General features: G+C 37.8%; 2 protein-coding genes and 1 long non-coding RNA gene across 6 annotated transcripts; all 3 read left to right on the top strand.

Annotated features, from left to right (window-relative positions):
• The first annotated feature begins 48,232 nt into the window (after window positions 1-48,232).
• Window positions 48,233-69,797, top strand: RIOK2 (RIO kinase 2). Of its 2 annotated transcripts, none has more exons than XM_043594367.1 (10): window positions 48,233-48,419; window positions 50,752-50,890; window positions 51,701-51,817; window positions 53,836-54,011; window positions 57,360-57,448; window positions 59,402-59,593; window positions 61,796-61,888; window positions 63,094-63,618; window positions 65,109-65,205; window positions 69,511-69,797. In XM_043594367.1, exons 1-10 carry the CDS (start codon window positions 48,354-48,356, stop codon window positions 69,673-69,675), a joined length of 1,659 nt encoding a protein of 552 aa, XP_043450302.1. In that variant the 5' UTR covers window positions 48,233-48,353; the 3' UTR covers window positions 69,676-69,797. The 2 variants fall into 2 exon arrangements, with proteins under 2 accessions (XP_043450302.1, XP_043450292.1); XM_043594357.1 differs by having other exon boundaries at window positions 48,237-48,419; window positions 51,677-51,817.
• A 2,147-nt stretch (window positions 69,798-71,944) lies between these two features.
• On the top strand, window positions 71,945-76,508 carry LOC122491526. 2 transcript variants are annotated; one of them, XR_006299379.1, is made up of 3 exons: window positions 71,945-73,040; window positions 74,830-74,895; window positions 75,111-76,508. It is a non-coding gene; the product is annotated as an uncharacterized LOC122491526 (long non-coding RNA). The 2 variants fall into 2 exon arrangements; XR_006299378.1 differs by having other exon boundaries at window positions 74,830-76,508.
• Window positions 76,509-78,354: 1,846 nt separating this feature from the next.
• LIX1 (limb and CNS expressed 1) lies at window positions 78,355-132,122 on the top strand. 2 transcript variants are annotated; one of them, XM_043594326.1, is made up of 9 exons: window positions 78,355-78,425; window positions 78,546-78,594; window positions 80,011-80,140; window positions 80,345-80,490; window positions 98,730-98,893; window positions 116,158-116,298; window positions 118,586-118,681; window positions 127,197-127,274; window positions 129,180-132,122. In XM_043594326.1, exons 3-9 carry the CDS (start codon window positions 80,109-80,111, stop codon window positions 129,465-129,467), a joined length of 945 nt encoding a protein of 314 aa, XP_043450261.1. In that variant the 5' UTR covers window positions 78,355-78,425; window positions 78,546-78,594; window positions 80,011-80,108; the 3' UTR covers window positions 129,468-132,122. The 2 variants fall into 2 exon arrangements, with proteins under 2 accessions (XP_043450261.1, XP_043450270.1); XM_043594335.1 differs by lacking the exons at window positions 78,355-78,425; window positions 78,546-78,594 and having other exon boundaries at window positions 79,634-80,140.
• The last annotated feature ends 12,057 nt before the right edge of the window (window positions 132,123-144,179 follow it).

Here is a 144,179-nt window from a genome sequence, read left to right as displayed (position 1 = left end):
GACATCCTTCTTGACAGATCCTCTTTGTAATTATTCTTTGGCCAGAATTTCATGATTTTTACTCTCTAAGTTTAGGTGGCACTCCACAACCCCAGATATTTCCCTGCTGTTATAAACAGATCTTCTGAGATATTTCACACCCCTTCTCAGTGAAGTCATCCCATGGAACCAAATTTTCTTTTTTTTTTTTTTTTTTTTCTTTTATTTCCATTGACAGCTCACACATTCTTGCACTATTACCTACTAGAGAGTATTCTTGGAACAGGTACCATATGACACTGGGTGACTGTTTGCTAGAATGAATGATTCCTATTCTGGCCTGTCATCAAGCCTATCGTATTTATCACATGAGATTATGAGATATTGATTAAAAATATGCCAATAGAAAAAGATAAGAAATATAAAATGCAAACCACCAAAGAATATGGAAACTTACAGAAAGAGTAACACAAAGCAAGAAATAACACAGCATAACCCCAGATAAAGGAATAGGCTTCCCACACCCTCAAGTCCCCCTAAAAACAAATAGTGCAAGTAGGAGTTCCACAGAGGGTGAGTAGTTCAGTCTTGCCATCCTCATTACTACCTCACATGATTCTTCACTGTGCTTATTTGCTATATAAGCTAGTGACTGATGTTAAAAGCTCTAGCCCATTCCTGACTATTCACTGTGAAACTAGAAGAAATGAAGATATAACATTCCACAGGAGGCCCTCAGTTTAAATCTGTCCTAGATCCATTTCTGCAGGGCTCCAATACCATTTACCTACGGAACAACTTGAACTCTTTCATTGTTTCAAAAGTAACAGGTTCAAATATACCCTCCTGTTCAGAACAAAGTTTTTTTCCTTTTTTTAAAGTTTTAAAAAGATGTTACCCTGCAATATAAATAACTCATCTTAATGATTCTTATTTTTATTGGCTAATCTGTCCCCTTCTATCCCTACAGCCACCGTATGAGGCTAAGTTCATAGACAACTTGAAGTAAACATGTCTGTTATGGGCTGAACTGTATTTCCTCCCACTTACAAAGTTGAAATCAAGGTGTTGCCTGGGCTTCATTCTCATATGAGCTCAGGTCTACTTCCAGAATTGAGCCCGACACAGGGCTCAAACTCACCAACCATGAGATCTTGACCTGAGCCGAAATCAAGAGTCAGACACTTAACCGACTGAGCCACTTAGGTGTCTCAATTTGTTAGTTTTCTACTGCTGTAAAACAAATAAACTGAAACTTAGAGGCTTTAAACAACTTTAATTTATTATCCTACACCTTTGTCGGTCAGAAGTCTGCGCACAGCTTGACTGGGCCTCTATTCAGGATCTTACAAAGTTAAAATCAAGATGTTGCCTGGGCTTCATTCTCAACTGAGCTCAGGTCTACTTTCAGAATTCAGTTTCTTGTGGTTGTAGGACTGAAGTCCTGGTTTTCTTGCTGACTATCAACTGGAGATCAGTCTCAGTAACTAGAGGCCAGTCTCAGGTCCTTGCACCACAGCCCTTTCCTTTTCAAAATCACCAAAGGAGAACCTCTCTCACATTGAATCCCTCAGACATTTCAAATCTGTCTCACTTGTCTCTGATCTCTAAACACATGTTTAAAGGACTCGTGTGATTAGATCTCACTCACCCAGACAATTTCCCTATTTTAAGATGTATTAACTACTTGGCATCTTAATTACATCTGCAGAATGCCTTCATAGCAGTGTTTGAACAACTGGGTGGAGGTATGTATGTACACCAGGGGCCAGAAATCTTAGGGACCATCTTAGAGTTCTGCCTACCACACTAATATATTTGGTTTTGCTTTTAAAGGAGATGGGATAAAAGTAGGCTGTAGGTGGGGTGCCTGGGTGGCTCAGTTAAGTGTCTGACTCTTGATTTTGGCTCAGGTCATTATCTTGCAATTCATGGAATAGAGCCCCATGCAGGGATCTGCACTGACAGTGCACAGCCTGCTTAGGATTCTCTCTCTCTCTCTCTCTTTCTCTCTCTCTCTCTCTCTCTCTCTCTCTCTCTCTCTCCCTCTCCCTCTCCCAAATATTATTTAATGTTCAAATTATCATTAGGAAAAAAGGCTGTACTGAATGGAGATGGCTTTTGCTATCTTAATAAAGTCATTTGTTTTGTGGAAATACCACAAAAAAAGAAACCTATTGCAAAAGAGAAATAGTCTAAAACTTAAAGTAGCATGAAAAACACAAATAGAAATTAGAACAAAGAGGAAAGGTCTTTTGGTCTTTGGGTTGTTTTGGTTCTTATTTTGGGTTTTTGTTTTTGTTTTATTCTGGTTTTTAGCAAGTCAAGTGGCCAATCTGGAAGCCTAAATCCAAATGTTTTTTAAGAGGGAAAGAAAGTTTATCTTTCAGAAAAAGAGAACTCAATTATAACTAAATTTAGAGCATAGGTCAAGTTCTCTCTATGTTTTCTTAGAAAATAAAGAAGGAAAGCCAAAGAAATCTTCCCTAAAATTCCAAATTAAATATTAGTTTATGGAAGTTCTAATTATTTTGGATATTTTCTGGTTAAAAACATGTCTTGTTAAATCTCTCAGCTATACAATATATTTTTAAAGAGAGAGAATGAGCAGAATAAACCATCTCCAGTCTCTTAAGAAAGAAAGCTATTCTTAAATTTCTGCCTAGATTAGTAATATAAAAGTGAAGCATTGCCCTCTAGAGGAACAAGAGCTTTCTAGAGTAGGCAACTATTTCATGATAATGTAACATTATTATAGACATACTGCCAAGCTAATTTCAGGTTTATGTTCTTTAGAACATAGAAAAGAAACAGAAAATAGCTTTGGCATAAGACGCACCAAATTTTTTTTTCACAAATTTATGATTTCTTAAGAATTTGGTAAACTCTTTCATTTCTGGTATGTTAATTTATAAACCTTCAACTAATGTATTTGTACTCCAATTATGCAATAAAGGTTTGTCTTAGAAAATAAAAAGGTTTTGGTTTTTCTAAAATTTGTCAATTTAAATCCACCAACTTTTCCCTCACTTACTACAGCAAGAGAATATACAATACATATGATCTTAAATTAAATTACAAAGAAAAGTGGGTAGAGGCACCAGGGTGGTTCAGTCTGTTGATCGTCCGACTTTGGCTCAGGTCATGATCTCCCCATCTGTGAGTTCAAGCCCCGCGTCAGGCTCTGTGATGACAGCTCAGAGCCTGGAGCCTGCTTTGGTTTCTGTGTTTCCCTCTCTCTCCACCCCTCCCCCACTCATGCTCACTCTCTCTCTCTCTCTCTCTCTCTCTCTCTCTGTCTCTGTCAAAAGTGAATATTTTTAAAAAATTAAAAAAAATAAAAATGGGTAACAAAACTGACTCATATAATTTTGCTACCATTTTCAAATATAATATTTAGATAGTTCAAAAGCAAGTGAGAAATAGAAGAAAATTTAAAACTTCAAAGGCTAGATTTGGCAATCCATGTCAAGAACTTCCCCATTATCAAAAGAGTTTTAAGCACACTCACACTATCCTAGGAGTGAAAATCAGAAACAGAAGCAAGTTGTTTAAACATCTAGATCTCACTCTTAAATATAATTAATCAAATTATTTGTTTTCAAATTATTTTCCCCAGAATCACAACTAGGAAGAAGATAAAGCACTGCCTCATTCACGCTTCCACCAAAGCAGCATTTCTCATCTTCCTGTTAGGGTTCCATATAAACCTAAGTGGTTCCAGACTTTAAAAAGGAAGGAAGGGGGCGCCTGGGTGGCGCAGTCGGTTAAGCGTCCGACTTCAGCCAGGTCACGATCTCGCGGTCTGTGAGTTCGAGCCCCGCGTCAGGTTCTGGGCTGATGGCTCAGAGCCTGGAGCCTGTTTCCGATTCTGTGTGTCCCTCTCTCTCTGCCCCTCCCCCGTTCATGCTCTGTCTCTCACTGTCCCAAAAATAAATAAACGTTGAAAAATAAATAAATAAATAAATAAATAAATAAATAAATAAATTGTTAAAAAGGAAGAAAGGAAGGAAGGAAAGGAAGGGAAGAAGAAAGGAAAAGGAAAGGAAGGAAGGAAGGAAGGAGGGAAGGAAGGAAGGAAGGAAGGAAGAAAGGGAGGGAGGAATTAAAATAGCTTGAACCTGTTGTATTGTTAAATTCCCTTTTTAAATTGTATAACTCTATTTCCTTTGTTTTTCCTCTCTCCAAGAGTGGCAGCAGCAAGGGTCCCGTTGCTTAAGGCTAGTTCCTAAAATGAGAGATCATAAGGAATGCAAACTCAAACCTAAAGCAAAGGGATGAAAACAGAATAGGATATTATACGTTCTTAGCATAGATTCTACACTTTAGAAGACTCTTGCAAAACATACATATTAGTACAGCATTTTGCAACGGGGGTCTAAACATACTATGACACAGAAAATTTCTTTGCATGATGTAGCATTTTTCATCATCAGCACATACCTGACAGCCATCTCACACTGACTGTCATAACTAGAGATATAACTCTTGCTTCCTATTTTACTCCAAATCACCATAGTATATATATAAATGTTTCACAAAATAGAAAAATGAGAGGTTTTAATGAACTATTAAGGAAAATTGCCAATAGAAGTTTCTAGTTGGCCTCTTGTTTTTCCACAAGCAGAGGATTAAACTATTCTTTAGGATAGGATCTGTAAACTACAATCTTCTTTGCATCTTGAGATTCAGCCATATTATAAAATTCTCAGTCACTTGTTTTGAATGCAAAGATTCTTTGACCTGTGCATGAGAAACTTTATGACACAAACTACCTGTGTTCATTTAGTCATAGAATCCAAATTGACCAGGTTTGCCACACAATCCTGGCTCGTTGTCATCCCCTTTTCAAAAGGCAGTTACGACATGCGGTGGCACCACCACAGAAGAAATGAAATTCTTCTTGAATAAGTCTCAGAACAGCTCTTCCACTTTCTTTGGACACTCACCAAGGTTGCTTACTACCTGAACTTGAAATCAGCAAGCACTTCAGAAGCACTTACCCATTCACTTGAGCCAAATTCCATCATTGCTCTACCTCCAAACTCATCTATCCTCTCCTCCAAACCTACCTGGTAGACTCTAAATACTTTCTTCCCCTCAACTCAGTCACTTCATCTTTGCCTACTGCCAAACAACGTGCAATCATATAATAGGGTTTAAAAACAACTTTCTCACTTAAAATGTCTGATATAACTAAGCAGAAATACATTTAGAAGAGATATAGAATTATACAACAATAAGATGGTACACAGAAATTTCTATAAAAAACATTTCAGAGTAGAAATTGTTTAAAATTAGTCAATAATTAGTGCTCACAATCAAGTTCACAATCCAAATCCTATCCATGATTTTCTTTCACACAAACTTGGAAGACTTAATACTGCCATAAGGTTAACTACCTTCAATAAATCATTTTCGTGAGGAAATCATACTTTTAAAGGTCCCCATAAATATGATCAAATCCTCTTATGTCTCTCTGACTGCAGACAGGTGAAATGATGTTCCAAAAATACCTGAAGCTTCCTGGAGAGAAACAAGACCTGCTACATCCCCTGTTGAGAAACCAAGGTCCCCAAATTATCTATTATTCTTCTACCATTATAGTAATAACACATCTACTGTGTATTTACTATATGTCACATTCTGTAAAAGCACTTTTTAATGTATTCACCAATCTTAAGTGTATGATTATTATTGCCATTTTACAGACAAAAAAGAGAAGCACAGACAGGTTAATGATCTGCCTAAATTCACCAGCTAATGAGAGACAAAGCCAGGATTTAAATCCCAGCAATCTGGCTGCAGGCCCCAGCTACACTGAAATGCCTCCAAAGTCTAGGGAGGAAAAGTGGTATCTCTGCAGGACACTGCAGAGATTTCCCCCTCATAGCAAGCTGTCCTAAGATTTTACAGTGCCATGCTAGTGTTCTTTAGAATGGCAATAAATACTTTGTTTAAAGAAATGAGAAGAGGGGCGCCTGGGTGGTGCAGTCAGTTAAGCACCCGACTCTTGGTTTTGGCTCAGGTCATGATCTCAAGGTTCTTGAGTTTGAGCCCTGAGTTGAGACTGAGACGGCTTGGGATTCTCTCTCCCTCCTCCTCCTCTCTCTCTCTCTCTCAACATAAATAAATAAGCTTTAAGAAAAGAGGGGCGCCTGGGTGGCGCAGTCGGTTAAGCGTCCGACTTCAGCCAGGTCACGATCTCGCGGTCCATGAGTTCGAGCCCCGCGTCAGGCTCTGGGCTGATGGCTCAGAGCCTGGAGCCTGTTTCCGATTCTGTGTCTCCCTCTCTCTCTCTGCCCCTCCCCCGTTCATGCTCTGTCTTCCTCTGTCCCAAAAATAAATAAAAACATTGAAAAAAAAATTTAAAAATTAAAAAAAAAAAAAAAAAGAAAAAAGAAAAGAAAGCCAGGGTGCCTGGGTGGCTCAGTTGGTTGAGCGTCCAACTTCCTCTCGGGTCATGATCTCGCAGTCGGTGAGTTCGAGCCCCACGTGGGGCTCTGTGCTGATAGCTCAGAGCCTGGAGCTTGCTTCAGATTGTGTGCTCCCTCTCTCTCTGCCCCTCCCCCAATCGTGCGCACGCGCGTGCGTGCGCGTGCGCGCGCGCGCTCTCTCTCTCTCTGTCTAAAGTAAATCAATAAACATTAAAGAAAATAATATAAAAAAAAGAAAAGAAAGCAAAAACAAGTCAGACATGTTAAAAAGCTGAAAAATAGGGGCGCCTGGGTGGGTCTGCCAGTTAAGTGCTCAACTCCTGATTTCGGCTCAGGTCATAACCTCACAGTCGTTAGATATAGGTCCCATGTGGGGCTTCGTGTGGGGCTTCATGCTGGGTTTGGAGCCTGCTTGAGATTCCTGAGATACTCTCTCTCCCTCTCAGAAAAGAAAAAAAAAAAAAAAGCCGAAAGGTAGAACAAAGACTTCACAAATATCAAGATAATAATTTTATTATCTAACAATTGCTGTAATACATTTTCTTCTTACATTTTTGGCTGCATACTCTCTGACCACTTCTTAAAATATTAATTATTTGAAATATCATTTTCTATAGACAAAAGGCTAATTTAGTCTCTTTTTCCAAGACGTCAGCCTTAATGTAAGCCCTTAATGTGAGGCCCTAAAGTTTAAGCTTCATTATTTTACCTGTAAATACACCTCTTTTTGACATACATTTGTACATAGAAACTATGTACGTAACTGCACATAGCTTCTTGCCATGATTTTGATCTGATATTCCCCTCAACTCTTTTTCAAATAATTTTTTTTTGCCTTAAGAACTCAACTCCAGATTTAACTTTTCCATACTAAATAATTTCCATTTCCATTCTATGGGAAAATTTTAAAGCATAGTAATATTCTGATCACTGATTTCATATATCAGGCCAAATTTTCTAATTCTCCTCTTGAAAGGAAAAGCAAAGATGATGTTTTTTACTTCACCCTTCAGTAAAAGTATTATAGACATTTGAAACAAAAAGGACTACTGAACTATAGCTCTTCATAATTACTGCAGAAAAGAAAGGTACATATCATGTACTGTGCTATATTCCAATAATGGCTACCAGTGACAATATATAAGGAAATGTGTCTAATTTTAACATTTTCTCTAAGCATCGAGATCCTGATAAGTCTTTCCATTACAAGATGGGCCTAAAGAAAAGTTTATCATCTATGGTTACTACACAGATATAAAGTATTATATGCATGCTTATTTAGAGTTCTTTAGTATGTTATCAATTTAATTTTAGATGTATGTCATTTATTTAATTTTATATCATCTATTTTATTTGCATTCAGTAACTATAGCTATCAATCTTCCCTCCAAATAACTCACCTCCCATTTTGAATTTTTTTTTTATTTTAGCCTTTAAAATCTGTGTAGTGGTATCTTGTGATTTTAAAATGCATTTCTCTAGTAGACATGAAGTCAATGTTGATCATTTTATGTGCTTATTTGATATTTGTAAGTCTTTTCTAGTAAGATGTCTCTATATGTTATGCCCATGTTCTAATTGGATTTTTTCTTTTTCTGTTTTTTTAAATGTTCATTTATTTATTTTGAGAGAGAAGAGAGAGCGCGTGAGCACATGAGTGGGGGAGGGCAGAGAGAGAGGGAGAGAGAGAATCCCAAGCAGGCCCCACACTCAGCACGGAGCCTGATGCAGGTCTTGATCCCATGACCATGAGATCGAAATCAAGACTAGGACACTTAACCGACTGAGCCACCCAGGTTCCCCTAATTAGATTTTTTCTAATGTGAGTTTTGATAGCTATTTGTTTAAATAGAAGTCATTTGTTAAATTTGCAATTTGTAATATTTTCTCCCAGTTTGTAATTTGTAATTTAATCCTTTTAACAGGGTCTTTCATAGGGTAGAAGTTTTAAATTTTGGTGGGGTCCAATATATCAAAGTTTCCATTTTGTGCTTTTGGTGTCATCAACACATTTTCAATTGTATGTGAAAAATATACATAAATGTATTTAAGGTAGTAAATATGAAATTTAATTATCATTGAAAATGTCATTTGAAATCCTAAGTTTTAAGTTTTAATGAAAGACTAAAAGAACCTATCTATGCCCAGATGTCTATCAAAGACACACTTCTCATTCTTTTTGATATATACCCATCAACAAGACATAAAAAACATTGAAAAGTGAGAAAACAACAGTGAAATAAGTGCCACTTGATTAAAGCTCAGGTAATACATTATTTTTATGTCACAGTTAAAACTCTGATTTAGTCTATTTACTGTCAAATTTGTAATAATATCTACAATAGTTTTATGTCAGAAGGAAAATGATATTGAGGTCACTGACAGAGAATTACAGCTTCTCTCAATATTATTTTAAAAATATCCTTATCAACAAAGGTGATTAAAGTACAAGTTTTGACTTAGAAATTAAAGGAATATATGAATACTTTAAGGAAATGAAACCATGAGCAAAAATTATATTTAAAACATTACATTTTATATAATTACACAAGAAATAAAATTCAGATAATGTAATTAAATTTCAGAAAAATGTGAAGGTCAGACACAAGAATGTTGTGTTTTGTGCATAGGATTCCTCATTACCTTTCCATTTCTACAAATGTATTTCACTTTATACTTAATTTTTTAGTTATACTAAACAAAGTAAATGACTGTAGTATTCCTTTATTTACATTGCAGTTAATGTAATGAATAAATTGTGCCCTATGTGAACCAAATCAGATTCAAATATTTAATCAGCACTTGCCAAAATTATCTAAAATTATTTTTCTCAAAAAAAGTGCAAGTTGGGTAGGGCTGTTTTTCAAAAGTGGAAATTTTAAGTTCATTAATTTTCATTACTAATGTAATTTTAAATTGTAATGCTCTAACGCATCTGGCAACTGGAGCCAAGTTTCACAACTCACATTCATCAGTACGCAAATATTGACATTACAGTGTCCATCTTATTAGACTTGTGAAATTCTGATATTCCTGACTTCCAAGGTATCATGATAGCGTTGTAAAATTTTTCCTGACACTTTTGCCTTTATCATGTAAAAAATAAAATGAGAATTACACTCTGTGGGCAGAGTAACAAAATTACTTCAGTTTCTTGGGAAAGATTACTAATATTTTTCCCAGAAAAGGTTTAAACACAAAATAGACTATTCATGTGATCCATAATAGCATCTACCTTTTTTTATTTACTATAAATTAACATATACAATGTCTGCTCTATGTAATACCAGTGTTATTTCTAATCAAACATTTCCTCATAAAATTCTGTGATCCTACTTTTTCTGTAACATTAAGTTCTCAATTCCTTATAATGCGCGAATTTATCATTTATAATTTTAGTAAATATTTTTTGTAATTCTTTAAAGTACTAGGAATGAATTGGCTTTCGGAAGCATCAAAATAAAATAGAAAATTATTAAAGTAAATCCTTCTGTTACCAAATAAATCACAAGAACAAATTATTCACCAGTAAAGCACTCTAATATCACCATGTCCTTCTTCCTTATTTCTCCTTTCTTCACAAAATGTACACAGGCAGTAAAGCAAAGAGAGTCAACATTTCTATTTCACTAATAATTATCTTTACTCACTCTCAATAGGGTATGAGATTATAACTCTATTTTATAAAGTGGCTGATCACAAAGATCTCAAGAATGTGGCCAAAGCCCCTAATATGTACCCATTTATTCCCCAATAGTATCGCATTCCAGGAACAGCTCTGCATTGCCTATATTCTCTTCAAGTAGAATTATCTTAAATTATCTCCCCTGTTCTGTACATTTAGGGGAGAAAATCAGTAACAGGATGTTATTCAGGATAAAATAAGTTAATAAAACAATTATAACCCAATTAGTTTCAGTCATAACAGAGGATATTTAATAGCAATGAAATACCATGACTAGTTCAAGATATGTCACACTTTTGTTTATCATTTGCTTTGCATGAAACCAGCCTATGTAACTTCATGGTCAAAGTTTATTATAATTTACAAGTAAAAAAAAGTGAAGATTAGAGAATTTAAGTAACTTGCTTAAGATCATAGGCTAATAATATTAGTAATAGAAAAAGTCAGAAGCAAAAATTGTTAATAAGACTTTTAGAACTATTTTTAACACTAGTGAATCCATCTCCTTAGATCTAATTTTACAACCTATTTATTACTAAACACATTTGCAATAAACTACCCATTATGTGGTTATGCCATGCTCAAGACCATGCACAAATCTTCACTATTTCCTTATCAAAAGAAAATGCCCTCTGATAAATTCCTCTAATTTTTTTTTTTAATTTCACTCTTATTGTTCTAGAGTATCTATTTAAAAATTTTTTTTTTAATTTTTTTAGTGAAGAAATATATAAAGGAATTCTTTGGTCTTCTATGGCTGTCACCAATTCCTATTTTACTGCTAATAGTAAGGCTGATGCTATATATGAAATTATAATAATATGTTATATAGAAAGGAACTGAAGCTGCTATTTTGGACCAGAAACTCTGCACACAGTAACAATGTGAAACTTACTTAGGATTTTCCTCTATACTTTGAAACCTAAAGTTATACTTCCAATCTCTAAAAATATGCTCAATTAAATAAAGGCTGGTACTTACCAACAACTTCCTAAAGTAAAAATATTTAAATCTCTGCATAATGTCTGAATTTTTAAAGTATATGTTTTAAAAAATAGAGTATATTTCATCTTAAGGCTGTTGATCTATTTGTTAAAGGAATGGAGAAAAATATAAGAAGAAAAAGAATCTAAGAGATAAGGAGGAAGAGGAGAAGGAGAAAAAGATGAAGAAGAATCACCATCATCATCTACTCTCTGCTCCACTACATCCCTTCACTAACTCCTCAACCCTTTATAATCCTATTTTTGCTCACAAGATTGCAGAATATTCTCTCCATCAAATAAAAACAGCGTGTGACCTGTATACTTCCTCTATCTCTTAAAATTATCCCTTTGGCTTCCAAGATAATTCTGTCCTTACAGCTTTATTCCCTGATATTTCCTTCCTTTCTGTTCACCATCTTAAATGTCCATGTCATCCAGAAAAAATGAAACTATTCATAAGAAACTTAACTGAGTAATAGACAAAGCTCAAGACTATTTTAGGTACAAAAATATACAATACCCAATAAATTAAAATTACAATGTCTGGCATCTAATCAAAAATTACCAGACAGACAAAGAAGCAGGAGAGTATAAACCGTAAAGCAGAGAAAAATTAATCATCAAAAATAGCCCAGAACTGACACAGATGATAAATTTAAGACATAAGGACATTAAATCAGCTGTCATTACTATATCCCATATATAAATAAACTACAGGAAAACTGCACATGTTATGTTTAGATGTAAAAGATATGCCAAACCCAAATCAAACTCTAGATGTAAAAACTAAAAATATCTGAAATATAGTTCAGATTAGACTAATGACAGACTAGATACTTCAGATGAAAATATTAGTGAACCTGAAGACATACATATCAATAGAAACCATCCAAAAGGAAACACAAAAAGAAAAAAGACTGAAAAAAAAATGAATAGAGCATCAGTAAACTGTAAGTTAACTTCTAGTAACCCAATATATGTCTAATTAGAATGTCTAAAGAGAAAAGAGAAAGGAGAGAAAACATATTTGAAGAAATAGTCTGAATTTTTTACAAATGTGATGGAAACTATAAACTCACAGATCTAAGAAATTCAACAAACCCAAGCAAAAGAAACATGAAGAAACTACACCCAAGCGCATCATAATCAAGTTGCTTAAAACCAATGACAAAGAGATAATCTTTAAAGCAGAGTATAAATTTTCAAAATAATAATAAAATATATTCTCTTGTGGTCTTCTCTTCATTTAAAACCAATCTAGATTCCTATTTCTCTAGTCCTTCCAGGGGTGCCTGGGTGGCTCAGTTGGATAAGCGTCTGACTTCAGCTCAGGTCATGATCTCAGGTTCGTGGGTTTGACCCCACGTCTGGTTCTCTGCTGACAGCTCTGAGCCAGGATCCTGCTTCGGATTCTGTGTCTCCCCCCACCCCCCAACCCCTCTCCTGCTCCTACTCTTTCTCTCTCAAAAATAAATAAACATTAAAAAAAATTTTATAGTCCTTGCAATCAGGACAAATATTTTATTTTTAAGCTAGAAGCTAAAATTCAGAAACAGTGCTGGGAGTATGGAGGCAAAAGAGGCTCCTATGGCCTAAAATTTAAGGAGGTACTTGCCTGACCCTAAAAGGAAGTATCTCTTAAACTTTCATCCTAGGAGCCTCTCATGCTTTCCCATAGTCCTGGCCTTGCTCTGCAACAACCATCAGAAGACCTCTGTTAGTTTTAATAATGAATATTACAGCCTCATAAGAAACTATTCCTGGAGATGCACGTATATCCTATAATCTTTTTCAGGAAACAAAGTTCACCTCATTTATCAACAAACATAAATTCAGCATACCTTCTACTTAAGTGTCAGATATTACTGAATCCCATGAAGAAACAACATAAGATCCTTACTTTTAAAATAGTCATGCTGAGCAAGGAAAATTATCAAATGAACACTTACCACAAAATTGGTAAGTACTAACGGGAGGAATAAACTAGGTGCTATAAGGGCACTGGGAAGAGAGGGCCTAACAGTGAAGATTAGGAAGAGGGTTCTGGGAAAGGCTTTCTAGAAAGAACATACCTTCTATGGTAGGAGATACAAATTCATCACTATAGATCAAATATAAGAAAAAGTGACAGTGCATACACAATGGTAACTAGTAACTGACACTACATGTTCATTGTGCAAGAACAGAGGGTGATGGGAAATATGGCAAACTGGAAAATGATCCAAAAGGTGCCCTCAATCAACACAGCTAATTGTTGCTATGTGGAAAGCAAGATCACTGTCAGATATTCTAATTTCCCAGAGGTTAGAAATCTGAATTTTTGTGTGAAAATTCTCAGATGTTAAACACTTGCTATTAATTCACACTTCTAAAAAACACCATGCAGGCCAAACAAAATATATCTGTAGGCCAGATTCAACACACCAATTTGTTATTTAAATTATCCACACCTATAGTTCTCTCTAACCCCTGCACTAGACATTTAGGATTTCAGTATCCAAGCATTCAAATTAATACAAGTTCTCAAAACCACTGAGATGTTTAATTGTATTTTCTCTTAACCCTTGACTTTCCCAGGTTAGAAAACCCTGGTGATGCATGTACAAAGAAATCTTTCAGTTTCCTCTTACTATTTCATGTGGTTCTTAAGGAACATTAAAGTAGGCATGCTTCCAATCTTAAATCATACTAATAGAACAAAGATAAAATACTCTGTTAGAATATCTGATATGAATTGTGTATTGGATGTCAAAGTCCAAATGATCAGGATATTCTAGTTTTTTTTTTTTCAACATTTATTTATTTTTTGGGACAGAGAGAGACAGAGCATGAACGGGGGAGGTGCAGAGAGAGAGGGAGACACAGAATCGGAAACAGGCTCCAGGCTCTGAGCCATCAGCCCAGAGCCTGACGCAGGGCTCGAACTCACGGACCGCGAGATCGTGACCTGGCTGAAGTCGGACGCTTAACCGGCTGCGCCAGCCAGGTGCCCCTTTTTAAAAAAAATTTTTTTTTCAACATTTATTTATTTTTTGGGACAGAGAGAGACAGAGCATGAACGGGGGAGGGGCAGAGAGAGAGGGAGAAGGATATTCTAGTTTTAAGATCTACATTCTATTAAGAAGAGACTATTTAAAAGTCCTTTTAAAAACCATAATCTCTAAAGCAAATTAAACTCTGAAAGGATTATGAGCATCAAGCACAAGGAAAAAGAGAGAAGTGGTCAAAGATACCAGTTATTCAAAAGCTGACGATGAATGCCTTGGTTTTTCTTCCTGCAATTTATCTTTGTTTCATAGAAAAAGTAAACATGTGGGATATTTGTGAAATAAAGAAACACCAAGTTATCTTAAGAATAAGTATACTATTTAGTACACTGCAACTTCAGATACTACATTGGAATGAAAAATCAAGAATTCTTTATTAATATCTGCATTTCATGATTAATTTTCCCTATTACTCAGAATTCATCTATATATAAGACTTAGTCAAAATCTACTAAAAATGACAATATTGGCCTTGAAAAAGTTTTATGAAGGTAATTTTAAAAATAAATAAAACTGGGGCGCCTGGGTGGCGCAGTCGGTTAAGCGGCCGACTTCAGCCAGGTCACGATCTCGCGGTCCGTGAGTTCGAGCCCCGCGTCGGGCTCTGGGCTGATGGCTCAGAGCCTGGAGCCTGTTTCCGATTCTGTGTCTCCCTCTCTCTCTGCCCCTCCCCCGTTCATGCTCTGTCTCTCTCTGTCCCAAAAATAAAATAAAACGTTGAAAAAAAAAATTTAAAAAAAAAAAATAAATAAATAAAACTAAACATATTCAAAATCAAATTATTAATAAATTATCACAAATAGGTTGAACAAATCAATGTGTGAAAGACCTAAAAATGATCAACATGTCTGTTTTTAGCTCAATGTGGTGTTTCAGAATTCAGGATATTTTCAGAAACAGATTATACAACCAACTTTGCTCTCATCAAAATAGAATAGAAGAAAATATTGAGAACAAAGTACTGCTATTGCTTGGACTTTTCTTTATGGATCCAGGGTGTGTGAAGACTCAAGAAGGTGAGAAGAAAGGATTTGGAGGGTTATCAGACCATACAACTCTGATGATACCTCTTGATAAAACAAAAATTAGCCATATGTTAAACAAACACAGAATAAAATCTAAATGTTATCAGAATACTTTCTACTTTTTATGATAAAATTGGGTATAGGGAGAGTGGGGACAGAGTTCTGACTCTTGAGTGATACATCTGTATTCTCCAGGAGACTGCAAGGTCCTTGAAAGCAGAAACTGTGTTTTTTTTTCTCATGTGGCATACCCAGCACCTAGCACATGGTAGTACACAAGCATTTTAATAAATGAGTAAAATAAGTAAGTATACAGTGTGTTATCTAATAATTATACTGTAAACTTTGCTAAATATTTTATTCAATATGGTTACGGAGTGGAATTTCTGATTAATAAAATAATACTTTTTTTTGGTTAAAGAATACTATTAATAGAGAAGTCTTCTTGCAGTTAGAAGCAGCTTAACACACACACACACACACACACACACACACACACACACACACTATTTTGAATTCAACCTGACTTGAATTCAATTTCTACATCTGCCATTTAGAATTAACTTAACCTCTCTGAGTTTGTTTCTTCATCTATGAGCAACACCAGCAGTAATACTGTTCACCTCTTTAAAGATGGTAAGAGGGCAAACACAAAGAACATGTAAAGTACATGGCATGGGCATTTGGTCAAAACTGGTAACTATTATCATTTTTAAGAAATAATAATTTTATTAAAATACTAAACCCTAAAATCCATTCCAGAGTTTGGGGTGTTTTTTGCTCATTTAGGTCATACTTCAAGATCTTTCAGAGTTCTGTTTGAATAGATAATAAAACAAAAATAGCAGAAATGGCACTTAACACAGACTTAACTGCTAGAATTCCAGATAATTAAACATCCTCCTAATGTACTAAACTACTACTATGTAGCAGGCATCTGTACGAAAAGCATACTGAACAGACAAAATTCCCCAAGAACTTATATTTTGTGGGATTTGGGGGGATGGGCCAGGAGACAGACAGTTAATAATAAACATTATAAATATGGTATTTCAGCAAATGATTACTGCTATTAAAATAGAGAGTGGACTAGGAGAATATTGGGAGTACAGGGCGGGTGGGGATGAGAATTATAATTTCAAATTTGGCAGTTGGAGTAGATGTCTGGGAAAAGAATGTTTAATAAAAACCTGAAAGAGGCAAGGAACTTGGCTATGTGGGTAGTATTCTAAAAATAAATGCATATTCAATAATTTTCTTAGTTTATATGCTATTGATTTTTTATTTATTCTACTTAATTCTCTAATTGTTAATCCTCTTTTTAATCATATAAATATTTTCTTACTCTTTTTTACTTGAAAACTCCATTTCAGGTCATGGGTGTGAAACAATGATCAAAAAGAAAACTGTTATTGAATAAGCACTCAATAAGCACATTTTTTTAATGCTTATTAATTTTGAGAGAGAGAGAGAGAGAGAGAGAGAGAGAGAGAGAGCAGGGGAGAGGCAGAGAGAGAGGGAGACACAGAATCCCAAGCAGGCTCCAGGCTCCCAACTGTCAGAACAGAGCCCCACGTAGGGTTTCAAACCAGAAACTGCAAGATCATGACAGAGCTGAAGTTGGCTACTTAACCAAATGAGCCTCCCAGGTGCCCCAATAAACACATTTTTAATAGGTGCGCCTGGGTGGCTCAGTTGGTTAAGTGGCCAACTCTTGACTTCCGCTCAAGTCATGAACTCATGGTTCCTGGGTTCAAGCCCTGCATTGGGCTCTGCATTGACAGGGTGGAGCCTGCTTGGGATTCTTTCCCTCTCTCTCTGCCCCTCCCCTGCTCTCGCTCTTTCTCCCTCTCTCTCTCAAAATAAATAAACTTTTGTTAAAAACCACATTTTTAATAAGTATCTTTTAAGAGGCAAATTAAAGTAGCATGCTTAAATTTCAGAAATGACCCTTCACCCAGTAGTATCTTAAAAATAATGCATTTAATAGCATTGTCTCCCTAAAATCACTTAAAAATGTGACCAGTACTTTTTAGCATAACAGACAAGTATTATTGTCATTCTAAGTAGACCAGCAGATGTGCAGTTCTTGTGGAGCAAGATAACCATAAACTATACAAGTTTCTACAGGAAAGCATAATAAAAAAGCTGATAAATAAGATTCTAGGGAATAAATTACTAATTTTTCACTAATCAGATCTCTGTGTGTGCTCCAAGAAAAGAACAAATTAAACAACTAGACTAAATAAAAATCACTTAAAGAAAAATAGAGAAATTATAAAAACCATACACGATTAGAAATGTTTAATAGAAAAAAAACCGAATCATATAATAGAGCTATGAACCCTAACAGTTCTGAAAAATGTTCAAGCTGAATTATAAAATAAACATTCAAATATATATTTTAATATCCTCCCTAGCACATTTCAGTATTTCCCTGAACCAATTTTATGTACATGTAATTTATGTTTCTATGTCAAACACCTGCATGTTATAAATATATTAGCACAAAAACCTATTTTGAGTATTTTATTAAATCAGAAGTATATACTAGTACGCTTCCATTCAGTTGAAGAAGTTAATACAAGAATTGTTGGCTAGTTATGGTATAAAATTGTGCCAGGAAAAACATTCATTTATTTATATACTGTAGCACCTGAAAATGTTTCATTTACACTGTGCCCAGAACCACAAAATTTATCAAATAAATTTCCACACTCTCCCATCCATGTGAAGGCTACATTTCCAAAGACACTGTAAAATTCACATTAATTTTAAAAATAAAAATTAGTACTACATAATTATATCTGAAAACAAAAAAAGAAAATACAGTATTCTGTAAAATATGAAAAGTATAATATATTAACGATTTTGTAAAATATGCAGAAGTTGGGGAAATGATGATCTTAAGAATATTAAATGCAAAAAAAATTAAGATTGCATTTGATAAAGATGAAAAATCAGGGGGCCTGAGCTTAAAACAAGTTATATTATTGCAATTGTAACAAATGTAAGAAGACCTGAAGTTTTCTATTTTTAAATTATTATTTATTTATAATACTTACAATCAGCCTTTTAATAAAGCATGGAAAAATTATGACATCTAAATACCCAAATCAAGTCAGCCCGAACCTATAAGAATGGAACCTAACTAAAATTCATATCCTTACATTTCACTGATATACAAGGGGTGATTCTGTGCCCTCCTCCTCCCCTTCCAGGACATCTGGCAATATCTGGAGACATTTTTGGATATCACAACTGGGGGTAGGGGAGGCAATACTACTGGCATCTGGTGGGTACTCAATGCTGCTACACATCCTTACTGTAGAGCACAGCACCCACATAAAAAAATTATATTGTTCACAATGTCAATAGTGCCCAAGTCGACACATGCTGCTATTTACATAGACGCTTTTTTTTAAGACCTCATCCCTGGGTCAGTCAACTATAAGCAGGATAGTGGGACCAAGTAGAACAAAGGACAGTGATCTCCATAAAGAATACCTCAGAAAAGAGCAATATATGAGAAGGCAATATGATTGGTCTATCTCCTATGTTGACAAAACACAGAACACCTTCTTTTCCACCTTCATGCAATTGCTTCCAATATTTCTGTCCCACCTATCTAGAATCTCTACTTCTTTGAAAGTCAATATGTTCAAATCCTCCATGTGTCTTTTTCATTTTTTAATATGCAAAACTCATACATACCCAAAAGAGAATAGTTTAATATAGCCATCACCCAACTTTAACAAGTATCAACATTCTGTCATTTTTTACTCTGTCATCTTTCATCTTGATTCTGCCACTCTTATTGAATGGTTTTGATGGAGTATTTAAAAGCAAATCTCAGGGGCACATAGGTGGCTCAGTTGGTTGGGCTTCACACTCTTGATTTCTGCTCAGGTCATGATCTCATGGTCCATGGGTTTGAGCCCTGAATTGGGCTCTGCATTGGCGGCACGGAGCCTGCTTCGGGTTCTAGCTCCCCCCTCTCTGCCCTTCCCCCACTCATTCTCTCTCTCTCTCTCTCTCTCTCTCTCTCTCTCTCTCTCTTTCTTTCAGTATAAAATAACTTAAAAATAACTTAAAAAAATAACTTAAAATAAATAACTTAAAAAAAATAAAGGCAAATCTCAGACACCACATTATTTTACCAATGAGTATTTCTCCCTATATTTTTACCCCTGAAGAAAGATATTCAGGATGACCTGGATATGATCACCCTGAAAGTGGGCAACAATAAAATGAGATAAAATAGATAAAGTGAAGAGGGAATGGGAGGGACCAGATCAGGCATGAAGTAGGACAATAAGCCAAGGCTACAAGAAGCCAAGGGCTGCACACCAAAAGATGGTAAAAGCAAAGATGGTGTTTATAGCAGCTGCAGTCAGATGCAGATCAGTTAGTTAGGACTTGCATGTAGAGTAAGGCAGTAGTGAGATGCTATCACATAGATGCCAGCAATGAACCAAGTGTTTGAATCAAGGATCTTAATAGGTCCCAATGCTGTTGCTAATTCTAACAATCTGATAGCTATCTAGAGTGCTTTTATAAAGACTCTGACAATCCGAGGAAGGAAAAAAAAATCCAATATGCGTGGGGAATAGACAAATGGCAGCACCTATGTTACAGTGTTGTCATTTCTGGGAGCTACAGTAATAAAACATGGAGAGGAAACAAAGCTTCCATGTGAAAGGCAGGCATTACCTGAGACTCTAAGATGTCCAGAAAAAGGAAATCAAAAGTAGCATGCATCATACTGCAGAGCCACATGAAAGACCGGTCTGCTTGTTGGCATCCTGCGTATCTTTACCAAATGTGTGTGGCTCTACACTGACAAGTTTGTTCAAAAAATGCCAACAACAGGGGCTCCTGGCTGGCTCAATTGGTGGAGCACACAACTCTTTTTTTTTTCCAAGTTTCTTTCTTTTTCTTTCTTTCTTTCTTTCTCTCTCTCTTTCTTTCTTTCTTTGGGGGGGGGGGGCGCGAGGGGCAGAAAGAGGGGGAGAGAGAGGATGTCAGCACAGAACCCTACACAGGGCTCAATCCCACAAACTTTGAGATCATGACCTCAGCAGAATCAAGAGTCAGATGCTTAACCACTTAACCAACTGAGACACCCAGGTGTCCCAGGAGCATGCAACTCTTGATATCAGGATTGTGGGTTTGAGCTCCACTTGGGTGTAAAAATTACTTAAAATTTTAAAAAGAAAGAAAAAAAAAGAAAAAGAAAAACAAAGTTGTTGCATGGCTTGCAAGTGTGCTATGAATATGTGAAAATAAAAGTTAAGAAGCTAAGATTCTAACTGTGTATTCATGGGAAGGATTTTAAAACATTGGTTTAAATCAAAGATGTTTAAATCATAAACATACAGCCCAAGGGAAAGACCATGTACCTTGGCTCCTCTGTTTCCCAGTCTCCAAACAGCAGCCTGTATATTCTTCTCAAAAGCAACTGTGACTATGTCACACCTGCTTAAAACCCTTCAGTGTTTCCTACCCTAGCCCAGAATAAAGTCCAAAATTCTAACACAGTCTGAGCTGGCCCTTGTCTACTTTTCCTCCTCCAATGGCACAGCATTCTCTCTCACTCTCCATCCACACTGACTTCCTTTCAGATTCTCTTTCTCTCTCTCATAATAATCCTTGTGCACTTGTTATGCCCAAGGTGGTGTGTTTAACACTTTACATTTACAATTAATTTAATCCCCTCTAAACCTTATAGAATAGGTGCAGTTACCATGTCCACAATAGAAGTAAGTACCTTATCATGGAAAAGCCAAGTATGATGTCTAATAAATAAAAGGCTTCACTACATGTACTTCAACTAAAGTGTCTGCAATAAAGACTTGTAAAATATAAATAATGTTTTCCAGATCACAAACAAGCACTAGTCTCAAGTTATTGTTTTTTTTTTTTTTAAGAAGAACAAAGTAGCTATAAAAACACAATAATGCCTCCACTTAGGTCAGACCTTTGATAATCTCTAATCTTGTACTAAAAGTTGGCTTAAGAAAAAATGTCTGAAAGCCTGTCATGAAATTCATGAACTTTATATGACAAGATAAGAAGAATTACACATAGACTCCAACAATTAAGTAAACCACATCATGGTATTATATCTGGACACAATAGCCAGTGAGAAGTAGAAGAGTAGACCAGATTTTATTTTCTTTTTGGTTTTTCTAAACAATCTGAAGCCTTTCAATTTTAATGAATGATAACACAACATACTCAACAATGTGTCAATGCATCACAGATTAGTTTGATATTTGAGATTTAAATAGGATTTAAGTCAGGGAAGTCCATCAAGCATAGTACAAATATTCTCATTCTAAAAAACTAAAACAAAAGCTTTGATACTTATATATTGAAGCTTCAGTTATTTTTTAAAGTCTACATTATCTCTAAAATACTGCCTAAATGGGGTGTGATTGTACAATATAACAGCCAGTCAGATATTAAAATATTCAAAATAAAATTTCTTAGAGGACTGAGAATTCACTGCCTTAAACATATGGCATGACTCTATTGTGCTAATGGAGACATTTGTGAGATTTGTATCTGTGTTTGAACATGTATGTATATAAATTAAAACACTAAGCATGAACAATTTGTAGCTGTTTTTACAAAACCCAGGAAGTAAACAAACATTGTAAATTTTAGGTTCATTTATTCAGGAAAACATAATGTATTTACTTTCTTTTCTCTGTGCTCAAATCGGTCTTTAACTATCCTATTATATGTATGCATGCATGTTTTTAATATTTACTATGTTTTACTGACTGCAAAAGTAATTACATACATTGTACATACTTTGAAAATGCAAAAAAGAGAAAAGACAAATTTTAAATACCACAACTCAAAGAGGATCACTCCTCTTAAAATTTTGGTATATGTTCTTCCAGGTTATATATTTATTCTAACAAAACTATGAAAATATTGTAGAAACTGTGTGACTATTTTTAATGTAACAATTACCTTTCTACATCCTTAAATTTTTTTTAAAACATGGCTTTTAAATAACTATATGTGTGTTTTTACTGTAACCTAATTCAAGAACCTTTTGGAAATTGGTAGAATACAAAATGTAAATAAACATTAACTCTCATAGCATAACATTAGTTTAATCTGATTTTTATCACTATTGAAAGGCAAAATAATCTACATTATATTTTAAATTAAAATAAGTAGAAATATCACACATGAATTTAAATACATGTTCAAATTATTTCATGGATCAAGAACTCTAACATTCAAATTGTTCAACCAATATGATATTTGGGAATCATGGAAACAAAAATATTTTGTCACAAGTTTTAAAATACAATAATTAGTTTGATCAGGATTGTAAAGACTATTCTTTTAAATAACAATAATAAATGGCCCATAGAATTCAGGATCACTCACATATTATTTTTAAAAGGCTTCTTTTTTTCTTTTTTCTTTTTTTTTTTTTTTTTTTTTTCTCCAAAGTAGGCTCCACACCCAGCATGGAGCCCAACACAGGGCTTGACCTCACAACCCTGAGATCAAGACCTGGGCTGAGATTAAGACATAGCTGTTTAACTAACTGAGCCACCCAAGTGCCCCTTAAGAGGATTATTTATGAGAGATTTACCCAATAAAGAATAAGGAAATTCAGAGCATGCAAATTATAGTAATATTTAAAACTTTAGTTTGAAATAATTTTATATTACAGAAATATTATAAAGAAGGTACAGCTTCCTTTAACCTCCTAATCTTAACATATAAGCATGATAAATCTATCAAAACTAGGAAGTAAAAATTGGTGCAACACTATTAACTAAAATTCACATTTCACCAGTTTTCCAGTAATGCTCTTTTTTTGTTCCAGGATCCAAACTAGGATACCAAACAAATATGGTTGTCTACTTAGTCTCCTCCAATATCTGTGAATTCCTTAGTCTTTCTTTGTTTTTCATGACCTTGATACTTTTGAAAAGTACTTGTATGGTACTTTCAGAATATTCCTCTATTTAGGCTTGCTTGATTTTTTTTTAATGTTAATTTATTTTTGAGAGAGAGAGAGAGAGAGAGAGAACCCACACAGACCCTCACTCAAGCAGGTAAGGGGCAGAAAGAGAGGGGATCAGAGAATCTGAAGAAGCCCATCTGCACCAACAGCAGAGAGCCAGTAGGGCTCAAACTCAGGAACTGAACCTCGAGACCTCTGGGATGTTAAGTCTTCAAAATAATTAATAAATTTTGGGAACAGATACTTTCCGGCAATGCAAATATCCTACTTCTCCTTAAAGTGTTACCCCTTAACTTTAGCATTCATCAGATTTGCTTATAGGAATCATTACTGTGCTGTGCTGTGCTATGATTTTCTATTTTCCTCATTATTTTTATATTTATTATTTGGAATTCATTTGTAAGAGATTTATCTCTTGTCCTCCATTTTACTTATCTATTCAATTATTTATTTGTGTTAGTATGTACTCACAGATACCTATTTTATTTTGGGGGTTATAATTCAATACTATTGCTATTTATTTCATTGCTGAAATTATTCCAGCTTTGACTATTGGTTCTTTCAGGTTGTCTTCTGCATCCTCAAAGCAGTAAAATTTTTTGGATGTCAAGAAAGGGAAAAGGATGGTTATTCCCACAGAGCTGTGTCTGGAGAGCCTGGGACCTGGGGGAAATTATACCACTACCTCATCTCACACAAGGAGCTAGAAGTATTTGTCTGACTTGGCCATAGAACCCAGGGCCTGAAAACAGCCAGGCTAGGTGTCAACTGGTCCTTACAGGTCCTTAAAACAAGAGGACATGAGGGGAATAAGCGGGTTGGTGACTGCTCTGTACACAACGGACTGTGTTGTGAATGACAAGGCAGAGTAATTTTTTTTTTAAGTGTACAGTTCATTGGCTTTTAGTATATTCTAAAAGTTACACAATTATCACCTCTATGTGATTCCAGAGCATTTTCACCATCCCCAAAAGAAATGCGTGGTTTTCTCCTGACATTTTTGACACCAACTATGCGGAGTTTCCTCCATACCAACAATAAATTCTCCAACACCAACTGGGTGTCCAACAATCAATTCAATTCTGACACAAACTCCCGGAGTTAGTGCAAACCCCACAGGTTATGAGCCCAGTCGCACAAGACCATCTCTACGTCAGATGCCGGCTGCAAACTGGGTGCTCAGCCTATCTAGAGTTCTTTCTAGCCAACTACAAATTCAGAGGTTCCCACAACCTATCACATTCAATAATTCACTAAAATAGTTAACAGAAATTAAAAAAAAATTACATTTTCTGGTTTATTATAAAGGATACAATTCAGAAACTGCCAAATGGAAGAAATGCATAGAACAAGGTATGGAGGAGGAGGGCTGGCACAAAGCTTCAAAGTACTCTCAGGGATGCCACACTCAGAACATTAATGTGCTTACGAACCTGGAAACTCTCCGAACTCTATCCATTTAGGGGTTTTTAATGGAGATTTCATATTGTAGGCATTGCTAACTAAATCACTGGCCAGTTGTTGATTGAATTCCATCTCCAGCCCCTCTCCCCTCCCTCTCTCCCTCCTGGAAAAGTCAGTGGGTGGGGTTGAAAGTTCTAACCCTCTGGCAACCAGCTCCCATTGTAAAGCCATCTAGGCTTCCCTCATGAATCATTTCATTACCATATAAAAGACAGTGTCAAATAAAATAAAATAAAATGTAGACCAGGAGTGAAGATTCCCTCAAGCAGCAGACAAAACCAGTTAGACCACAGGAGCAAAATTTAATCTAGTTTATTTCATGAATGCAAGCAAAATTTAACATATTATTTCTTGTAAATGCCTCTGATAATCATAAATAAAACTTAAGTCATCTTCCTAAAACAGTACATGATAATCACTTTTAACCAAACCTCTGCCATCTGGAAATCTCCACTGTAGTAAACAATTATTGTAAAGGTTAAACAACTTCCTTATTTTCACTTTACAAGCCATCCTGTAATGTTATGACTCTGAGCTTCATATCACATTTGGGTTTGAAGTCTCCCTGTTCACAAAGAGTTTGTTTCTCACTCAATATAATATTTGTATCAAGTAAAGTTCTGTGAATTTTCTTTTGACAACAGTAAATTCCAAGACTTTTAGGAGTTCTATGCTAAGAACTCAGGAAAAACGCCAAATGTTTATTTTTTTATTATACCACAAAAATCTGTGCCAATTAGAAGTCATTCCACATTCCCCTTCCTCCAACCTCTGGCAATCACTAACCTACATTTTGTTCCTATGGATTTGCAGGTTTTGGACATTTCTGACAAAAGGAATCATACAATATGTGCTCTGTTATACCTGTTTCTTTCCTTTAGTATAATGTTTTCAAGGTTCATCCATATTATAGAACGATCAGTACTTCATTCCTTTTTTTATCAAAATATTTTTCCATAGTGATGGGATTTTGGAGTAATGGGGGTCCGGAGCCAAAGACCAAGAAAGAATTCTTGAAGACGTCTTTGGTGCAAAAAGGTGATTTTATGAAAGTACAGGGACAGGACGTGTGCTGGGCAGAAAGAGCTGCACTGGGACTGTGAAGAATGGTTATATACTATGGATTTGGGGGAGGTAAAGTCAAAAGGGAGGCCTCCAGGACTTTGATATGCTAAAGAGGACTCCTAAAATACCTGAGGCCTTCCTATTGTCAAGCTAGGGTGGTTATTCCTCTAGTAAGGCATAAACATTGGGACAGTAGGGGGTTCCTGTAGAAATGTTATATCCTGTATTTGCCTCTGTATTTGCCTCAAGTCAATGGGCTGTAGGTTATAAGGAAATTTAATTTTACCTGCCATTTCCTTCTTGCCTCTGTTCCCCACATCACTATGTTAGGGCTCCAGGAAACTGAGTCTATAGGTTTCTGGAGATTAGGTTATTGATAAGATTGCCTTTTTCTTGTAATTTACTATGATATTTGTAAACTGATGGAGACTCATGTTCTGTATGACTGTGATTATCTATCCATTAACCATTTGTTTACATTCCTTTCGTTTGTTCTTGGGCAGCCAGGAGTGCCTGAGGAGTATCACACCTATCCCATCTGGGGGGAGGGAGGTGCCCTAGCTTGTACTTTGCCCTCAGCTTGCCTTATGCTCCCTCATCAATAGTATGGATATTAACACATTTTATTTATCCAAGAGTCAGGTGATGAATATTTGGATTGTGTCTATCTTTTGACTATTATAAGAAATGCTACTATTAATATTAGTGTAAAATTTTGATGAAATCCAATTTATGTTTTTCCTTTACACTGTGCTTTTAGTGTCATACCTAGGAAACAATTATGTAATCCGAGGTTTCAAAGGTTTATGTCTGTTTTCTTCTAACAATTTCAGAGTTTGAGCTCTTATATCTAGGTCTTTGATACATTTTGAGTTACATTTTTGTATGTAATGTGAGGTAGGGGTCCAACTTCATTTTTTACATGTAAATTGAAAGGGCGGGCCTACGCCAGCCGACTCCATCTTGTTCTGTGTCCTTCACCTTAACCACAACCCCTCCCTCAACTCCATCTTGTTCTGTGTCCTTCACCTTGACCACACCTCCTCCCCTCGACTCCATCTTGTTCTGTGTCCTTCACCTTGACCACACCTCCTCCCCTCGACTCCATCTTGTTCTGTGTCCTTCACCTTGACCACACCTCCTCCCCTTGACTCCATCTTGTTCTGTGTCCTTCACCTTGACCACACCTCCTCCCCTTGAGTAAACCCTCCCTCACCTGCCGGACCCCTCCCCAGGACCCCTCCCCAGCCAATCGGCTGAGGCCACAGCCATTACCTCACCAACTGCCCCCGGGCCCCAATAAAACCTTTGTCCTTTTGAAACTCGTGCTCTTTCCCTGGTATCTCACCGCTGCGTCGGTGCAGGTAGGGGATTGAGCTCGAGCTAGCTCGAATAAAGGCTCTTTGCTTTTGCATCGGACTCGGCTCCCTGGTGGTTTTTGGGGATCACGAATTCTGGGCATAACATTTGGGGGCTCGTCTGGGATCCCCAAGACCCCCAAGGGACCCCCGACCCGGAGAGCCTGACTGGCCACGGTTAGTGTCTGTTTGTTCTGTCTTTTCTGTGTGAGCTCATTTCTGGAATTCTGGTAGTGCCCGACGCGGTCTAAGTGGACGTACTGGAGGACCACGGGCCGGGAGTTTCGGAAGACGTTCCGATTCTCCCTTCTGGAGGGACGTGGAATCCCCTCATCTGTTTCGGAGGGACGTGGAATCCCCTCAAAGGTCTGAGACGAGGCGGGTCGCTCCCGCTGGTCGGCGTGAGGCCGTCGTCTTTGGAGGGACGTGGAATCCCCTCATCGGTTTTGGAGGGACATGGGATCCCCTCAAAAGCTAGCTTTCCGTTTTGCTTCCATGGAGTTGGAAGACTTTCTAGGGGCCCTCTGTTTGTCTGTTTTTGTGTTTCTCTGTTTTGCTCTGTGGACTTACTGGACGGACGTTATGGGACAGACTCGGACTACTCCTCTAAGTATTATGATTGATCACTTTAAGGATGTGAGGGGAAGAGCTAACAACCTCAGTGTGGAAGTCCGAAAGGGTCGGTTGCAGTTTTTTTGTTCTAGCAAGTGGCCAACTTTCAATGTCGGATGGCCACCAGAGGGGACCTTCGACCTCCCTACCATCCACCGAGTCAGGAGTATCATCTCTCAGCCTAAGACGGGCCATCTTGATCAGTTCCCTTACATTATCACTTGGCAGGACCTTGTAGAAGACCCACCCTCTTGGCTTAAGCCCTTCCTAACCCTGATCCCTCCGGAGCCAAAACCCATTCTTGCTTTGCAGGAGACAGAGAAGAGGAAGCGTCCTACTCAGCCTTCAGCACCCCTCTACCCTGTCCTACAGGGGGGTACTGAAGAAGAATTAATTTTTCCTCCCCCGTATAACCCCTCTAGGATGCCGGAAGAACACCATCCTCCCCCTCCGGGGGAGGCAGACGCTGTTCCGAGAGCGGGAGGCGGAAACGCTCCAGGGGGAAGCCCGCCCTTTACCAGACAAAGGGCTCAGAGGGAGCAATCCGCCTCCGCCGACTCCACCATTCTGCCCCTGCGAGCCACCGGACCCCCAGACGCGGAGGGGAATCAGCCCCATCACTATTGGCCTTTCGCCACTAGTGACCTCTACAATTGGAAAGCTCAGAATCCTAAGTTTTCCGAGAAACCGGCAGGGCTTATTGATTTATTAGACTCTGTTCTTTTTACCCATCAGCCCACGTGGGATGATTGCCAGCAGCTTTTGCAGGTCTTGTTCACGACTGAAGAAAGAGAAAGAATCCTCAATGGGGCCCGAAAACTAGTTCCGCGCGCAGACGGGAATCCCACCACCAACCAGGCTCAGATAGATGCCTCCTTCCCCTTAACTCGGCCCCAGTGGGATTTCAACACGGCAGAAGGTAAGGAGAGGCTCCGGGTCTACCACCAGACTCTAATGGGGGGTCTCCGAATGGCTGCTAGAAAGCCAACCAATTTGGCCAAGGTAGGAAATGTACAACAGGGAAAAGATGAATCTCCGGCTGCCTTTTTAGAAAGGATCATGGAGGCATTCCGTACCTATACCCCCATGGATCCAGAGGCTCCGGAAAGCAAGGCAGCTGTTATCATGGCCTTTGTAAACCAATCGGCCGTAGACATTAGGAGAAAATTACAGAAAATACATAGACTAGGAGAAAAAAGTCTGCAGGACTTACTGGTGGTAGCCGAAAAGGTATATAATAACCGGGAGCCTCCTGAGGACAAGCAGGCTCGCGCCATGGCGGCTGCCAGCAGTAAGCAGACTCGAGACCTGGCCAGAATACTGCTAGCTACCACTGCTGACTTCCCCGAGGAACGAGACCACCGTCTCTGGCAACTGGCAGACGATGCAAGAAAAGGTAAAAGCACCGCCAAGGGGGGGAAGCAGAGGCTGCAGAAGGATCAGTGCGCATACTGCAAGGAGATAGGGCATTGGGCCCGAGATTGTCTGAAAAGGGCCGTCGGGAAGGGAAGCAAGACTGATCGAGTAAAAGTCCTAGAGCTGGATGAACTAAGTGATTAGGGGAGTCAGGGTTCGGACCCTCTCCCCGAACCCAGGGTAACTCTTAAAGTGGAGGGGACCCCTATTGACTTCCTTGTCGACACCGGAGCACAACATTCGGTCCTCCGCACCCCACAAGGAAAACTAGCTAGCAAGAAGTCCTGGGTACAAGGGGCAACTGGTATGAGCCAGTATTCATGGACTACCCGAAGAACAGTAGATTTGGGAACGGGCCGGGTATCCCACTCCTTTATGGTAATACCAGAATGCCCCTACCCGCTGTTAGGACAGGACTTACTGACCAAGATTGGAGCTCAGATAACTTTCAGACAAGGGGGGCCTCAGGTCACCGATGGCAAGGGCCACCCCATCCAGGTCCTGACCATGAAACTGGAGGATGAATACCTCCTCCACCAGGAGGAGCTCCCGAGAGAGGATAATATAGACAGATGGCTACAAGAATTCCCCTCGGTTTGGGCAGAGACAGGGGGGATGGGACTAGCCGCTCATAGGACCCCAGTCCTGGTAGAGCTCAAGCCAGGAGAGAGTCCGGTAAGGATCAAACAATACCCCATGTCTCAGGAGGCCCGGAAGGGGATCCAGCCACACATCCGGAGACTACGAAGCCTAGGGGTACTAGTTCCTTGCCAGTCTGCCTGGAACACCCCCTTACTGCCGGTCAAAAAGCCTCACGCAAATGACTACCGACCGGTACAAGACCTCCGGGAAGTAAATAAGAGGGTCGTGGACATACACCCAACTGTTCCCAACCCATATACTCTCTTGAGCTCCTTAGCGCCCTCTAGGGTCTGGTATACTGTACTAGATTTAAAGGATGCCTTCTTCAGTCTGCCGCTGGCACCCCAGAGCCAACCCTTGTTCGCCTTCGAGTGGCATGACCCGGAGGAGGGCTACAGTGGACAACTCACCTGGACACGGCTACCTCAGGGATTCAAAAATTCACCCACCATCTTCGACGAGGCACTACACGAGGACCTGGGTGAGTACAGAAGGGAGCACCCTGGCCTCACCCTTCTACAGTATGTAGATGACATCCTGATTGCTGCTGATACTGCCAAAGACTGTGAGCGAGGGACCCAGGACCTGCTGGCTACCCTGGGGGCCTTAGGATACCACGCATCCACGAAGAAGGCTCAGATATGCAGGGAGAGGGTAAGTTACCTGGGATATATCCTGGAGGGTGGACAGCGGCGGTTATCAGAAGCCAGAAAAGAAACTGTCCTAAAGATCCCTACTCCCACCTCCCGAAGAGAAGTGAGGGAATTCCTAGGATCAGCCGGCTACTGCCGCCTCTGGGTTCCAGGTTTTGCTGAGATCGCCAGGCCCCTATATGAAGCTACCAAAGAGGGGAAAACATTTAAATGGGCTGAAAAAGAAGACACTGCCTTTAATCAGTTAAAAAGGGCCCTCCTAAGTGCCCCAGCCCTGGGCCTACCGGACATTATGAAGCCCTTCCACCTCTTTGTAGACGAGCATAAGGGAATAGCAAAAGGAGTTCTAACTCAAGCCTTAGGCCCCTGGAACCGTCCAGTGGCTTACCTGTCTAAGAAACTAGACCCAGTGGCTTCTGGCTGGCCGCCATGCCTAAGAATTATTGCAGCGACAGCACTCCTAGTCAAGGATGCAGACAAACTGACCCTAGGACAGGAGATCTGGATCACGACCCCACACGCCATTGAAGGGGTCCTGAAACAGCCTCCAGATAGATGGATGAGCAATACACGTATGACTCATTACCAGAGCCTCCTACTCAACCCTCCACGAGTGCGGTTCCACCCCAGTGCAGCCCTCAATCCTGCAACCCTGCTGCCTGACCCTGACCTAGGTGCTCCATTACATGACTGTGCGGGAATCCTGGAACAAGTACATGGATTCCGGACGGACCTGACCGATCGGCCCCTCCCCGATGCTGAGGCTACTTGGTTCACTGATGGCAGCAGCTTTATGCGAGGCGGACACAGGTATGCGGGTGCAGCGGTGGTCACCGAAACCGACACCGTATGGGCGGAGGCTCTACCCTCCGGAACGTCAGCCCAGCGAGCAGAGCTCATAGCCCTCACCAAGGCGCTGATGCTGGGAGCTGGAAAACGGCTCAACATCTACACAGACAGCCGTTATGCATTTGCCACAGCTCATATTCATGGGGCAATTTATCAGGAGAGGGGGTTACTGACGGCAGAAGGACGGACTATAAAAAATAAGCAGGAGATACTTAACCTGCTTACGGCCTTATGGCTTCCTGCCAAGCTAGCCATTATCCACTGCCAAGGGCACCAAAAAGCTGATAACCCAGTAGCTAGAGGTAATCGAAAGGCTGACCAGGCAGCCAAGGCAGTAGCCCTTACTCCAGTCCCCACCATGACCATACAACTACCAGACCCAGGAGACCCAGTTTTACCAGACCAGCCCAAGTACTCCCAGGAGGAATTACAGCAGATCAAGAAACTCCCCATGGCCCAGGAGATAAAGGGATGGTGGTATACACCTAACAAGGAGCTCGTGTTGCCAGACCAGCTCGGAGTCTCAATATTAGAGCACATGCATCGGTCTACTCACATGGGGGCCCGAAAATTAAAAGACTTAATCCGACATGCCGGAATTAAGATTCACCAACAGGACACCAAAATAGAGCAAATTGTATCTGCCTGCAAGACCTGCCAACTCACCAACACGAGGGCCACATCAAATAAAAAAGGAACCAGGCTCAGAGGCACCAGACAGGGAGCCCAATGGGAAGTCGACTTCACTGAAGTCAAACCAGGAAAGTATGGTTTTAAATATCTTTTAGTATTTACAGACACCTTCTCTGGCTGGGTGGAGGCATACCCAACCAAGCATGAAACGGCTCAGACGGTGGCTAAGAAGCTACTAGAAGACATCTTACCCAGGTATGGTTTTCCTGCCCTGGTAGGATCAGACAATGGACCAGCTTTTATCTCGCAGGTAACACAGGCAGTAGCCAAGGCGGTGGGGGCAAACTGGAAATTACATTGTGCTTATAGGCCCCAGAGCTCAGGACAGGTAGAAAGAATGAATAGAACCCTAAAAGAGACCCTTACCAAATTAACCATGGAGACTGGCGGGGACTGGGTAACTCTCCTACCGTACGCCCTTTACCGGGTTAGAAACACTCCTTACACTCTGGGTTTTACTCCCTACGAGATCATGTTTGGCAGGCCACCCCCTGTTATTCCCAGCCTTCGAGCTGAACTTATTGCTGAGTTTAAAGATCAAGAACTTTTTCTTTCCTTGAGCGGGCTCCAGAGGGCGCACGAGGACATTTGGCCGTGCCTCCGTGCCATCTACGAGGCTGGCCCGATCCCGACACCTCATCAGTACAGGCGGGGAGACTGGGTCTACGTCAAGAGGCACCACCGAGAGACTCTCGAGCCGCGCTGGAAGGGACCCTACATCGTGGTGTTGACAACCCCCACCGCTCTCAAGGTAGACGCCATCGCGACCTGGGTCCATCACACCCACGCCCAGCCAGCGGACCCCTCCTCGATCCGGAAGGACTTCGTCACGCGATGGGCCATCAGTCGGGACCAACACAACCCGCTCAAACTCAAGCTACAGCGCATTCGACCTACCTAATATTGGTAACTCTGTTAACTCTGCTTGTCATTGCTCATGCTGCCGGGAGTCACCACGCCCCCCAAAACATCACCTGGCAGATCACAGACACCAGCTCGGGGACAATACTTAATCAGACCTCCCAGAGCCACCCCAGGGACACTTGGTTCCCAGAACTTTGCGTAAACCTCCAGACTCTGTTCTCCTTGTCACCATAAATGCAGCCGGTCCCATGATTGGGTCCGTAAGCTACATGACAAGGGGGGAATGAAAGGGCGGGCCTACGCCAGCCGACTCCATCTTGTTCTGTGTCCTTCACCTTGACCACACCCCCTCCCCTCGACTCCATCTTGTTCTGTGTCCTTCACCTTGACCACACCTCCTCCCCTCGACTCCATCTTGTTCTGTGTCCTTCACCTTGACCACACCTCCTCCCCTCGACTCCATCTTGTTCTGTGTCCTTCACCTTGACCACACCTCCTCCCCTTGACTCCATCTTGTTCTGTGTCCTTCACCTTGACCACACCTCCTCCCCTTGACTCCATCTTGTTCTGTGTCCTTCACCTTGACCACACCTCCTCCCCTTGAGTAAACCCTCCCTCACCTGCCGGACCCCTCCCCAGGACCCCTCCCCAGCCAATCGGCTGAGGCCACAGCCATTACCTCACCAACTGCCCCCGGGCCCCAATAAAACCTTTGTCCTTTTGAAACTCGTGCTCTTTCCCTGGTATCTCACCGCTGCGTCGGTGCAGGTAGGGGATTGAGCTCGAGCTAGCTCGAATAAAGGCTCTTTGCTTTTGCATCGGACTCGGCTCCCTGGTGGTTTTTGGGGATCACGAATTCTGGGCATAACATAAATATCCACTTGTCCCAGCACACTTCTGGATTCTCAATTCTACAACATCAATCTTCACACAGTCTCATGATGAGGGAGCATAAGACAAAGTGAGGGCAAAGCACAAGGTAGCACACCCACCTCCCTCCCCCAAGATGAGATATGTGTGATATTCCTCAGGCACTCCTGGCTGCCCAAGAACAAACGAAAGGAATGAAAACAAATGGTTAATGCACAGATAATCACAGTCATACAGAACATGAGTCTCCATCAGTTTACAAATATCATAGTAAATTACAAGAAAAAGGCAATCTTATCAATAACCTAATCTCCAGAAACCTATAGACTCAGTTTCCTGGAGCCCTAACATAGTGATGTGGGGAACAGAGGCAAGAAGGAAATGGCAGGTAAAATTAAATTTCCTTATAACCTACAGCCCATTGACTTGAGGCAAATACAGGGTATAACATTTCTACAGGAACTTCCTACTGTCCTAATGTTTATGCCTTACTAGAGGAATAACCACCCTAGCTTGACAATAGGAAGGCCTCAGGTATTTTAGGAGTCCTCTTTAGCATATCAAAGTCCTCCTGGAGGCCTCCCTTTTGACTTTACCTCCCCCAAATCCAAAGTATATAACCATTCTTCACAGCCCCAGTGCAGCTCTTTCTGCCCAGCACAGGTCCTGTCCCTGTGCTTTCATAAAATCATCTTTTTGTGCCAAAGACTTCTTCAAGAATTCTTTCTTGGCCTTTGGCTCCAAACCCCACCACCACTCCAAAACTTCATCATCACTCATACTGTTTTGACAACTATTACCTTGAGGTAAGTTTTGAAATTAAGAAGTATCTCTGCTCCAACCATTTCTTTTTCAACATTGTTTGACTATTCTGGGTTCCTTTTCTTTCCATATGAATTTGAAAATCATCCTGTCAATTCTAGCAAAAAAACCCACAAAAAACAAAAGAACAGTCATTTTGGATTTTAAAAGGGATTGTACTGACTCTATTGATCAATTTAGAAAGGATTTCCATCTTACCAATATTAAGTCTTCCCATCCCTGTATTTGTATTTATTTAGGTCTTTTTTCATTTTTTCAATGTTTTGTAGTTTTCAGTGTAAAAATCTCACATTTATTTTGTTAAATTTATCCCTAAATATTTATATTTGTTTATGTTACAATAAATAAACCTGTCTTAATTTCATTTTTGAATTATTTACTGCTAAATGAACAGATAGATATAGGATAGGTTTTTCATATTGATCATTTTTACTGCAGCCTTGCTGAACTCATTAATAAATTCTGATAATTTGTATGTGTGTGCATTCCTTAGGATTTTCTATATACAACATTATGTCATCTGTGAATACAGATTTTATTTCTTTCTTTCCAATCTAGATTAATTATATTTCTTTTTCTTACCTAATTGTCCTAGCTTGTTCCTTCAGTACAATGGCGAACAGAAGTGATTAAAGTGGACATCTCTATCTTGTTCCTAATCTTAGGAGTAAAATTATCAGTCTTTCACCACTAATTGAGATGTTAGCCTTGTATTTTTCATAGATACCCTTTATAAGGTTGAAGAAGTTTCCTGTATTTCTAATATGATGAGGTGCTGGATTTTCTTCAAATGCTTTTTCTGTACCTTCTGAAGTGATCACAGGTCCTTATGTATATCTTATTAATATGGTCTATTATACTGATTGGTTTTTATATGCTGAATCAGCTTTGCATTCCTGGAATAAACCCCATTTATTAAAGTGTACAATCCTTTTTATATGTTTGCTAAATTCAGTTTGTTAACATGTTGAGGAAATTTTGACTCCACATTCACAAAGATATTGGTCTGTGGTTTTCTTTTCTTATAATGTCTTTATCTGGTTTTGGTATCAGAGAATACTGGCTTCATAAAATCACTTGGAAAGTTGTTCCTTCTCTTCTACCTTTTGTAAAAGAAGAATAAATTTAAAAAAAAAAAAGCTTTACAAGATTTTATACGGTTATTTAGCAATCAAATTTTGAGTGGGGAAAAAAAAGATAATTATAGAAAGGATTTGCAGGAGCATGGACTTCTACTTTTGGCCATGGTATAGAAACTAGCATTGGACTTAACCTCTGCTATAAACAATTACAAAATTGGGCAAAATATATGATTTACTGCTTTTATAAATTTGACCAGCTGATGATATAAAAGAGAAACATATCAGAGGAGCTTTAGGACTCTTTCTGCACTATAGTGCAGTGAGGAAGAGCTCTAGTAGAAAGTTATCTGTCTGACTGAGATGCCAAGGCAAAGATTGGTGGCTGAGGTTTTGAACTAACTAGGTGTAATGAGGCATGATTCACAGAGGAGAGAGTTGTGATAAGGGGGTTACATAGAAGTATGAATAAGAGTTTCTTCAAGGCTCTGGCCAACATGCAAACCAAGCATTTCAAACTGAGATTCCATGAGGTCAAAGACAGTAATTGCTGAGAGTTGAATGGAAAAAAAAGAGAAGTTACACAAAAATGGAAACTGTTGTATTCAGGCCAGAGGGAATGAAAATCTTGCAGTTCTTCAGGTACTCAGATGCAACTCCCAAAAAGATATTCCTTAACAGTAAAATCCACACCCTAAAAGAAGTGACAAATCCTAGGACTAAGGAGAAGACAGAAATAGACCTACATTAACAAATCAAAATTCTAACAGATAAAAGGATTTTCTAGTAATTTAACTGGAAAATTTAATTTGTCAGAGAAAAGATACTCAACACCCAAAGGAAGACAACACAGAATCCCTACAACCTGTTATCCACAATGTCCAGTATAATTTTTTTTTTAATGTTACATTTAAGAAAATAAAACCTGGCCCATATTAAGATAAAAAGGAGTCAATAGAAAAAATGTCTCAAAATGTCCCAGATGTTGGAAGTAGCAAAAAAAGACATTAAAGAGGCTGTGACAAATATCTTCAAATACCTAAGAAAAAGACCTGATAAGTAAACATATAAGGAAGTTCTACATAGAAATGGAAACTATTTTTAAAAGATTCAGTTGGAATTCTAGAAGGTAGGTAGACAGACACACACATTTATAAAATTTAAGTCAGTAAGAGAACTATAATAATAAACATTGTCATATATTTCTAAATTATAACTGTTAAAATTCTTAAAGATTAAATCAAAGTAACAAAAAAGATGAAAGATTCAGATTAGTAAGCTAATGTGTCTGAGTACAAGTTAAATTAGAATGATCATTGTTCAAAAGACCCTTTAAAAGCAAATAAACATTATCAACCATGCAATATCAAAAAAAAACCAAAAAGTACTTCACCAAAATTAAGTTTTAAATGCCAGCTATTTAAACCTGTTAAAATATTAACCATATATTCATGATACACATTCTACATTAGAGGTTTGAAAAGCAGAGGTAGAGACCAAATAGGTGGCTGAGAAATGGATAGACAATTCACCTTTACCAAGGCTATAAAGGATTTTGTTGATGGGAATTACAAAAGTGTATGTACAGAAGATTTCCATGAAGAAAGCTATAATTTCAACCCTCTGCAGAGAGACTGTGTGTATTATCTTCACTTCACCATTTCACCCAAGCCTAGAAGGAGGAACTTAAAGAAAACAAGAATTAGAAAACTTCACATATATTCCCTGCAGCGGGAACAACATCATCTATTAAATGACTTGGTCCTGAGAAAACTTAAGTAGATAATGGCAGAGGGGTTCCTGGGTGGCTCATTCAGTTAAGTGTCTGACTATTGGTTTTGGCTCAGGTCATTATCTCCCAGTTCTTGTGTTCAGACTCCGTGCTAACAGTGCAGATCCTGCTTGGGATTCTCTCTATCTCCCTCTCTTTCTGCCCCTCCTCTGCCCATCTCCCCCAAAAATAAATAAACAAACTTTAAAAAAATAAAGTACATTATAGCAGAATAGACAGGGATGCATCTGGGAAGTGACTGTACTCCCCTACAATGGCTGATAGAAATGTGTGAATCCTGAAGACAAAATATGGAACTCATGCTTGGTATGTTGGTCTAGGATCATTCAAAACAAAATCATATCTAAAAGGAACACCTGGCTCCCTGTTGTATTCTCTCAATAGGATCACTTAAGGAGACAAGAAAAAAGGAAGAGGGGAAAGGTCTTGCCCCTTCCTGTATTCTTCCTATTTCTGTGTCACCCAGCTATGACACTTTACCCCTGACAAACAGTTGATCCTAAAGCAGCAGTAAGCTGCAGTTTCACTCCCAAAACCACCTTCATCGTGCCCCTCAGCGATACCAGTGCCAGATGGCCAGTGGCCCTCCCAGAGTTTTCAGTGCAGCACCCATATTCCTGAAGTAACAACAATAATCAGGCAATGACTCATCCTTAGAAATCTGACTCCCAGCTTTTAAAATCCTTCCTCCAAGCCTCTCAGATTTAAAAATATTGACAAATTTCCCTCTTGTATCCCCAGACTTAGGGAGGATATCTGTTCTCTAGTACCTGGTAAATAGTTCTTTATATAAAATTCTCTAAATTAAAATAATTGATATGGTTCCTGTTTCCTGAGTAGACTCAGAGTAATTCACCTTGTAAGTTTCACTGTCCTTGGTAAAACCTAATGCATAACTCATGAATATGACACTGCAGAATTTATCCTGAAGCTCATGCTCAACAGGTAGTGACCACAAGGAAACTTATAGTGACCACAAGGAAACTTATAGACACAAGTGTCTATAAAAACTTTACACTTAGTCACCCACTATAAATGAGCAAAATTCTTTAACCTCTTTGAGGGTTACCCAACCAAATTGTGGAAGCATTGGATGATCTCAATACAACCCTCTCCATTTGCTTTTTTCCCAGTAGGCCCCTCCAGCCAGTCTTTTGACTTAAGACTCTTAGGAGTGAGAGAGCTGACAGCCCCTATATCCCCTAAATTTCCAGTGCCCCATGTGAAGTTCTGTAATTGTACCTATTTAAGGTCTATCATTTGGCTTGAGGTAGAGGCCAGCACCATTTTCTTCTTGGAAAGGTAGGGGAGGAAACATTAGAAAACACTGACATCTCTCTCCCAAGAAATACTCAATTATAAGCTTCCATCTTTCAGTCTTCAATAATATCCAGTCTCCTTTTACACAGAAAGGAGGTAAGTAATAGGTTAATGAGAGCAGAACTGAGCTTTGGAAGCCCCCCTTTCCAATCTCCCATAAATGGGTAATGCTTAAGTTTAGAATGGAGATAATTAGCATCTATGAGCCTTGACCTCTAGAGCCTCCTTTGAAGCTCCAAATAATCAGAAAAATATTCACGTAAAATCCTGTATATATTAATTAGGTTAAGAAGCAATCTTTTGTAACAAAAGACCCCCTAATACAGCAGAAGTTTATTGCTCTCTCATGTAACATTCAGAGCTAGACAGGTGGAATAAAATGGGAAGGCAGCCTGCTCCTTGATGTCACCCTGGGACCAGGGCCCTTCCACATTATTTTTCAGACATTTCCTTCAGAGAATCACCTTTATCTGTGAAGCTAGCTCACTACCAAGACAGTTAAGGTCCAGTCTATGGAAGAATGGAATAAAAGAAGGATCTGCATACTCAATTTTTAAAAGACAAGACTCAGAAGGTGCATTTATAATTTCTACTCACACTCCATAGGTAAAAATTTAGACATGTAACCACATCTAGTTCTAACAGGCTGGGAAATATAATCTCTAGCTTAGGGACCATGTGCCCAGTTGGAAATCAGCAGCTTCTATTGATAAAAGAAAAAAGGGAAGAATGGGCACTGGGGATAATTAGCAGACTCTGCTAAGAATCATTCATAAACAAATTCAAATTTAAAAATGAATATTGAAAAAGAAATTGCTGAAAAAGTTTAACATGAAATTCTATATTCAGAATTTTTTTTTTCAGAATAAACTTTTAAAAATAAAAATGGGGGCACCTGAGTGGCTCAGTCAGGTAAGTGTCCAATTTCAGCTCAGATCATGATCTCACAGTTGGTGAGTTCAAGCCCCATATCATGGAGCCCACTCCGGATCCTCTGTCCCCTTCTCTTTCTGCCTCTACCCCACTCGTGCTCACTCTAAAAACAAATAAACATTTAAAAGTTAAAAGAAAAATAAATAAAAATAGTTTTCCTTAAAAATTTAGTCCTAAAATACCTTAAACATCATAAATCATAATCTATCTTGACATTTAAGAAACTAATGTTGAGATCATTGAAATCTATTGTCAGTGATCTAGAGAAATACTGAAAATGGTGGGAAAAAAAATCCTTAGATAAGCCAGGACCCTCAATGTAATTCCTTCAAACTCTTATGAAATATTTTATCTGAGCTAATAAAATAAAAACAACAATAAAAATAACAGTTTTTATTTCACCTCACTTTCTTTTATCCACCTACCCTGAGTTAGGTAGGAAAATGCCCAGAGCAGGAACCATAAGGAAAAAACCCAAAAGAGGGGTTCAGTTTATTCACAAACTAAATAATTGCTCCAGTGACTATAAACAGGGCACGTGTTAAGTACTAGAAGACACCAACTCTAATATTTATACAAATAGTGAAACTTCTAACAATTACCAGCCAATAGGTTATTTTAGGCTAAACTACACTGTATGAGCTTTATTCCATACAGGCTTAATATATATTAGATATGTTCAGATAAACAAACCAGTTCAACATGAACTAATAATCAGGCGGCAACTAGATAAGTTAAAGCCAACTTCCAACTGCCTTGACAAGAACTCCCTAGTAGGTTAATAAATGAGTTTGGAATATCAGGAGTATTAGGGACTATGGTAACCCTAATCACTTTTTAAAAGCTAATTCTAACATATCCCAATGTCCTCCACCATAGATGGCAGCTTAATAAAGCTAGGAATTCAAAGAGAACTAAATAATCTTATCCTTGGAGACCTGTTTGAAAAAGGACACCTGTAGTCATAAAAGTAGAATCATTTGAACATGTCTCAAGTACAGTGATTTCCCAAAATGAGGATGAAAGGATCCAGTATATGAACTGCTCTGTTCAGGGTGGACTTTCAGCAAACATGTGAAGGTATTTATAAATTTACCTAAGGAAAAGAATTTGCAGTATGTGGGGGTCTGGCACAGGTACTTCCTTCCATTAAGCTTAACCAGAACCCATTTTCACAAGTTGGATCCTAGAGAATGTGTATTTTCGGACCATCACCTGTATTTTATACAGCAAATAAAAGTGTTTTATTGATTATTCTTTTTTTTTTAAATGTTTATTTATTTTTGAGAGACAGGGACATAGCATGAGCAGGGGAGAGGCAGAGAGAGAGAGAGGGTGACAAAGAATCCAAAGCAGGCTCCAGGCTCTGAGCTGTCAGCACAGAACCCAATGGAGGGCTCCAACTAAAGAACTGTGAGATCACAGCATGAACCAAAGTCAGACGCTCAACCTACTGAGCCACCCAGGCGCCCCTTGCACACTTCATTTTTAATATTTTCTATTTATTGACCATTTCCTACTGAAAGTTTAATACCACATTTTATATAAAGTCTACTTTCATGAGAACTCCTTGTTTGTGAGCAAATAATGTTTTCACATTAAAGAGTAGCATATTAAGCCATGTTAAAGGGGAAAGAGTAAGAATGCTTAACCAAGTTTGGAAGTCAAGCAGTAGCTTAGCCTAAAAAAAGCTATTCTAACAGAGGACCAGTTAGTTCTCCATAGTCTAGAGAATGTTTTTAGAACCCAGATTCACTATTCAAAGAAAAAATCAAAAAACTAAATAAAATTTAGTGTGTGGAAACAATTAAAATTTGAAACAGTAACTTGGAAAAGTAGGCCAAATGCTCTAACTTGTAATCAAGATAATTACACTATTTGGGGGAACTCAAAAGCCCTTATTTATTAAAAATATCTAACAGAATAATGGGATTATTTTTCATTCTTGTAAACAAAAAATATAACAAAATATCAAAACAAGACTAAAATTGGTACATCCATTAATTAAGGTAATAAAATGGAAGAACAAAAATCTAAGTTATTTATTCTCTGAATCAAGGTACATATAAAGAAAACATATCAAAAAATTAAAAAAAAAAGGGAAACCATAAAGAACTTTACTTGATAACCCTGTACAGGTCTTTAAGGCAGACAAGTACAGTATCAAATCTCAAAAATCTCTTAGAGATTGTGCCCCTTATTAGGCTAATGTCTCTTACCTCCAAAACCCAGACCACTACACTCCACTTTCTGATGCCAGGACTGGAACCATTTCTGCTTTGCCAGCTGGCTCTACATTGTACTCTGCTGAAAAGTAATCTTAAAGGAGGAAGAATCAATTTGTTCCTCTATTTCCTGTTTGTTTCCTTGAGGCTTCCTAGGTATGTCATTTTTGTTAGCATTGCCCCAAGGCCACCTCAGCCCATCAGCAACATCCTTGCATAGCAACATCTGAGTGTAGTTTGCAGTTCTTCCAACCAAACCAGTCTTGCTGAACCAGTTTTATTGAGTCTTCCTGCCCCAGGGTTATTAGCACTCCTCCGAGTGTCTGGGGCTCAGGTCCACAGGGCCTCTTTTCTAAGCTTCTAAGTCATTTCAAACCTCTTATTTTAGTTGCTCAAAGCTTAGTAGTGGTAGTTATGATGCTTTAGTATTCTCCTCTCCCATTACAGTTTTTCTTTTTTTTTTTTTTTTAATTTTAATGTTTATTTTGGAGAGAGACAGAGCGTGAGCAGGGGAGGGGCAGAAAGAGAGGGAGACACAGAATCCAAAGCAGACTCCAGGCTCTGAGCTGTCAGCACAGAGCCTGATGAGGGGCTTGAACCCACGAACTGCAAGATCATGACCTGAGCTGAAGTCAGAGGCTTAATCAACTGAGCCACCTAGGTGCACCCCCCCCCACCACCATTTCAGTTTTCTTTAGCTTTATGTCAAATTCATGATTCTTAATATTAAATTCCATGTTTAAATATCTATCATGGTTTCTGTCCTAACTGAACTCAAAGTGAGTGTCCAGTAGTTCCTAAGGTGCTATAAAAATCACCATGGCTTGGGAGGTACAGTTAAAAAAAAAACAAAAAACAAAAAAACTTGTATGAATAAGAGAAGTTAAAGAGTGTACCCAAGGTCAAAAAGCTAGTTAGTGGCAGAATTAATCCAATGACCTCTAGCTTAGCGGTCTTATCCTGCCTATCCCATTTTTATAGCAGGGTCCTATTAACACTAAGCTGAGGAGCCAGAAATGGTAAAAGTTAAATTCCTTAGAAAGCAGATCTGTACTATATTAGGGGTATTAATAAGAAGTGCTCTTATAATCAACCCTTGGAAGAGAGCAGGGAAAGAGCAGGAGTAAGCAAAGAAAGAGGCTGATATGGGATGCAGTACCAAAGGAGGCTGCAATTGATTCTACAAGGAGTTTTAAAGATAGGATGATCCTTCAGAGTTATGCTGAATTGGTGCAAAGAATTTGAGCACTTAGACATCTATGTCAATCAGTCACTGAATCTATGCAAACCCAGAAAGGAAGTATGACCTTGGGTGAGATGGATCCTACAGCCTATGCAATCCAAGTGGAGGCTGACTGCTGAGCATTTTCTGCTGGCAGCACTTCCAGGAGCTGGGGGGAGTAAGTCCTTCATTCCTGGAGGGGGATAGCTGGGTGGTACATCACAGTGTCCACCACAGTCCAACCCGTATGCTACTTGGATCTACTTCAAATTCTGGAAGCAACTTCAGGATTCCAATGAATTTCTCTTCTCGGGGAGATTAATGGGAAAAACTATAGCCCACATCACTGCAGCTAGTCTTGGGTTATAAGTGATACTACCTTCATTTACTATCCATTTTAGATTACTCTCACCTTCAGTTGGCATGCCTGCTGATCTCCATGACTTGTCTGGTGGCATGATCCAGATACTTGCCTCAAGGTCTCAATGGTTTCCCATGCCATGTCTTCTTGCAACAAGTAGTCTGAAGAGCAGGTAGCAGCCACAGCTAATTATTCATTTGAACTCTGGCTGTGTCCCTTGGCAGAAATATTCCCCATTGAAAACCAAAACTCCTAAACCCTCAGAGCCCAGAGTTGCTGAGATGGAAATTCCACAAGCATATTATTGGGAATGACAGTGGGTAGAGCCAATACTATGTCCATTCCTTGATTTCTGGGCCTATATATTCAACCTACTGAGGACCATATCACTGATCTCTTAGAGGATGGCAACCAAATTCACAGGGTATTACCTCTGATCTGCCTCTTCAGCAATGCCTTCTACAGGCTGTTCATTCAATAGACTTCCCCATTATTCCATCATACCAGCAGCTTCTGAATGGTGTAGAATGTGATATAAGCTGGGATCCCATGGTCATATACATACTGAGGTATCTCCTTTGAAGTAAAGTGCAGTCCCATGCTGTAAGAGCAAACATTCTGTAAGCCTTATGATACTGGTGCAAGCTGAGACTCTGCAGACAGGAAAAGCAAACCTATGACCATAATATATATCTATGAGGAATCTGTGTCTCTGGCCCTTTTATGGTAGAAGGGGCCCAATGTAGTCATTCTGATACCAAGTGACTGATGAGTCTCTTCGAGGGATGGCATTACACTCAGCATTGGTGTCTGAATGTGGATTGGGTATTCAGGAACAGCAGTAGCCATTTTAGCCTTCGTAATTTAGAGTCTGTGTTGTTAAGTCCATGCTTAGCCTCCTCCATCACTGCTACCTTCACTAATTCATTTGTTTACCAATTGTGACTTCACTGTGGTGGCAGGTTGCAATGACAGAGGCTGGCTGTCAACAACTAGACATGGTTTTAGTCCACCTGGTTGTTCAGTGCCTCTTCCGTGTTAGATGCTTTCTGGAGGGTGTTACTACGCAATCTAAAGATCTTCACCCTTCTTGTCTACTCTAATACGCCCATTCTCATGCCTCTATCTCACAATTCCTTATCCCCAATCTAACAATTTTTGTCCTTTCCAGGCCATTGACCCACCAGCCAGGCTAATCACCACTATTCCTCAATCCATGTGTATTCTAACCTTGGATTATTTCTCTTGCTAAACAAAGTGGAGTACCAGATGCATCTCCCAAGGCTCTGACCATTAGGAAGATATCCTTTTACTTAGCTTTTAAGGCCACCCAATTAGGGCTACAGTTCAACAATATCAAACCAATTCATACATGAACCAAATGTGGCCTTATTTTTCCTTCACTAGTTGATCTTAAGGGATCACCTACTGAGGCATGAGCTGAGGGAGAGGCACTTGGGCAGGGGAATCCAGGCTACCTGGTCATGCAGCTTATTTGTGCCGTCTGGTCTTGCTTGTGTTCACTCCTGAATGAACCACTTTAATCCTATAATGGACTGTTGCTGAGCTTGCCCAAACTTATAACATGGCTGACCAACAAATCAGTTTGTGAAGGACAGTTGTGGGTACAATATCACCTAGTATCTCAATGTCAGGCACTCCATCTCTCTCAGGGATCTGCATATGCACAAAGCTGCTTTTCAAAATTTATATATATCTCTGCTGCATATTATGCCATGCTCCAGAACCCTTCAAGTCCACCTGTGAGTTTCTCACTGGAATTTTCCATAAATTCCACATATCCATATATCCCATACTATGTGTTTTCCTACCACTGATAGTTCCAATACCCAAACATATATGGCACTATAGCCCATGTGCAGTAAAGTCTATCACAATTTTTTCTGACATTGAGTATAATATCTTAAACATAAATATATCATTTTTATTTTCCTTGACTCTAAACTTTTTATTCAATCTCTTTGTTTCAAATTTTGTCCAGTTAATCTAATTTCTAGCTAAGGGGGGGGGGGGGGTCACTAAAAGTGGCCAGGATCATTAAAGATAAAGAGCTACAGAAGATTAAAGGAGGAAGAGTTTACTTGCCTTTGAAGTTATGATAGGTTGAATAATGACCCTGCCCCCCAAAAAAGACATACATGTTCTAATCCCTAGAATCTATGAATTTATCCTCTAGGGAAAAACAAAAACAAAACAAAAACAAAAAAACCTTTGCAGATGTGATTAAAGATCTGAAAGGGCCCTAAATGCAATGACATGTATTTTTGTAAGGTAGCAACAGAGGGAAACACACAGAAATGGAGGATGCAATGTGACTACAGAGGCAGAGATGGAGTGATGCAACTATAAGCCAAGAAATGCCAGTCGGCACCAAATGGTGACAAAAGCTGAAAGAGGCAAAAAACAGATTGCCCCTTAGACCCTCTGGAGGGAGCATGGTCCATTACTGTAAAAGACAAAATTTCTCTGGTTTTAAACTACCAAATTTATGCCTATTACAGCAACCCTAGAAAAATAATATAGAGATAATAAAAAGAAAAGCTTCATGGGATGTGTAGTGTATTAAGAGTGATAGGTCAGATTTACATATGTAGTAACTAGAAAGAAGATGAAAAAAGAAGTGGGAAGGTGAGCATTACAGATGAATGGAAAAGGCAGTGAGACAGGAAATCAAGGTAATTGTACAAGAGAAAACAAAGCAGTTCAATTAGTTAAGAGTATATGCTACTTGCAAGTAAGCAGTGATACAGATTGTAGAAGATGGTGACTGCCAGCCTAAGAAGTCTGAATTAATCTAACAAGTCTGAACTTTTATCCATAGACAAGACGCCCTGCAGCTTGTTAGGACAAACTCTGGGTACCGGAGGGGAGGGGGGCAGAGGGAAGAGGGGGCATAGTGGTGAGATATGGGCATAGGTAATAATGATGTGCTAAATCCTTTTCATACCTCTCTGTCACACTATTCTCTTATTTTTTATTCATCTCCTTCCACCCCAAGGCTTATGGTCTGGGATTCTTTCCCCAGGACCAAGCAAAAATTCTGGCATATACATTTCACAAATGGTAAATGAGCGAAGACAGAATACTGCATATTTTTTGTTTGTCATTACTAAGCATGGTACAATAGAGAACAGAATATTGAACAGTACTTGCATCACTTTTACTCTTCCAGGGTCTGATTAAGATGATTATATTAAAAACATATTTTAATATTGAAAGTAGAAGAGATTTAGCCTCAGTGTGATCAACCCCAAGGACTACCCAAGAACCAGGGCAGCAAGTGGAGCCAAATCCAGTCAACTAGTGGTGGCTGTCTGGGGCAGAGCTGAGAAGTAACATAAGGCTTGTGCCGTAATAGATTAGCAATGTCTGCTAAAATGTTGAATTAGGAATAGCCACCAAACGACTTGTGTTTCCCATCTCACTCTTGCTCATTTGGTTAGTCATTTGGTTTATTTAAAAACTTTTCATTTTTATGTGAAGTACAGAAAGAAAAATTCCATTTCAATGGAGGTTTCCATTAGTTGAGCATGGTTAATCAAAGACTTACTGCATTCAAGTGAAAAAAGAAGCCAAAGGTTGTGGTGTAGAGGGGACAGAGGACTGCTCTGCTGCCTGTATTCTATGGTTTCAGACTATTAACTATTCTGACTGGAATGAAAGCACACATTCAACTGCTTGTCTTCGAACAGCAGTGCATGTTTTATGAAAAGGCTAACTCTGTGTTTGGACAAAGCAACATACTCACTAAGGCCTTGGAGAGTTGGAAAATGGACACATTGGCCCGTGGAACCCCAGCAGGAAAAAGGGGACTCTGTAAAAAATGGACTCCAAAGTTTACTTGCAAAGTTATAAGAATCAAATCCAGAGAGAGGCTAAAGAGCAGTGGCTGGGAATGGAGTCAAAGTGGAAATAGGCCACAGTCCTTCGTGGCCATATGTAGCACCCACATCTTAATGCGTGACAGGGATACCAAAATAGGTTTAAACTGTAGTTCATGAAAGGAAATATAAACACAAACAATATCACACAAGTTTTGTTACCCCTGTTGCTTTAGTAGGGAAGGTAGAGTACCCACCCTCTGAGGTGCAAGTTGTTTAAGGTCCTGCTCCGGTTATCATTTTTGTTGACGTAGAAAGTTCCAGGGTCAGTGTGGGTGGCTCTCCTTAAGCCCTGAAATTACTCCTTAGCCTTGGATAAACATCCTCGGAGATTCGTTACCACCTGTCAAAATGGCCCACTTTCTCTGGAAATGCGCGGGAGAAGTGACCAAGACAGCCTGCGTTCCACACAGCCTAAACTCCACCCCCGCCAGGCGCAAGCGCACTCCCGAGTCTCGAGCACCAACCTAAAACCAATACTGAGCAAACGCAACGGAGTTCTCACTCTAGCCACGCCTTCCTCTTTTCTCAGCAGGTCCTGTTAGGGGAGGCATGTCTGTATAATTACTATTGTTACTTTTAAGCGCGCTTGGGTTCATTTTCCAACCACCCTTATTAGAACTCACTTTGCCTAAAGGAGGAATTGCTGTTTGTGGGTAAAATTTGCTCCTCCCGTTAAGTTGCCATTCTGTTCTTACAGACGGATGGCGTCCTTTAGGCAACCAATCCTGACAGATATGAAAAATAAAAGGAAATACTGTAGAGAATTTTTAAAGTCCGTTAGTTTACATGAAAAAGTCACTATACAAAAAATACTCTGCACTGACCCATACTATATGCATCATAAAACTCAGAAGGCATTTCATTTTCCCACGCCAGATTAGTTCTTCTATTTATTAACAAGGACCTTCAGGAAGGATCAGCACATGCGCGAACCATCCGGCGGCGGCGGCGGAGGTGGAGAGGCTTGAGAGAGGCTGGTGTGTGGGCTTACCTTGTGCTCCTCATCTGTTGTGAGGGAGACTTGTGGCTTGATCTTGGGCCGCCATGGGGCGAGTGAATGTGGCCAAGTTACGTTACATGAGCCGGGATGACTTCAGGGTTCTGACCGCGGTAAGAAGTTCGCCGTTTCTCCCTGTCCCCTGTCCTTTCCCACCGCGGTTCTTCTCTGCTCCTCGAACTCGGCTCTCAGCCGAGCACGCTGTAGGCCCTCCAAAGAGACCCAGACTGGGCACGGGGAAAAGACCCGACAGTCGGGTTTTTCAGAAGCTTTTGGTCGGAAGATTTCGTCTCCCCTAAAACAGAGCAGAGGCCCCCCTTCTAATCATTTCCTTCCTTTCTGCTCCCGTCTTGTACTCCAGAGCCACACTTGCATCTCTGTGGCCTGGAAAGCCTCTGAACGCTCGGCTTCCCACCACCCGAGCAAGAGTTTAAGACTTCTTGAGAATTGATAGCATTGAGTTCCTCACTCCCAGATTCACTTACATAGCATTTATTCAGTTTCATTCACTCAACGCTTATTTATCTGGTTTTTAGTGACAATCTTAGGGAATTCACCGGGGTACGAGACAAGAGTGACATATCATCGAGTAAACGAATAAATAAATAAATAAATAAATAAATAAGGAGGATAGTATCAGATATTAAGTGTACGGAGATGATAACGAGAATAATAGAATAGAGACTTTGTGCACGTTTGGGATGGGGCGCATCGATGCCTTCGGTAAATGGCGTAGTCCACTGAATGTTTTAAACAGGGAAGTGACAAAAACTGATTTTACTGGTCATAGTCTTATGGCACAAATATCAGCAACACATAGATTAGGCATTCCCAGAATAAAACAATGACTTTTTTTTAGAAGATACTATCTTTTGCTTAAATAGGCAATACTTAAGGATTAAACTGTCAAATGCAAATTCATTATGAAGTTTGGAAGACACGTTTCTCTTCCCATAGATTATTTAATTCAGCTGTACTTTCTCTATACATCTGTCACTTCTGGTAGATAACCTTCCTTCTTTGCTTCATCAGCATGTTCACTTAGTCCTTAATGCCTCTGACAGAAATAGGGGAGTCAAGAGAAAGAATGTTAGAGACTAGGAGAGATGGAACAAAGCACGGAAAATGAGTTAAGGTACGAGGTTTTGATTGGGACATCAAAACAGTGCCAGATTTATCTTCCAAAACTTGACTTCTGTGATATTTTAAACTCTTCTTTAAGGCTCACCAAGGAATGACCTACTCATTAAATAGAATATTTCAGTCTCAGTTGAGTCTTACCATCCTTGCTATCAGTGGCCACCTTTCCTTGACTCTCTCTTCCTTTACTTCTCAGGCGCCTTCTACATCAATAACCCTACTTTGACTGGCTACCCTACCTTTTAATGTGAACTTCCCCCCAAATTCTGTTTCTCAACCCTCCTTTGTCTTCCATTATCTCTTACTTGATGATCACATCCACTTGGCAGCTTTATCTGTTACCTCTATCAAATAATTGACAATTTTTTCCCTTTAATTGTGACTTCATTACTGAGTATAGATGTATCTTTCCACTTTACCTTAAACATCTTTGTTTGAAGGACCTCCCAGAACTTGATTAGCGTCCTTAAAAAATCTCTGTTCATATATCACCCGTATGTAAACCCTTCAAGGGGGTCCATTGTTTCTCAAAAAGAAATCTGAAACTCTTTGGTCTGCATTTCAAGGCTTTTTATATTTACTTAAAAGCATTTTACAGCCTTCCTTTCATGAACTCAATATTGCATCTGAGCTACCACTATACTAGCTGTTGTTGTGCTCTGTACTGCCTTACATATGTGCCATGTCCAAATCTTTTGTCTTTCTCTGATATTCCCTTGTATACTTTTCCTGTTTTTCTGCATCTCACAGTCAGTCTCAAGTGCCACTTCTTCCTGAAACTGATCCCTCAGCTAGAATTATTTTTGTTCATCCCTGAGCCACTTCTTTTTTAGCACTTACTGTTTCTTGCCTTCTAATAAAATTAGATGTATCGGTTCTTATTTACACTATTAGATAATAAATTCTCCAAAGAGTTGAGAGTTATTTGTGTATATTTTTCTATCTTCCACTATTCCTGCATGGTACTTTCATGTTAAATACCTTTTAAATAAATATCTGGACTACCTATAGTTTTTACAGATAAACATTTAGATGTCAACAAATATCTTAATATTTGCCACGTCAGTAATTGTTAAGCACTCACAGTTTTTACCTGTATAGTTTAGTATAGAGGCAGAATATGAATATCAGTGATTATATATCAAATTATGATTTAATATATGTCCAGAGAAGGTATCACTTATGTCTCCAATTGGTTGGGGAACTGCATGATCCGAGAAATTTGAAGGAGAAGTTAACTTCTTAGTAAGGTTTTGATAGTAGCTCTGTGTTGATTATGAATGCATATAATTCCTTTAATTTCAGGTTGAAATGGGCATGAAGAACCATGAAATAGTTCCCTGCAGTTTGGTTGCTTCTATAGCCAGCCTTAAACATGGTGGCTGTAATAAAGTTTTAAGAGAATTAGTGAAACATAAACTCATAGCTTGGGAGCGTACCAAAAGTAAGTATTTATGGCACCATTTGTGATTTTTCATATAACTGGCTTTCCCCAGAGCATTTTATTTTATTTTATTTTATTTTATTTTATTTTATTTGCAGAGCAGGCATTTAAAAAGGTAGAAAATCAAAGTTGCGAGAACAGCAAAGCACTCTATCTAGACCCGAAAACCCACATACTTTTACCATGTTTTATTAGAGTAGTCACAGGGCCCACCCAGATAAACAGAGTAAAGAAATAGTCTCTATCTCCTCATAACAAATTCCAGTTGCAGAAGAGCAAATAGGATAGAGATAATTGTTGCCACAATCTTTGGAAAATTTGCCACAGGACTCTAGAGCATTAACTCTCAAATTATCCATGGTGAGGAATGAGTTTGTTTCTTTCAACCTGCCATGGAGCCATACTTTATTATAAAATAACAGTTAAAAAGTAATTACTAGAAAAATGAAATTTAAAAACTGATAAAATACAGGCACAAATTCCTTATTGGAGCTAAAGACATAAAAAAAAAAAGCTTGGTGAAAGTGATTTAAAAAATACTGAACTTAACCACTTCATTCAGTTTCTGTGTCTTATCACAAACTAGTAGTATATATAGACTGGTGTCAGTCTGTGAGTTATGCTTTGAGTAACACCTCTCTAGAGAGAAAATACAAATTATAGGAAGAAATGCCAAACTCATAGGACAGGGTAAGCTAATCTTTTCAGCTAAGACTTCTTACTGTTTAAATTCTTCTCATGACTTGAATTAATGTGACTTGATTGTGCGATGTAACTAAAATACAGTCTTTCTCATTTTATTTTGTCTAGCTGTCCAGGGCTATCGGTTGACAAATGCAGGATATGATTACCTAGCTTTGAAAACACTTTCTTCTAGACAGGTAGTTGAATCTGTTGGAAACCAGATAGGTGTTGGCAAAGAATCTGGTAAGTGCTAATAGTACTACTGAACTCATTTTCTTTGCTTTAGTTTCTCTTTATATTTCTCTTTGAGAAAGCATTATCTTTTTTTTTTTAATGTTTATTTATTTATTTTGAGAGAGTGTGCCTGCCAGCATGAGCAGGGGGAGGGCCAGAGAGAGAGTGAAAGAGAACATCCCAAGCAGACTTTGCCACTGTTAGCACAGAGCCTGATGTGGTGCTGCATCCCATGAACCAAAGTATGAGATCATGACCTGGGCCAAAACCAAGAGTCAGACATTTATCCAACTGAACCACCCAGGTGCCCTGAGAAAACATATCTTTTAAATTTTTCCATTTTTTTCAGCTAAGCAGTGAATTGAAAAGTTAGTTGGAAGCAGTAAAGTTGATGAAATTACTCTTAGTTTGGTAGGTTATTGTTTTTCATAAGTCTCTCATTGAAAATTCAGTTATACCAAGAATTCATTTTCTGCTAATAACTGACATCTTTGGCAAATATATTATTTGTTCTTTTATATGTTATAAATGGACATTTGTAAGAGTTAAAATATGTAACACAAGGAAGTATTAGAAGACAGTGACTAAAAGCTATAACACATTTTTCTACCGCAGAAATATGGCAAAATTAAGTATGTAGAACACAGAAAAAAGCATTCTAAAATAGCATTGAACAAATACATAATGCAAGATTGCTAAATACAGCAGTGTGTGTGTGTGTGTGTGTGTGTGTGTGTGTGTGAGAGGGAGAGAAATGTGTAAAATGAGGTAATTTAACACAATAACATTTTTTTGTTTATAAGAACTTCACTGTATAAATCATAAATAGTACAAAAGAAAGTAAAATAAAAAGTAAAACTTTATCCTAACCAGGTCTCCATCTGTTGTCATACTTTTGAAAGCTGTTACTGTTGACTGCTGTCTTATATATCCTTCTTGGAATAGTCTATGTAAATAATAGTATATAATGCACTGAAAATATGTATATATACACATATATATCTTTTTAATCACAGGTAAAAGCAAACATTACTTGATTTTTTTCCATTTGATTCATTTGATTTGGGTTTTTTTTTTTTTAAGATTTTATTTTTAAGTAATCTCTATACCCAATGTGGGACTCAAACTTACAACCCCGAGATCAAGAGTCCCATACCATACTGACTGAGCCAGCCAGGTGTCCCTGGATGCATTTCTGATATCATTTCATGTTAACAGATAGATCTTTCTCATAGTTATGTAGAGTATTACATGGTATGAGTGCTCTGTAATTGAATTTACCAGTCCCAGCTGTTACGGACATTTATGTTACTTCACCTTTTCTTTTGTAGATAATGATGTGGTAGACACCCTTGTACACATGCCTCTGTGCACATGTACAAATAAATTTGTAAATACAGTCTTAGAAATTGAATTATTAGCACAAAAGTTAGTACATTTAAATTTTTGATATTATCAGATTTCCCTTCAAAAGTTTACGCCAGTTTATAATCCTGCCAATGTGAGACATAGTTTGTTGATGTGTAATAATTAAAATCCTTATGAATAATTAGGACATGTTTTAAATGTCAGTATTAACAAATACCGACTTTTATTGATAATTGGAATACTTAGGGGAATATCTCCATTCTGATTACTATAGGATTATATTCTAACAACTGAATATTATTTATTGAAGCAGTTAAAGAATTGAACTTTGTGTTGTTGAAAAAGAAGATATTAAATTGCTTCTTACACGTGTAGGATGCTAAAAGACAATTACATTTTTCCCACTAAATTGAATTGAGTGTTGAGCACCTTTGGAAGTAATAACCTTTGACACACAACATCCCTCTTTTCTTTTGTAGTAGATTTTAATACATGTCATTTTATTTTGGATTGCAGTTAAAATAATTTTGCTGAGTAGTAAGTATTCGTGGTTATTAGGAAAGATATAATTGATGTAAATAAAATCAAAATTAGGAAATTACAAGTGAACTTTTTGGAATGAAAGTATAATAATGCTCTTTTTTACATCTTGGCTCTAGATATTTACGTTGTTGCAAATGAAGAAGGGCAGCAATTTGCATTAAAGCTTCATAGGCTGGGACGAACCTCCTTTCGAAATCTGAAAAACAAGCGTGATTATCATAAACACAGGCATAACATGTCTTGGCTTTATTTATCTCGTCTCTCTGCCATGAAAGAATTTGCTTACATGAAGGTATTTTGTAAATAATTTTATGTCTCTTAACCAAATAATACATGTAACTGAAAGGACGTAGTGACATTTACCAGTCTATTTTCCCCACATCTCTCTACCCCCAGTCCCAGTCATTACACTTATTTTTAACTGTTAATTATTTTTGTTATTTGTTTTTCTGGTGATTTTTTTTTCTATGTGAAGGCATTTTTAATCGTTATTAATGCATAAAGGCAACAAGTATTCTACAGTATTAATAAGGTATTACAATGCAAATTAACAAATAGCTTTAAGTAATCAGTGATGTAATTGCCTCACAAAAGTGTGTGTGTGAATATGTATCTATTTAGTATACATAAATATGCATATGTTTGTCTCCAGTTGAAAACCCCAGGGAATTACCTCTAGTGATTATCTGTAGAAACCTTAGTGTCTCAGCTGACTAGTACCTTTCCTTCACTTAATGGAGAAGAAATGTTGATGTACAAATTTGCATGCATATTAGGAATGGTAAAAATCTTTAGGTTTTCATCTTTTAACTTCAAAATTAAGTTCAGAATATATTTGTTAAGTTTCTTTAATAATCAAAATATATATCTTTGATAACATTTAAATTAAACAGAAAATAATACTGTATTTTTATTATTCTCCAGTAGTATTTATTTGTTACTACTTAACTTCACTTTTTAAAATTTTACATCATTGGGGCGCCTGGGTGGCGCAGTCGGTTAAGCGTCCGGCTTCAGTCAGGTCACGATCTCGCGGTCCGTGAGTTCGAGCCCCGCTCTGATGGCTCAGAGCCTGGAGCCTGTTTCCGATTCTGTGTCTCCCTCTCTCTCTGCCCCTCCCCCGTTCATGCTCTGTCTCTCTCTGTCCTAAAAATAAATAAACATTGAAAAAAAAAATTAAAATTTTACATCATTAAAAGTCACCCTCGGGGCACTAGCTGGCTCAGTCAAAAGAGCATGCAACTCTTGATTTCCGGGTTATGAGTTTGAGCCCCACATTGGGTATGGAGTTTACTAAAAGTACATACATACATATGTACATAATTTACATACATAATGCTATAGTATGTGATTTGTAAATGAAAGTTTTGGAAGTTGCATTTTGGTGTTGAGTAGGTTAATTCATGTGCTTAAATTTTTAGTAGTTATGGGGGAAGAATTCTGAAGACAATGTAAATAGCTGATACTGATACCATACATGTTATGTGTTTCTTGTCTTACATACTAATGGTTTGTATCTTACAATATTCAGTAAATAAGCAGTTTGGTAGAGATTATTACACATTTTCCTAAAACTGTATTAGGTGTTTTCTCAGATGTTTATATGAAGATACTAGAATAGAAGCAGACTGTGCATCAATAGCTCCTTAAATTTATTCTCTTTTTTCCTAGGAGGGAGTAAGATTAAATTTAATTAGATAAAATAAGATTAGGGAGTAAGCCATAGTGCAAGAGCTAGACCATTATGACAGTAGTTAAGGTTATATGCTATTGAGCTGCCAAAGCATGTTCAGAACTACTTGTACTGAAAAAAATCTTCAAAGCCAAACAAACAAAAATCTTTGGGGAGTGGAGTTCAGTTCCTCAGCAAGGAAGATAGGAAATAAATGCTTTATGAAATTAGCCCTATTCATAAATATGTACGGAGTATGAATTGTATGCCTACCACACTGTATTAAGTACCTGGCATAGGGTGGGCTGAAGGTGTGGCTACCAAAGGAATAAGTAATGAAGTCAAGCATCTATAAGTTGGGAATATAACACAAATATACATAAACATTTAAAAATTAAATTATATGTTAAGTTTAGAGAAACTTCTGTAAAGTAGAATAGTTGATAAAAGAGGTTTCATAAAGCAAGTAGGAGTTGAGTAGAGTCATGAAGCATGCATATGATTTGTCTCTAAGGATAAGATAGTAAGACAGTGTTCTTTGCAAAGGAGCTCTGTGCTGACAGCTCAGAGCCTGCAGCTTGCTTCAGATTCTGTCTCTCTCTCTTTCTCTGCCCCTCCCCTGCTCACCCTCTGTCTCTGTCTCTCTTTCAAAAATAAATGACCATTATATATGTACATTATATACATGTATATCATATATAATATGTATTTTATATATATATATAATATATATGTGTCTATATTTATAAATATAGACATGTATATATTATATGTAGTATATATTTACATTATATATTATATATGTGTATAATATATGTAATATATTGTGTGTAATATAAATATTACAAAGACTTATTATATATTATGTTTATAATATAAATATAATATATACATATAATATATATATTTTTTAAAAAGAGTATTGGGAAAACTAGGACCTGATAGGTGGATTAAAGAGAGTTCTGAAAACTAGGAAAAGTTGTTGAGACTGAAATCAATATTTATAAACATTGTAGATTTTTCTGAATGGAGCATTGACCTAAGTATTTTAGTTTGGTATTGGTACCCAAAATAAAGGTTAGTTATGGTGGCAAGAGCTAGAACCACTGTTAGAGCAATCAGGTATAAATAACAAAGGCCTACTTTCAAATGGTAACATTCCAAATTGCAGAGACCATAAACCTAACATATTTTGGAGGAAGTAATAACAGGACTTTGTAAGCAAAAGGTAGAAGAAGTTAAGCATAAGAAGTTAAGAAAAGATGGATTTATGGATGATATGAAGTAATATGACTCAAACTACTACTGTGTATATTTGTTACATAATTTACATTGTATATTGTGGTCTGAAGAAAAAGGTCAATGCTCTGTAAGCTACAATACCTGATCTTTTGGGATATTTCATTTTCTAATCTGCCAGAAGATAAGAGTATTTCCTCACTCACAGTTTATTTCCATTTGAATTTTTAAGCACACTCCCAATTGATGGCAGAAATGTAAAAAAATAGGAGGATATATCCTGGGGTGCCTGGCTGGCTCAGTTGGTAAAGAGTGTGACTGTTGATCATGAGTTCAAGCCCCACATTGGACATGGAGCCTAATTAAAATAAATAAAAAATAATAAGTATAATATAAAAATAAATAAAATGAAGAGAGTATATCCTAGGAGATTATAGGCCTCTTGAGGACAGGCTTTTTTACATTCATTTCTGTAACCCTAGCACCATGTATAATATTTAGTAAATGTTCAGTAAATTAGCGTTTGGTGAAAAAGTGAATTGTTAACTGGTTTAGAATTTTATTTTATGTGTAGCTCATTTTGTGCTGTGAATAAGCCATAAATAATCACGTGTAATTTGGTAAAATCTTGTATGTTTCTTCTAGTTGTGGGCAGGTATGTTTACTTTTATTTTACCCGAAATATTAATGACCTCTTCTTTAGTTTATACCTATTTTGCTATATTTTAGGCATTGTATGAGAGGAAATTTCCAGTCCCAAAACCGATTGATTATAATCGCCATGCAGTGGTAATGGAACTCGTAAGTGGCTATCCTCTGTAAGTATTTATTATTCTTGAAACTATGGATTCTAATAAATAAATGTAAGGTTTAGTTTTCAAAAAATATTTTTAATTAAATGAAATACTGCTTCTGGAAGGTTAGAAATTACCACAAAGCAATAGTCTCACATGCAAATTAAAAATTCAATTTTGTTCTGATAGTATGAATTTTGTAATCTCTGTAATTTATTCAGCATGTATTTATTAGTAATCTAGTATATACTAAGCACTGTTTTAGTAGGCCTACCGGTGAAAAAAACAAAATCTCTGCCTTCATAGAGTTTATGTTCTGATAGAAAGAGACATGCAGTAAATAGCTAAACAAGGAAATACATGATTATCAGATGGTAGAAAATGTTATAGATAAAAATAAAGTAGGTAAGGGGACAGGGAGTACTGAGGTGAGTGGAGGAAACTGCTATTTTACATGAAATGGTCAGGAAGAGTCTCATTGATAAAGTATTTTTGAGCATAATCCTAAAATAAGTGAGAGAAAAAACCATGCAGATATCTAAGAGATCCAGACAGAGGCACCAGCAAAGTACATAAATCCTGGGATTGGAGCATGCCTGCATGTTCAGGAAGCAGTGAGGAGGCTAGTGTGGCTGGAGTTGAGTGGATGAGGGCAGAGATAAAAAGTGATGAGATCAAAGAGGCAACAGGGGACTAGATCATTTAAGGTTTGTAGGCAATTGCAAGGAACTTTTAGTTTCTTTTTTAGTACATTTGACATACAAATTTAAATTGTACAGCATGTTGATTTCATATGTTTATATATTGCAGTGTCGTTGTCATTGTAGCAATAGCACAAGGCTTTTTTATTTTGTTTTGGATAGGAATCCATTGGAGGAATTTGAACTGAGAAGAGACATGATGTGACTACTGTTTTAATAGAATCGCTGTGGCTTTTGTTTTGAGAATAGATTGAAAGGTGACAAGGACAGAATTAGGAAGAAAAGCTAGGAAATTATTGCAATAATCCAGTCAAGATTGTTTAGATCAGAGTTGTGGATGTGAAGGTGATAAAAAGTGGTTAGATTCTGAATATGTTTTGCAGGGAGAACAAACACGATTTGTTAGGGATTGGATATCAATATGAAGAAAGGGAAAGTCAAGGATAACACCAAGTTTTGGGGCCTGAATAACAAATTAATTGGAGGTACAAAGTTGTCATTTACAGTAATGAGAAAGACTGCAGGAAGAGCAGCTTGGAGTTAGAGGATGGGATAGAATCAGAGGTTCAGTATGGGACATGCTTAAGTTTGAGATGCCTTGCAGTTCAGAGAAGTATAGATTGAGGTGTTTAAAGCCAACAGCCTAAATGAGATCACCAAGAATTATTCTAAATAAAGGCTCCTAGTATTAACCTTTGAGCTCCAAAGTTTAAACGTCTGGGGAAAGATGAAGAACTAGTGAAAAAGACTGAGAAGGAATGATAAACATAGAAAGAGGACAGCCTGAAGAGTTGGTGTACCAAGAGTCAAGTGAAGGAAGCATTTCAGCGGGGGTGTGGGGCAGGGGGCGGAGGGGAAGAGGTTAACTGAGAGACCGCATATGATGAAGTCTGAATTGACCACTGGATTTAGCAACATGGAAATTACTGGTAGTTTTGACTCTACCTATTGCATTCAGACGAAGTAGGTGAAAACCTGTTTAAAATGAGTTCATTAGAATGGGAGGGAAAAAATGAAGTAAGTACATGTAGAGGAGTTGGGCTGTAATTATCCATGAAAGTATGTAGTAGAAAGAGAATATAGAGTTGAGACAGGGTGTGCCTTTTTTTTTTTTTTTTTTTTTTTTTTAATATGTGGGAGCTGTTACATCTTGTCTGTGTGCTAATAGAAATGAAGAGAAAGCTGATAGGGAATTAAGAAATGGAAAAAATAATATGCATGCCTGCTTTCATGAAAATCATAAATGAATATAAATAACCTGTTTTCACACTTTCAGATGTCAGATACACCATGTTGAAGACCCTGCATCTGTATATGATGAAGCTATGGACCTAATTGTCAAACTTGCAAATCATGGACTGATTCATGGAGATTTCAATGAATTCAATCTCATTTTGGATAAAGATGACCACATCACCATGATTGATTTTCCACAGATGGTTTCAACTTCTCATCACAATGCTGAATGGTATATGCTAAAAGTGATTCTGGATATGGGTGTGTTTACGTGTGATGCAGTCATTTTTTTCTTAATTTTTTTTAACTTTGTAATACCGTGATTTGGGTCAATAACTGGTTTGAAGTGACTGATGTTGATGGTCTAAAAATTTGTTCTTTTATTAAAGGATACAAACTAGGATTTCCCCCCCTAAGAGAACCTATCTTATTCCTCAGTATTTTAAAGGGGGGAAAATGCACTTTGATCCAGTTGTTAAAACCTAGTCATTAAGTTTTTGCTGTACATGGGAAATCTGAAGAAACTGCCTGCTTTATAAACCATCAAAAGAATTTGAATTACTTGTGTAATCGGACAGACTTCTGAAAGTCAAACTTTCTTAGGTGGAAAGTTCAGCAAACTTTTATTCAAACAGACTTTTACGTGGAAGCCCAGTTTTTAAAACAAAGTCTGCCCAGAGTAGGGACATAGAGAAGGGAACCCTAGGACCCTATCCTCTCTCTGCTCCATAGTTGCCTCCAAGAGTGTTTCACCAAGCATAATTTTATAATCATGGCCTTAGTAAAAATTATGATCTTGAAGTGGACTCAGTTACCAAACCAAGAATATCTCTCCTATCATTTTTAGTTTTTATTTTATCATTAGAAAAAAACTCATGTAAAACCTCATCCCTAACATAGGGCAGAATCTCTTTATATACTGTGGTAATCTTACTCTTCACATTACTTAACCATGTAAGCCAGCCAAGTTATGAAGTATGACAATATTTTACTTTGTATTTCGTGACGTAATTGATTGTAATCAAAGCTGAATATTTTTTACCTTCTTTTCCAAGTTATGAGAAACTTCTCCTTTCTCCTGAAGATAACAATCGCTATCATTTACAAATAAGAGTGTATGAATTCTTGGAAAGTTTGAACTCAAACCAGTTTGTGTTCAGTCAAACTTTTCTTCCTACAGATTTTCATAAGAAAATGTCTATACTTATTCCAGAAAAAGAAGATGTCATTTAAATATAAAGAATATTTTTAACCAAAAAATATTAATAGATTAACACCTGGTGTTTGAGTGTTTAACATATCTTTGGATGATGACTCATCACCATTTTTATTACTGTGGGGTAACAGTCACACAATGAAAGAATATTCAGGAACCACCAGAAGTAGAGAAGGAAACGATGACAAATTGTGATATTCAAAGTGTAGGCTGCATTATTCTGTAGGGAAACAGTATGATTTAACTTGCTATTTAATGGAGAAGTACTAGGGTAAAGGAGTTGTACTGTGTAGTAGAAATTAAGATGTAAATTAATTAATAAATAATTATAAAAAGACCTATGTCTGCTTTTGAAGATTTTCAGAGTTTGTCTAATTAGATGAAACATAGACATAAATAAAAAGATAATTTTTAATTTACTGAGGTTTTTCCCTGGGTGCCCTAAAATTAGGAAAGATTAGCACCATTATCTGTTTCCAGACTTTCTCTGAAATATTAATATTCAAGCAGATAGTGAATTCTATGTGACCCTGTTTCTTAATTCTCCCTTATCTAGAAACCTAGAGAATTTAATCTGTTCCCACTGCTTTATGGTGGCCTAAAAAAGCAACCTGATATAGGTCCTTCTACCATTGGTCCAGATTAGCGTGTCTTCAGATCATTGTTTATAAACCACAGCATTATTTATCTCTTTTGGATGTTCTTGCAAATTAGCTAATGGATAATAAAGGTATATAAACATAATTTAATGGTCCCCAAACTTTTTCTTATGTGTCACTAATCTGTTCCGTCTTTAAGCTTTTGTAGATGGGGTTCTAGTGGGTATAGCTGATGAGAAGTATAACCAGACAGGCTGGAGACTAAAGAGGAAAGGTGGAAACCTGCCCCTAACTGCAGACCCAGTCTTTTTTTTCTGAGATTCAGATGCATGTTATTTTCTCTTAGTATGTCTATTACAGTATGGGAAGGCCTCTAGTTTTCTAACTATAGGGACCATATGCCTTTGAAAGCTTATATTTTCTATTAGTTCCTCTGCTTTTTTGTTTTGTTTTTGTTTTTCAAACACACTGGCATCTGATTCGTCTCTTTTCTTTCTTGTGAGTAACATCTTTTTTCATATAATGATTAGCAATATCATTAATAAGTATATTGTCATTGGCTAATGAGGAAAAACATGAGCAACAAAGGCTATATCAAAAATGATTCTTCCTTTTGCAGGTATTTTGACAGAGATGTTAAATGCATTAGAGATTTCTTCATGAAACGTTTCAGCTATGAAAGTGAGCTTTACCCAACCTTTAGTGATATCAGGTTTGTACTCTGCTTTGTTTAAAATAATAAAAACTGTTTAAATATATGATTTATTGGGGCACCTGGATGGCTCAGTCAGTTGAGCATCCAACTCGATTTTGGCTCAGGTCATCATCCCAAGGTCGTAGGATAGACCTCAGCATGGAGCCTGCTTAGGATTCTCTCTCTCTCTTTCTCTCTCTCTCTCTCTCTCTCTTTTTCTCTGTCTCTCTTTCTCTCTCTCTCTCTCTGACTCTCTCTCTCTCCTTCTACCTTTCCCCCTCCCTGTCTCCCTCTGTCCCTCCCTCCCTCCCTCTCCCTCTCTGCCTCTCTCTAAAATAAAAATAAATAAATAATACTTGATTTACTTAGTTCTGAAAAGTTTAACAGTTTCATCTAAAAAATTTCCAAATAGTAACCATTGACACATAATCATTGTTGAGTATCATTGCTGTCTAGTGTATAAATGAAACTTAAAAACTAGAAAAGCCTGCCTTTGTGCCTTTGGTCTATTAAGGCTATGTTTGTGAATTTTAGGGGAGTAACACATTTAGTTTCTTATAAATTCACAAACTTTTATTCATATTGGAGTTTATGTTTTTCCTTTATACAGAACAGAAGCTATATTTACTTGATTCATGGAACATAATTATATGTAAATTTTCAAAGCAAAACTTTTTCATTTATTTTATATTCTTAATTATGACACTTTTGTGCTTTGGGATGATAGAACTTCAAAGAAGAAATCTTTAGCGCCCATTAAAGTCAATTTATTAAATCATTATCAACTGAAGTTTCTGTAACCTTTCTGCTAATATTTGTTGCTTTTAATAGTCAGTCTTTGCATGTGCACACACACATGCGAACTAAGGAGGAGCAGAGAGAGAAGGAGAGAGAATCCCAATCAGGCTCTGTACTGTAAACACAGCCCAATCCAGGGCTCGATCTCATAAACCTTGAGATTGTGACCTGAGCCAAAACCAAAATTCGGACTCTTAACCAAATGAGCCAGGCAGTCATCCCCATAGTCATTTTGTTCTTAAGTGACAACAAAAATGTATCTTTTACATTTGTGTATTTAACTAAGTATTACATTTTAGGCAAAGAAAAATCTTTAAAATACGTTAACTATTAAACTCATTTCAGAATTATAATTTATCAGAATAATAAATACTTACCCATGTCAGGTAGATTTTTTTCCTAATGTTTGTCATTCTTTTTTCTAGGAGGGAGGACTCTCTTGATGTAGAGGTTTCTGCCAGCGGCTACACAAAGGAAATGCAGACAGATGATGAATTGCTTCATCCATTAGGTCCAGATGATGAAAATACTGAAACAGAAGACGGATCTGAATTCTCACCTTCTGATGAAGAGTTGTCAGAAAAAGCAAAGTTTCATAAATCAAAAAATCAAAGTGATCAGAAGTCTGCAGATGAATCCGCTGACTACTGTTGCATATCATCTGGACACCTTGAACAAATAAAGGGAGAGGATTCGTCAGAGGAGAGTGCTGATGCACAAAATTTTGAATTACCTGAATTCAGTCAAGCTTTAGAAGAAATAAAAGGCCAAGTTATTGACAACAGTTCTGTAACTGAATGTTCTGAGGAGACAGACAAAATTGAAAATGACACTAGGCAAAATGGTAAACCAGGTCAAGGAGGAATCCCCATGAGCTCTGAAGACTATGAAGATGCATGCCCTCATCTGATTGCCTTGTCGTCAGTAAACAAAGAATCCAGGTGTTTCAGGTATAGATTTCTGTTGATTGATTTTTTTTTTTTACTTTAATGTGGAGACCTATACTTTCTTCAATTCTGATAAATGAGTGGCGTTTTTGTTCTTGTTTTTCAAATGATAGAGCTGTATTCTGTCCCATTATGTTTAAAAACTGAGAAAGCAAATAACCCTTTTATTGTTAAAATTTAGATTACCTTCTACAATGGACCTAATCCTCGGCAATTTATTGATTCGTTTTTAAACAGTTCTGCCTTAAAAATGCAAACTGATTACTTTAAAAGAATTATTTACAATAATTGGTAAATTGGTCAAGTTCTAGATGTACAAATGTTCATATATTTTTGTAGTTGTATATGTGTTTGGTTTATATGTAGTCCAGTAAACATGTAGTAAATGTGCTCTCTTAAGATATCTACTTAGAGTGAATTTTCTCTGGTACTTTGAACCTTCTATCAATATTTGTTCATGTATAGTTAAAATTATTTAACATTATATGTTTTTTTTTTCTAAGAGTTTTTTTTTTTCTTGCAAATATTAATGAATTAGCAGCCTGAACTTAGCAAAAGATAAAAAATTTAATTTTTATATTTGGAATAGTTTATCCTGAATCATGAAAGGAGTTTTAATTATTTCAAAATAGTAATAAGACAAAACTATATCAATAGTACATTTATTAGGCATTTCTCAGTACATCCTAAGGCTGTCTTTAGAGTTTTATCGTGAAACAAAACATGAAAATTTTGTGCCTTTTCTGTAAAACTGTATCTGGAGTCTCGGGGCAATTACAACTCAAATAATAAATTTGTAAAATTAAAATTATAAGTTAAAATCAAGAGTGGCAGGGACTGAGGATTTTAAGTAATTGAAGAAAATCTACAGAGGTTAAAGAGTCTTAGCACAGAATAACTTGTTCTCTTTAAACACATGTTGGGCAAAATTTTTATTATTCAGAGTAGAAACATATGATAAGAGATGTTGCTGAAAAATATTGACTGTTCGGTGTTAATATGGTCTGAGTGTCTTAAACTTTGTATATATTAAAACTTTGAGCAATGTGTAAAACAAGTTTGTTTCCATCATTGCAGTTTTTCTCCCTTAGCAGGGCAGATGATACAGATTAAGAATACTGCCTCTGGTCCCATTACATTTTTTGTTGTTTAGGAGATGGCAGGGAAGTGTTATAAGAATTTAAATGTAAGAGGCAGATATGTGTAAAGTTCAATGAAAGAACAAGAGATTAGCGGAAAAGAGATATAAATTCTGGGGAAGTGGTAACAAATTTTGATGGCTGAAACATTCTAACGTTTTGCAATTTTGATGGTGACTATTAGAATGCTGAAAAATGGAAATTATTAATATATTGGGCTGAATTGTGAAATGTGTGAGTTTTACCTTACAGAAATTTTAAATATAACGATATTTTATTATGTAAGGATAAGTATAAATGACACATAATTAACTATAAAAAATTAGGTAATTTGTGACTTTGTTTTAATTTTAGAGATGAAGAAAGTATGGAAGATACTAAACAGTACAGAACAAGAACTCTGAGTGTTACTTCTGTGGGCAGTGTTTTAAGCTGTTCAACAATTCCTCCGGTAACTATTCATTCAACATTTTCCAAATGTTGATTAGGTCACTACCCTGGTTGGATTGTAGATACTCAGATATGGTCTAGTCCTTGCATTTTAACAATGAGGAAATTGAGGCCCAGATAGGTTACATGACTTTGCTCAAGATTACCCAGCTAGTGACAGCAGTGCAGCTACAGTGTGAAGATGTGCCAGCTTCACTAAATTTTGAAGGAGAAAAATAGGTAATTTAAAAATTTTTGACCTAAAAGTTTTGTTAGACATTTAGCAGCAATGTTCAAAAGAATTTCTTAAGGGACATTTTCTGTGCAGGATAGTGAACACAAATAGTCCAGCTCCTGGATTTTACTGCCTGCCATACTCTCCAGGCTGCCCAAGAGGAAGAATCAGTTTACTTCCTTTGTAGATTTTAAGGAAAGAGATAAAATTACATACTTGGTGTATTGGGGACTTCCCTTGTACTTAAAGCCATTAAGCTGCATATCCTTAAAACCAGTTTTTAGTGATAACTTCATTTAATATAAACAAAAGAAGAAAATCAATTTAGAAGTTAGAAAGGAGGCAATAGGGGCACCTGGATGGCTCAGTTGGCTGAGCATCCTACTTCAGCTGAGGTCATGATATCACAGTTCATGTGTTCAAGCCCCACATCAGGCTTTGCGCTGATAGCTCAGAGGCTGCTTTGGATTCTCTCTCTCCCTTTCTCTGTGCCCCTCTCCCATTAGTGCTCTCCTATCTCTCTCTCTCTCTCTCTCTCTCTCTCTCTTTGTCAAAAATAAACATTAAAAGGGGCACCTGGGTGGCTCAGTAGGTTAAGCATCTGACTCTTCGTTTCAGCTCAGGTCATGATCTCATGGTTTTTGAGTTCGAGCTCTGCATCAGACTCTGCTGACAGCATGGTGCCTGCTTGACATTGTTTCTCCCTCTTTCTCTCCCTCTCTCTCTGCCCCTCCCCTGCTCACTCTCTCTCACACTCACTCTCAAAAATAAATGGAGTTAAAATTTAAAAAATAAAAGGGAACATTAAAAAATTTAGAAAAAAAAACAAGAAGAAATAAAATTATGTGGAATATGAATTCAAAATAAAAGAATTTTGTTTTTACTGAACTTATGATTTCCAAATTCATATATATCGTCCAATAAGTTAAAATGTGTGTCCTATGGATATAATATGGGATATTTACAAAATTAAATCAGAATTATAAAAGATAGGCTAAAAAGAACATACTGTATTCTATAACATAACACATTTTTAATGGTTCTAGGAACTTTCTTGATAATATGAACATTCAGAGTTGTGAGACCAAAATAAAAGTGAAATTCTATAAATGTATTGATTTTTATATACTCTTTTCTGCTGAGCTTATAATTTACTTGATATTCTAGATAAAAACTATAAATGTTTGGAATTTTTGAAACATCTATTAATTATATTAAAAGATAAAAATTTCCCTTTAAGTATTATCAACCTGTCTTTATTAAGAATTTCTCACACTTTATGATTGTCTGCCCACCCTTGGCTTTGATATTTTCTATACTTGAGTTTTATTTACACTCTTTTCTTTGATGTCTCAGATTCCAAACATAAGTGCTTTTATACAATTACAGTGGCATAAAATTGGCAACCACATATAAAGAAAAATTTAGATTACTAACTCATGCTAAGTTATGCTGTCTTTTGTATATAAAAGATGACACTGACATTGTCTGTAAGTCTTGACTTTACCTCATTTCCTTTATAGCTAATAGGAACTTAAAGTTTAAGATGGGGTCAAACCTATAAAGAATTGCATTATAAAATACAAATTTGCCTTCTAAGAGGAAAAAGATCTCTTCAGCCAGCTTGATCAAAAAGATTTCCCTCTAATAATTGGAAACAAATTGATGATCTTAACTCTACATTCTTTTGAAAATTTGGTCACCCTTTTTTCCTTGAGGTCACATTTCATTTTGTTAAAAAGTCATAAGAAAAGAAACTTTATTTTTTTACCTCTGTTAATTTGATGATTATTTTCCTATATGGTAAAAGATTTTCTCTGTTCTTTGAAACTGTAATTGTAAGATGTTTTCTTCATATAAATACTTCTGTCGTTCTCTATTTATTGGCAAAGTTGCCACCTGTGAACCCTGTTCTTTCTAATATGTAACAAATTCTTATTAAACATTTAGGTATATTGCTTTTTAATAAACATATGGCCCACAACAACCGAACAACAGAATCAACAAAATGCATGATTTTTGTTTAATTTTTTATGTACTCCCTGAAATAATACACAAGTATTTTTTAAAAAATAAATACTAAATGAGATTTTTCTCCTGCCTTTTTTTTTTTTTTTGAGAGAGAGAGAGAGAGAGAGAGAGAGAGGGAGAGAGAATCTTAAGCAGGCTCTACACTGTTGCATGGAGCCAGATGCAGGGCTCAAACTCCTGAACCACGAGATCATGACCTGAGCTGAAATCAACAGTTGGATACTTAACCTACTGAGCCACCCAGGCACCCCTTCCACTTTTTTTTAACATGAAAAAAATTAACCTTGTAGGATTCATAAATTGTCCTGGATTAGAAGGAGGAGCATGCATAATAATCCATTATTTCCTTATTTTCTTGAGCTTCTTGATATGATTATCCTGTGGTCTCATCAAAGTGAAGAACCAATGGGAAATTCACACAGAATATTTAGAAAAGAAATTGATTTTTTTTTCTTGAAAATATTCTAGAGGCCTCTGAATTCCTCTGGTTTTAAGTGTGGTACATGCTCTACTGTTGTCTTCCTGGGATGATCTCTCCTTTCCTATTTGTTTGGTTGCCTCTTTTCTAGTTCCATCTCTTTATTTGGCAGTATTGATTCCAGTAATTATTTGAGTGAATGGTAGAAGTGGTACTTTTTATTACTAAAAATGTCTTTTTATCCTGTTCTCACACTGGATTGGGAGTTTTAAGTGTTCAAGTTGTAGTTTGGAAATGATTTCCTTCAGAATTTTGAAAGTATTGCTCTCTTATCTTTGTTGTAGTTAAGATGTTTTTCTCATTCAGGGTTCTGGTCTCTTGCTGGGGTGAGTAGGCTATGATAATTGCCTGTCTTCTTCCTAGGATAGGGAGGGGTGCTAGAGCCCAGTCATACTTGTTCTAAACTTTTCAGCCAGTCCTACAGCTTTCAGTTCTGAAACTTCTGAGGTACCAGTTCCTTCTAAGTCTCCTGCCTTACTGGGTTTGGGGAACTACATCTCGTGGGATATCAGCCTCTGCAGGGAATTGAAAACTGAATGTTCCATCTGTTTATTTTCTTAACCTTTTTTCCCATTGGGAATCAGTAGACTAAAATCAAGAGGGATGACTTGTTAAAGCCTGTTAATTGAATGTAGTCTGCTTAACTATGTAAAAATGCAAAGTCTGCTTTTAACTCATCTGGTCCAAGTTTTATAATACACATGTGCAATTCAAGAAACATAAGCCGACTAGTTAGGCCATTTTTACCTCAGATTGATTATTCTTTAATTTTTTTAACTTGACAGGTTTTAATAAATGTTTCTTTGTGCCTAGCAGAGAGTAGGGCATATTAACAAGAGACCTTTCCTTCAATGCTTGCAGTGTTTATTTCTTTTTTAGGAAATAAGTAGGGTGGTACAAGGGTATATACAATTAAATAACAGGCTGTAGTGCTTCAGAGGAAGAAAAGATTATTGGGAGCAGAATATTCAAACTTTTATTCATCTTGTAAGTGACATTGGCAGCCTGGGTCTTAATAAGAAATAATTTGAAGTTATGATTATTCACTGAGAAAACATTCTGCATCTCCCAGAAACTGTGTGAAGACTTTACCATGTAACTGCTGCCATCAGGTCGTCTCTACACCTGAAGTTATGAAGGCACTCTTGGATAAATTTTGGCCAGTAGTGAATGTTTTCAAACATAATTTTCTACTACAAAGCCATGTCTACTTTTACCTCAAAAGCAGAGGAACAAGCAGTTTTTTATCTTGTTGGGTAAATTTTTTTTGTTTTTGTTTTCAGTTTTCCTCATGGACACTAGGTGGCACTGTTGTGGTTTGTTATTCAAAGAATTGTGACTACTACTTTTTGCTATAATCTGTATTTCTATTAGGAATTTAATTTCTTCTATTTTATAACCATTAATTTGTGGTTTATTTTGTTGCTGGTTCATATGGTACTGTCAGTGTTTGGAATTTAAGAAATTCATGCTTGTTAACAAATATGAAAAATATTAACAATGTAAATCTTTGTTTTATTGAATATTGTCTCCTTATTAAAATGTTCAGTAATCAGTAATACTAATTCATGAAATCTTTCCAGGAATTGGTGAAACAGAAGGTGAAACGTCAGTTGACAAAACAGCAAAAATCAGCTGCCAGACGTCGATTACAGAAAGGAGAAGCAAATATATTTACAAAACAACGGAGAGAAAACATGCAAAATATTAAGTCAAGCTTGGAAGCAGCTAACTTTTGGGGAGAGTAATATATTTAAGATTTTGAATGTTTTCCAGAACATTAGTATGATCCCCTTTTAAGCCATCTTTAGTCTTTTCTAGACCAAGGCAGATACATAAATAGATAAATAAACTCTCTTTCATATATTAATTTGACTCCTTTGGTATATGTCTTCTAAAGAATAATTTTAGTAATTGTGCTAAACCAATTTAATTCCTCCAAATATTTTAGATGATTAGTCAATCTGCTAAAATCTGTTTTTTTTTTTTTTTTGCATTTTTTTTTTTTTCAACATTTTATTTTATTTTTTTTTGGGACAGAGAGAGACAGAGCATGAACGGGGGAGGGGCAGAGAGAGAGGGAGACACAGAATCGGAAACAGGCTCCAGGCTCTGAGCCATCAGCCCAGAGCCTGATACAGGGCTCGAACTCACAGACCGCGAGATCGTGACCTGGCTGAAGTCGGACGCTTAACCGTCTGCGCCACCCAGGCGCCCCAAATCTGTTTTTTAAAATAATCTTTATTAGGAATATTTGCGTATTTAAAAAAAAACTAAATTTCACTATTTGTGTTGCTTTTTGTTCTCTACCAAAAACAAGTAGATTCCATGGTATCAAATCCCAGTTTTTCCACTTGCTAATGAAAAGAACTTTAGGCAAGTCGTATATGTGTCTCTCTGCTTTTCCACCTCAATTTTCTTACTATTACAATGGATTTGTAACTACTTAATAGGGTTGTTTTTAGGACTAGGTGAGATAATACACAGAAGCGCTAAGAACAATGCCCAGCACTTTGTAAACATTCATTAAAGTATAGCTTTTAGAATGATACAATGATTGTAATCATGTTTAGCTTTCTGATACTCTGCTAATAATTTGTTTTTATTTTATTTAACCACTGGGAGAATTTACTGCCACCTGTTTTTCTTAGGCTTCAGTATTTTTTTTTTTTTTTAGTGTTTATTTGAGAGAGAGAGAATATGGGCGCGATCTGGAGAGGGTCAGAGAGAGAGGGAAAGAGAGAATTCCAGGCAGGTTCCATGCTGTCAGCACAGAGTCCAAAGCAAGGCTCAATCTCACTAATAACTATGAGATCATGACCTGAACCGGTATCAAGAGTTGGACACTTAATTGACTGAGCCACCCAGGTGCCCCAAGGCTCCAGTATTAAGGATCAGCTGGTGATGGATAATTTTGTTTCCCACTATTTAAATTGGTAATGTGGTGATGGGAACAGAAAGTTGCCGTAGTCTCACCAGTTTCCATATTTGTCCGTTTTTATGCAGGCCTGAGCAGAAGTAGAAGAGTTAGGAGTATAAGGAGGTAGAAGGGATAAGGAATGAAAACCTCTTTCTAATATTCTTGGGTGGGTCCAAAACATGTTTTCATTTAACAAGTAAATAGTGCAGGGGAAAGACAATACATAAGGCATTGTAATACAAAGACTTTGTAATCCAGTGAGATTGGAAGATGGGTGCTTAAGTACATCTACCTGATGATATTCAAGTCTCAGCATCACCCAGTAGGCCAGAAGAGGGGCATCACCTATGGGAAAAAAAATGACCACTAGATGGCAATGTCACTCCACAGTCACCAGCCAGAATGTCCTAAAATTACTTGCATCAGTGGTAATGATCTACTAGAGGAAATAACAGCACATTTATTTCCAAGAATGATAAAGACAGCAGATTCCCTTTCACCTTTGTAAAATTCATTCTTCTATTTGCAAGACCTATCATTAATAAATACCTTTAATTACATAGACACAAGAAAATGTCCAATTCCCTTGAAAATTAACGCTAACTTGGAAAGTGTTTACCTAGCTTCGAATTTTAGGTGTGTCTTCACAGCATTTACTAAATAGATCTACTTTAAAGCATTTCAGTAAAATGTTGAAGACATCTTAATAGAACCATAGAATATTTATCTTGCAATACATATTATATTTAGAGTATCAAAGGTAAACTGGGAATGAAACTATATGACATCTTCCTACTCAATTTTTATTCAGTTGATGCAGTCCACTTTTGGGTACCTACTACATAAACACTATTACTCTAGGAACTTTGAAATCTAAGTAAGCAGTTCTTATCCTGAATAGCCTCAGGTTTCTTGTGGTTGGCAGAACAGATACATCAAATGCATAAATCTAAGCAAATTATTCAGTGTCTAATCAGTGTCTAATATTTTTTTAATATTTATTTTTGAGAGAGAGCATGAGCCAGGGAGGGGCAGAGAGAGAGAGATCTGAAGTGGACTCTGCTGACAGCAGAGAGCCCCCCAATATGGGGCTCTAACTCCCGAACCATGAAATCATGACCTAAACTGAAGTCAGATGATTGACTGAGCCACCCAGGTACCCCTACTCACAATTTTTAAAAGATGTTTTTGAGTAGTCCTCAATTAGAAATTAGAATTTGGTCTATCAAACAAGATGTAACCCTCACATTTAAAATGTCCATAGTGAACAATGAGCAAAAACAATTTAAGTGTACTACTAATGTAGTCAAGGCATGTACTGTGGTTAATAAAACACTTTTGAGTCTGCGAGTTCCAAATTTAGATCCTGGTTCAACCACTTCCCAGACCTCAAGTGCCTCTGTAACCTCTCTAACCTCACTTTTTTGATTTGTGAGATGAGGACATTTAATGGTGCCTTAGAATTATTATAAAAATTAAATAACACCTGTAAGGAGCTTAGCACAGTACCTGATACATGTTATATATTAGGAAGTATTTCCCAAATGATTTCAGATTACCAAAAGGAAGATTCTGGAGGGATCTTTTCTATTTCCAAGGTCACTGATATTTCACCTGTGATCTTTTTGGTGCTGTTTTCATCTCAACGTACAAATGCTTTGCTTGTAACCTTGCATCCTCTACTTGTTGCTCCCCCTAAATAAGTTTTTCCTACGAGATAATGCAGTTTATACTTGTGCTAAATAACTTTGTGATATTGGTAGCCATGGGTCTGTTCTTTGATGCCTAGCTGGCTGTCTTTGAGCTTTCTCCAGAACCTTAAAGATCTTTTAAGGCTACTAACTAGAAGATAATCATTCTTTTAGTCAAGTACTCAGTAAATGTTATGACAAAACATAGTTGTCTAGTTAAAGAACTTAACAGGTAAACCCGCAGCCCAGAGGTTTATCAGCCACTTCCACAAGGTGGAGGTATGAGTTCATTAGGTTCTCAGGGAGAACACTTCCTTGAGATGTAAATTTATTTCAAGTCGCATTCAATATTCTGGGTGGCTAAGGCTCACCATCTCCATTATTCTTCATCTCTCTTCAGAACATCTCCCTAGAGAGCATCAGGCCATATCTTAGTTTGACCTTGATTTGCTATATGAAGGTCTGGAACCATCTTATGCAACTGTAGCAGGCTGGGAATGAGGTAAAGTTCAAAATAACCGTGAGTTACACAGTTGTGTAATAACAAGGAGTGTAGGAATAACTCCAAAGTCTACAACACAGTGAGGGACTAATATTGTTACATTTTAAATGTAAGTTTTTCTTTTGTCTTACTATTTTAAATAATGATGCCATTAAAATTAGTATTTTATGTAACATTTAGAATCAGATTATGTAGGCTTAATTCCATAAATAGGAGTGTGCCTCATAATACAAATAAAATATAATCCTTGGAATATTTGTCACGATATTACATGGTTCCATTTAAAAAAAAGTAACCACTTGAAATGAATGAATCCAATAAGGGTGATTACTATAACTGCTTTTAGTGGAAGAGATTCAACTTACATTAGGAATAAAAATACAATATTAACCCGTACATTTTGCACGTGCTTGATGTTGTCTAAAGATACTGAGGAAGTATACAGACTTTTAATATAAAATTTTTGTTGACCTAAAGCATCCACTATATTTGAAGAAACAAGATTAAACACATAACAATTAAAGGACACTACAAAGTCAACTGTACTGAAAGCCTGACACCATTGATCTCACTGAGGAACCTCCAAGGACAGTGGATAAGTGAAAGTTCAGAGTGATTTGGTGAATTATAGGGAAGAGGGATTTGGTTGAATAGGTAGATTAAAAAAAAGAGCTTACAAAGAGGAAATCATGCAGAAGACAAATAAATGTAGTGTGCTATGGTTGGGAAAGGGGTATTGTGCAGCAAATGACGAAATTAAAGATTATTTTAAAATTTTTGTTAGAATTTATCTTGATGTATTGGAAAGGAGTGATTGTAGATTTTGAGCAGTGTAATGATTTGATTTTAAAGGGGGTGGTGAGGCACCTGGCTGGCTCTGTTGGTAGAGCATGCAACTCTTGATCTTGGGATCATGAGTTCAAGTCCCACATTGGGTGTAGACATTATTTAAAAATTAAAAAGATGGGGGCACCTGGGTGGCGCAGTTGGTTAAGCGTCCGACTTCAGCCAGGTCACAATCTCGCGGTCCGTGAGTTTGAGCCCCGCGTCGGGCTCTGGGCTGATGGCTCAGAGCCTGGAGCCTGTTTCCGATTCTGTGTCTCCCTCTCTCTCTGCCCCTCCCCCGTTCATGCTCTGTCTCTCTCTGTGCAAAAATAAATAAACATTGAAAAAAAAATTTAAAAAAATAAAAAAATAAAAAAATAAAAATTAAAAAGAAAAAAAAATTAATTAAAAACTAAAAATAAAGGGGATGGAAAGGGGAACTAGGGAAACTTTGTCAGTGTGGGTAGATTGGAAGGAATCTTGAACAGAAGCTAAAATGTTGCCCAGTATTAAGGTTTAGACAATCTGGGATAGAATCTTACTATTATACTGGAGGTGTAAACATTCTTGATTAGTTTGTTTTTATTTTAGAGATGAGAAAACATTTTTAGATGTAAAATTACTTGCCCAAAATCACATGGAGTGAATAGGGTTGGGAGTAAGTGGGAGGAAAAAATGGAATTGGTAAGTACCAGGAAGGTGAAAGGTAGAAAAACCAGAGTATCTGTGGTTTAGAACTTGGTATCCAGCCCAGGGGTCTCTTTTGCAAAGTCACTAAGGTCCACAAACTTTGACTTGTCTTCCTGGTGTTGTGGAGGTATGAGAGGAGACAGTCCTTACAACCAGGTCCAGGTTTTGAGTCCTATTCTCCACAAAATTTCCTCCCTTTTTAGAAAACATGTTGGGGTTTTTTTTGTTTATTTTGTGTTTTTTTTTCCATGATAAGCTTTCATTTTTCTCACAGGCCCAAGAAAACCGATCTCAGTACACTGAAGCTCTGCCTGGAACATTTCTGGTTGTTCATGAGGAGGTAGGAGGGGATTAAAGGTGGTGAGGTGGGGAGTAGTACTTTTTCCTTGAGCTCAAAGCTACTGAGGTACCTGGGGAGGATCAGAAGAATATATCATTCTCTAACTTGGTCTTTCTCTAGTTTTCAATTCGTAGAAACATAGGCCCCTTTGTATGCAGTTTTCTATTCCTCTTTCAAACAAATTTTGAAAAGAAATATTTCTTCTGTGTCAACAGGATACATGCTAAGTGCAGTACTCTGATAGTGACTGCAAAGGAAGTGAAATGGAAATTATAGTTTACAATGTGAAATGGATGGGCGCGAGGCTTTTATCTTAATGTAAGCATATCCATAAATATAGCCTGAATTGAATTAAGAGTATACTAATGATGCAATCTTTACAGGAAGTTTCATCTAAAATATATGGAGCTATGAAGTTAGTGGCTTGCTTGAACTTAGTTGATAGCCATCAACTAATCTCAGGTTTAAGTCATTTATTTACAGCCAATAAACATTCTTCCTGGGTTTGTTTTAATCTAATATTAATATTTTTTTTGTAGTCTAGGTTTTCATTTTACTTTGCTCATTACTGTTGCAAAGATTTAAACATTCCAAACAAGTCATACCCCAGAAACATGACCATCTAAAGGAAAAAAAAAAAATGTTAGCTTCAATTAGTCTATCCTTTCTTTAAAGGAGACCTCAACTCTTTGCATTTGACGAGAGGCTCAAAGACTCAGCTGGAGTTCAGACACCTTTTTTAGGATCAATCTGATCACTTTATAGCCACAACCTGTGTAAATTTTTTCTTCAACACGCAGCAAAATAAACTCCTGTACTGGATAGCAAAAGGTAGGGGGAGGGGATGGTTCCTGTGAGAAAATGCAAGGAGAGGGAGAGGAGCCCTAGTTATTACTAGATAAACTTTTATGAAAGAAAATATTGTTGTAAAATCCATTGGAAAAAGTCACTCCCAAAACAAAAAATGTTAAACTGTTTTTCTTTTTCTTTCAAAATATATATTATGCTGGAAGTCAGCCAGCCACAGTTAACAGTAATACGTTCAGTTTTCCACAGAACACATACCTAATGACCCAAGGGCTTGGCATCAATATCTCCAGTCTTGTAAATGAACATTCAAATTCTCTCACCTTACTAGTAAAACCTCCTCTGGTGATATCTTTGGCCTCTAAGGTATTTCTTAATCAATTTTTACTTCTCTTCCAGGACCAAATACCAAGACAGAGCTGGGTAATTGGTTACTTAAAATAGTCAAGATGACATGGGCTCATTCAGGCCCCCAAATATATATATGTAACAGAAGGTTTGGATAAATGGATGTACTTTCATTGTTCTTTCTGGTTAAAAGTGTTGATTCTAACTGCCCTGACACAGATAAAGAGCAGTTCACTAGCAGTTTTATCTTGTGGGGAAGGATATTATTTTAAGAAAGCATTTTTTATAATATTGTATGAAAATGAAGAGATGTACATTCTTTTAATCTGTAAATGGGATATTAATCAATTTTCTACTTACCTTTTCACGTAGTTAAACAGATTAGTACTTACTGGTGATTTCCTAAATGTAGTGAAATATCAGGGTAAATATGTCTGAAATAAAGTTATTTTATGTTACCTGTGTCTTTTGAATTTGTCAGAACTTTTGTCAGAAGTTGCCTTTCCAACTGACCCTCTCATGAATACCTTGATTCAAATATCTCATTGACCTTTCCCAGTTAAGAGTTAACAAAGTTGATGTTAACCAGCTATTCATTCTTCCTACTGGTGTCTTTAGTTTTGTTTAGCTAACACTAAACAGTCGTTAGTTATTACCTCAGCAAAGTCACTTTCTTCAGGGCCTTGCCCTTCTTCACCCTCCAGAACACCCCTAGAAACGGTCCGGCACATAGGCAACCCTTGACCCTCTTGTGCCAATCCAGCTCTTAGGGCCTTCCACCCATCTCCCATTGGAATCTGGATGGATCTGCTATGTTCCCCATTGTTTTTGTAAAGGATTTACTCTCTCTGTTTATTTAACTGCATGACTTGAATTATTTTTCATTTTATTTACTTTATCTTAAATTGTAAATTTTTAAGAATCAAAGCATTAGCAAGTAAGTGAAGAAATTATTTCAGAGAAGATAATCTTCCTGAATTTCAATCAGTGTCTTCTCCCTTCTTTAGGTACTTGATCCTCTAGAGATGAGTAGCTATAAGTTGGCTCAGGCTCAGTTACTGCAGTGGAGTCTGCATGCCTACATGCCTGGAATCTCACCATCTTCACTACAGCCTCATCTACAGGCCCATTCTCCTGTTTCACCTACCCCAGGCTCCTCCAGGACAGAACAGATCATGAAGTGAGGGGGCACAGAGGATAGTGGAGGTTCTTTCCTGTTTTTAACTAAAGATGATTCTTTCATGCATTTATTATGTGTTTTAACATTCTGGGTGTTATTTCAATTGGTGACCCCCACTTTCTTATCATTTTTGTACCTGTAATGAACTACTTAACAAATATATTACTATAATGATAGGAATAAATTTTCTTTTCGTTACCAGCAAAATGATTGTTTCCATATTCGTTTTTGCTGCATTGTGCATGAAATGGTACAAAATATACCACCTTGATTTCTCATCTTCTCAAAGAGTTCTGTACTCCCTGGGAGCTTAGTAAGTGTGCTATTGCACTGAGTCTTTCCCTTTTACCATTGGGTGATAAGTTTTGATCACTAAATATATCAGTTGGATGGCATTTCTCACACATCTGAGTAGCATTCTAACAGGATTTGTAAAAACATCATTTTGGTTTTCACTGTAGTCCTCTACCCTTGTTTTAATACCTAAGTTTTGCTTTTGGCATATGCCTACAGTTGGCTGAGGTTGACAGTGAAATCTAACATGTGAACTGTAGAATCTGTACTAAATAGACAGGGGTATCTTAGGTTTTTCCCACCTCCCTCATATACTTTCTACATTAAAGACATAAAAGGGTGAGAAAACCCTGAGTTGTTAGTTTAAACTGTCTTACAGTAACACTCTAGAGTGAGAAGTCTTTATGGATGGGCAAGGAATAAATGCTTAGCAGAGGATTTGGAAAACTTCTGTTGAAGCATTGGGCCTGATCAGAAAGAAGAAACTATACTATCCAACTAGAATTCTTTTTTAATTTTTTAAAATATAACTCAGTAGATATCATGATATTTTTACAAAGTTATCTTTGCAAAGCCGTTTTGGAGTTCTCTAAGCAGACACTCAGTTTGTCTTTAGAAAAATCTTGCGGAAGTTGAAAGTTAATTTTCTTAACAAATTCTTACCTTTCATTTTAGTTAGCGTTAGTAATGAGTATCTTTGGGCTGTTTTGTTTTGTTTTATTTTGTTTGTTTTTGGATTTTTATTGTGTGTGCGTGTGTGTGTGTGTGTGTGTGTGTGTGATGAGTATCTTTGAACTCACCATATTAATTTGTGTTTCTCATATTGTTGAAAGGATATGAAGTTTACTATGGGATTAGAAGTGATCTGTTTGAAGACCAGTCCAGCTTTTAGGAAATAAGTGTAAGAGTTTTCAGAAAGCTATAGTGTGTGAAAATATTTGTGGTCATTTGTAATATAGCTACAGAATCATAAATGTTAGATCTGAAAGAAAGCATTCAGCTCAATCCCCTAATTTTCTAGATGAGGACTGTGAGCCCAGAGAAGACATGACTTCTTCAAAGTTATACAGGTAACAAATATCAAATCCTAGATTTTACTAATACAAAATTCAGTATTCTTTCCATCACAATACACAACCAAAATATTTTTATGTACTACTAAAGATAAGCCCATAAAAAGTCTATTTATTGACCAAAATCTCGGCATCGACCAATTTTACATTATCAGACTCTCTCCTTTGAGAATTCCTGGCTCTCTAATGGGAACCTTATATGTTTTGGTTTCCAATTCAGTATCACACTGAAAGTACTTTCATTCATTTATACTCTGTGTCCAATCAATGTATTTTTTTTTTATCTACAAACCATCTAGCTTCTCTTTTAAATTATAAGCTCATGAATGGCAAAGATGCTGATGATTTCCTATTTGATGCAGCCCATGTAAAGTAAAGTACACTTTGGAACCCTAAATAAGTGTCTTAACATGTAGTGCTACTTCTTTCACATCCTTTTTTATAATAATATCTTTGCACAGTGGGGCAGCCCCGTGTCTCTGTCATATGTGACATATATTCCCTGTGGACATTTACTAAGTAATAGTCATTATGATAAGACTTATTATGACAGCACCATTTCCTCTGTTTCCTTTTATTAAGCCCACCCGTATTCTACCATCTAGCTGAAGAAGCCTATTGCATGGAAAACATTTTACTTTTATTTTGTCGTTAAAGGACTGTTTTCAGTTAATCATGCAACACAACATAGTTATGGAATCTGGAAATGGGAGAGCAATCTCTTGTGCCAACTCCGAAAAAGTATTTTAAATAAAAGTAAAGTAGTCCTTAACAAGTCTTCAATAAACTATCATAGGTTATAGCCATTAAAATCAGTTCTTTTATATGTGGTATGAATCCTAATTATTGCAATGGAATCTCATGACATGTTTATGTCTCCTGTGGAAAGACTATTTAACCTTGTCATGAGTGGTATGGGAAATAGAGAAAGAATCTGTTAAGGTATGTTAGTAACTACCTATATTCTATTGAAAAAATATATATATTTTTGCTTCTTCTGAAATTTTAATAGAAAGAATTAGCACGAAATAAAAGGAAGTGAATAATATCAGAATTCATTAAACTCAATCTTGGGAATGATTTTCCTTGAAGAGTCAAAACAAAAACAAACATTCCTAGGCAAGCCAAAAGACAGTACCAAGGTTTTATTTGCCACTACCCATCATAAGTGACAATAACATGGGTGATGGGGAAAAAAAAAAGAAAAACAACTTTTAAACTTGGCTCCCAGAGAGATGCCCCTGAATTCAAATACCATAATCTGGTCCCTGGCTATATCCGTACTCTTTATAGCACTTTTTTACCAAAGAAGAATTTAGATGATACTAATTCTGAACTGAAAGTCCTGAGCTGGAAATTTCTTTGTTACTAAGGTAATTTCTTTGACAAATAACCTTCTTGATTTTATACCAGGGGACAGCACATTTGAAGATGGAGAACCAAAAAAATACCCAAGTCAGAAAGCTGCACACCATTCAGGCAGAATCTGGTTGGAGAGGAAAGCTGGTCTCATGATTAGAGAGCTTCCTCAGCTAGCCTGTAGGTGGGTGTGTTTAACAGAAGGAAGCAATGGGAACCCGCCTGTCAGCCAGCCTTTAGAGCTAATTAGCTCAGCATACAACAAAGATAAGTGAGCCTGGGAGGAGGGCCCCCTGAGGGGTCTTTAGATTCTGGGAAATGTCTGATTGGCAGATGTTAAAAGGGATTCTTTGGTAATCCTGTGCATCAATGAGCTGCACAAATTCAGTCCAGGACTGCAAGAATTCAGGCATGAGGACACTGTGCAGCAGGCTCACACAGGCAGACCCAAGATGGACAGAACCTTGGAATCCCTGAGACACATCATTGCCCAAGTCTTGCCTCACAGAGACCCGGCTCTAGTCTTCAAAGACTGTAAGTACTGAAGGGGAAAAAGTTTTCTGAAAATAGTCCTAAACGTCTAGTCACATCCTATTTAAGTATGATTTCTCCTAAATCTCTGTAGTCGTGTGCTGTGGTCTAAGTGATATTTAACTTGTTCCTGACTTCAGTCAGGAGAATGATTTCATTTCACCTACGGGTATTAGTTGCTGGGTTATTTTGTCAGTGATACATCTTGCTAACTGTTTGGAAGTCTTTCCTAAAATATAAGCCTTGCCTAAGACTTAATGAACTCTTCCAGATGCTTTTTTAAATAAAACATGGCTGATTGCTAATGATATTAAAACTAAAAATAACTTAGAAATGATAAATACTCTATATTTGTTAACCTGTTTCACCCTCCATAACATGTTAACTGTGTTAAGTCAAATATTGTGTTTGTCTGAAAATTTTTATTGCAAACAAACAACAATAAATCACCAGTGAGCTCTTAAATTTTGGTAACAAATTATAACACTTTAGTTAAAAGGCCAATAAAATTAGCCTTCCCATATCTGCAATGTCCCTATCCCCCCAAAATCTAAACAGCTATGGCAAAGTTATTTCAAAATCTTTTTTAATGATTATGAAAAATAATTCAATCAAGCTTCCCAATTCTAGCAATACTATTATACCATTTGTCATGTAACTTAGTTTCTGGAACCAATTTGATTTTCTGCTGCTGCAAAACAGACTATCTTCATGTTGTATCTTATCTACAGTGAGTTTCATATTACAAAGGGCTTCTGAAATAGAATTTTGCTATGGAACTGCCCAAAAGGTAGAATGCATATGGAATTTTTTTTTTCTTCAATAAGTTACAGCTTTCTTTGTGAATCTTGTTATGTTTGTCTCCATCAAAACATCAATGCTTTGGATTTTTGCTCTCTGATTGCTGAATAATGTTAGTTTCCAGATGTCCTTTTAGTTTATATTTCTCATATGTGTGATGAAGAAAAAGAAATGTTGGGCCATTTTATCCTATAAAATTTTCTTCTTAGAAATAAAATTGTAACCAGTATGCCCTTTAATGCATAGTGGAAGCCCTTTATTTCCTTCCTCTCTTCCTTCCTACCTTTCTTCCTTCTGTCTTTTTTTTTTAAATATTTTCTTCAAGCATATGTCAATAGCTATGCTAGACTAATGAAAATCACTCCCTCCCCCAGTCTAGCCTGGAGTCTATTCAGGTTTGGTGTGTTTCTTTAAGTGAAAAGGGAAGGAAAGAATGTCTTTCTCTTACAATAGCACCGAATTCACTAGTGAAGGGTAAAAGGGCTCTTGACCTGCTCAAAGCTTTGGATAAATTGTATAGAGCCAGGGGTCTTATACTGTGGATTTGGAGAATGGAAGCAGAAAAAAAAAAAAGAAAGAAAAGAAAAGAAAAGAAAAGAAAAGAAAAGAAAAGAAAGAAAGAAAAAGAAAAAGAAATAGAGGAGCAATTTTTCACCAAATTTCTTGTCAATTCAAGTTTACTCTGAAATTATATGGTCTACTTTTTAAGTTGAACTAAATCCCAGGAATTGTTTACAGTTTAGCCAAGAGAATAAAATAGAAAAAGGGTTAAAATAAAATATGCATTATGTTCTGTCATCCAGACCTTTGCAGGAACTCTTTTCTATGGAAAAATAAAGAAGTGTCCAATTTTATATATTTCATTCTTTAACATAGAACCCAAATTTGATCAGATAGCATTGCCTGTTTACCCTGGAATAAGCTGTACTCTGCAACTGCTTGCATGGCTTAATAGGTGTGAGTATTAAACTGCTGATCCTCTCCCTTCAGGTGTTTCTAATCTGAAAAATGACTAAATGAAAGTAAGCCAAATGGCAAATTTCTATGCCAGTGGTTTTTTTATAACATTGAAACATCCAACCACTTACCATCCTCATGGAATAAATGGGAACAGGCTTACACACTTTCTGGAGCAGGACATCAAAAGTCTGCCTGGGGGTTATGCCATGCCTTGGCAACCTATCACGCACGTGCCAGAGTTTAGCACGTGGACTCATTTTCTTTGGCACACCCAAAAACTGCTGCCACCACACTCATCTTTTACACAGCTTGTAAAAAGCTGCCATCAGCCTTGAACAGCAGGTTCTGAGCAGCCTCTTCTCCTGCTAGTCACTCCTGGCCCCCTTTCCCCCAACCCAGTCCAGTCTCTTCCTGCCATAAGGAAAGGGCTAAGCACTTGAGCACATCACTGCCAAATCCTTAAGAAAAATTGCTACCTTGCTTTCCTGCAAGATGAAAAGCCAATCCAAGAATTTTTAAAACCCAGAACAGTTGAACAAAGGAGCATTAAAACACACACACACACACACACACACACACACCCCACATACTCTAAAAATGTTTTTCTTGATTTCTATAAATGTAAAGAAAGTTTTTTTTTCTCTTCATTCTTCAGAAACACATAATACAAGGAATGTAAATGATCATTCAATTAATTTTATGCCTTCAGTGGCTTTTGGTTTGTTTAAAAACAAGCAATTGTAAATTGAATTTTCTCTTCAAGTTGGTCAGGAAAAGCACCCAGAGAATTTTCTGGTCTGAGATGGATACACATGGGGATAGTTATATTCATTTAAAGAAGTATTATTTGGCTGCTTTTCTTAGCATCCCAAGTGGCATTTTGCAATGAACTAAATCTCTCATTTGTTTTAGACAAGGTGTTCATCCAGCAATAGTTGCAATTTTTTTTTAAATTTTCTTTCCTAGAAAGAAATGAATTCCATAACAATTTTTTTTCTGTTTCCCCCTATTTCACGTTTCAAATAAAAAACAATGCAAAGACATTTAAATAAGGTCAGCTCTCAATTTGAAATTTGCTCATCTAAGCTGACACTGGACTGTTCTCCACTACCTAAATGTCTCACATTTGTAACAAGTAGCACTAGGAATCTCTACACCACCATACAGAATCTCTTTGCTGAGAAATTAAGGCACATATCCATGTTGCCTTCCATTCTTGGCTTTGTGTAACATTCAGTTTCTTTTCATTTGTCATATGTCACAACCAAAGATGAGCTATCCTAAGAGCAGCCCTTGTCAGCTCTTTTGAGAGTGTGTGCAAGCTTACTATTTATTTACCACTGTTTGACAGTTCCTCATGTGCTTTCTCAAAGGAAATCCACATGATTTCAAGATGGCTGAACATTCAGATTCTTCTGAGTGTTAACTTTTCACATGACAATAGCATAATATGTTTATCTGCCATCTTTGGGCTCTCTCTTTATCCATGTATAGTAATGCTAGGGTATCAAGTTCTCATCATGTGATGACAGGCACTATGCTAGGAACGTTTATTCACAACAAACCAGTAATGTAGGTACTATTGAATTATAGATGAGGGAACTGAGTCTCATGAAGTTAAGGTGACTTGCCCAAGGTCATACTGTTAAATGAGTGATACAGCCAGAATGCAAGTACTGTATTCCAATTCCTCACCTTTAGCCACTACAAAACTACAAGACAACTATTGGCTCCCAGAGGTGTTATATAACCGTGTCATTTGTGCTGTTATAGGAAAATGGGGGAGGGGACAAGGGAGGAGGATTGAAATGACCTCTTTTGGAAGTATGGAGGGAACCCACTAAATAGGTACATCTGAACAGGAATATGACAGGAGGGTCAGAGGGGAAGGGCATGTTTGATGAGAAAGAACAGCTTGTCCATAGAAGCTAAGGCAATACAAGAACAAGGCATTAGGGGAGGTGGAGACAAGATGGTAAAGGCAGGTGGAATGATGCAGAAGTGCAGGCAACAGGGAGTCTTCAGAGTTACCAGTGATCCTAGATTAGTTATGCAACTTTATGGTTTTATGTTGCATTGGGAAAAATATTATATTGACATCTTTTGGAGGCACACTTCCTCATGCTAAGTTAGGGAGAATTTAACTTTTTCAATGGCGAAAATCCTTTTGCCTGTTCAGGCAAGATGCAAGATGTGTGAATATAAACATGCCTGTAGTGAGAAATCACTTTGACTTAACTGAAAGCCCAAATCAAGTCAAACTTTATTAAAATAGATTGTTAAAAAAACTATCTTAGTTATCATTTAAGCCATGAGAATGTGTTAGTTTCCAGCATTGACTGATAAAGCGATGTTAGATTTCATTAATATGTTTTACGCCCAAATTTCATCGTGAAAAAATGAGATGTTTCCTTCCTAATCATTGCACAATTAGAAAATGTCTCACGTATTTGAGGTGCATTAACTTCCATTTGGGAAACGTTTTCCGGCATGAAAGGTTTTATTTATATCAAATAGGTGAATACTTCAAAAGGTTCATTTTTACCCTTTGAAAAAAATTGGACCAGACTATAAAGTTATTAAAACCATGTTAGTAATCATGGTTCTGGCTGTATGCAACCCAAGAGAGCAAAAATTCTCAAGAGTAAAGTATTTTCTCTATCCCATGCTTTTTAGTGGAGTTATCTGAAATCTATAAATTTGATGATACATTTATGGGTTTTGCATTTCACAGAAAGAAATGGAGTAGGATGTAAGGGATGAAGGTACTTATGCAGTAAAATCTCTACACATATTGCACTGCATTCCACCACAAAGTGTGCCTAAAAGAATATGGTTAAAAAAAAATCTCACTGCTCACTAGCTTATTTCGGATTAATGATTGAATCTTAATTACAATAATTTTAGCATCTAAACTGTGAAGCCTGTTGAAGCCTATTGAAATGCTAATTTTACTTTATTACAGGATACAACTAGAAACAATTATATAATTATACTAAGAAACAAATGCAGATTTTGGTTCAGCTATCAGTGGCATAAACACTGTTTCCTAACCCTTTTTTCAGTATATATACATTTGGTAGAATTTAAATACTAAAAGTATCGGCCCCAGAGGAAAACTTTTCAAAATGGGGAAAAAAAAAGTGGCTTCTTGATCACTTAATGGCCATCTGTCTTAATACATTTATTTCTTAATACATAAGTAAGATTTAACAAATCAAAACAAAATATGATCTATATCCATCCTGTGATCAAATCTAGAACTTCTTCATGGTCTGCTGTCTCATCTCAACATAGGTTTTTTTTTTTGTAGCAGTTAAGATTTGTTAGCCTGATCTCAACTTTAACAACTTCTGAAACTCATGTGTTAAGTTACAGCCCATAATAGGATACAGCTGCACAAGGGTGAGTTTCTAAGTCATGATTTTTCTGTTTAAATGATACGGTTTTACTGATTATGTGCTACAGATTGATTTAAGAAATGTAAGACAACTTTAGAAGCCTTTCATAAAAGAATCTTCTGTATTTAATACATTTCATATTGAAGTTTTAACCCCAAAGGCTCTTACTTCTTTGCCTCCATGTTCAAATGCTCATATAAGTTTAGTCTGTCAAGGTAGTTAATCTTATTTTAAATTAGAAAGAAATAAAAAGATTTTAATTGAAAGTTTAATATTGACAATTGTCAATAATATTGACAAAATATTACACTCCCTGTAGTTTTCTATATTCTTTCTCTTGTGTCCATGGAATGCTATTTGAATTATGGTTTGGCTTTTTTTTTTTTTCCTGCTGCGATGATAATCAGTTGATCCCTATTTTGATCTCATCCCATCAGGCAGCTGTGGGAACCCGTCATTTAGTCACCACTCCTTTGACCCTTATGGCCTATATTATATAGTTTACATTTCTCTTGTGCAATATGAGTTGTAACTTTGCTAGCATGTTTTTGTCCACACCTAGGTTGGATGTCCCAGGAGGGCAAAGCCATACCTTGCACTTCCATGTGCTCTCCCACAGGGTCAGGCACCTAGCAGGTGCACAAAAGACATTTTTGGTTGCTGATTGATTTGCTTTCTTCCTCACAAAAAGAGGAGAATATTTTTCCTATTGTCAGGTGTTCTCCTTTATTATAAAATAAACTGTACCTGAACCTTCTAAAACATCATACAGTGATACCTGAAACACAGCCTAATTGCATGCATGGTTAAACTGACAACCATATGAAATAGGATGGAGGAAAAAAGGACTCTGGAAATAAACACCCTCTTCAAACAACTTCCCCAGAGCACTGCCTGGGGTTGGTCATGGTAGAGCACCTCCAATCATTCCATATTCCACATTGGCACAATAACTTAGATTACCAATCCTTATATTCATCCTCAGGGTCTAACCTCAGCCCTGGGTCACCAAAGGCCTTGCACCATGCTCTTTAGGGCCAAACTCTGTCTATGCCTCATACTTTACATAACCCTAGTTAGACAGCTATTGCAGAGTCGTGAAAGGCTTTTTTTTTTTTTTTTAATGTTTATTTACTTTTGACAGAGAGGAGTGGAGAGGGGCAAGAGAAAGGGAGACACAGAATCGGAAGCAGGCTCCAGGCTCTGAGCGGTCAGCACAGAGTCCGATGGAGAGCTTGAACTAAGAGCCGTAAGATCATGACCAGAGCCAAATAACCAGCTGAGCCACCCAGGAGCCCCGTGAAAGCATTCTTATAATGACTACACCTAGGAAAAGTACATTATACACCTAAAGCCACATCTGCACAGATTGAGCATTTTAACTAAACAGAATTGGTCAGCAAAGCAACCAGTGTTTTTTTTAATCTTTCATTAGTTATCTAAAATTAATAGTCCTACAAAGTCTCTTAAATACAGTGTAATGTCAGTGCCTAATGGAACATGAGAAAGATATATACTTCCTGATTGATTAAATAGATTACATCAGGTTTTTATTCTATGTAGCTTTGTGATTGGATGACATCATCTGACCATGATGCACATATAAACCACACATGGGAACTCAGGCATGCTGCTGATGCTGTTTAATTCTGGTATACTTCATGATCTTTTATTTTATTTTAATTTGTCTTTGTGATTCCCTTTTGCTCCTTCATAGTCTTTCCCCTTTGCCTTCTTTAAAAAAATGACTCAGTACTTCCAAAGATATAAAAAATAAATGTCATTTACTTTAAAATTTTTTAATGTTTATTTATTTTTGTTTAATTATTTTTGAGAAAGAGAGACAGAGTGTGAGCAGAGAGAGAGAGAGGGAAACACAGAATCTGAAGCAGGCTCCAGGCTCCAAGCTGTCACCACAGAGCCCAATGTGGGGCTTGAAGTCACAAACTATGAGATCATGACCTGAGCCGAAGTCAGATGCTTAACCAACTGAGCCACCTAGGTGCCCCCAAAATAAATGCTATTTAAATGTCTCCCCAAATGACATACAGTTCAGTAATTTTAAATTCTGAAGGTCAAAATTAAGCCAAAAAGAATGAGATACTTTTTTTGTACATTTTGGACAATCTCCCAAGAGGTTAACCTTGTAAAACAACCCAAAGGATCATTTCAAGAAAAATGTTCAGGGAAGAGCATGGGGACCACAGCAGAAGAAAAGAAAAAGCCAACAAAAGGAGAAACACAACCGGCTTTCCAGCTGCTGAAGGAGCTAGGCACTGATTCAAGTGCATTCCTAAAGGAAAGTTCCTCTCCTGGGAACAAAGTAATACTCCAAGTTGTCTCAGTCCTGCTGTGTAGCTGTGACTACCTTTGAAAGAGTGTCTACACATAAGAAAAAGGGGCCCAGGATTCCTACACGTTGTACCCAACCTGACACACAAGCTGTGCCAGCAAGATTCCACTGGCCAGATCAAAACCTGGCAGAACCTGAGGATGGTTATAAATAATGAGACAACTAGGTCTGTTGGTCAGTGTCCTGCAGTTTACCAAGCCAAATGCAAGACCCAAAGGTATCCCATTTTACTACCCATTTGGCATGAATCATAAATTGGCATCACACCTTGAGCTTGCCCCTTAGATTATTTGGGGGATCTTTTTCTATTTGTCCTCAAAAAAACTAAGAAATCACATTTGGCAAGAGCAAGCTGTACATGATTGAACTACTAGAATAGAGAATACTAATTAACTTTATTTTAAAATATCACCTGCTAAGGCTAATTTAATTAAAGATTATATTAAAATATTGCATAACATAAATCCATCTGTTTAGAGGCAGAGAATCAATTTAAAAATATGTTAATCATCTTGAAAGCCTCTTAATGATTTATCCTTAAATGGTAGCCTTTCCAATTTGTCTTAAACTGTTTTTGGCAAGTGATATTTTACCCAGCTAGAATTTTTTCTCTGTAAGGCAGAAAAGAAATTGGTTCTTTTTTTCTGGTAGATTTATAACATACTTTTAAGATCTCTTTTTGCTAGAAAATGAATCTTTTCCACTTAGGACTTATCTCATATTAGGTAGTTGAACTGGGCAACAAACTATAATGTTTCTATTTTCCTGAAGCATAAACAGTCATTAAGCATTAATTTTAAGTGAAAGTTAGCCCCTGTCATGTTTGCTAAAAGCAGTTGTATTGCCTTTAGCATCCATTATAAAGTGAATAATATGGACAAACATCTCTGTTTCCAGATTTTGAGATGTAGCATTTCATCCACTTATTTTCTGGCTATTATGAAGCTTTGTCTTTACCAGCAAATAGTATCAAAAGAGGCCTCCCTTTACCATTTCTGAACTTTTTGCATATTTTGGAAATAAATAGCACAATGTGTACAATTAGAGAATTTTCAGACTTGCAGACTTTTTTTTAGAATGTTTAATGATATGGTTTCCAACCCAGGAACAATCAGTTTCAAAGATGCCACATGCAAGCATATAATCATGCCTTTTTCTTTCTTCCATCACCTTCTCTAACCACAAATAATAGCTAATGCTCTAGTGCTTACTATGTGTGAGGCTCTATTCTGACATTTCCCACTTAAGCCTAACAGAAACTGTGTAGTAAGTACTGCATGTTACAGTTAGAACTGGAGTAGTTAAGTAGGTACCTTTGACTGGTAAAGACAGGATTCAAACCCAGGCATTCTGACTCCAGGTTCCATGATTTTAACTACTGAGTAAACTGCCTGCCAGTTGATAAAAGGTGGAGAGAGAAGACACAGTATACATTTTTTTTGTGTTTGAACCAGTGTCTGTATTTGAGGATTCTTCTATAACATGCTCTATAATCCTTGGGCCTTTCCATTCTATACATCTCAAAATGCCCGTATGAAAACATAGATCATTTCTCCCTATCGGCATCTGCATCGCACGCATCCAATCCGTGAAAATGATAAGCTCCAAATTTGTAGGATAAAAGCCCTCTGAGTGTCTGGTTATTGATGATCTTATCTGAAGAGGATTTGTGCTTCTTCCAGGCTGCAGAATGAGCCCTCTCTCGCCTGCCTCATCTCCTACCGACTTCTCATAGATTTTTATGCCCGAACTCCTCCCAGAAACCCTCTCTTTGGTTCACTCAGATGTACAAGAGCAGCCATACATTCTCTCCAAGTGTCTGTGCTTGTGTCTTCATGGATGGAGTCACCACAAGCAGCACAGCACCTTAGGCAAAGACAAAGGGCAAGGGACTCTGTGCTCCTGCCTTTCTCACCCACTCGGGTAAAGCTGGGGCACTAGGACAGTGGGGTTGATTTCCAGTTATTAAAGGAAGCTAAGTCCTCTTACCCTGTCTCCTATCAAATCATACCCCTTTCCTAATGGCACCCTTTCCTATGCCCTCTTAAACAATTCCTTGGCTGACACATTATTTTTCATACTCTGTTTGTCAAGCCATCCATACTCCTTGGAGAGCACAGCTTCTTTCTCATCATGGTCTATATCTCATTCTTCTGAAGTGGCTCAGCTTAGGCCTTCCTCCAGGGCAGACTTTTCCTGAACTTTTCAGTCCACATTCATTTGCTTTCCCCCCGTGTGGATTGAATTCTTGTGCCATAAATTTTTAGGTTTTAAATATTACTTTAAAAACATCTCTGTTCTACAATGTAGCACTCTTAATATTTTCTTCACCAATTATATTATCATATATTATTTCTGCAATCAAACTGTAAATTGTTATGGGAAGAAGCCTGTTATGAACTTCTTTTTTAAATCCATATCATCAAGGTCATGGTCATCAGATAAACTATGCCAGTCAGTACACATTGCTGGTTAATTATGTTCCACTAATGCCAGAAGCTACTTTCAAACCTTTTCAACACATTGCTCTAGGCAAGTCAGCGTAAGTGTGTTTGAGTTGGCACTCCAAGACAAAATTACTTACCATCTCTATTCAGGGGCTTCCTAAACTCTACTTTTTAAGAAAGTGAAGACCTTGTTACAAAGTGAGTAACAATCATGTGTCTACTCTGACCAGGCTTCATCTTTCTGCCCCTACTCCACCATCTCCAGCTGAGGCATGGCTGCCACCACCATATCCATGCTGTGTGAGCACCGCAGTGGTCCATACATGAAACCTCCTATTCTAGAAGGAAGTCTTGACCTCTCTAGGAATTTTAGTGACTTCACTTACCTTCTACACACTCATTCAGTTGCACTCAAATAGTTCAGAAAGGTAGAGTTTTCTTATATCCCAAGTGAATTCCAATATTGCTTCCAGATGAATAGCCCTGTGGTGTATACCAAGAAGGCTACAGAAAAGAATGAACCAGAGTCCCTGCCCTCCAGAATCTCACAGTCTGCTGTGAGTTAAATAACAGAAAACTGTATTCTGTAAGATGAATGCATTTCATTCCTCTAGCCAGAAAGAAGTCTAGCCAAGTCTGACTTTATCAGTTTAGCCTGGAACACCACATCCATTTCATTAGCATGGTTTAGAGGAGATTAAGTGCTAAGACACAAGGCCACTAATGGAATGAGAGCTCAGGAAAGGAGATCCGTATGGGCTGGAACCCATGAGTAAGGCATGATAGAATAGGTGGTATTTCCTCTGAAGTATGGGAGTAAGTTGGATGGATAGAGGGGAGGAGCAGAAACAACACTCCTGGGAGAACTTGAACTAAAGGACAGGTAAAAAATAAGAACTATATGTTCAGGAACAAGTAAAGACACTGCTTTGCTGAAACTGATTGGGGGTTTCTATAGAAAAGATCAAAGGTTGAATGGTAAAGGTATTCCACATTGTTGGATGTCTTCACTGGTCATCTGCCTTCTGTGAAATCCTTAATGCTCATCTTTTTATAATCAAAAAGAAAGCTTGAGGAAGGGAAAAATGAAATCCTCATTTATGAAAGATTTTTTTGGAGATAGAATTACCACTCTGAAAACTCTGTCATATTCAAATTTCAAAACACAATGACAAAGAAAGTAGCCATACTAATAATGCCTATAAATTACAATGCAAATTGTCTTGTTGATACACAAAATAATCAAAACTTCCGAAGTGGTTTATGTTAGTTCAGGCTATTGCAACAAAATACCATAGACTGGTTGGCTTAAACAACAGAAATTTATTTTCTCATAGTTCTGAAGGCTGGGATGTCCAAGATCAAGTTTTTAGCATATTTGCTTCCTGGTGATAGACCTCTTCCTGGCTTGCAGATGGCTGCCTTCTTGCTGTATATTCACATCGCCAAAATAGGAAGCTCTGACGTCTCTTTCTATTCTTATAAGGGCACTAACACCATCATGGGGGCCCCAACCCAATGACCTAATTTAAACCTAATTACCTCCCCAAAGCCCCATCTTCTAATACTATCATCCTGGGGGTTAGGTCTTTAACATATGGATTTGGTGATTGGGGGAAGGAAGGATAGGTAGGAGGCACAAATATTTAGTCCATATCAGGGTCAATCACTTGTGTCTGAGAAAGCAATTTGGGGAAATGCAAAGGATTAAGAAGTTTGATGTGCACAGTGAATTCAGAGGTTTAATTCCTTTCTTTACTCTCAGATGTTATAAACTGATAGAAGTCACAAAAAAGAACTAAATTTCATGCTATTATTCTTAGGCCCTCCCCAACATTTCTCTCTCCTTCTACTCCTCTCACACCCTTAGTCTCAGCCATTTGATATTCTATTTCTTTGTAGTAATTTTACCAGTTTAACATCAGTTACCTTGAAAAACATAAAACTACTGATGACCTGTGGGTATTATACCGTGAACTAGGAGGGCTGCTTAGTTTGTCTTGACTCCAGCATTAGGCAAATTGTTAACCATCTACCTTATCCCAGTCTAGCTGAGGATGCACTACCTCTCTCATATTGTGTCCAGATTCACTGTGGATGACCAATTTATCTTGTCCTGGCTATAGATAAAGACCTTTTTCTTTACTGTCCATTAAAACAAAGTAGAAAGTTAAAAAAAAACAAAACAAACTTTACTAAACTTTGAGAGGAATAATGCATAACCAAAAATGATATGTTCCAAACTATAGCTTCTTGACATTAAGATGGAGGGCATAATCAGGCAGAGAATTGACCTTGGCTTTTGCTCATGGCCCTCTGCCCAGGAAGCCTGTCCAAGCTCCTCATCAGTCTTTTTTCATTTCCTCTTCTTCCTCTTGTTTCTCTGTTAGTCATCCTTACTTGAAAGAAGGGACTAGAATGGGAGGCCCAGTCACTGCCCTCTCTGAGGTATACAATCAGTAGGTATTTACACCATTATTTAAACCAGAGCAAAGTGTTGGTTGAAGATTGGTCATCAGGATACATGTTCACATCCTGGCTGCTCATTCATTATGACAGTTCCAAGATGGGAACATGTCATATAACCTGAATGAAAAAATACAAATATTGGCCTTTGCTTTATTTGACTTTGTCAAGAACGTGTCAAAAAAAAAAAAAAAAATACCCCCTGGGAAAACATAGGTGAAGTAATTCTTGTGGAGAGCCTCACATTGCCAACAGCCTCACAAATGCAGCACATCTTTTATGCTTTGATGATATTCAAATACTCAACTAATATTAATTATGCTCATACTATGTTCCAGACTCAGTGGAAAGAAAAAATGATGTAATTCTTCCTCTAAAGAGCACTGTCTTCAGTAGAGGTAGGCACACATGAAAACAACCTAAACTCTGCCATAATTAGAGAGTGTCTCAGAATGAACAAAGAGCATAGATTATAAACTCAGACAGCACTAGGTTAAAAATCCCAAGTCTAAGACTTAGTAGCTGTTCGATTGTACCTTGAGCATCTTTAATGTCTAATCTATAAGTTGTGGATGATAATACCCAGTTGTAGGGGATGTTATAAAGATTAAAAGAGACACGGTACCTGGGTAGCTCAGTCGGTTAAGCGTCTGACTTTGGCTCAGGTCATGATCTCACAGTCCGCGAGTTTGGGCCCCACGTCAAGCTCTGTGCTGACAGCTCAGAGCCTGGAGCCTGCTTCGGATTCTGTGTCTCTGTCTCTCTCTGCCCCTCCCCTGCTCATGCTCTGTCTCTCTCTGTCTCAAAAATAAATAAAAACATTTAAAAAAATAAAGAGTAAATGAGAAAATGCATAGTGCCTGGCTTATAATAGGTACACATGGATATCAGAATAGCAACTTCTTCCTATAACAGGACTTCTCAAACTTTAATGTGCAAAAGATTTCCTGAGAATCTTGTTAAAAATGCAGATTCTGGGGGCACCTGTGTGGCTCAGTAGGTTAAGCGTCCGACTTCAGCTCAGGTTGTGATCTCGTGGTCTGTGAGTTCAAGCCCCGCGACAGGCTCTGTGCTGACAGCTCAGAGCCTGGAGCCTGTTTCAGATTCTGTGTTTCCCTCTCTCTGACCCTCCCCCGTTCATGCTCTGTCTCTCTCTGTCTCAAAAATAAATAAAGGTTAAAAAAAATTTTTTTTTTAAATGCAGATTCTGGTTCGCTAGGCTTGGGGTCGGGCCTATGATCCTGCATTTCTAACCAGTCCCCAAGTGATATCCATGCTGCTTTTCAGAGAATTGAAGTTTTTGAAACAAGGATTTTGTGATTATTTTGGCTTTGTTTTTATTTTTAAGTAGTTGATGCTGAAAGTGAATCTTAAAAGATAACTAGACCATGCAAGAAGTCAACAGCCACTGGGGAAAAGGGCATTCTAAGAAGAGGAATGGAAGTAAGAGGCTTGCCATTAACATAAAATTCAAAGAAGTGTAAGGGGCCTGGAAGGTGTCTTGAGGAGAGAGGAGGGAGGTGGCTTGTATGGAACAAGAGAGTATCAAGACATGGAGTCTTCTATGCCTTGCCAAGGAGTTATTTATCTTATAGGTAATGAGGGACTCAGAGAAGGATTTTAAGAAGATGTGAATGAGAGGTGCCTGGGTGGCTCAGTTGGTTAAGCATCCAACTTCGGCCCAGGTCATAATCTTGTGGTTTGTGAGTTCAAGCCCCGAGTTAGACTCTGTGCTGACAGCTCAGAGCCTGGAGCCTGCTTCAGATTCTATGTCTCCCTGTCTCTCTGCCCTTCCCAGCTCACACTCTGTCTCTCTCTCTCTCTCTCTCTCTCTCTCAAATAAAAAATAAATAAACGTTAAAAATTAAAAAAAAATGTTAATGATTTCATGAACTGTGAGATTTAGAAGATTACCCTGGAAACAATTGGAGGATGGGTTGGATAGGAGAATAATGGAAGTCAGGAGGATATTATGGTATACTGGATGAGATATGAACCAATGCAGCAATGGCAGTACAGATTGAGAGGAAGTGGAGATTATGCAAGACATTAGGATATGGAATTGGTAAAACTTGGGCATTTATTAGAATGGAAAGAGGACATGAAATTTAAGGTTCCTGCCAGGTTTTTGATTTAGGTGACTGAGTAGGTCATAATATTACTTTCTAAATACTTCAGGATGAAGAGAAGATTTTTTGGGAAAGAAAATTAGTTGAGTTTGGAAAATGTTGAATTTGTGTGACATCTAATAAGCAAGTATCTATTAACAAAGTTGGAGCTATAGGAGAATAGTGTGGGAACCGTTGGCTTATATTATGGTAGATGCAGTCATGGAGCTAGGTTCTGTCATTTAAGGAAAATGGTAGAAAGCAAGAAAAGACAAGATTTTTATTCAGATCAACATGAGGGGTAACGGAGGAAGAGAAATCCAAAAAAGAAACTGAGAGCAAATGGTTAAAAATAGAAAAGCAGAATCAGGATGAATACTGTCAGAAAAGACTAGAGATATGAACATTTCTAGAAGAAACTGACCAGCTATGTCAAATACAGTTAGAGGTCAAATACATAAGAACTGAAAATTAAGATTTGTTGATATTTGCTAGAGCAGTTTCAGCGGAATAAAGTGCAGAAGAATAAAGTCAGATTGTGGAGGGTTAAAAATGAATGGAAGATAAAGAATCAGAGATAGTAATATAAGATATTCTTTCTAGTAGCTTAGCCACAACAGGAAAATATTAATAACTAATAGCCAAAAATAGTCCCAAGGTTGAGTGTTTCATTTAATTGACTGATTGATTGATTTATTATCTTGAGCATGCCTATGGCTGCTGAGAAGTTGTGAATAAAGAGGAAACCTTTAAAAATAGGAGGTGAAGAGAATTACTACCAGAACAATGCCATTGAGACTGGAAGAAATAATATGGATCTGGGCACTTGAGCAGATGGGTGACTAGATGTGGGGATGGATATCACATGCTTGGTAGCCCAATTTTTTTCTGTAATAAGGGAGACAGGATCATTAGCTGAGCATCAAAGGGCAATTGTGGCTAGGGACTAAATTGTGTAGTGAGGCCTATCCTCAAACTTGGGTGGTTTTCTTCAGCAGAACTTAAGCCTCTGCTTGCATTTCCTTTGACATTGCCCATAAACCTTGTTGTTACTACTTCAAAAAAAATGAAGGATCATATGTTTCATAAATAGAGTATCCTCTGCTATACTGATTCTTTGGAATTTCAAATAGCAAGCTGGCCTTCTTCCCTTTGCACTCCATTCATCAGGTTTTCCAGTCGACAAGAGGAGATAGAGATAGAAAGATGGATTGTGTGTGTGCATGTACATATGTTGTACTCTTTAGAGGTGATGACATACACAGAACTATCAAAGAAGTCTTCCAAGGTTGCAGAATGAAAAATTTGAAAACTGCTACTTGTGTTCATATAGAAATCTACTTATTACATACCTTTGAACTCTTTAATCCACATAGCTTTGCATGCCAAAATTCTTGTGTTCATTTTACCTAGACTATCATGAGTCTTCATCTTCCAACTTCAGTTCTCAGCTTAAATTCATCCAACAATGAACTGACTTAAAATAGCAGTCTCTTGTGCCTTGTGGACTATCAGAGCAACAGTTTACTGGCTTTTGTTTTAGGCTTCAGTCTTTAAGACATCCTGCTGAATTCTGGTGGTCACATGCAAGTAGAAATGCAAACCAGAAAGCTCAAAAATCCTTGCTTTCTTAGAGCTGGGAGGCCAGGGAAGATGAGTAGCAAAAATACAGTTTAGGATATAAAAGTTCTATTTAGAAGTACATCAACTGGTAGAAAATATTATTCAAATATTTTTGAATAAATGAAAAACTCTGTAATGACCAATCTCACCTTGACCACTTCAACATGTACTTTTTAGTTAATTCACCTACACCCTCTGATAGTCTTATGTTTTCCTTTTTGTTTTTCAAAACACTTCTTAAATACTAACCATTACAGTTTTAAAATATACACAGGCATCTGATTCCTTAGGCATCTTGAGAATTTGCCTGAACTGCACACTATGAAACTGATCCACGACCTAGGAATGAGGTAAAGGCGCCACGTGCTCTAGTAAACAACTTAGAAGGTGGTTGTGCATTGTTTTTGCCTCCAGGTTAAACTCTGTGACTTTTCTGACTCCCTGAAAACTATTGAAGCCCAACATTTTGAAGCACAGTTAGGAATGTATTTAGGAGAATGCAAAGGACATAGGCACAATATTATGCAAAGACTGTTTGGAAGAACAAAAACTATTTAATCCAGAACTTGAGGAAACCTGAGAGTTGTCTGTATTAGTATACTTTCATATACAAGTGAAAGACACCAATACAAAATGATTTAAGGAAAAAGCAGATTCATTGACTCAGGGGCTCAAAGTATTTCTTTGGAACTTAGTCTTTCTTTCTCTATCTCTTGGTTTTACACTTTTCTGTGTTGGCTTTCTTCTCAGCCACATTTCTCCCTTGCTTGGGCAGTGCCACACTTACCTCCTATCCTCCCAGCAACCTAGTGAAAAAGGGGAGAATCTGGTCTTCCAACATTTCCAACAGAAGTCCTGCACTCATTGGTTCTAAATGACTTGGCTTTGGTCAAATCTCCATCCCTCAACCCTGAAGAAGACATGGTTGAAGGAAAGATGATTGTTTAAAGAAAACCTTTATGCTATTCCCACAAAGAGGGGAAGCAAATGCCAGGCAGGCAAAAACAAACAGATGTCCTATATTGCCTTCATGCATGTGGTGGACTTTCATGTGGATAAGGGGATAAACTTCTGTGAGGCCCAAGAAATGAGAAATAGACCACTTGCAGGAACCTTACAGGAAAGCAGATTTCAGCTTACTCCCAAAAAGGATCTTTTCACAGAACCATTAAGAGTTGAAACGGGCTGCCTCAAGGTGTGCCAAGTGCCAGCTCCTTCCCTATGTTAAGGTGCAAGCCAGATAGGCAGCTGTCAATAGTGTTGTGTAAGACATTCCTACATTAGGCAGAACTTTGCCTGCATGACCTGTAAGGTCTCTTTTGATGCTACAATTCTATTATCCTTGTTAATTTCCACAATTCAATTTGCAGTACAGGATAAACAAACCAACCAAATTTGATCTGAAACTTCTGCAGGCTATCACAGGTCATTTAATCTAAAACACATGGCTATAGCCATTACTATGTTTTCTGAAGTCATCTAACAGACGTAGTCCTTAACAAGGTCTCCATGTTATTAGTTTCACTTATGGCTTTTTCCAGCCTTCTGCTTATTACACAATTGCCTTTCATTCTCCTTTAGATTGGGGTGGAGAGGAGCATGAAAGAGTTTTCTTCTTTCTGCCTTTCTCCTCTTAAATCTTATACGAGGTGGGTCCCAATTAAAATCGCATTGTTTATATCTTTACCTCCAAATTTGGCTTTCACTTTGTAAGTGTAAGAATCTATGAGAAATGGGAGCAGGGGCCATGGATAACCATAGCTCTAAACAAAGTTTATTGAAACAAATTTTCAAAGAAGAAAGAGTGACGTTTTTAATTTGATATTAAAAATTAATTTATAAAGTAAATTTAATATACTGCAACACTATTAGAATTAGGGTACCAAACCACTTGAGCCATACTCATAAAGAGATAAACACATTTGCATTAAATAGGAAAGCACTCCCTCCCACTCCCACAGTACATACTGTTCTGCCTAAATTGGAAATGACATGTTACACAATCCAGCATGCAAATAAAATTTTGTTTTTGCCAGAGTACATCCTTCCTTAATAACCGATTGTGTTTTTTTGTGTTTTTCAGTGAATGTTGTGTCAATGTTACAGGAATTTTGGGAAAGCAAGCAGCAGCAGAGGGCTGCATTCCCAAGTGAAGGCGTGGTGGTCTATGAGTCACTGCCATCTCCAGGACCGCCCTTTGTGAGTTATGTGACTCTCCCAGGGGGAAGCTGTTTTGGCAACTTTCAGGTAAGAAACAACCATAAATTGGTCAGGAAAAGTTAATTGGGTTAAGAGAGTAAGTCGTTTTATAAAATGGTAACATTATAAGCTTTCTTGGTCTTAGTGAAAAATAAGTTGTGTCACATTCCATTATATATACAGGTTGGTCAGGTCTTCCAATTTTTTTAAAAGTAAGTGTTTTAAATTAAGTGATGTTTCTTTGTGGAAAATTAATTTTATAGCATTTTATTTGCTGATAGCTGCTGCCTTTCCCCTCAGAATATTTTAGAATAAACCATACAGAACAAGGAAACTCTTGTAAAGTCCTTCCATCAGGGGCCTTCCATCAATTTTGTAATCAAATGCTAATCAATCTACTACACACCAAAGCACGAACCAACAGCAAAGGTTAAGACTCACAGGTCTGAGTTCAGGCACTTGTACTAAGCCCAACTTCTGCCTCTGAATAACTGTATATCCTTGGGAAGCTGATTTTAACTTCTTGATTTCACTGATTTTGAAATGGGGAATAATATCCGTGGTGTTAGTTGGGAGTCATATCAGATATATATGCAATATACTTATATGCACATACTAGGTATTCTAAGTATTTTTTGGTAATTATTATAAAGGCTCTTTTAGTTGGTTAAATCTTTATTTTGTTTATGATTAACGTAAATGATGATGCATTTCTAGTTGTATATCAACTCACACAAAAACATTGCCTATATTAACCATCAACTTATGATTGTCCAGTGTATATGACAAATATTCATTGACTAGGAAATATCAAGCATTGGGCCAAGTGATGAGGATATAGTCCATACCTTGAAGAAATAAGTGTGCAAAAAAATTATAGTAATCAAATAGTTATAAATGAGGGTCAATGAAAGCATAAAGAAGAAACTTCTCAGTTTACCAATCACCTTTCTAAGTACTCCTTTAATGCAGTAACTTTCTCTCTCAATTTTCCATAACTGGCAAAAATGCTTTAATTATAGTTTATGAACTCTATGCTCAACAAGCATTCAAGTTTCCCTCTTAGGTTTGACAACTAGGAACCCCAGAGGCAAATTTACAGTGTACCTCTTTGCAGTGTGAGTCTACAAAACTTAATGTCACGTAATTAAGGACTAACATTATACTTGATATTATTTATATTTCTACCTTTACTCTCCCTTTGAACCTAGTGTGCCTTACTCATTTATTTTATCCTGCTACTGTGTATCTATTACTTGTTATTTCAAACCTTTATGGAGTGAGTCTAATAAATAGACCCAAACCATGAGGGTGTCTTTGCCAGTCAATACAGGGGACATGACATTCCTAGCATACAGAACAGTATGTGGAAAGGCCTGGAGGAAGAGAAAACCACAAGCACTTTCAGACTTTGGGAAGCCTAAGTGTGTCTGTGGCAGGGAAATGGTAGGAGATGATGGAATAGGCACTCATATCAAACCATAAATTTTCTTCATACTTTGCAAAGGAGAACAGGTTCTATTCTGTATACAATCAGAACCCCTGAAGGATTCTGAGCAGGAGACTGATACATTCAAATGTGTTTCAGAAGGATTATTCTGACAGTAGCATGACAGTAATTTTCAGGAACTGTTTTCAAAACTTCTGGCCCAGCCCGCTACGGAGGTCTTGCTTTCTCCTACCCTGAACATTGATCAACAGTGGACCTCTATTTGACCTCTGACTAATGACAGTGAGTTGCCTAATGAAGATGATTTGAAGGCAGGTCTAGAAGCCTCAAAACAGAGTTTAACATAACCACAGATACTTAGACAAGGATGAGGGAGAGGGGAAGGGGAAGCAAGGCAGCAACTGACAAAGGGATTCCCAAATCATGTGAACCTGCAGGCCCATCATTGAGCATTCTAAGGTGAAGTCTGCCTACTCATACAGAGCTTCCATCAGACTTCTCATTCAGAGGAGACCTTCTAAGCAGAACTTGCTCTGTGGCAGAACTACTCAGCCACAGAACAAGGTCTTGCCAGCCACCTGAATGAATCTCTTTGTCCATGAATGTAAATGGTCTAAAGACCACCAAACATCTGAGGAAAACTAAAAACAGAAGAGAAAGGCCAAGTCAAACAAACATAAGAATATAAAGAATTCAAGCAACAGATGACATAAGAGAGGATTCCAGTGAGAATCTTCAGAAAATTGTGGAAAGATATTTATCCTTGAAATAGCTATGAAACAAGGCAGGGAACAAGAAATTTAAAAATATGGTTGCCAAATTAGAATAATAAAAATAAATAAATAAAAGAGTAAATAGATGAGTGGACATAGGTCACAGCCAAATTAGTAAAGGATGACAAAGTAAAAATTTTATTAGTAAAGTAAATGTTCTACAACATAGAGCAAAAAGACAAAGAGTTGGGAAAAAAATTAATACAGGAGATATGGGGATAAATCCTGGAGGCAAACGTTAATCTCATAAGGGTTCTAGAAAGAGACAAAGGAAATAGTGGTGAATAAATATATAACAGAAACAATTTTCTTTGAGTTAAAAAAGTCACAAATTTTCATATAGAAATGAAAATTTATTTTACATTTCTATAATGTAAAATTTCTATAATATGGAAATTTATGAAAATTTATTTTACATTTCTATAATGTAAAATTTCTATAATATGGAAATGGCCTACCATATTCCAAACAGGATCATGATGAAAGAATCACAGAGTTCCGTGGGACTTAGAGAAAATATTCTGCTTAACAGATGGATCAAGAGCCTTTTTTTTTGATACTAGATTTGTAATTGATCTCACTGGTTTGGGTTTTAGTTTTTGGTTTTATTTTAATGTAGATTGAATTTCTATGTAAGATAGGTTTGGAGGAACTGATGTCATAGGGCAAAAAATGGCAAACCTGGTCAACAAAACTGAATTATTCTTTTGAAAAAATTAATAAAAAACATTTTTGGCATTTCTGAGTAAGAAACAATACAAAGCATATACTACACTAAGCATGATAAAAGGAATGCAATCATAGCAGTATAATATAAGAATACTACATAAACAATTATATTGAAAACCATGAAAACTTAGATGATATTAAAAAAACTTAGATGATATTGACTACGTTTTGGGAAGTCTTTGTATTATCTTTGAAACTCTTCTATAAGTCTACAATTATTTCAAAATTAAAATTTAAAAAAGGTTTTCAGTGGCTCCCTATTACCTTCTTATTAAAGTTTAAATTCCTTAAACTGGACCCCAACTTTCCCTTTCAACTTTATCTCCCTGAATTCCTCTTCTGACACTCAATGCTTCAGCCTAACTGTTCTTCATTTATATCTTGACCTCTTCTAGCTACTACTTATATGCATATACTTATATGCATATGCACAGTCTATAATAAAATGTAAATGCCTCAGAGATAGGCTCTGTATCCTATCCCTATGACTCCAAGCACTGTGCTTTGCATATAGTAATGCCTAATAAATTTTGTTGAAGGAATAGCTAAATGAATGAATAAAAAATCTCAAAAATCACTGAAGTTTAGGGGCGCCTCACTGGCTCAGTAGGTTAAGCATTTAACTTTTGATTTAGGCTCAAGTCATGATCTCACACTTTGTGAGTTCAACCCACACGTTGGGCTCTACACTGACAGTGTGGAGCCTGCTTGGGATTCTCTCCCTCTCTCTCTCTCTCTCTCTTTTTCTGCCTCTCCCCTTCTCACACTCTTGTCTCAAAAATAAAGAAATAAACTTAAAGAAATCACTGAAGTTTATATTTGTCCATTATTGTATACGATCACTCTTCATTGATATATAAAATAGTATATATATTATTATATGCAATACAATATATCGAATAAGGTATTTTACCTAACTATAAGATGGTGGGCTGGCAAGGAAAAGTCAGAAACATTAAAATCAGATAATATTATTATGTTCATATCTGTGACTTAATTTAAAAATATTATTGTAAAAAACCATCTAAGTCTCTCTGAGTTTAATTTATGCGTAATAACTTTCCTTCCACCCTATACCCATGCCCATGAATAAGCAAGATTTGGCCATCCTCTCACCCAAGTGTTCATTATGTCTGTCCTTATGTAATAAGTGCATTCATTATAATCTATCTAGAATATAATGTATATGACAGATCAGTGCATGGGTCTAGAGCACATGAGTTTAAGAAACTCAAATTTTCTTGTTTTTGTTTTTTGCTTTCACTGCACTGAGAATTATGAATTTCCCAATCATCTCATAAATTTCTACTTAACATGATAGGGCTTCCCCTAGATAGTACATTCAACATCCTCCTTGTGGTCTTTAAAAAATAGAAGACAAAATGAGAAAACTGAACTCTTCAATAGGGAAGCCTCTTGGTGATTTCTCTAATCATTTCAGAGTCTCCTTTACCTTATGTTTAAATCATTATATTTTAAGGTTCTCAGGAGGATTGTTAACATCGTTGCTTTAAAAGATGCAGAATTTCCTGAATCAAATGTTTTGAAAATGTGTTTGGGTGATTGGCTGACAAATCTGGTCCCTTAACCCATTTGGCCTTCCAAAATATGATTTGAGAAAGGAAAACCAGGAAATAGAAAAAAGAAAGAAAATTTCTCCTAAAGCAATGTCCTTACCCTTTTCTTTGTCAGTTCAGAAACCATCTTAAATGTTATTTTCACCATATAACATTTCATCATGTTTTTGCCAGCAGTTGGCCAGTAAGAGCCTACATGCTCATTCCTGCAATGCTTTTCACATAATCAAATGTCACCCTTGTGCACTGCAAATCATTTCATGATGGATTATTAATGCCAAGACCATGTGCTGAGACATGGAGAAACCATTATGCCAGCAGTAGCCTTCTTACTGAGCCATGGACGTCACCTCCAATGGTGCCAAGTAATTGAAAATACTTGAAGTGGAGTATGGGACTGGATTGAAGGATTAATCCTTCTGGTTTCATGAAAGCTGTAAGAGATTATGCCCATTCATTCTTTAGAAAAATGGTATTCAGACTTAGCTTTAGTTTTCTGATTAATCAAAGGAAAGCAGTCAAAAGGCTCTGATGGACACAAACCACTGGATTTATGCAAAGAAACCTCCCACTGAAGTAAATGGGAGGCTTGTGTCCAAGAAGACTAATTAAAGAACTTTCAGTTAGTCTTGACACCACAAACCACAAAAAAACAAAGAGCCGGAGGGAAAGACAGCAGCCATAATCTTGTTTAAACTATGCCTTCCTAAATTACTATGTATTAGAAAAAGAGAAGTGAAAATATGATTCATTTTTGAATTTCAAAACAATGAATAAATGACCTATTGATATTAAATTATTTTTCTTTTAGAAAGTTATATTGAAACACATTAGTTCTTATTGTGTCTTTTATAACAGAAACCATCCTCTAATATTACAGGCATTAGGTAGGAATTCATGCATTTTGGACATATTTTCTTTATGCCATTTTCGTCTAGGCAGTTAATCCTTCCCTAGCCACATATCATGACCATGAAAACTTGCAGTAATTTCCATTTTTTTACAATAAGAGCAACACAGAGGCCATCAGATCAACGTCTGGCTCCCCTTTTGATGAACTCAGAAGGAAAGCCACTCACTGCTTCAGCAGCTGTTTCTGTTTTCAAATGCAAAAGGAGAACTTATTTGAGTATTTTATCTTATTTTCTATTTTGATTAAAAGGTTTGATTCAAATTTTGTTTTCCGGCCAGTGACGTGGCCTTCCAGGTAGCCTGCTAGAGTGATTTGGATTAATGAAACTTCATTCTTATTTGGAATAAAAACCAAAAATTCCTTTGAGTGTAGTACTAGACCAGGCGATTATTTATGTGCGTAAGTTGGGATTGAATAAAAAATGTGTCCCCTGGCTAAAACACTGATGTGATAGCCCGATTTATTTGAAGTACAGGACACTAAGCCATTTGGGTATCATATCTTTTTTCACATAAACATTTTGCTGTTGTTAAAATTCTTCACAGAAAATAAATATAGGTGTTAAACATGGTTCGGGTATTTAGGCTGTTTTGTGTATTGCCAACCACCCCACAGAACTGAGACATTTCATATTTCCAGAGGCAAGCCATTGATTGATTTTTTTTCAACAAATATTTGGTGTTGCATAACACGGCTGCACAGTTGAGAGATGTGAGAGGAACACACAGAGCAGATGAGCTCCTAGCAAAGCTCTGTCTCTAAAAGGCTTTTCATTTTTATGCCTCTTAATTTTCACACCAAATCTTTTGCCTGTGAAGATACCTAGAAAAACTACTTTTCCAAGATATATATGGCCTAAAAGAAGGAGAGGACTGTTTGATTTTATTGTGTTTTAGTTACTTATGGTAGTAAGCATACTTCCCCTGTATTATCAGATATAAAACACATGTTTTACACTTTCATGCATTGAATGATTCTTCTCAAAGTCCACGGAATTAAAAGTATATTTAAATCACAACAAACTAAGTTTATAAAAGTAAGTTTTTACCAGGAGACGTGGACTAATAGAAAATATGATTAATTCATAGACTTGGTGAAATGAAATCATAATGTTTTTTTCACTGTTTATTAAATAAGGCCTAGCCTTAACATTCTGTGTCCCAAATAGAGATTTAGTTCCTGCCAGAAAATTGAGACTCTTACCCTAGACTAAAGCTGTTTTAATGCAAAGTATTTCTATTTGAAATCATCCATGACCTCCCTTCTCTGTCTCCAGACTTGTACACCTTGACCCAAATGCACAACACACCATGCAATGTAACCTAACTTCTAAAGGAGGCATTTCCTGGTAGAAATCTCCACAGGAAAGCATCCTGTGTTGCAACTAATGAGACCCAAAGATAGGAAGGCTAGTTATAGCCCCTTCCCATTTGAAAGTCATATGTCAAGATTTTAATGACTTGCCCATGAAACTGGGAGGGCATATTGTTTTTTATTTATTTATTTTTTTTTACATTTTATTTATTTTTGATAGAGAGAGACAGAGCAGACGTGGGGGAGGGGCAAGGAGAGACCAGACACAAAATCCAAAGCAGGCTCCAGGCTCTGAGCTGTCAGCACAGGGCCAGACGTGGGGCTCGAACTCACAAACTGCGAGATCATGACCTGAGCCGAAGTCGGATGCTTAACCGACTGAGCCACCCAGGCATCCCAGGAGTGCATGTTGTTTTAATGACATGTTGTATTTATTCCCCAGCCCTGTTCCCTGACTTTAATCTATGTCTTTTCTTAGTGAGTAAAGTGAACAGAGATGCTTGGCCTCCAAATAGAACAGAGTGCAGTGAAAGAAATGCTTGGGAAGAGAATCCACAGTAAATAAAGACTTGGGACTATCTTCACAGGAGTCTCCAAGCCCCTAGTTGAATGAGCTTTAGGAAGATACTGTCTCTCAAGTTGCTGAGTGAGGAAGAAAAGCTGACTCCATCTTGCCCCGTCCCCCCTCCATCCCTCTCAGTGCAATCAGAGCCAAGTCCTTTTACATCAAAGCAACTATAAAAATAAACCAAAACTTTGAGCCCTGATCAATTCATCTTGTCTTCACCTGAACTTGAAAAAAGCAAAGGAATAAAAGAAAAAAGGGGAAAGAAAAAAACGCAAGGAGCAAAACACAACATGGTTTTGTAATAGTTACCAGGGACCTTGGTCTAGGTATGTGTGTAGAATAGCATTTGCAGCAGAGGTAAACTAGGAGGAGGCCAGGTGGTTTATATTATAAAAATAACATTCTGACCCACCATGTGCATGAAACGTTTCTTTCAGTTGACAGGAACTGGTGAGTTTTCTCTGAAAATTGGACTCCCAGACCACTCCCCTCCCCCATACCTAGCAAAGACCCCGATTCCCAGCACACACAGAGTTCCAAATTGCTCCCAACATGTTTGCAGCCAGCCTGACCTACCGAGAAAGAGACACAATATTAACTTGAGTGACTGAGTTTCAACGGTTGCCCTTTTTCACATCACCATCTGGAAGGAGAAAAAATGCTAATATATCCACAATTAGATAAATTGGAACACATGCAAATGTTCATGCTTAGACCAGGGCAGTCAAGGTCTTAAAGAACTGAAAAGGGGACAATTAGCAGCAGGGCCTGGCTTGCGGCATTCTTTGTGCTGATGCCTTGCTGTCAGGATGAAACAGAGGTGTTGGTGACACTGACCAGAGCTGGCAGACCATACACACACAACTCTGCAAGTCGCTTGCTGAGACTTGAACTCTGATTCCCAAAAGCAAAATTTTTCCAACCACCTGAATGACAGACTTGACAGCCTAAAGGACTTGGGCAAGAATTCTCACCTCTCAGTCAGTTTATTTGGTTTTGCCACCTGCAAAGTCCCAGCTCAGGACATCCCTTGGGTAAATGTGCCATTCAGGGAATGCCACCTAAGTAACACTGACCTGCCCTTGACCCCAAGGGGGACAACATTTTCAGGTCTGAATTCATACGTAGATTCGATCTGTCACATTTGCTATTACTGTTCTTATTCAAAAATCTAATTTCTTAAATAGACTATTTTTCAACTCCTTGGCTATCATTAGTAGGGACTGAGTTAAGTGTGCCTAACTTGGTTTTGTACATTTTGGACCTACAAACCATTTTTTTTTCTTGATGTCTTTCAAATACAAATATGAAAGGGGCGCCTGGGTGGCTCAGTCACCCAGCAGACAGAAGTCTGATGTCCTTGCAGAGCCTGCATCAGATCCTCTGTCCCCCCTCTCTCTGCCCTCTCTCCTGCTTATGCTGTCTGTCTGTCCATCTGTCTCTCTCTCTCTCAAAAAAAAAAAAAAACTTGAAGCCACAAGAGAATTAAAATAAATAAATAAATAAATAAATAAAAATATGAAAAATCCTAAAAAGTCTGATGTTTAAGATGGAAAAAAGTTACTTATATTGATGTCTTTCCATGTGCTTTCCTATGGAAAACACTGTAGTTGAGATGTATGTACAGTAACATCTTGAGGTCCAGAAACAGCCATTCCACCCATGTATTCTTCCTATTTTCTAATACTAAGCATGGGGAAAATTATTAATCAAATGAAGGCTCTCAGGAAAGTAACTGTTCAGAGTATAAATTGTGCCAGTCTAACCAGGTTTCTAGGAACAGTAACACATTTATCAATACTTGTAAAGTATTTAATAAATAATTAACATTAAAATTCATTTCTTATTAGGCATTTCTATTTTTTTCCCTTTTTTTTTAATGTTTATTTTTGAGAGGTTGGGGGGGGGGGGTGCAGAGAGAGAGGAAGACACAGAATCTGAAGCAGGGTCCAGGCTCTGAGAGCTATCAGCATCAGCAAAGAGCCCGATGCGGGGCTCCAACTCACGAGCCGTGAAATCACTACCTGAGCCAAAGTCAGACACTTAACCTACTGAGCCACACAGGCACCCCAGGCATTTCTATTTTAATAACATGTCCATGACACCCAAAATTTTATTTTACTTAAGAACTTCTGTACATCCTAAAAAGTTGATAAGTTACTATTTTATTTCAGGACAACCTACTGACTCACAAATTAATCTTGGTTGAATAATTTGCCATTGTACAGTGCCACAGTTTGGGAAATTATCATGGAAGGAATAAAAACTGCTGAACAGAAAAGGAAAATGGAGACCTCACTTACTTAAATCAGCAGTGCTTATATACTTCCTAAGGGCCTAATTTTAGAACTGTCATAAAGAATTTTTTTTTCAACCTGAACACTGCATTCCTTGATTCTTTGGTAGAAGCAATTTCACTAGTGAGAAATTAACATTTTGATGATAGCAAAGGGGGACTTCCTATTGTGATATTGTGATTTATAATAAGAAATACATATTTCTTATCCTTCAACACATATGTCTTTATCCTTCCTGGTCCCTAGCGCAAAACTCCTAAAATGCTGAGAACTTCTTAAGTGGTAAGAATAAAAAGGTATATTTTATTACTCACAAAAAAACCCTTTCTTCCACACCTGAGTTTATGTTAATGAGGTGATTTCTGAAAAGCCCCTAATGATGATGGCTGGTTGCCAAAGGAACCAACCAAATGAGTGGATGATTGAAAGTTTCAGACCAAGCAACTGACCTCTTAGGAGAGGGGCTAAAAATTAACTTAATCATTGATGGTCAAAGATCTAATCAATCATGCCTATGTTATGAATCCTCGACAAAAATCCTAAGTGATGGGACTTGGAGAGCTTCTAGGTTAGTGTACATATGGAAGTTTTGGGAAGGTGGTACACCTGGGAAGGACATGGTACTCTGAGCCCCTTCCCACATTTGTGCCTTATGCATCTTTTCCTCAGGCTGTTCCTGAATTGTATCCCTTCATAATAAATGAGTAAACTAATAAGTGTACCATTTTCCTGAATTCTGAGAGTTGTTCTAGCAAATGATAGAAGAGGAGGGAGTAATGGGAACTACTCATTTTTAACAGGTTAATCAGAAACCTAGGTGACAACCTGGACTTGCTATTGATGTCTGAAGTGGGAGCAGTCTTGTAGGACAGAGCCATTAATCTATGGGATGTGATGCTATCTCCAGGTAGATAGTTTAAGAATTATGTTAAAATGTAGGACATCCAGCTGGTGTCAGAGAATTTGTTTGCATGGGGGAAATAGTTGTGTTGGTGACCAGAGTATAGAAGTATAGAATGTTTTGGTATAGTAGAGGAGAGACTTAGACTTTTCAAACATGAAGCCAGTGAAGCTTCTATCTAGGTTCCTTCCAAATCACAGTGCCAACTTTTTAAATTCATAATTTCATATTTTCCTTAAACAAGGTCCACCAAATTGTGTGAACTTCAGGCCCCACAAAATCATGGTTCTGACTCTGATATTTACAAATGAGACACTAATGGGACAGAAGCCTCCAAGAGAACTCCTGGATTCACCTGCCTCAGAATCACCTAGAAAGTTAAAATGCAGACCTCCCCATTGCAATCCTTTTAAAGAAACTGATTAAATTGGTCAAATTGGGGCCTGGGAACGTGCATGTTTAACCATTTCCCTCAGTGATCTTACTATGAACACTAAAGTTTCTGAACTCTTGGTTCAGATCCTGGCCTAGGCTTATCAATGATCTTCACAGTGTACCTAGGGCTCTTAGTGGCTTGTTGGTGATCTAGCATGCAAAATAAAATATAAGGCAAGAATGAACTGGTCTTGGGGTAATTTCTTATCTAATGGAGTTGGGGACATTTAATTTAAATGACTTTTTCTCTTGAAGAGTTAGCAAACACTTCTTAAAATTATTGAGCACTCATATGTGGTAGAATTATAAATTCTCTTGGCCCCATACTTCATCAAGGGGTAACTTCCAGCCAGCATTAGAAATTTCCTACAAGGGATGACATTTGATCTTCTCATCTAATCAGAGCTGGCCTCTCTCTCCATTTTTCTTCTTCCTATTGTCTAGTTAGAGGAAAGCACCAAAAGGACAGTAGAAAGGAAGCAGATATAGAATAATTGTCAGCACATTCCCCTCTTCACTAAGCACAGTTGCTTGCCACAGCATACTGCTTCCTCTTTGGCTTTTTGTTTGAATGAAGTTGAATTTGTCATGCGGGGATGGGAGGAGATAATCTTAAAGTCTTTTGTCAAAATGACCCAAAGAGTATCAAAATAGGAGCTTTGGCTAAAGAACTGTATCAATTTGAGGAGTGCTATGAGATTTTAGCTAAATTATTTATTCCATCTATTCCAAGGTGTGTGACCATTTCTGTGACAAGCACAATAGTGTAGTAGTTAAAAATCTTGGCTCTCAAGTCAGGGAGACCTGGGGTTTAATCTTTTTTTCATCACTTTTTAAGTTATATAACCTTGGGATATGACCTCTGTTTCCTTATCTGCAAAATAAGATAACAAAGAGAAATGCCTTTATATCAGTGATCTATGGCTGGGTAACAAATTACCTCAAAACTTACACTCATTGTCTCATACTGGAGGTTTATAGTCAAGCTGTCAGTTGGAGCTGAAGTCATCTGAAGGCTTGATCTGTTCTGGAGGATCAGCTTCCAATATCACTCAGATGTCTGTTGGCAGAAGGCATTAGTTCCCCACCATGTGTGTTTCTCTGTAGCACTGCTTACAACCTGGCAGTGGCCTTGTCCCAGAGAAAGCTATCTAAGAGAGAAAGCAAGTGTTACCAAGACAGATACCACAGTCCCGTTTATAACCTAATATTGAAAGTGACATACCATATAACTTCTGTCACATTCTATTGGTTACATACACCAGCCCTGGAATAGTGTGGGAGGGGACTGCATAAGGGTGTGGATGCCAGGAGCAGAGATCATGGGGAGCTATCTTGGGGCTGGGTACCACTGCCTTCCAATAGTTTTCCTCAGCACTGCCGCACTCTTTTATTTATTTTTTATTTTTTGCTTTAATTTTAGATTCGAGCCAGGAGGCTTTGAAATGATTATTGTGATTTATAATGTATCAACAAATGAAAGGCATCTGAGCATCAAGATAAATGTCTGAGTGGGGTCTACTAGCTGCTTGAAAATCATGTGGCTTCACATGCCTAAGAAATCCACAGCTGACTATCTCAACTATTAAATATCCCAGCTCTGCACTTTAACAAAGTGCAAAGGACAGAAGTTGTCTCTCTATATTAACAAGTAAGAATGGTTAGCGGATAAGGCATGGTTTACGAATCTGTATTTATGATTGGGGTCTGGCTGAAAAACTGAGAATAAACCATACAACCTGGGAAGTCTAATTGTAGCAGGAAGTTGTTTTGAAATAACATCATACTTCATTCACTCTCCAACTGATGTCTTTGATGACCAATTTGGACACATGAATAAAATGTCCTGTCACTTACCCTATTTTATTTTCTTGCAGCATTTCCTACTGATGGTAACCGTAATGGTGCCTATTCTTACAACCGAATCCACACTCTGATGTAGATTTGCCAAGCAGATTGCTTCTGGCTACATTTCTTGCCCAAGTGCAGGCCCTTATGGTTTGAGAGATCCCATTTAAATATCCCTAAAGAAAAATATGCAGCCTTTACTGGCTTGGATTTGTAGCTCTAAATTTTAGAAGAAAGCGGCTGGTTAACATTATAGACATTTTGAAGTACTTGTCTTTTAGAAATGCAAAGAACAATAGCAAGAAAAGCCTTTTGATGATTCAGAATTTATTTTATTTTATGTACTTATTAATTGGTACACTTTCTCCCCCATTTTAACCAAAGATTCTGTACATTGAAACAATAAAATAAGTAAAGACATGTGTCTGCTTTAAAATCTTGATATTGGTGAAGTCTCCGTAGTCCTTTTTCATGCTTTCTGGGAAAAGGCTCTTCTGTTCTCTCAGCCCAGCAGCACTTTGATCTCAAAAGCAGTGCCATTTGGTTGTAAATGTATGTGGCGCCTTTGATCTACTACTTAGCTGGTCTTATTTAAAATAGATAGCTTCTTTTATCTAAGTAGTGTTTACTAGGTCTCTCTCTATGAAAGACAGTTTAAATTGCTATTATTTAGATAGAAAGCTATATAAAGTTTCTTAAGATTGCCCAGATCTGAATCTAATTTCTCTAAACTCTAAAACCCCCAATGGCTCTATTATAGATTTTGTAAAGAAAATTCCTATTAAAATGGGATACTCCTACAGATGTCAGGTAATATTTGAAAAAACTTTGCTTTCTGATGGGAAACTGACTTTACAAAGAATAATAAACATATTCTACATTCAAGCAAAAATGGTAATCTTAGAGTGCCTGAACTAATGGCAATTATCCCTCAGAAATTCACATATTAATAGATTTTTATATTACTGTGTTATACATACCATACAGGGTATATTGAAATTGGATTTTTAAAATAATAAGTACATGTATTTAATTCTCTTCTTTCTGAGGTTTTTTTGAGCATTTTGTCAGGTGCCTTAAAGACTTATTGAATTTTTGGGGTGCCTGGGTGGCTGAGTCAGTTAAGTGTGTGACTTTGTCTCACTTCATGATCTCACGGTTCGTGGGTTTGTGAATTCAAGCCCTTGCATCGGGCTCTGTGCTGACAGCTCAGAGCCTAGAGCCTGCTTCAGATTCTGTGTCTCCTTCTCTCTGCCCCTCCTCCACTCATGCTCTGTCTCTGTCTCTCAAAAATAAATAAAAATATTTTTTAAAAATTTAAAAAAAAAGACTTGTTGAATTTTCTAGACTGTATTCAACTGAATACAGCAACAAGCTGAATGTCATTCAACAAGCTATATTTCAAGTACAGAGACATAAAGATGACTTAGTCACCAACTCTGCCTTTAGGATGCTTATCGCCTAGGGTTATGGGGCAGAGCACTGGCAGATAATTACATGGCAGTGTGGTGAATGCCTCTCATAAACAGTGATCCTCCCACCCTTGGAGTGGTCAGGGAAAACTTCCTGGAAGTGGTAACACCTGAGCTTCCGTGAAAGCCCACTGATTCAGAGCTCAGTGTTCCATAAATTCTCAGCCAAGTCCATATGACAAAATCAACCTATCTGTCCAGACCCCCCTAAACCTCAGGAGAGAGCTAAATCTTAAAAGGCTTTTGCTGCCTGAAGCTATCCCAAAGCCTTCTTGCTTGTCATTCAACTCTAAGGGGAAAAACCCCAAATCACTTTCATATATATTTTAGAACTTTAGCACCATTCTTTTTTTTTTTTTAAGTTTATTTATTTTGAGAAGAAGAAGAGAGAGAGGGAGACAGAGCAGGGGAGGGGCAGAGAAAGAGAGAAAGAGGGAGTCCCAAGTAGGCTCCATGCTGTCAGTGTAGAGCCTGACATGCAGGACTCAATCTCACAAACCAAATTGTGAGATAATAACCTAAGCCAAAACCAAGAGACAGATGCTCAGGGTCTCCTGGGTGGCTCAGTCAGTTAAGCGTCTTACATCGGATCAGGTCATGATCTCACGGCTCATGAGTTCGAATCCTATGTCAGGCTCTGTGCTGACCGCGGAGCCTGGAACCTTCTTCGGATTCTGTGTCTCCCTCTCTCTCTGCCCCTCTCTTGCTCACGCTCTGTCTCTCTCAAAATTAAATAAACATTAAAAAAAAATTTTTTTAAGACAGATGCTCAACTAACTGAGCCCCCCCCCACCAGGCACCCCAGCACCATTCTTTATTTAAAAGGAGATATTGGAACTCTCTCTGTGTTATAAATTAAAATAGCTGTGTATAATTGCTGTTTTGTTAGGCTACTGCACATTTTTTCCATCCTCCCTGGGGTCACGTTTCTATTTCAGAAGTTTTGTCGTTATTTCATCTGGACCCTAACCATGTGGAGCACTTCCAAGTGCTGACCCTGGGAGCAGGCACTCTGGAGGATGCTCAAGAAGTATACAAGCTGCCTTCCCAGGCCTGGAGGTTGGGAGAGGGGCAGGAAGAAGTGATCCGTAGCCAAGTACGGGATCGTTACAATAGTTGTCTCAACTGTCCAAAGAGGGAGGTTGCAGTGGGAAAATCACAGGGGCTGGAGCCTGAGCTCAGGAGATTCGTACTGGGTTTGTGGAGATGGAGAGGCCAGCCTCTGGAAGATACAAGAGCACGAGTTTGAAGCGTTCCTCAGTCAGTGTCCACATAGTCAGCGTGGGGCAGATGAGGTAGAGGTGGGGAGGTGTGGAAAGCAAACTGAGGGGGTTTGGCTTTTTCCCTGTGGCATTAGTGAATTCTTGAGACTACAAAACTACAAAATAAATTGGGATCTTTGGCATTTTCCCTGTTCTTTCACATCAGTCACCAACCACTACTGATTCTGAGAAGCATGCATTTTAGGTGGTAGGAGCCTTGGAGACCAGAGGGCCTGGCCTCCCCATTTGTCCAGTGAGGAAATATGTCCCAAAGTTTAGGAAGCCCGGGTCTCATGATCATGAAGTAGCAGAGCCAGAGGTGACTGTCCACGTTGTTGACCAGGACCTGCTTCTGGGCTTCTCTTCCCAGGGCTTGTTTCCCACCAGGAGTTTTGGAGTAGGTTCTACGACCCTTGGCAGTTCATAGGAACCTGTGGGAGAAATGGCATCACACCCTCCAGTAGGAGTGAGCTCCAAGGACAGTGCAGTTCTCACAGGGCTTCATCCCTATACCTGGACCCCCAGGGTCCATGCTAAGCCAGAATTTGAATAAGAGGAGTTGTAGCTGACAACAAAAGAAACAGGATAGAAAAGAATCAAGACACATTGAATGACCCATGTGAGCCACAGGAAAGTGAGGTTAGGAGAATGGAGAGCAATATTACTTTTAGGAGGAATTATTATTTTTTTTAATGAGTTGCTAATCATAGTCTGCCTATGGTTCCTAACTTCAGAAAGACCAAACAGGGCATATCCCACCCAAACTGTGTGGACTGAGAGCAAGGTGGAAAGGGTGATCCTCAAGAATATCAGGGAATGGTTATTAGAAGGAAAGTGGGGGATAAATGCTGGAAAAGAAAAACAATAGATTTTGACATTAGCTCCCTTGTCCTAACCTGGACATGTAAGCACATATAAGACTGAGATATTCCCATGTGTCAGGTGTTCTCAGGATTCTACCTATTTTAACTAATTGTGCCTATCCTCAATGTGATGACATAGGAATTACTATTATTACCATTTACAGAGGAGGAAATTGAGACACAGAAAGGGCTAACTTGCCTATAGTCTTTCAGCAAATAAGTACCATAGCTTGAATCTGAATCTAAGCAGTCTAACTCCGGAAACTGTTTTCAATTATTCTGTTAATATCTCCAGGGAACCTGGGTGGCTCAGATGGTTAAGTGTCCATCTTTGGCTCAGGTCATGATCTCATGGTCCATGGGTTTGAGTCCCACATCTGACTCTGTGCTGACAGCTCAGAACCTGAAGCCTGCTTCGGATTCTGTGTCTCCCTCTCTCTCTGCCCCTCCCCTGCTCATGTTCTGTCTCTCTGTCTCTCTCAAAAATAAAATTAAAATTAAAATTAAAATAATATATATCTCCCATTTTCCTTCTTTCCTTACATTTTTCTCCTTCTGAAATAAGGATTTGAGGAAGGCACTGAAGACAAATGTAATCACCAAGTACACAGTAGTAGCCATTATTACTTTTATTATTATTTATTAACAGTTTTCAAAGCCTCTGGTGCAGAGTAGACATTCAATGACAGTAAAATAAGACAAAAATCAATGGAAGACCAACCAAGACATTTTCATGGACTCTAGGGCAGAAAGATAATCTCATGATCTTCAGGGGATTAGCAATGAGTAAGGAAGAATAGGTGCAGAGAGTAAATGTATGAATGGAGATGTCCAGAGATCCACTGAGGCAGTGAAAAAAATGGTGAGATGCTGAATCCTGTAATAACTCCTTTTCTCTTTTCTTCTTAAGTGCTGCCTAAGTAGAGCTGAGGCCAGACGGGATGCAGCTAAAGTGGCCCTAATCAACTCCCTCTTCAATGAGCTGCCCTCTCGAAGGATCACTAAGGAATTCATTATGGAGAGTGTGCAGGAAGCAGTTGCCTCCACCAGTGTGAGTACCCACTAGGGTAGAGCTGGCTGCACTGAAACACTGAGGCATTTCAATCTTGGGAAATACTCAAATAAGCAAATTCTTTAAGAACTATGCAGGAACTTGGGGAACTTTTTTTTTAAAAGAACTTGGGGAGTTCCTTGTGCAGGAACTTTTTTTAAAGAACTTGGGGAGCCTGGCTGGCTCAGTTGTGAGTTCAAGCACCACACTGGGCATAGAGTTTACTTAAAAAAAAAAAAAAAAAAAGAATTGTGCAAGTTTAAGTTTTACCCATGAAATCATTGATTTTCAACAAAACTAACACTTGGATTAGAAATCAAGAAATTGGAACTGTCTTCCTATGCCACATCACAGAAATATTTTTTAGACGCCCTGGATCACCATTAACCAAACTTTAAATCAAAGTAGATAATTTGATCCATCCTGATTTGTTTACTTGAATGTTAGCTATTTGAAAAGCGTTGATTCTTTTAGGGTTTGGGAATGCATACAACTGAATACTGTTTTAATGTAGAGATAAACTAGCTCATTTTTCCCCCAAACTTGACTGATGATAAAAATTATCTGAAGTGCTTTAGTAAAAGTACCAATTCCCCAGCCAGTGTAGGAATCTGGCAATCTGTATTTTTAAGGAAAGGCTGACTGCTCAGATATGGAAAAGCCATATTCCCAATATTTGTTAGCTCTTAGAATTATCATGCTTAATAGGAATTACTTCTTTCAGAGAGCTGAAAACTTTTTACAGAGAAAATTTCTGTAATGGACATAATTAATGCAAAATGCTGTAAGAACAAAAACTGTCTTAGAAATCCAGGAGTAGATGATTTGCCCCTTGTATTATGTGAAGCTTCTGATACTTGTTACCTGCAAACTACAATGGATGAAGCCTTGGTTTCTTACTGTGGCAGGTGTCTCTATGTGTGTCCTCCAAAAACAGGAACTTGGCATTACTGAGGGAATTAGCCACCTCCTGATTTTGCCATTAGCATGGATAAACCCCATCTGAGATTTACATTCTCTGATTACCTTAATCTGGTTATAAAGGTTCTGTCATTTTGGAGAAGCTGCTGAAAATGAAGGACACATTATCGCCCTAGCAGTGACCCTTTTGTTCCTTTTCCCCTCGTAAATGCTCTTGTCACCCCCAAGAGAGATAAGAGAAGGGGTAAGGGACAGAGAGTGGTTGACCTGGCAGGAAGACATCAGGGGGCTCTGTTCTGTATCTGCTGTCAGGATGAAAGGAAGCCTTTATTTTCTTGCCCTGTAAATTTTAAGTGCCTTTGAGGAAGAGAGTTAGGAAAATGATGCCTGATTTATATGTGTGGAATTTACTCAGGAGCAGGGAGGGGCCCTCAGTGTAAATGTAATTTATCATTTTTTTCATGGAAATTTCTCAGGAAAGAGAATATATAAGGTTTGCAGGCTCTGGATGGATTTCCTCTGGGATATTTAAAAAGCCAACATAAATATTTCAGCAGCAGCATGTTAATGTTATTGCATTCAAAAGCTATAAATTTGCTAGTATCTGATGCTGGCAGTTGTTTGTTCAGTCTCACAAAGGCATTGCCCACTTTCCCAGAAATCCAAGGCCCTGGGATACTAAAGGGCAGGCCCCAATGCCAGCCCACAGCTTGTGTTAGTTTTTTTATTGTTACTACCCCTAACTAAACTGAAGGGAAATTTCAGTTCTACTCGTCACCCACCCACCTTGTTTCCTAAAGATTAAGCAGTCCAGAAGTGAAAAAATATACACCAAGATCCATGTCTCCAGGTCAAACACCAACTTATCATAAGAACTCCCATTAAGAATCATGGCAGTAAAATATGAATGGTCCGTACAACCAGAGAATTATTTCCCTCTCGGTTATATAATCTTGCCTGGTTGCCATCAAATCAGAACAGGGTCAGCATTCTAATGTTTCAAATAACAGATGAAGGCAGCCTCAGAGGGCAACCACTCAAACATTACCACCATCAACAGCAAAGACCTTGTACAAGATACAGGAATTTCTACTTTGGGAAAATTATTCTTTCAGCAAGTATATAATTAGTTAACACTCTAATCAAAATCTAGATTCAAATTGATTACAAAATCCTCCTCTTTACTCTGAGTCATGATGAGATTAAGAATTTTATCCCAAATCAACTGGACACTTGGTTGTAGAATGCACACCTGAAAGGTCAGGAAAATAGAAATTTCACTATAGGGCCATGGCATTAATTCATGAACACCAAAAGAAGAGGAGGGAAAATCCATAATATTTTCCTTCTCTGCTTTCCTCCCAAGGGCACTTTGGATGATGCAGACGACCCCAGCACCAGCATTGGAGCCTACCACTACATGTTAGAGTCAAACATGGGGAAGACCATGCTGGAATTTCAGGTATCTGACTTCCTGCTATATGTTTAATTTTGCTACACAATCCAGAAACTTGTGAGAATGCCACTCTTATCATTAACATCTCCTTTCCCAATAGTCTAGTCTTTTCTTTTGTTTTGGGCCTTTTAACCTAACCCTCTTAGAATCCAGCATGGTAGCTCCATTATAGCCACACCTCAGTAGACTAAAACAAACAAGCAAAACAAAGCAGAGTCTTTGCTTTCTTAAAGGGAAGTAAAAGGCTTAAGTCTAAGGAACAGCTGGGGAACACCACCACTTGAAGACCTTGTAACATTTCACCAGCTTTTCAGTACAAAGTTCCTTTTAAGCCAAACTGAACACTTTGAAGTGTTGGTTTTGACCATTTGGTTCTTAATTTTCGGAAGTCATAGATGAAGTTGCCTACAGTGTACATTAAACAATGCCCCCCTCACTTCTGGCATTTCCACTAAACAAGATCTGCCACCACCCATTGTTAACTAAATCAAAACATTTATCAAGCTGTAACTCTGTTTCATCCACTGCTGACAAGCAATAATAGAGCTGAAGAACTATATTACTTATTATTTGCAAATCAATAACATTAACAATAAGAATAATACTCATTGACACTTATTGGATGCTTACTTTGTCTGACACTGTGCTCACTGTGCTGAGCATTTAACAAATAGCATAATTTAACACTCACAATAAACATATGAGTATTTATTATCCCCATGTCATCAGGAAAGGAAATGTGCCATATTTAGTCAATTGCAGAGCAAGGGTTCAGACCCATGCAGTCTAATTTCTGAGCTCACAGTCCCAACTGTTATCTTTTATTGGACTGGGCAGATGAAAATTCAGCAGTGATTGGGCATGAAATGTGTGCCCTCTAAAAAAAATAAACTTGGATATTGAATATCCATATTTATGCAATGCTAATAGGAATCAATACACAATGTTATAATGAAGAGACTATACCTCCAGTATTTCTGTTGTTAGATTCCGAGAAGCAATCAAAGATACAATGTTTTATGGACCCAAATGTTCATTATGGTGTAGTTTACAGTGGTCTTACAGTTGAGCTCTGAAGCCACCAGCTTTCAAATACCTTTCAAACTATTTTCTGGACTGCAATGCCATAGCCACTTTGTAGGTGGATACGTCCCTCCTGCCCATTTTTAAAAATCAGTATTTTCCTTCATTAGGCATTTGTTTTGTTCTCAAAATTAACCTCTCTTCATTCAGTCACCCAGTTTTTTTTTTTTTAATGTTTATTTATTTTTGAGAGAGAAAGTACTTATGAGTCGGGGAGGGGCAGAGAGAGAGAGAGAGGGAGAGGATCTGAAGCCAGCTCTGCACTGTCAGATGCACAGAGCCTGATGTGGGGCTTGAACCCACTAACTGTGAGATCATGACCTGGACTGAAGTCAGACGCTTAACCAAATGAGCCACTCAGGCACCATCCCGTTTTCTTTTTGAGTGGCAGTGGTCTCACTGGCCTTTGAGGCTGATTGTCTTGGTTTTGAAGAGACTGGGTATCCCTAAAGCATACCCTCTGGGATAGACAGGGGCATGCATCAGCTCAGTGATTCTGAGCCCAGACTCTGAAGTGGGCTGGCCCAATTTAGCTTGGCTCTGCTTCTCACCTCTAAATCTGTTTCCTCATTGTATGTAAATTAGGGAGACTATTAGTACTGGCACTACCTCACAGTGCCATGGTGAGCGTTAGATGGGACAATATAGAAAGAGTCCAGAACAGTTCCTAGCATATGGTAAATAATGAATATTGGGGCGCCTGGGTGGCTCAGTCGGTTGAGCGGCCAACTTCGGCTCAGGTCATGATCTCGAGATCTGTGAGTTTGAGCCCCGCGTCGGGCTCTGTGCTGACAGCTCGGAGCCTGGAACCTGTTTCGGATTCTGTGTCTCCCTCTCTCTGCCCCTCCCCCATTCATGATCTGTCTCTCTCTGTCTCAAAAATAAATAAACGTTAATTTTTTTTTAAATACTCAATGAATATTGACAACTGTTATTATATATACTTCTGAAGAAAGACTGCTTCACCTGAAAGGCTACCAGATAGATTCCCTTGGCAACTTTATCTAACCTAAAGGTTTCAAATGAGGAAAAGATACCTCCCTGCACTAAATATTTCAGGGCTCTTGCTGTAGGATAAAAGGGTGGAACTGTAAAGGGTCCATACTTTTCCCCCATAAATAATCTAAAGTCAAAGAGAAAAAAATGAAAGGGAAGAGGATAACACAAGAGAAAGAACACCAATTTGTCAAAATTGGATAGACTGTGTGACACCTGCCCTACCACTTCCCACCTGGGCACTTCAGTATTCTGAGACTCAATTTTCTCATCTATAAAATAGGAATCATAATGCCCATTGTGTAGGATTTTTGTGGAATGCACATAACGTGACATTTATACAGCATCTAGTACAGTAATTTCCCCAAGGAAGAACCTCATTTATTTTAATTCCTCCCCTCTCAACCCCAACCAAAGAAAATTGTACTTCTTTTACTATAAAATGAATGTTGCCTGCTCTAGTACATAGTAGCTTGTATGTGATTTAGTAGCTGTTTTCAGAAAACTAAGAATGATTTTTGATTGCAATTAGGTTATTAATCTGGCAAAGATGAGGGAGGCAGGATTTTTAAAAATTCTTAAAATTTTGTCCAAATACTATGAAAGGCTGTACTCAACCACCTTTTAGTAATACTTTACCTTGCAATGGGCTGTATGTTTTCTGTGTGGTCTATGTAGTAAGGTATTTAAGTATGTGAAATAATAACTTGAATCAAACTGTGGAAATGGTTCATAAATTCTCAGAACAGAGGCTGGGGACAGGATGGGGGACAAAGGAAGAGGATGTGAGGGCAGGAAAAATCCAAACTCACTCCCCCAGTAGGGATGCTGGCAACCCAGGAGGACGGCTGTGGAACACATCTCTTTTCCTTCCGCCAGTTCTAGGTTGCCTGCTGGGTCCCAGCACATTCCTTGGTGGCCTGGGTTAAATGCATCAGCTTGTTTCTTCACATAATGGGAATTGACCACAGACCTGGGCTGTTTGTAGCCGACACAGCAATTCAGTACCCCTGGTGGGTAATAGACGTATGTCTGTATCTAGCTACGGATGACTATACCATATAAAAACAAGGCGGGTGTCTCCTGACTGCCTGCAGGCTTTCCAGGGGGGCTGTCAAGGAGGCAGCACTCAGAGGAAACGTGATAGGCTTCTGCTTACGTTCACTTCGTGGGAGGGAAGCTGGGTAGCCTTCCCATACAGAAAATTGCCTGGTGTTTGGGGGGAGGGATGGCGACAGCACTAGCCACTGGGTCTTGTCAAGGTCAGATTTGAGGCAGACTTTGACTGAAGCTGGTTAATATATTTACTCTGAAGCCTAATGCAGTCCAAGGACGACTTGTTTATTTACATCTTTGCTAAATTCTCCAGGTCGCCTTTTAAAACCTCATCCCATAAACAAATTTCCTCTTAAATCCATTCTCTTGGGTGGGGAGATGGTGCCCACCTGTTTTTCAAGTTCTCCATTTACACTGTTTGTTTTTCTTATTTCTGATGAATCACAGAACCAAGAGAGTCTCCCAGACAGAGTTCTAGAGAGAAGCAGCATGCATTTTCTCCCCACAAAGTAGCTGAAAGGGCAAACATTGTTCCTAATAGGAGGCAACACCAGGAAGCACTGAGGACAGAGCCCAGCTGGTGGTGGTTTAAACTAAATGAATGACAAATTGAACCAGGAAAACTGAAGAATGAAAGCTGCAATTTGCACTTTTTCCTAAAGATGAAGAAAACAAAGGGTTCAATTCTCCATTTGATATCAAATTTATTTTACTGATCAGGACTGGCTACATAATTCTTGGGGCCCATACAAGATAAAAATGCAGGGCCTTTTAAAAAAAATTGCTAAGAATTTCAAGTCGGTGGAGACTTAAATCAAGCTTGGGGTCCTGTGTGACTGCACAGATCAGAAGTTCATGAAGCTGGCCTTGTCCCTGAGACAGACTCACCAGAAGGGATGACTAGAAAAGGAGAATTAAGCATTTACCTCAGGCACAAAATTTAAAGGAGTTTCAAAAAATTCAATGATAAAGACAATATTATAATGCACTATTTTATTTTATTCTTATTATTTTTTTTAGAGAAAGAAAGTACAATCAAGGGAGAGGGGCAGAGGGAGGCAGAGAATCTTAAGCAGGCTCCACGCTCAGCATGGAGCTCAATGTGAGGCTTGATCCCACGACCCTGAGATCATGACCTGAGCCAAAACCAAGAATTCTACTCAAGTGACTGTGCCACCCAGACACCACTATACTGTGCCACCCAGACACCCCTATAATGCAATATTTTATTAATTTTTTTTTTTTTTCAACGTTTATTTATTTTTGGGACAGAGAGAGACAGAGCATGAACGGGGGAGGGTCAGAGAGAGAGGGAGACACAGAATCGGAAACAGGCTCCAGGCTCTGAGCCATCAGCCCAGAGCCTGACGCGGGGCTCGAACTCACGGACCGCGAGATCGTGACCTGGCTGAAGTCGGACGCTTAACCGACTGCGCCACCCAGGCGCCCCATATAATGCAATATTTTAAAAACTCAAAATGAATGTGTGAAAATTCATAACAAACAAATATCACCCTAGTCCCAACCCAACTTATAGGCCAGCTTCTTGTTTACCTGTCAGCCTACCCAGACTCCCCAGGCTTCTAGGTCAGCCACATAACAAGAAGCATGGCACAAAGACATGAATAAGGAACAGGTCAGATAGCTCACCAAACATATTTCCTTTAAAGTGATAAGGTTTTGGGGCACCTGGGTGGCTCAGTTGGTTGGGCAACCGACTTTGGCTCAGGTCATGATCTCACGGTTTGTGAGTTCGAGCCCTGCATCAGGCTCTGTGCTGACAACTCAGAGCCTGGAGCCTGCTTCAGAATCTGTGTCTCCCACTCTCTCTACCCCTCCCCTGCTTGCGCTCTGTGTCTCTCTGTCTCTCAGTAATAAACATTAAAAAAAAAAAAATTAAAGTGATAAGGCTTTGACAGGTAGAAAACAAAACCATGAAAACCAGGCAGCAGGGGATTATGATGACCTAGGAAGAGAATCCTTACAGAGGCCCACAGCAGCCCTCTCCTTGCTCTCCTTGCCAGTCTGCAATAATGCAGGGATTTCTGATGGAATCAACGAGAGGCATACAGGGATTTCCTGGGGTTAAGAGAAGGGCTCAAACAGCTTCGGGAAGATTTGAGGATAGTAAAGGTGGTCTTATGAAGGAAAATAAAGAAGTAGGACAGGAAGAATGTGGAAATATTTCAATATACTTTACATAGTGATCATAAGATTAGTATCTCTACAAAGGAAGGCAATGACTAGATTGGGATGTAATGTAAGAAGGCAGAAAAAAGGTCATCTTCCCTGTGGGATTTTAGGAACAAAAACAGCACTGAGAAAGAGGCAGTTGTGTTACTGCTGCAGCAAAAACTCCTTGGGGATGGAAGAGAAATTTGGACAAACCATAAGGGGTAAGGAGGAGGGCTCTTCCACAGTGAAAAACAGTTCAAGTCTCTGTGGGGAAGTTTTTGAGAGATGTCGGTTGCCAAGGGACATGGGAACAGTTTTTGGCTCTGTTCATGGCAGAATTGTGGGTGCTAAAGTCTTAGGAGGACTGCTGGGTGGAATGCCAAGAGTTTATCTGGAAAGGGGGCAGTAGTTAGTGTATAGATAAGAATGAGAGCTTAGAAGACATTGGAGGAAGAATATGTTACTAAGGCAAAAATTGTAGGATGGTGGAATTAAGAGCCCTGTAGGCTGTTTCTCAAACTGGGCCACAAGGACAATATCAAGAGGGCTGTTGAAAGTCACAGAAGAAACTCACTATATCTTTCTGGGTTTTACTGAGTGTAACCATTATAAACTTGGGTTGGGGGGGAAAGTGGAGGAGTGGAGGTGGTATGCATTATTTTAAAAAATGGATATATACACTAGAATACAAAATAAAACATGAAACGGAAAGAGATGTCTTATTTGGAAATAGTGGCCCTCCTGTAATATCACAGAGACTGTTTCCTATCAGGACATAAAAAGTGTTCCTTTTCATTTTTATGGCTACCAAGTCTCTAGTGAGTAGGTTTAAAGGTACAATGAGAAAGGTAGCACAGATTTACCCTCTTCAGTCACTGGGGTTACCTTGCTGAGAAGCACAGGGGTGAGAAGCAGATTACATAAGATTTAGCTGTAGAACAAACCAACTCTCACTTTTCCAAATTATCAGAGTGACATGACAGACTGAAAATCTGGACCAGGGAGAAGTGAAAAAGAGAGGGCATAAGAGGGGCAGCTTCCCTGAGCAGTGGAACCAGAGCCCTAGGCAGATAGTGGCATCTCTGTTTGGGGTAGGAGGAGTAATTCTGCTGGTATCCATGAATTATTTTAATTAACAGAAACACATGGTTTTGCTTTTACTGAAGTCTCTATGGGCTCTTTGAGTGCTTACTTGAATAATAGAATATAGACAAAACCCCAAACTGAAAAGAAGGGAAAAAAATTACATTCTACTGGCAATTTTAGACATAAGAATGGTGATATTTGCTCTTCTGATCATCTTATAGCTTTAAAATTCAATAATTTTAAGATGTCTGAAATCTTAGAATGCCTTAGGTCTCTTCATTTTCATAATTTAAGCTTCTTCCTGAGCAAGCAGAGGTAAAGACAATAACAATCAGCTTTTTTAAATGGTCGGTAGGACATCTGTCTCAAAGTTAAGTTTTCATAACTAGTGTCATGACCAGGAATTTCCCTAATTGCATTGTGTGTGTTGTTTATGCTGTTAATCCACAATGGGGGGGGGGGGTAGTCTCTCTGACCAAAAATGAAAAAAAAATGCAGATAATTTCACTGGAATACGCATTAGGAAAATAAAATCTTCAGTATGTGTATATAGTTTACCTTGCCCTTCATATCATCAAGGGAAAAGATGCTGATAGAAACTCAGTGATGTGCTCAGCCCTGGGCCACTGGATATAGGGACTGTGGATTGGTTTTAAGGTCAATTACACTTTATTACCCATATTTCTATGCATTTTCTTGACTGAATTTATAAACATAGGAGAATTTTACAGTTTCTGTGGTTTGTCAATTATATGTTATCTATATTTACTTTTTGGCTAAAATTTAAGTGGTTTCTTTAATATGTAATATTGTCACATGATTCAAAGCTCAATAGGTAACAAAGAATGTCAGAGGGATATCTCCCTCCCCATCCTCCCAGACATTCCTGTTCTCTCCCCAGAGACAACTATGTTACCCAGTTCTTTTGTATCTTGCCAGAACTCTCCTGGAATTTACAAGCAAACATTTATAAGGGTTTTCTATTCTTTTAAATCAAATACCAGCACACAGTATATGTGTTGTGCATCTTGCTTTTTTTTTAACACCACATCATAAAGACTCTTTATACTAGAACCTGGAGAGCCTTCTCATTCTCTCTCCGTGAATGAAAGTATTCAGTAGCAAGAATGTATTGTAGGGGAGGAAAATAATTTTCCCTCTACCCTTATGAGTTCTTAGCTGAGACCCCTGCAATCAAAGACAGATTAACATAAGAAAAACAGAAGTTTATTAGCATATATACCTCACATATACATGAGAGATACTCAGGGAAAAATAAGTATCTTCCTGAGGTGGCTTGGAATTTATGTTAAAATACCATCTTGATAGGAAAAGGGGAGGCAGGAGATGTAGGCCTCTTAGGGGATAGCAAATGATTTTTAAGAAAGATGAATGGGCCCTTAGTAGAATAGATAGGATGTATAATACTTTGTGACAGAGTTTGTTTGGGTATGGTGTGGACTTCCAGTTTCCTTTTCTATAGTAACAGTTGGTCTTCCCTGGTTGATAAAATTCCTCAGGAGGAGATTTATCAAAACAAGTTCCTTTTGTCTTTAGGCAGATAAGGGGAGTTCAGGGAAAGACTTTCCCTGCATTTGATGTTTTTCAAGTGCTTCTGGCTTAAAATAATCAATATACCAAAATGGCATGTTTTGGAATGACATGTCCTAAACTTATATTTTGGAGTAGCATATTCTGCTACCCTTAAGTTTCATACTTTTTAAAACCATTTCCTTAAAAATGATAATTTAACATATTTCCAGCCTCAGGCAATTTCAAAAACAGTACAATGAATAATTTTGCCTGCACATCATTCTGAGATATGCTGGTATATTTAGATAACTTCTTGAATGTAGAGTTGTTACAGTATATGTATTTTTAATGTTGAAAGATATTTTTCAACTACTTAGTCATTTTATTGTGCAAATATGGATGTGGCAGAGGAGGGAAGAATGCTCAAGAATCTTGGAGACTCTGGTGTTTGAAAAGTCTCAAAATGTTCTGATGATATTGTGTATTCTATTTTCCTGAGATAGTTTGGGATCAGAGTTATGCCCTACCCATCTCTCACACTTTCTTTCACATTTCTGCTTTGAGATTAATGACAGGTGTTTGGGTTTTGTAGGAGCTGATGACCATTTTCCAACTACTGCACTGGAATGGAAGCCTAAAAGCCCTTCGTGAAACAAAGTGTTCCCGACAGGTGAGATTTTCCAATCAAGAACAGGTTTATGTCATAGAGACTGAGCAGATGGCTTGTCATCTTCCTAGATTTCCTTTATTTGGATTTTTCTCTGTTTAAATTTGGTACTTTATGTATTAAGAGCAGAAGATACAGGAAAAAAATATATAAAACAGTCTATTTGAGTCAGGGACTGACCAACTAGGCATGCTAAGGAGAATATTGCCTGGACATGGGATTCATTTAGCTACCTGTACTAAATGCCAGAATAGAGGGATCATTAAGACAGACTTGATTTCTAAGTCAAGTGCTAAATCTACTCTACACACCTGTCCAACCTTAGAATTTGTGCCTTCACCGGAATCTACCCCCAAAACGAAGAGCACACTGTATACACTGTATGTTAGCCAACTTGGCAATAAATTATATATATTAAAAAAGAATTTGTGCCCTCTTCTGTTCTCGAATGCAGAAAGAAATTTAAGAATGTACTGTTTCTGAACTGCTTCACTGAAAAATGGTAAAGTTATCCACTAAAAGTCCCCAAAGGGCAACAGAAATGATTATAAAGCTGGGCAAGCTGGCATTCAGTCACCTCAATTTTTTGGTTTGGAAGTTTATTCCTTGTTTTTCAGAAATGGGGTCTCACTATTTCTTTGTTACCTATGAGAAGCACCCTTCCCCCCTTTTTTTAATGGCAAAGGCAAACCCTGTCCTGTGTATTGAACAGCTTTCACCTGCTATCTTCCAATATTTATGCTTTCTTTGCTTTCTTTATGCACCATTAGACTTTGAAAGATGGCCATTTATTTTTGAGAATTTGCTAACAGGAATTTGTATGAGGAATAAAGCCTCTACTAGTCAGCTAGATGTGGGTGGATATAAGAGTTTTCCATGCACTGCAGCCCCAGGAGTTTTTAGTTGTTCTTTGGTTAGAAAGTCTGGCTTTCAAAATGTCAAAGATGGAAAAGAAATAAGTAGCTGACAATGGTTTTGGCTATTTTTTTTCTTTTCCTTTGATTTTATAAAAGGCCTTTGAAACTCACTGGGTTAGTTATAAACACTTTTCCATGGTTGTTTTTAATTTGTTAAGGTCATAAATAAATACCATATGTTCTTGAAAATAAAAATAAGCAAAGCATCCCCTCTACAAGATCTTCTTAAAGTGTATCCATCAAACCCATACATTATGTTACAATGTATTGGCAATTTTTTTCACATGAAAATTGACAGGTAGTGGCCAATTTTTAATTGTTTGCAGAAGAAATACTGTACATGAAGTTACCATTGTATCAATAAGGATAATGTCTATGTTCCACAATACACTTTTATAGTTCTATTTGTAGTTGCTGTGAGCCATTTGGACTGTCATCTATCTTCCTTAAGCTAACAAATTGACTCTTGTTAGGAAGTGGGCTCTCCTGGTTTCTAAGTCTTGTCCTCATTCAAAGCCTCCTGCTTTCTGCAGGGGGTGAGACCAAACCCAATTATACCCTAATCTTTCCATATAACTGTTTCCATCTCTCCATCTTGCTGAAGGAGAAAATCCTGGGCAGAAGAGTTCAAGGAATAAATGAGGTAATATCCATGTGTGAAGGAATGCATTTTCTAAGGAAGACATTTTCTAGCAACGTCAGAGTTCTGTTGTGAACATTATTGAGTCATTCTTGGTGGTAGTGTTTTGACTTAGCCTGAAGTGACCCTGCTTTGCTTGACCAGCTTGGCCCTTCATTTGCTTTAAGAAGCATATCATGGGATTTGGTTTCCGTGTGTAAACATCAGAGAGGTTCAGTTATTGGTAAAACCTCTATGAATGTGGATGTGGGGGGTGGCAGGGACAAAGGAAATGAGGTGTTGGAAAGCCATGAACACAGGTGCCTTTGTTGCTCTTCACTGACACTCTGGACTTCGTCTCTTGGCTTCCAGGAAGTCATCTCCTACTATTCCCAGTATTCCCTAGATGAAAAGATGCGCAGCCACATGGCCCTGGACTGGATCATGAAAGAGAAGGAATCTCCAGGAATTCTCTCTCAAGAGCTACGGATGGCCCTGAGGGAGTTGGAGGAAGCCAGGAAAGCAGGACAAGAACTGCGGTTTTACAAAGAAAAGAAAGAAATCCTGAGTTTGGCCCTGACTCAGATCTACAGCGATCCTGACACCTCCTCACCCAGTGATGATCAGCTGAGCCTAACGGCTCTTTGTGGCTACCACTAGCAAGGCCAGGTTCCAGCTGGCCTGAGGTTGGCAGAGGCTGGACTCTAATATTAGGAAGCTCAGTGAAGGAAGTTGTTGGAGGCTTTACCACCTACAGCTACCACCTGAAGGCTGTACTAATTCTTCCCACCCATTCCATTCATAGACTCTCAGAGTAATAGGATCCTTACAGGTCCCAACAATTTTCCCATCACACTTTCAAGAGTTCCTCCTCTTACTGAAAGGATGGAGACAGAATTGTTTGAAAAACATTTCCCAGGTTTGGATCTAACCTAAAGCCCTGTTGACATGTGCCTTCCTAGATTATGTATGTTGTTTTAAACAATGGGCCAGTGTAGCATCCCCCAAAAGAACACCAGCTGGGACTGGGGAAAGTAGCATGAGAGCAATTTTTAAAAATAGTTGGGATTAAATAAACAACATAGAAAATACACATGGGTCAGAATTTCTTCCTAAGCTTTATAAACTAAGAGACACTTCTACTCTACTAGGTAAAATCCAAAATTCCAGTGGCAGTTTTATCTGGACATCCCACTATCAAAGATCTAAAGTGGTAATAGTGAAAATACGTGATAAATTTAACTTGTCTTAAAATGCCAGTTATAATAATTTTTAAAAAATCCACACTCTTCGGTATGGGGATAAATTTCACCTAGAATAGTACTCCTATTCCTCAAAAAGAATTAGTATCTAATTTTAATGAGTCCTGCAAACAGTGATGTTCATTTTTAACTTGCAAATAGATAACTCAGATTGATTTGTTTTTATTTTTGCCACCACAGTCATCTATGTATCATGGAGGCAGTCACTGGATTTTGAAAAATCATTAGCTTTTAACAGTGCTTGCATTTGATTAGTTTCTCATGCATTAGAGAGAAGGAGTATTTAACTGTCTTTATTGTTGTTCAAGAACATAAGCCAGGAGTAGTTCAAATGTAGTGTCATTTCCAAGTTTTAATTAGACATTGTCATCTCTCTTTGAAAATGGCTTGGGTCAATTAACTGATTAGAAAACCAAAAGCAAATAGAGACCAATTTTTAGATGGTTTCTGGTCACTCAAATTTAAGAATGGCAACAGTGTGAATTTTAGACATTTGTAGGAATTTCCAACTTTATAACACAAAAAGGATTATCTTGCATTTAGTCCAATAATTCAAAATAAAGGATACAGTTTTTTCAATGTTAAATAAGATTTCTTTTTCTTCATGTTTAAGTGAATGCAAACTAACGTTCCTGAAGGCTAAAACCATTATATTTACATTAAAGTTTACAAAAGCATGATAGCTTAACTTCATATATAAATATGTGCAGATGTAATTATCACTCCTTAAGTCCCCATGAAAACTATATATATGGATCATGTATTTTGGAATTAGCCTTTAAAATAAAAAAATTAATTTCAGATATCATATTTCTCACACCAGGGGAAAATTTAGCTTCTTACCTACTGCCTTACTCTGTCGTGAAAGGTAATACTATAAATATTAGATAAATTTAATTTAAAAATATTGTGTTAACAAATGTCACATTTCTCCCCAAAATGAGGCTAAATGTCACCTAGAATAAAACTAAAACTATATTCCCTTATAATCCTAAAAAGGAATTCGAATTAGTATTTGCAAGTTGAATAAATTTTAACATTAAGGAAACTTTCTGTTAAAAGCAATTTTTTCATAAAGTCATTACTCTATCATTTCATAAAACCGTAATTTCCCATGTTAGGTGTGATTATAGGTAGGTCCATCTTTGTTGCATTTGCAGCTTTTGACCATGACCACCTAAAGCTGACACCATCTAATTAGATCCAGGAAGGGGAATCAGCAAGGAAAATGTTAAAATTTATTCTTTGCTCTATAATTAGAAAACTGTACCTATTACGTGAACTAAAAGCATTGCCCTTGGCCAATGGCAGTTTTCCCAGCTGGTCAGAACTGTCCACTCTTCCTGGAATGGTATGGAACCTATAGCAAAAGAAACAAAATTCAGAATTTCTGCCATTGCTGGAGCCTTTTAATGCTCATTTATAGCAAATCAATTTTAGCTAAGACATAAGGGTTGCCAGTACATCACTTAAACATTTATAATTCCAGACCTAAGAAGAGCCATGTTGAAAAGCAAAGTAGATTCTTCTTCTTCTTCTTCTGTATCTTGTTCTCAGTGATACACTGTGTTGAAGGGGATTAAAGTGGAAGATTCTCTATTTTAAATATATGGAGTTCTGGGTCCTAAACTTTTGTGGTTATAATGCCTTTGAGAATCTGATGAAAGCTATGGACCTTCTCCTAGGAAAATAGAGTGAAGCATATACCTTCAGATTTATGCAAACAGTTTCAGAGAGTTTGTGAACCTCCCCAACGTCCGTGGATTGCTCTGTCTAAGGACCTCCAATTTAGAATCTTGAGTACAGACTTATAGTCTCAAACTTTTCAGCATGGATCCAAACTAGCTCAGACCAGCCCTGTGTAGCCTATTTCTAAGATAAATGTTATCATCCTTAAATACAGAATTGTACTGCATTTTGACAAGAATGGTTTAATCTTCACAAAGTCCAAACATACCAAATTGCTATGAAAAAACAGCTTAAAACAAACTATTCACTAAGTGTGTGAACCTATTAGAATATTGTCAATCTAATAAAGACATTATTCCTCTAATGATCAGAATTTGTCCATTTGTTCAAAAGCTGTAGTCCACTGATACGTTTTCCATTTAATTTATTCACTTACCTCTAGAAAAGGAGAATAAAATCACAGATAGTCCTGAAATGCTATACCATAATCAACTATGAATCTAATCATCTATGTCTCAGGAAAAAGAGAAAGAAAGCATAAAGATTTAACACTTCCCTGTTTCTTTCGGGGAAGCTTTTGAAGACAACAGTATTATCATAGTTGACTTCATCTCTAAGATAGTTTAGAGAATTCTGAGTTATATCATGCCATGTCTTTCTTTCTTGCCATGGACAAAAGAAGCCAGACTAAGAATATTTTCATTATCCTTGACTGTATTTAAAAGTAAACATTATTCAAGATATTATCACTTTTATATCATTGATACTTTTTTGTTCTGCCTTGCAGAAATGCAAGTATCAAGTTTTCTTCTATGGTGTCTATGGTGTAAAAGAGTGAATATTGTTTTCAGCCAGGGTCCTAGGAAAAAGAAAATCATTTTTTCTACCACAGTGGTTCTCAACTCTGGCTGCACATTAGAAATACCCAAGGACCTTTAAAAATTCCAAAATGTCCAGATTATACCCTGACCAATGAAATCAAACTCTCTGGAAGTGGGGCCCAGGCATCAGTATTTTTTAAAGCTCCCCAGGTTGTTTCAATGTGCAGCAAGGTTTGAGAATGACTGCTCTATCCAGCAAGGTCTGGCTCAGAGGTCTATGACCTAACTAGTGGAAGCTATTATTCCATTTGGCCTAGGCCCCAATTCAAATATTGAGTTCTTTTGAGCTAGGTAGAACCAAAACCTTCAGCTTGAGCAAGACGATCTCCTGGAGCCCAGAACTAAAGAGGGACAAGCACCTGCATATCCACGTGCATGCGTGTACACACACACACACACACACACACACATACACACACACACACATACACTGTATCTTAGAAGTACATCCACGTTCTGCCCCAGGGTCCAGGCTTTCTTTCTCAAATATGGTATGTAAAATATCTACACCAGAATCATCAGGGGGTACTCATTTAAAACTTCAAGTTGCTGGGCCACACCCCAGACCTGCTGACCAAATTACAGGAGAAGGTCTGGGTTATTTACCACTTCACCAGGTGTTTCTGATCACACTTAAATTTGAGCTCTTTTGCCCTAAAGCTACCTAACACATTTTTAGTAGGCAGAACAGCCCTGCCCCTTCTGACATAACTAGCCTCTTGGGGTAGAGTGCAGAAAGGAATAAAGAAGAGAAGGGAAGGTTATCTCTATCCTTTCTGGAAGGAAGCTGGAGAAAAACAGAAGGGGCACAGAGATATGGCTGCCTTTTCTCTACCAAAAGAGCAGCTCCCACTCTTTTATCACTTTGGCCTTAACATTTGGAATTACTTTTAATCCCTTTACTAGAAACTGTGGAAATCTCTTTTAGCTCACAGTTAAAGCAACTTCTTTAAACCTGACTAAACTCTGGTAGCACTTTGTTCCTTGGAGCAAAGTAGGCTGTGGGAAAGGCAAGCAGAAGCTTCTTCTTGAAAGCTATTGAGTCTCTAGAGGTTTAGGGGTGAAAATCCCAGATTGCAATCTATTTTTAGTAGTTCCCATTTTAGCAGCAATTATGTTCCACAAATACGTTTGTAAGTCAATTGTTCAACCCTGAAGGTGCATTTTTCTATAGGAGCAATGTCAAATATGGTGGCAAGTTTCCCAGACTAGCCTACATGAGCAGTAGGGTACCCCAAATATTGATCTCTGGACCTAATACCTCTCCAGGTTGTAAGAGGGCAGGGGAGGGTGGAACAAGGACAGCTGAGGCTAGGGCACAGTATTGAAAACCTCCCGAGGCATATTTCTCATCCCAAAATTTGTTCTCCCGGCTCTTTATTTTCTCCTTGCTCCTCCATAGATTACCTTGCCAATACACCACCCACTGCCATCACTTGCTGCTTCTTATGATCATGGTTTCTTCTACTTGCTGACTTACTGAAGTAGAGAGGTGACTTTTTACTGCCCTCTTACAACTCTTTGAAAATTTCTAAGAGGTGTTATCACTAGAAACAGGAACATTTTTGTGACCTAAAAATGTCAGTTACTAAGCTTCTCTGCAGACTTTTCACCAGGGCTGGTGGGGAAAAACAGACACACAAAGCAGGACAGGCTTTGGACAGGCTAGCCATGGAACCTGTCCCATTCCCCCATACTCCTAGATTTCCTGCGTTTTGGTGTTCTCATTAGGTTCCACATGACACTGCCCCATCCTGATCACAGCTGCCCCATAACTAGCCAGTGATTCTGAGTAATCTGGCTCAAAATTCCAAAATGGACTGATCAGTCTGTCCTCTCAGGAATGTGAACTAAGAAACATGAAAAGAATTTGCCAGTTTGAGTTGGGAGGTGAAGTTGGAAGAGTCATGTTCATGAAAGTGATGGTTTGTGCAAGCTGAAGTGAGGAGGAGAAGGAACCATGAGTCAGTAGACGAAGCTGGCCAGTAGAAAGAGGAGATGCTGGTTGGTGCAGAGAGCAGATGCAGGGAGAGGCGGAGAGGCAAGGAGAAGGTGAACACAGGAAGCCCATGAAAGGATGGCAAGAGCTGTGTCTCAAGTGCCCGGCAATAAATTTTCTTATTCTTTATCTGAGTGGATCACATACCTTGCAACCAAGGAAACCATTCAGAGCAAAATCACACTCTATTATTCTGGATTTTTTTATCCTCAGCATAGACCCAAAAAAAAACCTGACATCAGAAAGAGCCTCTTCGAATGATAAACATGCTGCTGAGAAAAGTAGATTTAGAACTTGGAACAGAGATCACCTTTCCCCACTCACTCCCCTTCCCCCTCCAATGTGGCCAGGAGTCCTCCCAGCTCTGAAATAAGTTTATGTATCCTATGCTGATCATCCTGCCCTTGCTGGGTTGTGTTCTCACCTTCCACAGGAGGTATGACCACAGAGGGAAAATAGAACTCTATTTTTAAAAAGACAGAATTCATAATCTCAAATGACTGTTGTCTTCTTAAAAAATTGGTTACCTTCTCTAACAATCCTCAAGAATGCTGTCTTTGGCAAAGACATTCCTGTCATGAACTCCTCTTTGGAAATGGTCCTGTGAATCCATGCAAGCAAAGGAAGAAAAGCAGTTTCTTTTGTTGGCTGAAAGCTTCTTGCCATCCTGAACTGACTAGTTTATTTTAGCAACTGGACTATTTAGATCAACTACTTAGCAGGTGCTCAATGAATGTCTCTTGAGTAGAAATTTGTTAACAGTGTGTTGGTGCCTTCCTTACTCCTTGATGATGAGTTAATTCATTCACCAGTCTTTCTCTCTTCTACTAGACTAGTCAGGACTCACTTGATTGTAAGGTAGAAATCCAAATAGAAACCACTAGGCAAAAGGAGAGTTTATTGGCTTGTGACACAAGAGTCCCAGGGTAGTTTTTGTTGCAAGTACATCTGGGTCCAGGAGCACAAACTGGGACTTGGTCTCTCTCATGATATAGATATGTACATAAGTGTGCACATGTGTATCATTGCTCATTTCTCAAATTGGCTTTCTTTTGTGTCAGCCTCATTATTAGGCCTGCTGTCCCCTGGAGCGGCAAGATGGTGACTAGTAGTGTCATGCTTCCCTCATAGCAGCAGAAGAAATTCTCTTCCCAGCAGTTCAAACCCAAATCCCAGAACTGAGCGCTATTGTGGTGTTTCAGTTCAATCACTGTGCCAGGCCTGAATCACATGTCTGTCCCCATAGAACTAGTGGTTAAGTCATCCCATCTGAACAACTTAGATCTAGTGGAGGAGGGGGAGGAGTCACCTGAGGTGGCTATGGGTGCAGTCACCAAAATGAGGAAAGATGGACATTTCCCAAGACATTTTATTTATTTTTTATTTTTTTTAAATGTATTTATTTATTTCAAGAGAGACAGAGAGGATGAGTAGGGGAGGGCAGAGAGAGAGGGAGAAAGAGAATCCTAAGCAGGCTCTGCGCTGTCAGCGTGGAGTCCCAGGCAGGGCTTACACTCACAAACCACGAGGTCATGACCTCAGCTGAAACCAAGAGTCAGAGGCTTAACCGACTAAGCCACCGAAGTGCACCTCCTAAGACATTTTAAAAATATTTCTCCTTGAGAGCCTTTAGAGGCAGAGTGAACAATAGAACAAATGCAGTCTCTTCAACCTGTAATTGGGTAAGAGGATTCTGGGTAGATGAAAACAACAGATGTCCACTATGAATACATTGTACCATTTCCAAAAATCAAATCCACCCTCAAAGGACAAATTTTGTCACCATTAAGGATGTTCAAAAGAACATTCTCCCCTGAAGGGAAGTCCAAAAGTGTTTCCAGACCAATCACATCACTGGAATATAAGCATACAAGTTCTCTGAGGACTCGCCTGAAGGGGCCAGTGCTCATTTATATGTAAGAGTTCTGTCATGTGGATAAGCCTAATCACTCGCATTAATCTGAAGTCACACTTCATACATCTTCCATGCTGATGAATTGTTGCTATGCAAGTGAGTCGGGAAATTTCCTCTGGTCTATTTCTGGTGGGCTCTGGCTTTCATTATCAGTGGCTGCTAACGCTACTTAATAGAAAGGAAAACAGCTGATACCACCAATTGAAAACAGTTGTTGCAGAACTGGACAGTTCAATAGCCCGAGTATTTTATTTATCCTTGCTTATGGCTAAGCACCTTGAAACCTTAAGAATGGCTCCACTCTGACCCCTGAGTCGTGACATAGGCAGTCATAAAATGATTTGGGGAACAGCTTATTTTGAGGCAATCCATTGTGTTTTTTCCAGATATTTCCATCTTTCCATGTATTCATTTGTAAGTTTATGTCTGGAAGCGAATACACCATACTTAATGCAAGCAGGTTTTCATAGGGAAATTTTGAAAACACAGGTGACCCAATGAACTACTAGGTTACCAGGAGAATTGAAAAGTCAACCTGAAATGATAGTGAATTAAAACTAAAAAATGGGAGTTATTTTACCCTTTCAGATAATTGTCTCTCAAATGACCTGGGAGTTTTGTTTTATTTATTCACTGTGGCTACTTAGATTTTGTTTTAATGTTTTTTTGGTCATGAGACCACCAAAGCAAACAAATCCAAAACATGGGGGAGGATGTTTCAATTCTCCTAAAGGTTGAAATAGATCCTTTTATCTTAAATGATGACTTACATCAGTATGTTGATTAAAGATTGGGTCACTAACATGGTGAATTAGAGTAAGACAAGCTTTCTTCCTGCTGTGTTTTGTCCAGAGCACTCTTACTGGGAATGTGCTTTGTGTCCTTTATAATTTCTTCATAGAAATCTAGGACAGGGGTGCCTGGATGGCTCACTCAGTTGAACATCCAGCTTCAGCTCAGGTCTTGATCTCACGATTCATGGGTTCGAGCCCTGCATCCGGCTTTGTGCTTCCAGCTCAGAGCCTGGAGCCTGCTTCAGATTCTGTGTCTCCCTCTCTTTCCTGTTCACACTCTGTCTCTGTCTCTGTCTCAAAAATAAAATAAAAAACATTTTAAAAATTAAAAAAAAAATCTGAGAAGAGTAGCTCCTTGTCCAGTTTACCAGTTGTTTGTGAAAAGCCAAGGGGGCTCAGCTCTTACTCTGCTGAAAAGAGGCTTCAACAGGCTATGCCTCGCCACTAGGGCAACCTCGTCCCAGGCATTGCAGGTGTCACACACGTTGACAGTAGGATTTACGGGGTCTAAAATGAACGGCCTACAACAAAACAAAACAGAACACAAAACTATTCATTTCTAAACTCAATTTCAATTTGTAGTATAGTGAGAAAGGGGAATGTCAGAGTTAAAAAAAGGAATTTGGTTAAGAACAGGACTCTTGAAAGGGTGGAAGCAAGTCCACGCGGGACTAATACCTATCAGAAAACAGCAAGTTGCTTCTGCCCCTCCAACTCTGACTCCCTCTCATTTTTCCTCTTCACCTCGGGAGGCATTTCTTCCCTGGTTTCAGTCTTCAGTTACCTCCCCATTTGCCATCTACATCCACATTTGATTCATTCTACTCAAATTATTCTTAATTCACACTTGAGAAGTAAGATTCTGTGAGAAGTAATCAAAGGGAATTGGCTTTGTGGTAATTAAGGCCTTCTCATTTACAATGAATGACAATAAAGCAATTCCTTGCTCCAGACTTTCTTGATGGTAAACATGCTTCTTATAGCCTAAGGGCATAGAGAAGATACATACTTACCTGGTGTGTTTCTGGTTAACCTTTACAAAAATGCGGAACTTGGGATGGTAGTGTCTGTGCCAAACGACATCAATTTCTGTGTATCGAACCAGAAGTTTGAGGACTGCCCTCATTCCCTGCACCAGGCTGAACAACAGCGGCTTTCCTGCCAGTTCCCAGATGTGAATTGTGAGGAGCTCCACTGTGTAAGAGGAGGGAAGTCTGCGGAATCTAGACACACAGAACGAAGGGTTGTCTACTTCCCTTAACCCAGAAAATGAAGACAGATTTATTCACTTACGAGAAAAATGTAAGCTCAGAAGGCAGTTTACAAAAGAAGAAATTCTCTTTTCAATCTCACTGTTTATCAAACAATTTTTCCACCAATGAGATGGACCAAATATAAAGAATTATGATATGTAATATTGGTGAGTTTGTGAGAAAAGAGACACTCTCACATTCTATTGGTGAGGATGTAATTTAATACAGTCTTTTTTTCTAAATTAAAACGGTCAACTCTACTAAAATTTGGTATGTTCCATCGCTTTGGTCAGCATTTTTCACTTCTCATTCTGTAGAGAATGTGGCTAGTCTGACTTGGGCACACACTGGATTTTGAAGACATATTTAAAAAAGGAAAATACTCATAATTTTTACATTGATTGCCTGTTGAAATGATAACATTTTGGATATAGTGGCTAAATGTATTATTAAAAGTAACTTCATCAGTGCTTTTTACCTTTTTATTTTTTTAATTGTTTTAATGATTATTTTAGAGAGAGAGAGACAGATCATGAGTAGGGGAAGGCAGCAAGAGAGAGAAAGACAGAATCTGAAGCAGTCTCCAGGCTCTGAGCTGTTAGCACGGAGCCTGACTCTGGGCTCGAACTCACAAACATGAGATCATGACCTGATCCAAAGTCGGTTACTTAACCAACTCAGTCACCTAGGCACTGCTACATTTTACCTTTTAACGTGGGTACTAGAATATCTAATATTGCATATGTGGCTTGTATTTGAACATCACTATACTTTGCAGTCATTAAAAGAAGGTAGCTCTCTAGGTACAGCTATAAAAAGATATAGATTAAATGAATAACGGTTTTCATAGTGATACATAAACTACAAACCCATTTGTTCCTTGTTTTTAAAAAAATTAAGCATATGTAAAAAACAAATTTGGCAAAATATGTCCTAGACATTGTTAGGGAGGTGGGAATTTGGAGTGAAGAAGGAAAATTTTCTTACATCGGTCTTTTAAATTGCAGCTTATGTACATCAGGGGAAAATAAAATAAAAATTAAAGCTAGGGGTTATAAACAAACTCATGGGAGAAAAAAAAAAACAGATAGTTTCAGGATTCCATGGTGGTTGATATCCAAACACATATTTTGTTGCCTTGGCATTCATTAGCCAGTGCAATATCTTTTGAAGATATATTGCAAAATCATGCAGTTCTTCCCCTAATAGCATGGAAATATTTTCTTACTATCATTATTGGTCGTTTGTTTTTATTTCAGTAAAGAAAATAGGAAAAACTAAAAGGAGACAAAATTTTTTGTCCTGGTAATGAAATAGCAAACCAGATTTCAGACTATCAATAATTTAGTTCTTACAATACTCCCTGAGGGTTGACAGCAACAAACACCAGACTTCAAATCCATCCCCACATGAACCAGCTGGTATTCCCAAGTGCCAAAAGAAAGTCATGGTTGAAAACCACTCAGGCAGAGGATGCTCTTCGTATGACATGAGAGTAAATTTAGGGGGAAAAAACTTAATAAACATTAGACTATTTTCCCTTACATTTTACAGCACATTTACATCTGTACTTTCATACTTCTGATACATGTTCATACTATTTATTCTGTGTTATGTTTTAGTCGTTTAACATTGTTTCATGTAACTCCTTCCACATATTAATTACTGTGCTTCCCAAATTTGTCTTGAATAGTATTTGATCATATTTGTGGGCAAGTTTATTTGTTCTTCAAGGGCATTTTTGCTGTTCTTTATCTTAAGCAGTACTATTCTGAATATATTTACACAAATTACTTCTTCAAATGCATTCACTTTCTGTAAGGTTAGTTCTCGAAGTATTTCTCATCTCTTTTCTTAAAAATCTTTATTTTTAGTACTTTTTTAGGACATATTTTTAATATAAATGACCTCAACTCTTTTTTGAAACCAACTAATAAATAAGCTCTTTTTTTTTTACTTTTTACTATCACTTTTTTTTAACCTATAAAGGAATTACCTTGACAAATGGTTTGAATATTTTAAAATCCTTAACACATAATAAATATTTAATACAACACTACCAGATTACTTTCCAAAAATAGAAAACCAATTACCATATTATAACATATGTGGTCCAATTTCCCCTACAATAGCACCTTTTTAAGTCTTAGAATTATTGTTCTTCTACGCTAAGAGATAAGCTTCTTTGCAGACCTCTAAATGCTCTCCGTTAAAAAACAAAACAAAACAGTGTTAGATTTCAAAACCAGGCCTATAATCTGACCAAGGATCTACTCAGGCAAGAAACTTTCTTTCTTGGTCTTCTGTTCTTCTATTTTTAATAATAAATTTTTGCTCAACCAAATGAGAAAAAACATATAGACTGTTCAGAGATGTTTAGATACAGGAAGTCATTATATAGAAATATATGTTTACAAAGTGACTAATGTTTTCTATGGTAAACATAAAAATATACAAAGAGTAAACAGTGGGTGATTCAGATGAACAAGTCATGATTATTAGTAACTTTATACAAAGACAAAGAAGACATACTCTTTGTAGAAAGTGGCCATATATAAATATGTTATAGTAAATCTCCTGTCTCTGCTATTTCTGCCAAAAGGAGAATTCAGATATATTCTATGTTTATCAAAAGTTTATCTTAAAATACTCAAACCAGTCACTGTCTCCCTCACCTCCCATCATTATAAGTTAGAGCTTATTCCCAGCAAACGCAAGGAAAGAATCAAGAACATGCACATAGCAACTTTTGAGGATCCCCCTTCTCTGAAAGGCAACTCTGCCTCTGATAGAATTGGCTACAGCAGAAGGAACACTTGAAGCTCAAATTGTGCTGGTAGTTTCCCCTTTCTTTTTCCTGTGGCTTCGTTCTTTGCACCAATCCCTCTGGCTATGCCACTGAATATTTTTGTTTCTATTCTTTGGTTCCTACCAAACCATTATATTGTTTCAGAATAATAATAATACAGATGTTCCATATTCTAGACAGCCCTTTCTTCTCTCTCTCTCTTTCTCTCTCTCTCCCTCTCTCCCTATATTTCCCTCTCCTCTGCCTACCAAGGTAAGAGGTGGGGCCTGGAAGTATAAAGGAAAGGGATATGAAAAGAGGAAGGCTCACATGGTGCCCATGTGCTGGTTACATACTTATTTTCCTCGGTGGACTTGGCAAATGACGTCTTGAACCAATGTATCATTAAACGAATGAGCTCCTTCACCCTCACCACAGATGCCTTGACAAAATCCACTTGGTACGGCAAGAGGGCCAAGGCACACAGCTGTGCTGAGTCACTGTCGTTACAGAGATACAGTTTGCGGTAAAGGTGTTTTAAATCTGTTAACACCAAGGAACAAAGACCATTGTGAGAATTTGCTCCCTCTTCTTTTTGGCTTCCCCAATACAAATGAGCTATGTTTCTCTGATTAATTAGATCTTGATCATTTAAAACGAAAGTTGTTTTTTTTTTTTCTTTTTAGGAAAGTTATTCCAGTTTACTCAAGTAATTAAAAGAGAGAGCTTCAACATCATGATGCCTGAGCAATTCAAGTGAGCAAACTCTGATATAAGAAAATCTGACGAGGCAGATTTTCTGCCTATTCACACTGGAAGTTTATTTCCCAGAAGCAGATTTCAGTACCTTAGGCAAATATCATCTACATATAAACTAAATGTCATCCGACTCTCTGAACAATAACCTATATAATTCCCCGTGTTCAATATCTAAATTGTTCTTATTTGTATATATACTTGCAGAAGAGATTCTACCACCTGGACACGAGGGAATTAATTATATTTATAAAGGTAGAAATGATTTTAAAGATGTATTTGGGTCAAATTTAAAACAAATAGTCCACTAATGAGGGAGGAAAATGAGATTAAATGGCAAGAATGACCATCAATAGCTTAATACTACAACCTTATAAAACATGTACTCAGGTCATGCTTATTCTCTCTGTATGAAATATAAATGTTTAGTACCTTTTATCATAATCTATTTAAATTTTCCCAATTCAAAACAATTGGAAGTTCTAATATGAATTTATTTTAGACAGCCCTTACACATACCTATCCTTCTGCCCAACTAAATTGCACACAATGATACACTTGTTAATCATGGAAAATTTCACATCTACAATACGTATTTTAAAGTTAATTGGTTAGTAACTTTATGTTAGTTGTAAAATATATTTTACATAAAGTAAAATACTGATGTGCCTTTATCTGGATCCCTAATCTCAAGCATATCTGTGCAGTCCTTTTATCCTGGTCCAGTTGTTTACGGCCAAATCAGAGATATAATAGTAGGTTGATTATCAACAGGTTAGAGAGTAAAATCAAATTACTATGATAAACATAAGCAAATAAATAGAGTTATATATGACACATATCTTATAAGGGCATATTATAACAAACATATTCTAGTACCAAACTTCCAGGCAATAGTCATTTGAACTATTAAAAAAGACCTTTCAGTTTTCCTCGGAGCTTTTCTCTGCCTTTCTTAGCAATCAGACTTGGCCAGAAACTCAGATTTATGATGATAAAAGATAAAAGAAACAATAATTTACTCAAATTTTGATATTCAATAAGTGTGCCAGATACTTGATGACTTACTCTATTTATCTGATGAGATGTCATGGCTGACCTGGGGATTATTACTCAAAGCCACTGGTATATGAACATTTCCCCTCCTTCAAAGGTCTTCACTGACAAGAACCCAAGTTTGTGGTCCCTAACTTATTTTTAATGCTTATGGTCTTCTATTTCTACTCTGTGTGACTTAGGTCAGTTTAAGAAACTTTAGTTTAGCATTATCACATCATCACCATTATTTGAAATACAGGAACACTTAGCTCCCTTGCTTTGAATCAAGTACTGTTCTAAGTGCTTTATAATTATTAACACATTTACTCTTTAACATCCCTGAGATAAAGGAACTATTATTCTCTCCAGCTTGCAAAGGAGGAGGAGAGTCAGAGAGGTTAAGTAGGTGGCTCAAAGTCAGCATGGCCAAGAAGTTAAACCATCTATTGTCACCCTACTATCTTCTATTGCATGTTAGATCTGAGCCCAAATGCCTAATTAGTGGCTAATTCAATGGTTCTCAGACTTTAATGAGTACAAGAATCTTGTGGGGATCTTTTGAAATGCAATTTCTGATTTAGTAGGTCTGGGATGGAACCCAAGATTCTGTATCTAGCAAGTTCCTAAGTGATGCTGATAGTGCTGATCTGAGAATCACATCTGGGGCAGGAATGTTGTCAATCATGGTCTTGTCAGATCTCATGGCTCTGGGCTGCATTGTAGCACATGGGCCACACTATTGATTGTGTAGCACTTATGTAAGGTGTTCAGGGAATGACATCAAGATTCCTGTGAAAACTTGATGTGATCATCTGAGTCTTGCTCTGGCAATTTTTAGCAACATTTAGTTGCCCACTAAAATTCCTTGGAACCCTAAGATTTGTCTGAATTGCTGGATTGTTGTTGTCCTGTAAAATTTGCTCCCCATCATCAGTGGAGAAAAGCAGGGTTACATAACAATTTCAGGATTTTTCAGTTCATTTCACACAGTTGTGCT

The sequence above is a fragment of the Prionailurus bengalensis genome, chromosome A1 (genome assembly GCF_016509475.1).
Source record: "Prionailurus bengalensis isolate Pbe53 chromosome A1, Fcat_Pben_1.1_paternal_pri, whole genome shotgun sequence".
Classification (NCBI taxonomy): Eukaryota; Metazoa; Chordata; class Mammalia; order Carnivora; family Felidae; genus Prionailurus; species Prionailurus bengalensis.
The sequence above is the reverse complement of the archived record's forward strand: the minus strand, read 5'-3'. Positions and strand labels throughout refer to the sequence as shown.

Coding starts and splice junctions, on each gene's coding strand:
- RIOK2 (XM_043594357.1), top strand. CDS start 48,354: ATGGGGCGAGTGAATGTGGCCAAGTTACGTTACATGAGCCGGGATGAC. Junction 48,420..50,751: donor ACTTCAGGGTTCTGACCGCG/GTAAGAAGTTCG, acceptor CTTTAATTTCAG/GTTGAAATGGGCATGAAGAA. Junction 65,206..69,510: donor GCTGTTCAACAATTCCTCCG/GTAACTATTCAT, acceptor AAATCTTTCCAG/GAATTGGTGAAACAGAAGGT.
- LIX1 (XM_043594326.1), top strand. CDS start 80,109: ATGATTAGAGAGCTTCCTCAGCTAGCCTGTAG. Junction 80,491..98,729: donor GGCTCTAGTCTTCAAAGACT/GTAAGTACTGAA, acceptor TGTGTTTTTCAG/TGAATGTTGTGTCAATGTTA. Junction 127,275..129,179: donor AAACAAAGTGTTCCCGACAG/GTGAGATTTTCC, acceptor CTTGGCTTCCAG/GAAGTCATCTCCTACTATTC.